We start from the raw sequence: 144179 nt of genomic DNA, 5'->3' as shown, positions 1-144179 counted from the left end.
TCCCCTGCAAGATAAAATAGCTCATAAGCAATCTAATTTGTTCTTTCTGCTTTCTTTCGTATTTCTGTAGGGTTTTTTTCTACCATTTATTCAGAGTTTTTCTTATGGAGTGTGAAGTAATACATTGAAAATTTAATTTTAACTTTGAAATATGTTTTAAACTCAGGTGAAAAAAAAAATATGTACTTTTGGAGGATAGAATCATTCTTGATCCTGTTGGCATTTTGCATCTTTCAGGATACATGGCAGGTATTTATTTTCTCTTACTAAATTTGGATATTCACTGATTATGTAGCATTTCTTTCTGGTCCATGAAAAAATACAGGGGTAGCAAATGCTTCCAAACCTCTAGGGATAGATCATTAAAAAACAACTTTACCTGTGATTTAAAGGACAGATACAAGTTTACTAGGGAAAACAACCAAAAAACAAAATTCTTCAGAATTCATCCCATCAATAACTTTTGAAAACTGGTAATGAGGAACCCAACCTACCATCTTCCATAAAAGCAGTGTGTCACCAGTAAAGCCCCTGAGAGCCCACTAGTCACTGTAACAGCAAGGGTCTGCTACCACAGGAGTGATATCCAGTGGCAGAACCAAGTTCCCTCGTGTGTTTCTGACTGCTTTGGACTCCAACCTGATCATCTCTTTGAAAGATTTCTGTACTTTCTCAATGTCCTTCACTTGCACCTACTACACACTTCACAAATCTCTGCCAGAGTTCCTCACCCACCAGAGTGGTTCATACCCACTTCATACCCACCAGAGTTCCTCAAAATCACATTCATGAAACAAGGGGATTGCTTGGAGCCCCTGGAGGGTTTCCTAGCAAGGCTGGCACAGTTTAACATTCTGCCTCTCCGACTCTTTGAGGGCCAGTTTGAACCCTATACAACCTGAAGCTTTAAAGGCTTATTTTCTATCTCTGTTTTCACAATATAGTGGCCACTGCAGCAGTAATCTCATGTTTGTAAAGATTTGCAACTCTTGATAAGTCTGTCCTGTAGCACTATGGTTTTTTCCATCTGCAGGGTGTTTTTCATTCAAGTTAGGATATTCATTATCACCATCACAAAAATATTCTCACCTGTCTTCATTCCGGGTATTTCCCTTTTCATCCTTTCCAACACCAGTGTCTAATGCCAGTTCAACTGTAAAATTGAAAATATTTAAATGCAAATGAACTTTGTGGCACTAGCACCCTTCTCGAGAAACCCAGCAGAGAAAGTTGAAAGTTTATTTTTTTTCTGCTGCTATCACTTCCATGGAGAGCTCTTTTCATTGAGGGAGGAATATAAAAAATAAACAAATAGACTGTCTGTCCTCAGAAATCTGAAGGTCTTTTTGAGAGCCAAATATTTTAAAATATTTGTAATATCGAGCTATCTCCTTCTTGTCATTATTGTACCCCTAGTTTTTTAATGTGCTCAGGGCAAAAGAAAAGCAAAATGCTGAGCAGTGAGAGATGAGTTTTTGAGAGTTTTCTACTAGGACCTTGAAATGAAGTTATTGGGGAAAATGGTAAAATAGATCCAACTAACTTATCACCCCATCCTTTTGAGAAGGCTGCTCAGAACACCCATATGGAAATCAAAGTTGAGTTGAAGGTACAGCCATCCTTGATCACTATTCAAATATTATCTAAAAAGCAGAAAAACTTTATGATTATTTTCTGATATTTGGTTTTGATGCCTGTGTAAAAAGAATATCCAGAACTTGTGGTGTTACTGATGGAATTATTTGTTATAGTATATACATACATCCATTATTGTTACCTTTCAGCCCATAAAGAAAATCCAGGCAACTAACAAGTAACAGGGATAATGAATCTGCTTCTGCAGCTGGATTTAATGAGGCAGAGTGCACATAAAAAAAAAGAAGATCTAATGGGAAGAAGTTTAAAAGACAGATTAGAATTTTAAAATATATTCACTGAATTTCTTCTTCTTTGAAGCACATCCTTCCCTCAGTGAAAAATGACCAACATAACTTGTTACTCCATGTTATTCTGGATAGAGATAGAACTGTGCACAAAATAATGTTAAGAGAAACAAGATGTAGAGCTAAGTTTAGGGCTCAAGAACATGAAGTATAAAACTCCTACTGATTGCCTTGAACCAGGCATTCACAGAAGAAGCAGCACAAAGGATAGGCAGCTACAAATTCTGCTGTGATAAGTGGCTCTCAGACATGGAAAACATTTTTCAGCTGAAATGAAGACATTGAAAAATAACAGACATAAAGGTTTAGGTACACAGTTTAGAAAAAAAAAATCAGTAATAGCACTCTAGCAGTGATTATGCATAAGTAATATCGACAGTTAGCAGAAGTGTTGAAAATAAAATGCCCAAACAATTAGTGAGAGACAACCAAACAAGAATAATGAGTTTATTTTTTTTTTCACACACACAACATTATAGGCAGCTAAAGGCCAAAGAAAAAATAGAGAATAAACAGATCACAAAAAAACCCTGAATAGTGGAAAGTACCTGCACTTGATTGTATTATGTTTGAAGCCATTGCAATTCTGTGAATCTGATCACTGCAATTCTTGGCTACCAGAGAGAGCAAATGGAGAGTGTGAGCCACTTATTTGTACAATCTAATGAAGTACAAGGGGTTTGTGGTTGCAGCAAAGCTGTTTGCTCTCGAGAACACTTGTTAACAATGACCTGTGCTTGAAAAGCTAAAAACATCAGATGTTTTCTTTTTTCCCTTGTCTTCAAAAGTGTAGTAATAATTTTGGTTGGCTGATAATTAGGAAAAATGCAACTAACACACTGCTGGCCAAATCCAGCAATCCAGATTTCAGTGAAAAAGGGAGAAAACTAACAGTTGCTGTGGATTTTTCTGGTGCTTCTCTCACTCGTTCCTTCTGCATTTTGATTATTTGCAGAAAGATTGATGATTTAGATACACATGCCTAAGTGTGGCTTCCTTCTGCATCTGAGTATTAGAGAGGGAAATGCTCCGTTGTGCAAAGCTAAAATGAGCTCTATCCATGGATAGATAATTTTAAATCTGAGGGTACTTATGTTATACATGCAGTCATTCATCTGTAAGCATTTGCCTTATCTTGCAAGTACAACTGGGATGGAAAATATAAAGTGTCTCCCATGGTGCTGGAATTTTAACTCCTCACAAATCCCTAACCAAGCTTCATTTCAGCATCTGATTTCTTGCCAGCTCCAACCCTAGCAAAATGAAGTTTTAGAATCTACTTTGACACCCTGGTCTCATATCATCTCAGCATCTCATCTGAAAGCTCAGTATGTTAATAAAGGAGGTGACTCTCATGCAATCAGGTTCCTCAGGATATCAAAGCAGGTATTTTATCTTGTCATTGTCTGACACATTCTTTCTTTTTTTCCCCTCCTGTTATAATCTCTTCTTCTCAAGAATGAGTGGTGCAATGCTACTCGAAGCAAACTGAAAATGGAGAGCTATTCTACAGTGCATCCAATAAATGCTCATCTGGAAAAGACCAACAGTGTGTTACTTTCATAACCATTCAGCTGAGATTAATGAAGAATGATGTCAATACTACCAACCACTATTCTGTGGATTTGTTTTTCAATGGAAAATTACTTTGAAATGTTGAGGAAATGATCTTATATGCACATAAATGCTATTGATGTTTAATAGCTACAGCTCATTATGGCTCATTTACAGTTAGACTTAAAAAAAAAATCTCTCTTCTAAGTCTTGGTGATACCAGAGCCACATACAAAATCAATTCTGTAACAAGCCATGGAGGAAACTTTGATTTGGGGTGGAAACTGGAATTATAATAAGAATTTCTCCCACTCACTGACATTCGTTGACACTTTTCTCAATCAGCTACAAATTGGCCTTGAGTCCCAATACCATTACCTGGAAGAAAACACTATCAGCTCAGAACAGGCTCAGCTGAGATGTCAAGGAACAAAGATATCAAGAGGAGACATTTGTAATTCTATGAAGTTTGGGTGTCAGTAATATTTTGTCACTGAAATGCAGCCTCACACTGGTCTGGAAGCAGTGAAGGAGCTCAGTCCCAGCATGGTCACTTCTACCTGTACTTCACTGCTGTTAGGAAGGATCAAGGTTCTTACATTCCCATCTCTAGTGTCTGGTTTTAAATCCTTGCAAAAATCAGTTGAAGGCTCTTGATAACTATAATAAGATTTTACGACAATTTTTAAAATACATTGCTGTCACTGTCATATTTAGGTCCTACCAGTATATGAGGCTACATACAGAGTTAAATTTCATCAGAACTCACAAATTCTCACTCCAGGGTCCTGAGTAAAAGTAATGTGAATGGCTCAAAATCTGGAAACAAGCAACTGGAGAGTCATTTGATGACTGTGGAAAAGTAGCAATGCGTTCCACAAGCAGGTGCTTCCACATTCAGGCTGTGTAACTTGTTGGTCCAAAAATACCGCCCCATTTGCCTTTTTCTGATGGCCCTGGTAAAAATGAATAATTTATATTTACACATATTTATAAACCTACTACCAAACTCCTTGAATTCTTCAAAATACCAGATTCTTTTCTACCTCCACGGAAGCACCTGGGTTTGACCCATACCACGAGTCAGTGCACCCTTCTTCTTTTGACATGGAATAGATCCAGCACTGAGACATCAGTGGTAATTATCACATTCCTGGTGATAAAAAACAATGAGAGAAGCCCACAAATTGCCACATTGAAGCAAGAATTTCAGTTATGCTATTTATCTCTGACATGGGTCAGCATCAAATTTAGAGAGGTACTCAAAAAACAGCAATGTACAAATCTAGAAGTAATTTTCTGGCTGCTATAATCTGACATTTTATTTGCACCTAAAAACATGTGGATGAATATTTCTTACGTGTGTGGCTTATGTACATGACTTGACAGTATCTTACTACTACATATGAGCTTCTTATCTTTTTCTAAATCCCAGTTAGGCTCTTGGTCTTGAGGATGCTGGGTAGCAATTCTTCAGAGGAGCAATGCCCAAGTAATTGCTACACCATCGTGTAAAACCAATAGCAGACAAACAGTGCCATTGTAGAGCAGATGTTTAATGTGGGACAGGGTAGTAAACATGATGGCTTTGTATTTCCATTCTGTTCAACTTAGGCTCTGAAATTTCCATGCAGGAAACTATGCAAGTAGGCTGACAGCACTGTTGATTTTACTACTCTTATATTTATGTGTAAAATTCTCCTGTCAGCCCGTTATTACTGTCATTATCCTTGACTAGGACTTAATCACTCAAGATACAACAGTGACTTGTCACTTTTCCAACCATGTGTACAATTTTGAGTGGAAATGAGTGAGTCCAATTCAAAGCAGTCAGTGTAATTTTAATCAGTCAAGAGCTGCCAGACTTCTAAACACGAGGGTGTCCCTGGGTCAGCAGATGGACAAATACTTCAGTAGCTGTCAGCACATTGTGCTGTGTTGCTCATTTGTCAGGGAGCTCTGACCTTAGCAAAACATCCTGAATATTGAAACACTGCAATAAATCACAGCAAAGAACAAGACTGCTGGATTTTTTTACAGCACTTGGTCCCTAAAGTAGCAGGAACATTATTGCAACATTTGTGTTTTGGTTAAAATCTGTCATGTGGATGCACAGGTCTGGCTTTTGAGGCTCCCAAATCATGACTGTGAATAATCTGGTGGTATTTACTTTACTTACACAAACACACTCTCACACAAGAACCCACAACACGCATAATATATGTGAATTACTATTATTAATATATGGCTTGCCTGCACATCATAGTCCCTGTGTGTACATATGTGTGTGTGTGTGTTTGAACTGCAGACATAACTTGACTCCCACCTCTACAGCTGACCTCTTACTCCTGATAATACATAAATCCTCAGTGCAGGCTGAATAAAAATGAAACTCCTACAAAATCTGTAAGATTTCCAGAATTTTTTATTCTATAAAAACACAAACCCCAAACAGTTCATAGTGTCTTGCTTAAAATCCAAAAGAGGGTGACACTGACAAATACACCTCTGTTTCATACCATGCTGAGATCATGTGCTTGAGCTGAAATATTTTTCCCAGATTTTTTACTGGAACAGATATTTTTCTACCACACCATTTTGGTTCTCATAGATTTTCATCAAACTTCCATCACCTCCAGGAAGAAGTGCTTTTCTTGGAGTATGTTTACACTTAAGAGGCTGAGAGTTTCTGAAACAAAATAAGAATTTAACAAAGATATCTGATTAAGTAGGTAGTAAAGAATTTTCCCCTAACAGTGTTTGAATTAGGACCAATTTGCATTTTTAGGTGCTAATATTCTGAAACATCTCACTATTCATTTCTGTGTACTCTAGTGTTACACAGATGATAAATTTAGCTACATAATAGGGAAGGAACCTTAAAATCATGAGGAAAATGCAGGAAATATGTGTTAAACCATTTTACTGATGGCCAATTAATACAAGATGTTGAAAAGGTCCTTAAATTTTCTAGGAACAGAGTTATCTAAGACCTAGTCCAAGCTCTTCAGAAGACATGAGTACTTTAATTGTTAAAGTGTCAGCTCTTCATGTGTCAACTTCTTCATGTTTGTCCAGCATCTCTACATTTTTTAGAATTCAAATGTCTCCTCATTTTTAGGATATATCAAACTAAACATTTCATTCAATTTGCTTTACTACAATAATAAAAAGTCCACAGATTAGGTGAATGTTTCCCAATAAATCATCTTTATCTCATCATTTCCTTTCAAACTTGACAACCAGGTCATCCCCTCCTACTTAAGGACAGGTGTGTGGTTTTGACATTCTTATATTTGACTCTCTTTCTGCTCTTGATGTTTACCCCCCACTGTCTCATCAACACCTGTATTTGCCTTTCAGCTCACAGGCCTTTCTTCTTTTTTGAGAACCATTCACACATTTTCAACATCCATGCCAACAACTTTTCCAAGTAAAGAACTGAAGTAGAAAAGGGAAAAATGACTAAAATAATCTTCTTTCACACAGACTAAGGGAGAAGTTTGCTGGACAATTATGTGCAATCTTTTAAGTATAAAAATTTATTTCAAATTGCAATTCACACCCTAAATTTTTGAATGAAATTAAACCTGTTGCATTCCAGTCTTTCTTTCAGGAGAGCATGCACGAATTGGAGTAACATAAGAGAAGCTGATGTTTCAGCATGACAAATGCAAGGAAGCACTGGAAATTGAGAAGATGGGTTGTTGTTTCTGAAACTAATTTTCAAAACCCTGCACGTTGTATTCTTTGTGCTCTGCAGAAGCATCTGAGCTTCTGAGGGCTGACAAGAAGAAGAAATGATCTCTGAACCTGCAGAGGATCCTAATGAGAGTCAGCTCTCATTAATAACCTCTTTCAGGATCATCTACCCTTTCTTTAAATTTCTCTGCTACCTCTGTGAATTAGACACAAATGTGGGGTTTAGATTCCCACTGAAGTTTGGCAGCACTTCCACAGTTTAGCACATTGTACTGAATTGGTACAAAATGGCTCCCAATATTCATGGGAATAACTGGACCCATAAAGAAATTGTGCTGCCCTGTGGTCTCCAGCTCCAGCTTGTAAAGCAGCAGTACAATAAATCCTTCATTCCTCTGCAGAAATGAAGAGCAGCAAGAAAGAGGTGCCAGGAGGCTGAAGCATCCCCAGAAAAGATCAGCAAACCAGGGGCATCATGAGGCAAGAGAGTGCACAGATCACCCCTCAAGCTGAGTTTTGAGGATGCTATACAGATGCTGAGATTTAGGTAAAGTACATCTTTATTAAAAGAAAAATAAGCCCTTTACAAAGGCAGCCCAACTTTTGCCACGTTTCTCTTCAGGAAGGCTCACCTTAATCTTATCTCTTCTCAGGTCCATCAAACACCATTCATGACCTGCTGACATCAAGAGACATTTTCCCATGGACTTTTTGACCCCTTGGATTTACCTGGCTGCTCATTTTCTGAGTGGTGCCTCATCAATTCCACCAATGCTCCTTCCATGCTCAGAAGCAAACCAGACTCTGTCTCACTCACTCAGTCATTCTCTCACTTGGGTCAGCAGGCAAGGGTGGCCTAGAAATAATCTCAGTTACCTCAGGTATAATAAAATTACTGTTCCAGACATGGATATACTGGAAAATTTGTTTTCATTTGCTAGTGACTGTAACTTGTGCTAGCATTTGCTTCACACTCAAGTTTTCTGAAATTAAAGAAATTTTGCCCTAAAAGCCACTGGATAGAAACTGCAGAACTCTGCAGTTGACCTCAAGCAATTCAAGATCTCTTGCCATTCTGGGGCACTTTCCTCTCTGACAGATCACAAGGTACCAGTGCTGGATGTGGTATAAAAAATAAGCAGATAAAAATTCTCCATTACAATTAATCGTGAAGTTATTATATATTAAGCAAAGTTTTTCTGAGATAAGCAGTTATATCCTTTAATCACCTTTATATACATTTTCAGGCACCTGCAAAACTCCTGGAAGTTAATACCTCCAGTTTTTTCACATTACATTTCTTTGCAGTGAATTTTTCAGTATTCCTGGGCATCTGTGTCTTGTGTGTCTTCTCCAGATAGGAACCTTTTAATGAAATTTTAAAAAATTGAATACATGCATAGGAACACCCACCCACCTACCCACACACACATATATATAAATGTATAGAAGAGCATGATATTTTTCCCTCACTTATGTTCTTCCCAAACAGGACAGACCTACATCTGCCCATGTGTTTAATTTTTTTTAAATTTTACACAGTTGACTTACTCATCGTAACCAAGACTCAGCCTCTTCTCGTTCAAACCTTCCTTTTTAGAGCAGCCACATATTTGTGAATCATAATACAAAGCAGAGAAAGGAGTAGTGCTTATTTTACATTCAGATAAAATCCTGGGAAAGAATTTCACTTTAAAAGCTGAAGAGAATGAACAGTTGGTGCTACTTCATTAAACCAAGATGCCATTTGCAAAGGAAGTCAGGTTATTCCACTAAAACTTTCCTGGTCATTAGTGGTTCACAACCATTAAAGGCTTTCTCCAATTTCCAGATGTCAAGGCTGTCTCATTAAGAACTGCAAGAAGAAAGTGCCTTGATTTTTCCTCTCAACACAGAAAACTGACAGGCATAAAAGGCTAACTCTGAAAATGAATTTTCAACTAAAAGGAATTATTGCCAAAGTTAAAACCTGCATGACATCCAAAGCCATTCTCTATTTAGGACGATAAAAACTTTTATATTATAATCTTTTAAACTTGCCTAACAACACTTCTCCTACCAAATTCTTGTTGAAATAAGGGATAAATTGATCAGATCCATCCAATATCTCCCCTATGATGTTAAGAGTTGTTCTTCCAGCTCAGTGGGACTCAATATTCTGAGCAATGTGGTAGGAGGTTGTCAGTTTATCTTCAGTTTCCAGTGCCTTCTGTTTTCACCTTTTTTACTTTTGTTGCAGGAGAAACTGTCATTGCTGCTTTACATTTTATGCCAAGGAGAATGCGTTGGTCTAAAAAATTACAGAATATCTTTAGTAATTTTTGAGCAGATTGTTGTGAAACAACATGAAACTCAGATCCTAGCTTACTGGAACACAGAGGAATTTACTCTTGGAAGCTTTCATTTAGCAATGTTTATTTTATTCTTCAAAGATAAGTGTTCTTTCGTCTTAGATGAAATGTGTGATATGTCAGCTGAGTCGGAGAAATGGAAATTCTTTTGTTTACTAGTTTTGAAAGGATAATGTTTTCCACAGCATATTGTAATATTTATTTGGTTTATGCTGTCTTTTTACTTCTTTTTTAATAGATATTACATTCCTTGCTGGGAATATGAACTGCAGTGTCATGCAGGTAAAAGCAGGTGTAGATCTAAATATTTTTTCAAATAAACATGAAGTTTTGACAAACCTTTATAAATTTGTGACTTGAAATCTATACTCTCTTGGCCTCCAATATTTTTGTGGTTTGGTTTTGGTGTGGTGACTTTTATTGTTGCCTTTGGCTTTTTTGGGCTTTGCTCTGATGATTGATTACTTAAAGCATTCCTTGTTTCATCCAGTTTTGATAGCATTGTTCTTTGCTTTTCTGAACATAAGTTGGGATACTAAGTTAAAAAAAAATATCATTCAAGAAATTTTAATTTATCTAGTGAAAAGAAAAAGAAAATGAAAGTTTAAGATGAAATACTAAAACCAAATTTTTAGTTTGAATATTAGGAGAAATGAGCTAGAGTTGTTAGGTAGGTATCCAGATTATACTCAGCTCTACCTTCTAACCTGACAGATGCATCATATGAGGAACAAAATAGCATAAAAAAAGCTGTCACTCACCCCAGATTCATGACTCTTCAGGTGCTGGCCAACTTCCAGCTCATAACTGAAAAGCTCAGGTTTAAAATTTTTCATTAAAATATGTGAGGTCACAGATCCAAAGCAATCCAGAAGATTTTCCTCCTGCAAAAGTCTGGGGGTGTTGTGTTGCCTGCCTTGGGTCTTGCCAGGACTTCTGGTGTCTCCTACGAGCCACAGAAGTGACTGTCAGGGTGCCAGGAGGAGAAGCTGACAAAAACATCCCCACCACCAGAACTGATCTGAATAGATCTGCATCAAACATGACAGCTTGGGTAAATCATCAAACTTCAATGAATGTTTTCTCTAGGAATTTTTTTTTTTTTTTCTTTCAAACCAGCAGTAATAAGGAACTTCTGCAAATAACAGGGTATGAAGAAAAATGTAGAAATGTGGTAGAAAAAGATTTGAAATCTGGAAGAGAATATCATGAGGCTGTGTCAGAGGAGGGCCACTCGTGCCTTCAGTGGATGTGAACATCACGGTGGTGTTTCCCTTCACACCAATGTGTATATTTACACAAAGGCACACATTTATACTTGAGGCTCTACATAAATATACATTGTTCTTTCATGTATACACACACTTGCAGATGCAAGTTTTAAAGTTCAGCACTTCTCTTCCATCTGCACTTCCACCCTGTCTTTACACGTGCTTTAAAATTTCAAACTATTAAAAGACTTAAATGTTCCCAAAAAGAAAATTTGAGCAAAACATTTTACATGTTGTAAAAAGAAGCCATTGAATGAAGGTTTACAGTGTGTTTTCTGAGTTCAGGCTATACAGTCAGAGTGGAATTTCTGGCCTGGAAAACCATTGAAATTATCCAGATAGCATTTCCCAAGCTAATTGATTAGAGGTTGGATAGCTATCATATTGTTAAATTAATTGTCACTCTGAAATTCAAAGAAGTCACCAGAATATTTTCTGCAATCATAGTGGACTCTTGAGCCTCACTGTAGAGCTGACACTAAGGATTTTCCTCGATTAGTTTTTAAATAATTGATGTGTATAGGTCAGATACAACAGAAAATTGAGAGAGAACAGAGGATGCTTTCAAAACATTACTGGACAATTTGGCAGTGATGTATACTTAGAATTACACTACTTACAGAAATTAGTTTCCCTGAAGAATGCCAGAGTATGCATTTCAGATGTTACTTGTGACCTCAAATGAACTGACTACATTTAACTATCTCTACAGTTTTGAAATCTGTGCTCAGAAGGATATTGACTTGGAATGACCAAATTGATTGCTTTTTCTTGTTTTGTTTTTGTTGTTGTGCACATAAATATTCCATTAAAAAGCCATTCTAAACAAAACTAACTCAAAATAATGTGGAGAAGAGCCATTTCAAATGGGTTTTGCCACAGTCACCTTTTTTTTTCTTGAATAAAAGACAGTATTTGGATTGATTTTTATTCATGGTAAGTGAATAATAGACTGAAATCACAGCCAGAGTTACAGTCATCACAGTATTTTAGACACTGCTAAAATCAACAGGGAGTTAACAGAAATTTAATATAGATTAATTTCTTGTTCAAATCCAAGTTCAAGACAAACAGGTACTGCATCCAGTACCTAAAGATGTAAGAGGAATAGTTTTAATTTGGCATATCATCAGCTGCTCCAACTGATATACTTGTTGGTTTTCTTTCAAATATTTAGAGATGTTTCCACATCAGTTTTTCCAAGATTTCTCTGTTTCCCATAACTAAAGTAACAACAAACACAACAGACAAGTCTTCAGGTCAATGTAAGTTTACCAACACCTATTGAAGTCTGGAAAACAAGGTCTCAGAACAGCTCCAGTTGGCCTCAGTTGGTCCTTATAAACACCTCGTAGAACTGGTCATCATACACAGCTATAAAAAAAATCATAATAAGACAGCATAGAGTTCAATTTACTCTTGTGTCCCCCAAAAGCTAAAAAGAGAAAGTCTGTGTGAGTCAATGACACCTTTGAGGGAAACCTGCTCTGATGAAAAGATACAGACAAGGGCACTCAGTCAGCCATCAGCAGAGATGTTTGTCTTGCAATCATGGACGTGTTCAGGGACTTGCTCGGTGTCTTTCAACCAAGCTTTTCTTTAGCCCCATTCCTAAATTAAGTTTACAGCTGATTGAAGATGACAGGTTGTCAAACTGAGAGTGACCTCTTGGTCCAAACAAGAGCTGTCAAGAGATGACAGCTGATCCCTGCCAGCCTGGCTTAGAGAGAAGAAGTTGTCACTTGTAAAAGCCTCCCTACCTGTCCCACCACACCCTTACCAGTCACTTCTGAGCCAATGTGGCTCAGAGGTAAATGAAAGGGTCAGTAGGGGTGGAGGCACGAAACAGCAGCAAATGCTCTGAGCAAAACTGGCAGGGATAACACAAACCAACTCAATGTCTTCTGCAGGTGGATCCAGGTGAATCCCTGTAAGGCAAGAGCATATCAATATTCTTCTCTCCAGCTGACAGCCTAGCTGAAATGTGGAAGAAAGAAGGAAGGAAATGAAAGCAGAAATTTTTTAACAGCAAATGATTAGGAAGAGAAAGACAAGAGGAATTTACAGACATGAAAATTAGCTTTTGCAAAAAACTTCACCTTGACACCAGTCTGTTGAACCAAATGGTGGAAAGGCTTGCAAATTCTGTGCTAAACCAGGTTAAGAAATGCTCTTGTTCCTGTGGGAGTGGCTTTGCAGCAGACACTGTCCACACCTTTCCAGGCTGAGCAGCTCCTGCACTGGGAATGTCACATCACTGTCCAAGATCTAGCTTCATGGAATCACCAATTCATGTTGGAAAAGCCTGAAGATGTACTTGAAAAGCATGTCAGAGCTCTTTTCTTCCTTCTAATCTCTGAGATTTTGCTGTGAAAAATTCTTAATCTGGCCATTCAAACCAAACCAAGCCTCCTGTTTCTTTTACCACACAACAATGGTAATAGTAATTGCTGCCATATTGTAGTAATAATAGATGTCCCATTGCTTCTAGAAACCACAGGATTTAGAAGTCAGCAATTACAGTAGCTCTTTTGAGACTTTACTGGTAGTTCTAGGCAGCAGAAATATCCTTAAGGGAACAAAAATTCTGGCAGCTGAATAAGGATTATTATAATGTGAGATGCCTCAGATCTGAGCATTTCTGATTTGTATGATTTGATTTGCTTATGTATTTCCATTCATGCATTTGTGCATCCCCTCCTGAGATTTAAAGAAGCAACACATGAATATGGAGTGGAAAGAAAATCCTCTGGAAGGAAATAAAAACACAAGTCTACCTTGAAAAAGAAATACAGGCTCAATTATACTTTACTGTATTTTCTATTAATTATACAAAAGCCAGTATAAAGATTCAAGCAGAAAGAGAATAAAAGAGATGCTGCCTTCATTTGATTATTGACTAGAAATGGCTGTAAGGCATTTCCATTTTAAAAAATATCACCCCAGGAGGCACCTTCTTGAGCTCATCACCTCAGCATGTCTCCAGCACCCTTAAATAGGAAAGATTTGTGGCAACTTTTCAGCTGAAGCTTCTTTTAATTAACAGAATTTTGTTGCCACCATTGAAGAATAATTCTGTGAGCTTTAGGACATGAATGCAGTGACAGCTGCATATGGATCTCCTTCAGTTTCCTTCAAAATTCTGCTCCAACAAAATCCCTCAGAGGTGGCACCTGCCATTTCTCACTGAGAATTTGACTCTGGTGAGGGATCTTTAACTTTGGAACACAATCTGCTTTTGCAAGTGTTTTGAATTTTCAGGTTACCTCTTCCTGAAATTTTGGCTCCATTGCTATTTGTTGCTTTCTTAGCAAGAAAGCTTTCCTTAACTCCTAATATTTCATGTGGATGGCAGCTGAACACATAAAAATGTGCATCTAAATCCATACCTGAAGAAGATCTCAGTATTTCAAAGACACCATGACACTGCACACCTCAGTGGTGTGCAGCACTACTGGGAGCAGCACAGCTGGGAAATCAATCCACTCATTCAGATACCTGCAAACAAAGAGGAATGCAGCTGAAATTAATTCTCTCTCATGAGGAATTCTGACATTTCACTGATCCATATCTGAGAGGAAACTCTTGAAAATGTAAGAATGTTTAGAGAGGAAAAGGCCTGTAGATCTGACCTGCAGCCTGAGCTATAGCAAAAACATTGAATTTGACACTAATTATGCCTTCACAAGCAGCTACCTCAGGACAGAAAAGAAACAGGAAAAACATAAAAAGGGAAGGACTTTGTTAAAAAATCCTTTTTTGATTTTATAAAACAGAACACATTCAAAAGACCTTGAAGTATCAAATTAGATTCCAAATTATCTGTGAGTTTTGTAACAGAATAGATTAGTGGTAAAAGATATCATGCTTCCAGAAACGATAGAGCTCAGTTCTACAAGTCTTAATAACCAGATGTTATGATGGGTATCAATACTGATTATTTTTAGTGAATTAAAACTTGGGAATGATTTTTTAGCAAACTACCCAGTGGAAGTTTTCTATCAAGCATGAGACATCTTTTTTTGGTCATAAAATACAGGTCCCTTTAAGTTTTGTATCTTTTCTCTGTTAGTGTTTATGTGTCACACTAGTTGTGGTTCCCCTTACATGTAACTTTTGCCACAAGGCTGATGTTACTCTTCTCTGGAAGCAGTGAAAGTCATGGGTGTCAAATGCTTTTTCTTGATCTTCATTAATTGACCCACTCAGATTCTACAATTCTGAAACAATTTTCAATGAAAATAACACATTTAAAACAAAAACCAAACACAAAAATAAATGTATGAGCTGACTAAAAATTACATTTTATTCTTCAAAATAAATAGATGTGCTTATATATTTGGGGTAATTTGCAATTATTTAGACTAGATTTTTTGTCATTTTACTTTTAAATCAGTGACTGAACTCCAGGATTTAATGTTCTTAAAAGTCTAATTTCTTAGACTTTAAGCCTTTCATGGGTTTAAGAATGAAAGAAGATTATTGTCTAATATAGCTCATGATGACTGAAGGTCCAGTGCCCATTTTTGTAACAGAATTTTGTACAAAATGTTAGTAGTTGTTTTTAAGTACTACATTTAGGACAATTTCCATCAGCAAAACAGAATCCAACTGGGTTTTTAACCCACAAGGGTTTAAGTAATCTATATAAAGTCATGACAGATGCCTGATGAAGAGTTACCAGGAGTTTCTTCTCCCAAATTTTCAAAATGGGTTCCAAGGATCCCTGTGTGCCTTCTATAAAAACTTAATCCCTTACTGAAACTTCACAATTTAGCCCCCTGTCCTCACCCTACTGGTGACTGTCCTGCTGTGACAGCCTCAGAGTCTTGACTGAATCCACTCTTTCTGTCCTGCTCAGCTCAGAATCTCTTTTTGATTCCTTTGGTGTGGTCATAGAGTCACGTCAGCCATAATCTTTAACAAAGTAATTAAATTATCTGTTTCCAAATTAAACTGGTTACATTTAATGAATTAATTATATTTAAGCTAGTTTAATAGCCCAAACTGATGTAATTCCACACTGAAGATACCCCTGTTTCAGCTGCCTTCATGGCAACAAATTAGATCATACGTAGGAAGCCAGTGATTCTGCACAGGTGAAAAATATCCATTATATCAGAAAGAAGCTTCCACAAATATGTCTATATTTAAAGTACTGGAAATTGTAATTTTTGTCTCCTTTTGAGGTAAGAAAAGAAACATAGGTTATCTACAATCAGTTAGGTATTCACATTGAAAATACCTGTGATCTGCAACTTGTGTCTTAATAGTGCAGCTGTAATGAAATGCATTACATTTCATTTAATTTCATTTTTATATTTAATTAAAAAATTTCATTTAAAACTTTCATTTCATTTCAATTTCATTTAATTTCATAGTTCAAATTTATTTGAGGGGGCTGCAAAATACATATTCATGTATCTATACACACACACACACACACATATATATGGACTATAAACAGAAGCACTTGCAATAGGAAAAATAAGGTTTTACAACCTCTCAAAAAATGCTCACAGTTAAATAAGCCTAGAAACTGAGATGCATGAAAGTTTATTGCCTTCCAGTCTGGCTGTTTTGCTCACGTACATTTTAGTCCACAGAAGATAAGGATAATTTTTTTTCCAATGTAGCAATTTTTCAAGAAGTGAGTTATTCAGTGAATTGAAGCAGTGGTATGCAAAGAAAAAAAGACTTTTGGAAAAGTTTGTGGAACTCTGTACACTTTTTTTTTTTTTACATAAATTACTGCCAAACAAGTAGGAGTAACAAATTCATTCCTAGTTTGAAAAATCCATTTTTGAAAAATACTTAAAAAATGTTGAAAACCTATATCCACTGGTTAATACCCAGTGATCTGGTATTAAGTCATCAAGTTAAATCCTGAATTTTTAAGGGCCATGAAATACTGCATACTAAATCCAAACGGGGAACAGGAATCGATATATTCCTGTTACGAGGTACGTACTGAAATCTGATACCTCACCAATCTCACTTTCCAAGAAATAAAGATTGGTGAGATGTGCTGTTTGTATTGCCTGCTTCTGGGGTCAACATTAGTCACTAGTACAGAGTGAATTTTGATGTTTCTCCAAGAGCTCATAGATGCTCACAGATGTTCCTCTTAATTTATGATTCAGGCACAGAGACCCCCTCCCACATACTCTTCTTTCTTTGCTCTCCTGTACCATGGAAACATGATATTACTGGATTTTGAGGGTTACATATGAACACAAAGCTTGCTTTGGATTTCTCTAGAGGTTCCTGGGGCTTATGATACATTGTAAAACGCTTACATTTTTCTTTTGTAGGATTATGGTTTTAAGATGTAGATAGTGTCAATCTCATCTGACTAGGTTGTGTTTTCAGGAGGTGACTTATGTGCTTTTTAGCCTAAACTATCTGTTAGGTGGAAATAACAGAAATTTTAACTCTATCTAAAATTTATTTTAAAATAATTCATTTATATTAGGCACACTTAAGCCTTTCAATGCACATTTTGATTCCACTTGTAGTTTTTCACTGTAGTAATTATTCTCGGATCTATATGATTGATCACCCTGTTATAATCCCGCTACAATAAGCAGCTGCCTGACTGACACCATATGTTGTTTAACCTAGAGTTGGTACTGTGTTGTTTAAAATCCTCTCTTGCTGCTTGTTTACTCATTTTTTGTCACGTATTTTCATTAGGTAATTTAGTTTTAAATGGGTCACAGCATTATCTCCTTTTCACAGTAATTTTGTAACCCTGTGACACCTTCTTTCACTCCATACATCTTTTCTGTTTCTGTGTGTGCTACCTCAGTGAAAGCCTTTATCCTGAGCAGCTCTACAAATAGAATTAGTTTATTATACTCCTATATTAACAGTTTACTTTATTCCCCCAGTAGCATATTAACTGACAGAATTTTCTGCCAGCTATTTTAGGGCTTTGTGATTTTTTTCCCTAGTAAGGATTTTGGAAGGGGAAGGAGGATTTTACTGCAACTCATTTTGCCACATAAAATTGTGCCTTTTTCCCACTCCTCAATTCTATTACCACCTGCAAATTTTCTGCATTTGACTTTAGGGAATTGCCTCTTCACTGCTCTGTGGTGGGTAATCATTTGCAAAGATTTTTCTGATCTGATGTAAATGCCATAATGAGAGAAAATGAAACTTTGAACTACAGCCATTAAAAAGGCACATCCTAATAATACATTTTTGTCTAAAGATCTTAAATGGTTTTACAAGGAGGATGCAGGCCTAGACACTGCAGTGGTGTCATGGCTTAGCTCCCTGGGGAAGACTCAGCAGGAACCACACCTGAAAGGGCTCAGGGAAAGTGGAAAAGGAACCAAAAGTCTCTGGTGTGTCTGACCACAGGCCCATGGGAGTCAAGGCACCAGCAGAATTGTGCATAAGATACATCAACTGAATATAACTCTTCCCAGAGATAATTTAAAAAAAAACCCACACAGCTTCAAGAAATTATGTTTTCTATGTGGTGTCTGAAGATGGTATCAAATGGCTTTCTTGCCTTCAGGAAAGTAATCTAAAATAAAGAAAGAAACCTCAGGGGATTTTTTTCCAGAGTCATAATCTGCACTTCTGTTTCAAGGCAAAAATGTTTTTAGGCAATGGTCAGTACATATGGAAATCTATGAAGATGTTAATGCCCATGTTCTGCTTCTGTTTTGCACCAGTCAGCAATATTTTGACAAAGAGAGAATTATAGATATGCCAAAATGCTCATCTCAGCTCTATGATTCTCATTGTAGTTCCTTTTTGTTCTAAAATATTCTATTTTAGCCATTCATTTTCACAAAGATTTCCTGTATTATCATGTAGCAGTTTGTGTCACTGAGATATATTTGTTGTCTTCTGCATTCACATTTTGCTTTCTCTCCTCAGACCCAAGGCCTGAGTAGCTGGAGAAGTTGACAGAATTCATAATGGTAGACTGAACATGAGACTGATATTAATGGAAATTATTCCTCTCAGTGTCCAGACATAGATTTTAAAAAGGTTATATGTTCCCTCAGAAGGAAATCTCAGGAAGAAGGAAAAATCTAAACACGGAGATTTAGGTGTAGGATCAGAAAAGGAGAGAAGGATATAAAAGAATGCAGTATAAACCCAAGTCAAATTTTAAAACAAGGCTTGTGTTTTACAGTAAAAAGAAAGTTATACTTTATTCCAGCACAGCCATTGTGGTGAGTGATAAAGTGAGAGCATACTGTGCAATAACTTTAAGTTATCATGTAAAAAAAACCCAACAGTATCTCCACGCTTCAGTATCTTGGCTGTCACAAACCAGTGAGAGGAATCATGATGTCTGCTTTTTTTTACACTTAGTGTTGTGGAGGTTCTGCTTAACCTATCATTTACCAATGAAAATGTATCTGATTTTATTCCTAAAGCTTTGAGAAGTGAAAATTATACCCTGTGTATTAAATTTAACTGAATGTAATATATAACAGTATATAAAATTTAATTGGTGTACTATTCCAAACAAGAAGTGACAAGATATTCTTCAGCTGTGGAAAAGATAAGGTGTGATTGATGGCAGAAATTAATAATTGAGGAATGTAATTCACTGCAATAGATATAATCTACAGAGCAGTTTTCAAAACAGGCAAGGCTAATAAACAGAAAAAGTTTGGCACAGCTCTTGTTCGAGAAGCACCAGCTTTTGAGACAAATAAACAAGCAAGTTTGAAGGCTTTTAAAGGCAAAGAGAGCCAAACTTCAACACCTTTTACACAGATCTCCCATGTCCTTGGTGTGCACAAGGAAAATGACAGAGCTGGGGACATCACACACTTTGCAGCCCACTCCACCAGTGCAGCAAAGAGGGATGCAAAAAATAGCTTTGAAATAGAGGTTTGTCAACTGAAGAATCCTGTTTTAAAGTCAGATTCCTGCCTGCCTGAACTACTTGAAAAGAAATGAGTCTTTAGTGTTTCCTGCTTGGTTTTTATGGCAGACTCCTCTGCCAAAGGCACATGTTAAAACACCTGATCCTGATCCTGTTGCTGCAGCCAGCCTCTCCCTCTGTTCTGGGAACAGAGAGTCATGTCCCCTCTTCCTCACACGTCAAAAACTCCTGTATTTGCACAGATGGTTGGGGCCATGCCTCTGAAGGGAGGGAGGAGAGCAAGGAAGGAGACTGAGGCAGAGGTGTTGGGCAGCCACAGCAGCATTAGGTGTTGAAGTCTGGTTCTTGTGATCCTTAAATATAGGCTACTCATCACCAGCCCCTCTTCTGTACACCTGGCTTGATGAACTTGAACAAAAACATAAGTGAAAAAATAGCTGTAAAGTAGCTAAAAAATGTGATTAAATCAGGTTACTTAGAAGTTTTGTGAATTGTCCTTTGGGCTGTATAAGAATTCAGATTTTAACTCTTTTACCAACATGAGTCAGGGAAAAGCAGAGCTCTGCCCTCTTTTTCTTTCCCCAGCTGTGAGAGACCTTCACACTTTTTCTCCTGTGCAATCAACTGAGCAAAGAGTGTCCACACTAAGGACTGGCTAAGGAAAGGCAGCAAATCCCAGGCAGCCTTTCCTTCCTCCTGTGCTAAAGACTCCTAGGCCCTGTTTTTCATTTATATGACCAATAAAGCCCTTCCCATTGACAGCCAGAGTAGTAAAGGGTTGTGCTGGATTCAGTGTGCAATAACTCTTTCCAGTTGTCATGACAAACAGGATGTTCAGCTTAGAATTTACCTATTGTGCATTAGTATCACAGCCACCTGATTTACATTATTCTCATTCAAGAACAGCTCATCTTTTATAAACATTATAATTACTAAACATTTTCAACTGAGTGTGAATAAAATTTGAGATGCAGGTGCAGAGATTAGTAACTAAATTTTTGTTTTGAATTCAAAATCAAGTGGATTATTTTTTCCTAATGATAACTGTCACTGTTTGATATGCCACTACAAATTAGACAAAATACAATTATTATCTGGATTACAATTTTATTATTGAAATAGATTCATAATTGATCTTTATCTGGGCTTTTTTGTTTTAGAAAGAAAATAATATTATTAAAGTTACAGTGGAGGAAGCAGGTGAAGTGCTAAGACTGAGGGCACTGTTTGCTGCACCACACAGTCAGGATGCAGCTACAGCTGCCCTGTGCCCAGCAAAGAGAATTTTAAGTCTGGGCCCAGACTCCTGACTCTACACCAGGCAGTGTTAACTGTGTCCTGTACTGGCAGTTAAAGCCTGCTCTCTTTCAGTTTGTTTGTCAGCCCTAAATGAATGACCCCTGAGATGTCTGCCCTTTGCCATTGAAGATTGTGGTCTGAAACCTTTTCAGTGGACATGGGTGGAGATAATGCTGCCTTCCAGGAGAAGGGTTAATAACTCAAAAACTTCTTCAGATAAGATGTAGACCACAAAGGAAAAGAGAATTCTGCCATTGTTTGTTTGTTCTCTCCTTATCAGTATTTTCTCCCTTTGTTTTTCTCTCTGTTGTTCTTGCTTCTCTTGTGGTTTTCACCTTTTATTTTACTTTCATCTTCTTTCTTCTCCCCATAACTTTTTACTCACAGAACGCGGGTGCTCTTACAGTCACATTTTATAATCACACATCTAGCCTGAGGTGCTGGTGTTAATTCTCAGACACTTATCAGTGTTTGCTGCTGCTCATGTTAAGTCTGTGGTAGTTACCCACACAACTTCTGCTGCAGCTCCTCAAGGAGTGAGCTAGCTTTTCTTTCACCTATTTTAAATTTTCTCTGCGTCCTATAAAGGGTTTTCCCCCATCAGTCTGAACACTTCCCAAATTTCTTTTGGAGAGGGGCAGATTCCAACACCTTTATTGGAGTGGGCACTCCAGGAGTCATCTCACTGAAACCAATGAGGCCTCTTCAGAATTAAAATATTATTTGCAAAGCTCATCTTACCAAGACAACTTTATCTGTTCTTCTGCACTTGAGAGTTTATCTTGGCTGTCATGTGTTGTCTTGTTTAGATTTAGCAAATTTGTCCTGGAGAGTTCATTTAATTTTCTAAGTTCAATGTATTAAAAATATTTTGCAGATACCCTGTCCCTACCAAAGGCTGCATTTCACAGAATGGTTGTGACTGGATTATTCTCCTTTAGAACAAGGGCTCTACTTTTGCAAAGCACGTCTGCTATATTACTTTTGAGCCTCAGGAACCAGCTTCTCTTTCCAAGAGAGGAACAAGTTAACTATAAAATTGTTCTGAGGTTCATACTCAGTTCTACATAATTTCACTTTCATTGATAACCAAACTTAGATAATCATTATTTTATCTGATCACACACATAAAAGCCAGAGTTTCAGGATGCTCATTGAAGAGAATAATTTAGTGATATTCATATTATAATGATGCCTGGATTCCCAACACACAGGGCCAGAAACTCTATCTGAAACAACTAGCATTGCTGGAAAATATAGGCAAATATTTACATAAGGAGACACTCAAGTTACCTGCAGCTCTAGAAAACATGCACTTCTGAAAAAATAAAATCAAAGACTTAGAAAGACACCTGACACATTCATTGCAAACTGCAGCAGCATGTTGAGTGATACTCACATGTGTAGATAGACCAAGGGTTGTTCTTACTCAGATTTGAGAAGGACTCTCAATCATACATGTGTCATTCCCAAGCCAGAATACATACTTCAATAACAATGAAACTCCAGTTATTTTGAACCTGCAAATTTCCAAGGATAATACATAATTTCAGCTCAGGAAAATGGAAAAATTATGTGATTTTTTTTTTCTGGTTTTCAGCATTCTTTTTATTTAAGGCAGTGATGTATATAGAGCTGAAATAGAAAATTTCAAGTGTTGAATGAGCATCCTTGTAATAGGTAACAGAAAAAAAAAATAAAAGAGAATTGGTCAATACAAAATGATCAATATGTCATTACAAAATCAACTAAATGTGCCTATCAACCAAATTAGCTGCACTGTAAATGTGCTATTGGAAAGTCAGCAAATGGCCTATGAGAGGCCCTCTGCTTTCCTTTTTGTCCCATCTCCTGCTAGATGATCTTTTAGCTGTGCTCAGACATTGAGTGTCACAATGTCTGTAGCAGCCAGACAATCCAACACCTGCGGTGAGATTAATCATTTGAGCTCATTAATGCATTCACTCCTTGATAGTGTTACTCATTTGCACAGCCCCTGCATGTACTCAGGCACTGGCATTACAAAGAAAAAGCCTCTCTTGAGGAAATGAGTCTCATCTGATTTATTCTCTGAAGGAGGACTTGAGAGGTAGGAAGCCATCTCAGGCTTTGCAATGACATCTTCAGAGTTAGCTTACATCAGCTGGGGCCTTGGCTGGGTCAGCAACATGGGCAAATGATCTTAGGTGCCTTAACTTCCTCAGGGGTCACCATCTGCCATCCACAAGACCTGACAGGGTTATAAAGGAGAAGAAAAAGAACCTGGAGAACTTCCCTGTTGCAACTGCATGGAGCCAGATGAGAAGGATAAGATGGCAAACAGCTCATCTGTGTCAGGCCATTGTCTGCCCCTGCTGTGCAGGGATGCTTTGATCATCTTTCCATTGCTGGGTCTTTCCACTGAGCCTTGTGACAGAGAGGTGAAGATGGAAGTACCTGTTAAATCACCCCAGGAATAAAGTTACAGAGTGTTACAGAGCAGCTTAGGTTGGAAAGGAGCTCTACATCCAGTCCAACACCCTGCACAGCTCAAAGTCAGATCAAGGGCCTGGCCACCCTGAGTCCTGAATACCCAGATGTTCCACAGACCCTCAGGCACTCATTCAAAGGTGATTTGGATTCTTTCTCATATATCCATCAGAATTTCCTGTTGTAGCATAAGACCATTGTGCACCTGTGAGAAGAGCCTGGCTCCTTCTCCTTAGAGCCCCCCATCAGTGAGACACCACATTCCCCCACTGCCCCCCTCAGCCTTCCCTTCTCCTGGATGGACATTCCTGGAGTCCCATCTCTCCTCACACATCATGTGCCCAAACTCCCCAAAAGTCTCAGAGACCGTCTGCTGGACTAGTTTGACTTCTCTTCCCTTGCATGGTAGGACCTAAAAGTTATCCAGACTGGGATACTGTTAAGAAGAATAAACTGGGTGATGGAAACCTGTGTTGATACTGAAATCTGAGAGCTGTGTTGGTTTGCATAAGACATAAATGGGACTTCAGATGTTAAGGTATTTATTCAAACCAGTCCCCTAAAACTTGTGAAGTTCTTCCATCACTAAATAATAAGAATACTTTCAAGATGTTTCTGTTTTCCTCCATCTGTTCTTATTTCCTTGGGAATTCGTTTTACTGAGAGAAAATGATGGTCTTTTTTTACTCTCTGTGAGCACCACTGACACATTGCTATGGAAACTGGAAGTTCAACATTTTAGCGTTATAACTTCAGGAAAAACATGCAGGTATGGCCAAGCCCATATTCAAATTTATTTGCATAAGTTTTTCTTTAATTTATTGCTGTTTGTGGTTAACTGTCGTTTTCATCTGTACTAATGCTGTTTTGCAGATGTTGGCACATAATTCATCAAGACCAAATGTGGTTTATCTCCAGCATGGTAACTGCTTATTGGCTTTCACAGGAATTGATTTATCAGTTTCAGTTTCTGTAGATGGACCTAGACGTGTGTGTACCCAGTTCAGACTTTCTGGAGACGGGGTACAAGTGATTTTGACAGTCACAAGCTTTGGTTCTCCCATCTGAAATAATAAATTAACTCAGAATATTCTGAGTGAAAATCCTGCCCACCAGACAACCTAATTGTTAGGAAACTACCTGAAAGGAAGATTCTCTTCTTCAAGGTAACCAGTGGAAGGGGAAATCACCCCAAGTAATACCAGAGGTGTTTTAGATTGGATATTAGGGAAAGAATCTTCACTGAAAGGAAGGTCAGGTATTGGAACAGGCTGCCCAGGGAAGTGGTGGAAATACTGTCCTTTGAAGTGTTCAGAACCATGCAGATAAAGTTGTAAAATCATAGATATGATATGGGCACAGGGACATGGGTCAGGGGTGAACCTGTCAGCGCTGGGTTAGTGACTGGGCTCGATGATCTTACAGGCCTTTTCCTGTGTGATTCCATGATTAACTGCTCATGACTGGTGGTTAAAGACACTCTGGACAAAGAGCACCTGAGCACTCACCCTACTGACCAGCCACATGGAAATTATCAAATGAAGTGCTGTCTGTATCCACAGTAAAACAACCCATACATATTAAATGCTTTTTCTCACTAAAATCAAATAAGCACTTTAACAAAATACACTCAGTTTATCTGGCTTGTACATAATAAACCAAAGGACAGATCACAGAGACATCACCTGTGAGAACAGCTCCTGCAGTTGCATCTCAAAGCATGTGGTTACCCTTAACCCATCTGATGTACATGTGCTCCTGTAAGTGATAATTGCAAATTAGGTCTTTTTCAAAATATTGAGTGCTTGTTAATGCTGAATTTACATCATTCTGCTGTTACAGTGTCAGCTGTCACAGAGTTATCAAACATCAGTTTTCCTCACTACCTTAGGAAATATAATCTGCCTTCAAGGACACTCAATGCCAAACCATTATTGTTATCTAGTCAGCAAGCATTTCAAATTGTATATTAATGTGTTGCAGGGTTAATTATGCTCATTACACTGTTAGAAAATCTTACGCCTTCTCTCACATGCACATTTCTGCTGTGCAGAACACTTGTGCTTATTACACAAACCTCCTGAGCTGTTATCAAGGCTGTCAGCAGGGCTCCTGCTGACACCATCACCCCTTGCTTTTTTTCCAGGTGAGAGCAGAAGTTGCTTTGCCTTCCTCGGGGAGATTGTGAGTTTGGCTGGCCTTTTGCCAGGAGTGAAGGAAAAAGCAAAGGGGGAAAGGTCTGCTCCCTGGGAGGTGCAGGTGAGGAGATGGAGGTATTTGTCCTCTGCTGAGGAGGAGCATGATTGTGGAAAGTTCTGACTTCTTTTAAAGTATATGCATTCTCCATTTATTTATACATAATTCATACTGCTCAGCTGAAGAAATCTGGGAGTGACTATCCATTATGTAAACCATTTCTCAAAAATACCATTTGTTATGTGAAAAATAAAAAAAGACAGATGGCAGCAGCTGTGAAATAGAATCTGTGTTGCAATTAATTATTTAGACTAAAAACAAATCTCCAGAGTGGAAGAGGACGTTTGTCTTACTTTAAATCTTGTTGTCGTCCATGAGTGTAGTTTAAGGGAAGTAAGCTAAAGCCGAGAAGTGATTGAATGCAAATAAATTGTTTCCTTTTAATAAACATCATAATCCAATCCAGAAAATGGCACTAATTCAATCCACCATGAAACAAACTGGAGAAACAAGACAACACATCGTGTCAGGGCAGACGAATGAGGTTGTACTCCTTGTAATAAGACAAATGTTATTTGCAGAAGGCTTAAAACTGTGATTGCTCATTTTCTTACATTTCTAGCTGCTACATACTGTTGATTTAGAAAGGGTCATGGTGGCAGGAACCCAGCAAATGTCAGTCCTAAACCCTTGCACTAGAAAAAGTTACTGTGCGTGTAGAAATCTGTCCAATGAGAGGCACATGGTAATATTTAAAGAAACAACAATTAATCATGCAAAAAAATGATTCATCTATATCATACACTCAATTAAATGTGAAAATTACCCCAAGAACATTTTAAATACTAAAAATAAACTTTTACATTAACATTAGGGGACAATTATGACTTTCCTGTTCATTATAGCCTATGTGCCATTGTGCTCACTGACAATATAGGGAGGTTTGGGTTTTCCTTGCTCTCCAGACTACCCAAAAAGGTAATACCTGTTAAGCATCACTCTTTTCAAGTAGTCTCCAGAACATCATCTTGTGTCTTGTAACTCATGAGGAGCAAACAAGAGCCCCCAGCTTGCTGACAAATTCAGAGATCAGAAGTCTGGAAGCTCTGAGTTCCAATAGGGCTTGTAGGTTCTGAGAGCAGCTGGGTGAAAGTGGATCTTAATCAGAAAATTGTTCTTAAAATTCAGGTTAGTATAAAAGTTTAGACTGTGACAGTTCAGATGAACTACATAGAATTTGGAGTTTATCAGTCAGGATTAATATTTTTTTGCAAAACTTTGTTGCCTCTCTCTTGTACTGTGTAGACTGCAATAAAGTTGGCACTACTGGTCATCCATTCATTCCAAAGATCACTTAGTTATACAGCTCTTGCTTACTTAAAAGTATTTTTATTTTTAACTTCAAAATGATTAATTGTGTGTAGAGGTTGAAGCTGAAAATGTATTCCTTCCCCTCAATATTCCAGCCATGTACTTCTGTATTAATACCTTAAAAGTTCTCACAAACCTTGCCTAAAGACTGAGATCTACAAACTTTATTTGTCAAATTTGCAGCCTTCCTTTAAAACAAAAGCTCTTTCATTTTGAAGGGCCAAAAATGTTCCTGTTTAAGAAATACTTTGCCTTTGTTGCTGTTCTCAGCCAGACCAATAAGGGGGAATGAGGGAAAATGATAACTTGCCAGTACAGAACAAAATGCTGCCAGAAAAACAGAAGGTCTGTGCTCTGAGTACCACTTTTCAAATGGAAAATAAAAAATCAGGGAGTTATAGGCAAATTGTTGCATACCTACTGTATCTAAATTGCAATGTATCTACTCCCACAATCAGTCCTTAGGACATAAATGTGCCTAGTGATTTCAGTGATTTTCTTTTGAAGCTGTAAGATATTACATATTTAGAGAAAATATGCAGAAATTTTTTCAAGTATATGATTTCTAAGCCTAAAATCTAAAGTCTATCTTCACCCAAGACATTTAAACCACAAAACTTTTCTGTATAAAAAAGAAACATATAAGAAACATATAAGCTGGTGCCAGTTTTTCTGCATCTCACAAGAGCATGTTTTGGAGCAGTACTAATTGTAGTAGAATTGACAATGACAACAACAGCAACATAAAATATATTGGTAACTTCAGATTTTTTGAGGAAGTCCATTTGTTTGCCAGAAACCCAGCAGCTACCCAGCCATAAACTGTGTTTATGTCATCAAGAACTTGCTGTCATTGTAGCAATTGATGTAATTTCAGTGCAGAAAAATGATTTTTTGTCTATTAATAATGCAGATGAATAGTCTCAAACTTGAGATCTAATGATACAATGTCCCTTGTAAAACCAGGGACTCCAGTTGTAGGATAAACTTTATAATGTGAATTTACAGCACATGCAAATTAAAATACAAGGTTTATAGAGAGAGGTCATATCTTTCATTGGATCAGCCTCTCTAGGTGGGAAATAAACCACAGGCTTTTGTGTATAAATTCTTTTTTTTTTTTGCATCCAAAACAGGTTGGAATCTTCAAATGTAAATTCAGACTGAGAACAACTGCTCTGAATTTAATCAGAAGTGTTAATCAGTCTGATCAGATGAAATAAAATGTTATTGGTATCTATAAAGTAAAAAAAGAGGTGAAAAGCTGGTTTTCTTTGGAGAATAAAAGGGTCACACCATTTGTTACTTACAGAACACTGAAAAGTTAGTGAGAGGAAGTGATAGTAATAATAATATTCCAAGAAATCACTAACTTTATAAGGTACATGGCTTCAGTACCCTGTAGAATTAGGAATTCCTAGAACTGAAAGGTCAAAGGAGAAGAGTCTTTGTAAAGGTGATACTGGTAATGAGTGTTGCCATCCTTGGATTGTTGTCTGTAGGTCCCCCACTTATATTGAAGCTCAGATAGTGTGATACAACAACAGAAATCAAAGATGCTGGAATGCAGAAAAAATGTGGCATAGGTCAGTATTGGTGTTTTCCTGGAAACAATATCCATGTTGTGGTTGTTTGTTGCCTTTATTTCTGGCTTCAGAAAGGAGTGCAGGCTCCTCATGAAGGCAGGGTGTGAAAACCCAGCCAAGGAAACCAACTGCCTCTTGTGTCTATTCCCACCTCCTCTTCCCTGGCATTTATTTTGTTTACAAAATAATCCTAAATTTTAGAGCTGCTTAGGGTGCATATCTTCTCTTAAATTATTAGTCTGTTTTCTATTAAACTTCAGCATCTCTGTCTCTTATCTCCGTGTTCCCAAGGATCCAGCACCAGGATGAGCCCTGCACACAGCCCTGTCCCATCCAGCCCTAGGGACTGGAACTGGGATAGCCCCAGGGGCTGAGAGGGGCTCAGCTGGGATGACAGGGGAGAGAGGGGTGGCTAGGAATGCCTTGAAGCACTCCTTTCCTGCACTCTAGATGCAGCTGACCTAATCAGCTCCTCCTTGCCTCTCACAACCACACCTGAGTACATTTTTTGGCACACGGGCTTCCTTATGCTTTTTCTGCAATACAATTAGACATTTTTTAGCTATTATTCATACTTCCTTTGGAAAAGAAGCTGATACACTGTCTGGCTTATTCCTCGAGTATTAGGGATCCTAGAGCTCCTAGAGTTCATGGATCTACACAGCATCTGACAGGGGATGTGCACTATTCATAAAACTATTTGTGCTCCTTCCACTGATGTTGTGCATGGACATGTGGGGAAAAAAGAATCTGTTTCTGGCTCCAATCTGAGTCTCTCAATTGAGGTTTTTCTAGTTTTCATCATCGTTTCTTTTATCTGCTAAATCATCACAGGCACTTGGTATGACCCAGGTAGCTTTTCCTTTCTCCCTTATATTCTGCCATTTTATCTGTATGTAACTTTCTAAAAAGAGCTGAGGATGTGAATGGAAAATATTCTTCCAAGTCTAAGATTTCCCCAAGCTTTCTGCATAGAATATGACATTTCTCTCTTAAGTTTGCAAAATAACTCCATGTTGCCATAGCTCCGTGAAATATATAATTTTCTAATTTTATAATACTGAAGGTAACTTAGATGTGGAAGAGCTGAAGATATTTTAGGAACAGCTGAGATCAGCACAATGCTCCACTCCAATCTCCTTTGTCTTACAGGCTACAGAATCACAGTCACAACCATCTTTATCAAGCCCCAAACCCTTCAGGAGAGACATTTATTCTTGATTAAAGGCTTTGAGAGATTGAGTCCAGTATACACCTAGTAAATTTTCACAATGTGTGTTCACCCTCAGTGTTAAAAATATTTCACAGTTCTAATGGCATATCATTGAATTTTCATTTAATGCCACTAATCATTATATTACAGTATACCTTAGAAATTATTGTAAGCTTTATTTTTTTTATATTTTATTGATGATTGCTGTTTTTCTAATCAGTCTTGGATCAATTAATGACATTCCCTGAAATATCTTTCACTGTCTCTGCATTGACCAATGTTACATTAAAGTGCATTTAGACAAAAAGGTTAAAACCTTTTCATGTAAAGCAATTAGAGAAAGTATGCTTCTACATCCATCAGATGTGAAATCCATTGCACAAAATCCATCACACAGTATGGATTTCAGCTGAAAAGTACAGATTTTTCTGTCTCTTGTGAAGCCCAAGGTTTATACCTGGGCAGATATTTGGAGTTCTATTGCAAACATAAAGCTAAAATGTGTCCCCTGTCAAGAAGAAAGAGAAAACTTCTGACCATAATCACAAGGAAGGAATAATTTCTCTGAAATCAGTGACAATTCGGACCAAAAAATTAGCTCTGAGTCTTACCTAGCATCTGTTTTTAACACATTACAGCCCCGCTTCTGCCATTCTTGTCAGCATTAAATAATCCTGTTCACAGTTAATGCTGTAGAAAAAATTACCCAAAAAAATGTACTGGTCTCTGTGCTAATCATCAGGAGAAGAAGGATTTGGGTAGGGAGAAGTATCCAAATGACAATATCAGAGTTATGGTAGATCTCTGTGCTGTTCCAATTCTCTGCTGAAAGGCCAAAGCAACTATTTGAAGTGCTCAGATGGCAAATAATCTTTTACCAGCCTTTCTATTTTGGCCACTGATTAGAGTTATAAAACCTTTCATAAATTTCATGGAATGGGATATTAGCCCTATTTTGCTTTCTGAATTCAAATTTTATAGGCTGCTGCTGTCTTAAAAAGTAGGCATTCTGTTTATTGCTGGAAATAAATAAGAGCCTGTAGTTGCCTTCCCACTTTGGTAGCTATATTACAAATATAATTTTAATTTAAAGGTAAATAATACAATATATGTTGCTCTGCATTTTAGGCAGTATGGAGCCAATCCTGCTTGCAATCCCAGTTGTCAGTGTGGTCCTGAAGGTACAGATTGCTGAGCAAACAGTAACCACAGCCTCTTAGTCCTACTACTACTGCAGCAGTGTTAGGAAGCAGAGGGAATATTTGCATAGCAAAATGAGCAGTTTTTGAATGATTTCTTCAATTACAGTTGCTTCTGAGAACTAAATTCATTTAAGTGCAAGAGTAGAACAGGAATTTGCAATCTTTTCTATCTTAAATAGCATACCACATTTTAAAGCATAGAGTCTGACTCCTAAATGCTATAGGTCTTGTTTTTTTGTAATTTACAATCATGGAGGCAAAAATGGTCATTCAACTGACCTTCTACATAAAACAGACCATTGAATGCCAGCAATAATTTCTATGGCAAAAACATCTTTATGTAATTCCTAGAACATATCTGGAAAGAAATTGAATCAAGCAGTAGATTCAATTTATGGTGAGTTTACTACCTCCATTAGCAAGTATTTAATTGGTTAATTGGGCATGAAGAGAAAAATATTGCAGTTTGCATTTTTGGTGCTTTTGCATTTGTATATTGGATTGAAATCAGATTTACAGGATGTTTTTTAACATTTGTTTTATAAACAGCAAAATACAACCTTCATATGTATGATGAAGATGCTGAATCCTACTAGCAAAGATGCTGAATCCTAGATGCAGCTGTGTAGCATCTCTTAGTTGAGAGGATATTTTAATTTGCTTTTCATGTGACTTGCTTTAGCTTCTTTTCTTTTGAAGGTTCCCCTCTCTGTCAGTCTCCAGATTTAACCTCAGTTTGCTCTTTGGACAAGGTTACAAAATTTTTTCCAGGTCTGGGCTTGAGTCTTCAAAGAACTGTTCTATAGAAATCAAGGAAATGTCCTTCTTTTGTTAGTCATAACATTTTTTGTAACTTTTATTCCACAACATCTCACTGAAAGAACACATTGAGGTTATTTGCCATTAACCTTAAAGTCTTTTCAGAATTGCCTCTTGAGCACAGTTTCAAAGACTCAACTCGCCCTTCTCCATTTCAATGTTTGTGACCTCTCTAAAAGCATGAAGCCCTATAAGTAAATCTACTCTGGTAATTTTGGGAGCCAGTTTTTTGTTGTTTTATTTTTTTTCCTTTTTCCATTATGCATTTATGCTTCACATACTAAAAGGCACAGAGACTGCTGTTTGACCTGGGATGCTCAATGGTCCCTAACATTTCTCTCAGGTCAAGTTAAATGTTTCTTCAAAATCCACAGCTCAATAGAATAAATACACATCAAGGGCTCTTTGTTCCTAAGTCCTCTTTATTGTCCCTTTGTCCAGGGAAGGGCCTGTCTTAAGTGTCTCCTTGAAAACATATTAATGATTCCACCATGATTTTGTTTGACCTTTTATTAAAGCTTTTTTTCTCTGCTAAGCCAACAACTCCTAATATTCCTTTGGGTGGATACTCAGCAAAGGCTTAAGGACATAATGTCAAAGCTGACAGCTCCTGATTCTCTTTCAGTAATATTTTAGGTTAACAATTAGAAAATCATATCAGTAAAATGTTCCAAACAAGACTCCAGAATGCCATGAAGCATTGGGTTTTTTTTTTTTAAATAGAAGCAGTATTGGGGAGATCCAGTTTCCTAAAGTGCTGAACTAGCCTTGGAGATGGATGTAGAGAAAAAGTAAGGGCTTAACCTACTTCCTCTAGAAAAAGATCTTAAATTCCCCATGATTCTTCAATCTGAAGTCCTATCAGTATTTTTACAGCTGTATACTCTATAAAACTACAACTTTTTTTTTTTTTTGCATATAAATGTAAGAAGGAATCTAGATGGTTTTACAGAATTTTGCTCTGTTAAGAACTGAAACTATTTGGTCATATAAACATAAAAAGATAGCCATTTGTGACACTGATTATTGTCATAAAAGTTAGGTTACTTGTTCCTTAGGAAAAAAGGAAGATGTCTTTTCCCAATATAGTACAGAATACCTTTATCAGTACATTTGGAATCATGGGGTTTTTTGTTTTCACCCCTTGTAAGTGTGCAAGCAAGTGAAAAATCCAGATGGAGAAAATTCATAAACTCATGCATTAACTTAGAAACAGATTTGCTTATATGATGGAATTTGGCAGCTTTGACATTCTTTCCTAAAACACTATAAATTTGCAATAATTCAATAGGGTAATGAATCAGAAATAAGATACTGATCCATACATTGATTCTGTCCTGTGATACTGGTGATACTCAAATATTTCAGACTTCAGTGCTGTCAATTGCCATATGGCCTAAAAACTGATATAGACACAAAAATCACTGAACAACTTAATAGTGCAGAAAGGAGGAGAAAATTTAAAAATATTTTTGTGTTTGAATAGGATGTTATTTTACTCTCATACCAGATCTGGTATCTCAACAGTTTTAGAAGCTCTCAATATGACACTTCTTTACTCTTCATCACTGTTGCTTCTGTAGGATCAAGAACACGTCCTTTAGGGACTTCAGGAAGTCCTAGTCAAAGCTGGATCAGCTGTAACCAGGCTGCTTAGAACTTTGTTCATTTTGAGCTTGAAAAATCTCCATAGATGGAAGTTGCACAATCTCCCTAGAAGTCTGTCCCCTGCTCTGCTATCCTCACAGAGCAAAAGGTTTTTACTTTTACCCAGCCTGAACCTCTGTTTTTTTACCTTAATCCATAGTCTATCATCCTCCTGTGAGGCACCACTGTGAAGAGCTTGCTTCTGTCTTCTCTTCCTTGTAGCTGTAGGCAGGGTGCTTTCCAGTGCCCTGATGTTGTCTCTTCTGGGGTCTGAAGAAGCCCAAGACCCTCAGTCTCTTCTCCCAGGGCATCATCAGTATGGTAACATCCCTGTTGCCATACTGATAATCTTCTGCTGAATTTGCTGCAGGTTAGGGATGACTTGTTCTGGGAGGTGGATGATCACTTCAATCCACAGATTCTGATGCATTTCATGCATTTCATGCATCCCAGGAGCTGTTGTCACTTTTGTGGCCAGGGCTGGCTCATCTCAGCTTGCTGCTCACCAGGACCCCTGAGGCCTCTGCAGCAGAGCTGCTCCCACCAGCCAGTGTCCTCCTTCAGGACTTTGCATCTCTCTCTCCCGAATTTCAGCAGGAATGTTGTTTCATTCCATGTGCAAGCACAAAGAGCCCTTCTTCACAATAGTTTGCTCAGTCTGTTTTTGGTCTTGGCCACAGACCACTGATGATTCCCCATCTCCATTCCGCCTGGGCTCTGTGAAATGGCTGACTTCCTCAAGGTAAACTTCTTACCTCTGGAATTTATCTACTCCTGGGACCTGTTTTATATAAGTAAACCTCAGTATAGCTGTCTCAGAAAACGCAAAGTAGGTATAGGTACAGGTGAGTTGCACTTCTGCTGAGCAGAAAGTTATTTCCTGGATAAGGTGTTTGATGTTTTAAAGGCTGTGCTGTGGAGCGTGGGATTAGTCACTTGCCAGGATAATAGGGCTGACTCTCCACGGTGCTACTCCAGCTGCACTCCTTCCTGTGCATACCCATTGTAACAGCTCTTAAAACTGAAGTCATACAGCAGTGAATCAGGCCTGGAAAGCTTAAGAAAATAAGAAATGGAGGAGTGGTGGGAGGTTAATTTCCCTCCTACAATAATCCGCAACAGCGAAAGCAACAAAACTACCTTTCCTTTCTCTTTTTTTTTTTTTTTGTTAAACCAGGAGAAATGTAATCTAACTCCCAATTTGCTGCATAAACCAGAAATGTTAAGGTTCAACTGCTGCTTGTAAAAAACCCTTAGTTTGTAGCATAGAATGCTTTCTGCTTACTTGTTTTCAATGACAATTATCACTGATGAACTATACAAAGAGGGAAAATAAAAGAAAAATAGGGAAAATAATATTCAGTGAAAGCACATACTTCAAAACATCCAGAATTAAAAAAAAATCAGACTGACACTTTGCCACATAGCTGTACAATAGAGAAGAGTTAATCTTTTTTTTCTAAGTTGATGTGACACTATTATTATTCAAGGAACTGGAACATAGTTCTAAGAGTTTCATTTCTATGGTTTGACAAATCAGATCTCATCTATTTCATTTAAAATAAGTAGTTTTTTGGGGAATTTTTACAAATGCTGAAGAAAAAGAAAAGACATTTTTAAAAAGTTCTTAGCTTTTTTCTTTTGCTTATTATTTTTCTTTCTTAGGCCTGATTTTTATGATAAATATATGACTATGTGACAGTAAAAAACTGACATTAAAGTTAGAAGTTTCTAGCAATTTATGTTAATACATAGGGAACATGGTAGACTACTGAAGAGCTTCTCTTGGGTTTCTAAAACCATTGAAGGAAGATCAAGATCAGGAGGCTTAGCCTTTTAGTTCAGAAGAAATGGGCTTATATGTTGGCAGATCCATTTGATATCACTTAGGAAGTAATAACCTCTCTACATTTACAGAACTTTATGCTCAATAATACTCCAGAACACTACTGATTTCTCTGCTGCACTGGCAAGTTATCCCATCTTATCAACAAGAAATGCAGTATGAAACTGATGAAAAAAGCTGCATAATAGTTTGATTTCTGTATAATTGAGTTTCACAAATCTGCCCTCAGATGTTAAAGTACAGCTCTGTCTAATTTGCAAGAGCAAGACAGAGACACACATATCTGAACAAAAATCAGCACATACTGTTTAATTCCTTCACAAATCTGCTTAGTACATTGACATCATTATTCTATTACTCTATTATTACTCTTTGCTGGGGCAGTTTCCCTGACACAACTTTCCCCTAAAGGGTTTAGCTTTCCTGATATAAAAAGGAGTCCAGTCTCAATATGTAATTTTGATCTTTAGTTCTGTGTTTTGCAAGAGAAAATGGGATTGTGGCAGCAATACCAATAGCAAAAGAGTGAACTGTCTGTGATCTGCCTTCCAGCAGTAGAGCAAACCTGCTCCTTTGCTTATGTCATTAGCAGTCAGATTTATCATTGTTGTGTTTAATGCTACTCAAGAAGAGATCCCCAGAGTGCTTTATGGACACAAATTGAAGGAGGTCACTGCCCCAGAGAATTTTCATTTAAAATGAAAATGGAAAATAGGAGAGGAATTGTCTGCAAACAGAGTCAAGCAATACTACAGCTGATCAGGATTTTGGGGAGGAGGAGGCAGAGAAAGGGAATTGTAAGAGGTTTAAGGAGAGAATTAGCTTAGGGAAAAATAAGGGAGGACTGATTAGGAGGACTTTTCCAGGGAGAAAAAGTAAAAGAGGCACAGACAGACTGAAACTTGGATAACAGAGGTGCAAGCCATCCCCCATGACAGCAGGGCAGAATTCCCTTACCAGTGCCTGAGAACACCTAAAACTTCCTAATATCTCTCACCAGTTATTCTGCATCTTCTGACCATTTTCTAGAGTTCCGTCATTCAAGGCACATCACCTAAATAAAACCCCATGAGCAGAAGACTCAAAAGGATCAGGAATATGTGAAGGCAAGGACAGATAAGCACACCATCAGGGAAAGCCTTTCAGAATTTAGGTGAAAAAACCAGAAGTGTAGCTTCTCATTCATTGCAGATCTGGATTTCAAAAGCCCAAACAAGTTGGACCAAGCACATTTAATGCTTTTTCTGCCAGGCATGAGGTACCCTAGGAAAGAAACATCCTCTAAAAAGTGAGCCACTTCAGCAGATCAGATTGTACCTCTCACTAACACAAACGTTTCTAAAAGCTCAATCAATTACTCCACAGGATTGCTGGTGTATTATTATGAAAATCCAAAATGTAGCCATTCCAAAGCATACTTAAGGATTTCCCTCTGGGTCATGCACATAGGTTTATTTACAGAATAAACCTTTCTGTGAGAGAATACAAATAGCAAGTCCTAGACCTTATATTACAATAAATTTTACATATTACTTAAAAGTTGAAAATTAACTTGTCAGTCTCTGATCATGCATATTAAAAGGAAGCTGCAGCTGCTCATAGCCTGCACCATTGTCAACACAAATCTGTCACTGGTAACGATAACATGGGATGAAGTATTTTTTTGACAATCATTGGAATGAATAAAGGCATTGTATAGCCACACTGTATCATAAGTTTTTTTTTAATTGAGATCGACACAAATGATATTTTAACAAGAATTCTGTTTTAAAACCATTTGTTGGAGCAAAGTGTGATTCAAACTGTACTAGTGCCACTGAAAATGACTTGTAGAATGGAGACTTCTGCCTGTAATTATAATGAGGGGAAGCCAATGCATGAAAGGTGCTGAATAGTGCTGCTCTCTCATCTCGTGCTTCTTGTTAGCCTTGATCCTCAGAGAACAACCCAAGCAGCACTTCATTGGCTATTTACTTATGTTAAAAGAAAATTTAAAATGGAATTATGGGTCAGGAATTACATTCCTCCCTTCCCAAGCAGGTAGAGTGGAACCAGGTACTGTTCCACACACTTCTAAAATGCTCTCCCCCCATCAGACAGAGCCTTGGTGTCAGTGCAATGCTGTCACCAGATTAACAGCAAGACTGCATACATCAGCTTTGCTACCAACTAGATCTGCATTCAAATATTTAATCAATTTACTTTATACAAACTGACTGATTGAGGCTACATTAGAAACCTTTTTCATACTCATTTCTTGCCTCTTTGGTGAATAAAGATGTCTCCTCCTCAAGCATCACCCGTCAGCTCCCTTTGTGTTGCGCTTTGTAGATGCTTAATTAGCTCATCTCAGACAGCCTGGGAGAATTCAGAAGTTGCTGTGACACTGAGCTCCTTTGGCTGTGCTCCTTGAGGAGCAGCCTTGGAAATGAAGATGGGGATGTTACTGTGGAGACAAGGGGAGCCAGAGTTCCCTCATGTGCCACTCACACAGAGTGACATTTCTGGATCTCTGTAGCATAATAACTTGGAGTTTAGAGGTGAACGTGGTGGGGCTTCATTAATGGTTGGACCTGATGACCTTAAAGATCTTATCCAACTTCATGACCTCTGATTCTGTATCAGAGGAGTTCCTTGGTCTGTTTGCACATCTGTAGGGTGAAAGAGTAGCCCTCAAGGACTGAGATAAAAAGAAAGGTTCAGGTGACTATAGTTTGATTGCATATACACCCAAATAAATGGTTTCCCTTGGCTCATAGCACAATATTTCTGATCTCAGATAGCACTCTAAAATATGGAGTAGAAAGTTGAGTTCCAGAAGTTATGAGAAGTTAAGGTTTAGGAAAATATGAATTTACAAAATTAAACTACATTTATTACAGGCTACAGGCTGTGTATTTTTACAGCCTGTGTTTAAAGAGTTGAGTTTGATTTACATCAGGCATTTAAAAAACTAATCTCCTCCATTTTTTATTCATATTATGAATTGTGATTCTTGAAAGAATTTTAAGGGAACTCAAAATATTTTAAGAAAAGCTTAAATCAGAGAACTGTTAACAGTTTTTATTGGAAACTGTTACCCAGGTAAAGAGGTTGAATATTTGTAACTGCAGACAGCTGGTTCTCACTCTCACATTGAAAACTTAAGATGCTTCCTGCAATTACAGGTAATTGTAAATTTCCTGGTGAATAAAATTGTTTCAGGGTAATGGAGGGTTGCATGGAGACAGTTGCACACAAAGATGGAAATTTTACGTTATTAATTAGAATATCTGTTTTTTACATAATCTATGTAATCACAGAGCAAACTGCAGTCCTAAGGAAGAGGAACGTTATCTTCTGGGTCCTTCTTTATTTTTTTGGTAGAACAGTGTGGGTAGAACAGCAAATCACAATGCCAGGGGTGAGCTGAAACTCAGTAAAATACAATTAAAAGAGAAAATCAGCCAAAAAGGCAGCAAAACCAGGCAAAAAGACATGACAGAAAGCACACAGAAGTTTTTGTGCAAGGGCTCCAACTTCTGTAGGTTTGTCACCTTGGCTTTTGCATTGTGAGCTGGAAGAATGATCCACCTGCAAGAGGATTTGGGTTAGAGATGTTCTTATCAAACATTCATCAAAGGCCATGGGAAATAGGGGCATTGACTATTTCCTTGGATAAAGCAGGGAGCTTGCAGATTCAGTGAGGCAGCTGGGCAAAGGTGGGAGCTGCAATGGCACCAAAATTACCAGGACCTGCCTGGTCACACACAGGGAATAGGAGAAGCAGAGAATAGGGCATTTTCTTCTTTATGCTAAAAAGCCACAAAACTGCCAGCAGGGCAGTGTTGTCAGCTGTTTATGGTCATCCAGTGGATAATAAAAGCAAGACCTGAAAGAAGAAAATACTAAAAGAATTGAAGCTTGGGGCTCTGTTTCTATTCCCTGGTTGATAAAATTGCCAACTGACAGGTGGTAACCCACAGCAACCAGGAAAATTTATTGAAGATACAAGTTAATAATTACAGTGGTACACTGTGTCTGTAGCTCTGGGACAGACTGATATGCTTTCTTTCTGTCCCTTTCAAGACAGACTATAGAAATCCACATCCTGCAGTTCTATCCAGGGCCTTATTCACCCAGATACTCAGCAAATGAAGTGGATCTCTGACTCAGACTGAGGGCTCTGCCTTGCCCTCCACGATGTCAAACTTGAGACTGTGCAGGGAATGAGTTGCAAATAGAAAATTTGAAGATTTCTGTCCCTCATGTGAATATTTTCCAGTTCAACATGGACTACCTTATTTTCATGTAAGATGTGCTTCTTAATAACATAAATTTCTGTGCTTCTATTAGGATCATCACATCCCTAAATCTCTTTCCAGCTTCTTAGGCTCTGAAGCTACTACTTTTCACAATGTTTTTCAAAAGAGAGATATTTTTCAGTCTATCACTTAACTTGATTAATGCTTCATTTTTCTTTGACAGCACAATGTGTGTTGTCATGATTTTCATGATCTACTTAGGAACCCAAAGCAGGTGATTTTTTTTTTTTCTGCTCTCACAAATACTCCTCTTTGCAAAAGCCCAGATGAATTAGGCCTAAATTAGGAGCTCAGTCACTACTAGAGCTTGATGCAGCCCACCTCACATCTAAACTGACCCTTCAAAGTACCTTGATCCATGGAGGGAACCTAAGGAGATCACCTGAGGGTGTAGGTGTATCAATTATGTGTATAGAGGTAAGTGGGAAGGACCACAGTCTTTCTCTTCTCATGGTAAAATCTTAATTCTTTGCTCTTGATCATAATGACAGTTAATTTACTTTGTCTTCAATGACAGTTAATTCCATTTGCCTTCTTTTTTATAAAACATACCCCAAATAGAACAATGTTCAATGTGCAGGTTTGGAAATCTAATATCAGGTGCCTTATCTGAAGTTATGGTTTGCACTACCAGATCCTATAAGGCAAAATCTTACAATATGCTTATTTTAATGCATTTGTATTAGCACAAAATTAACAAGAGGTGGAAAATATTTAACTTACAAGTAAGTATGTACAGAACAAGTGCAAAGCTGGAATGCTATCTTATAACTTTTGGCTTACATGTATAAAATGTCCAGTTTTTCCTTTTTACTCTACTTTACCTTGCTTTACTCTTTGTTACTCTTTGTAACTCTTAACTGCATCTCATTGCTTTCTGACAAATAAATAACTAAAAGTAAGGTAACAACATACTTGTTTTTAGGAGCCCTGTAACACCTGTAATGAGCACACTTGTCAAATGGTAAATGCTTTGACTTTGATTCTAATCCTGACCCCTCACTAGTGCTTGACAAAGTCAGTCCTAGCTCTACTCTCTTTCTTCCTGCTGCTCTGATCTTCGTTTGATGTTAAAAATTGCCTGAATTGCGTCTGGGTTTTCTGAGCACTAAGGAATCAGGGTGGCATAACAAGCTCATTTCAAAACATGCAGTGAGGTGAGTCACTCTCCAGTCACTGCAGAGCACAGCCACTCTTGTTTGGAGGGGACTAATAGCAGAAGAAGGAGAGGGGCAGCTTCCCTACAGACCAGCACCAGGAGAGACCTCCCTTAGTTGTATCAATCCAGTAAATATCTCCTTGCTTTTGGTGTTACATTTCTTATGAACCTTTACAGTTCCTCACACAATTGATTTAAAATAGGTTTTGTTAGGAATCAGGAAATTTTCCTTTTTCCTCCATTTTGCTTGTCCTGCACTGTCAATCCTCTTCCATGCTGCCAACAAACCTGGCAGCACTTCACTGATTTACTGAGAAATAAATTTTCATGGCCTGTTCTTGGAGGACAGGAAGAAAAGAAAGCAGGTATCCAGAGTTTCATGAAAGAATGAACAGAATTAAATGGAGAACAATTCCCCCTTCTCCCCTAGGAAAACCCTATAAATCAGATCATGTCCCTTCAAAGTAATATTCCACTTTCCTGATAAATTTCATCCCAATTAATTGGCCAATGTGACCTAGTAATTTATCAAAATGGGAGAGGAAATCTCTATAGCCAGTGAATGAAGTCAAACCACCTTGAAGGCAAGATGCCAAAGAATGTATACTTTGTTCTACACTATACACACCATCTGAATTTTCCTACTTATTGAGGTGAGGAAAAAAAAATCCACAACCTTCCATTGGTGAAAAAAATAAATATCCTGGAATGGAGACACTCCAGAAGATAAGGGGTGCCTGGGGTCCTCATTATTTCTTCATGTTCCTTTGCCAACATGATCAACTTGTTCCTGCTCTTGGATAAGTAACTTCTGAATCAGGGATTCTGCACCTCTCTGGCTCCTCAGCTCCAGCTGAGGAGTTGCAGTTGCATCTGCTCTGTGGGCTAATGGAGAAGGGGAGCAACCACAGCAGTTACACACATTGTGTGCAGCCTTAGCTGCTGGCCCACTCTAACATGTAGCCCAAAAATGGAGCTGGGAAAGAAACACATTCATATGCCCTGATATTGGGGAAAAGAAGAGATGTGTGTGACTTGTGTGTACAGTGAAGCTTGTTCACTGTAGAGAGGGATGAACAGTGAAATCTTCAGACTTAGAGGAAGTACAAAGCTCTTCTGAGTAGTAACATCTATCCTTCTATCAAGCCCAGGAGAACCTCACCAAAGTGAGTGAGTGAGTGAGTAAAAACAGTTGTAGCTGAACTTCAGTCTAGATTAAGGTAAATTGCTTAGAGAAAAGTAATCAAAATTATGCCAGTATTATGCTCTTTTAAACCTGCAATGGCAGTTTAGGAAAAGCATTATGATATCATCACTGTCAGCTCTCTGAAACCATGGAATGCAGCAGTAGATAAATGCCCCAAAAATGTTGGGTATTGCCAAGAGCGGTATTGAGATGAAGTCTTGGTGTAATTGCATCATGAGTAATACATGTACTTATGGTTGTCCTACCACAAGTTGGACTAGTGATGATAAACACATAGGAGAGAAAGAAAAATTATCAAAGCAATGTAGAATCAACCACAAGGAACAACTGAAAAGTCTGAGATTTTCAGTTTCAGACAAAAAGGATGAAGTGCATATTACTGAGATTTACAAAACCCTGAAAGTGATTGATTTACCAATGAATTGATAAAGTGATTTACATATCAGCTCTCTAAGAAGAAGAGTAAGGGAAAACCAATTAAAGTTGTTTGGATGTCAACTTAAAGCACATATTGTGCTAAAAGTGTTGTTTGCATAAGGAACACCTGGAGTATGTTGCAAGATGAGGCTTGGTGACAGATGGCATCAACAGCTCCAAGAGGGATTAGACAAACTCAGTCTAATGCTTAAGGGAATAAATAAAGATGTGCCCTTTTACCTTTCCTAATCCTGAGTGCTGAGAGAAGCATGGAAGGCTTGGTCTGCCGATAAAGGGCTGGCTCTGACAGTCTCCTTACACAGCATCACCTAATGCCATTTTTGGAGATAGAGTACAGGGGTATCTGGAACTCCTACCAGCCCAGTTCAGGCTTTTATTATGTACTTAAACAAATTGAAGACATGACCAAGCACATTGGTCCCCCATGCACTTCTAATACTCCTTCTCTGTGCTCCTGAGGACCTCACTCACCTGCAAAGAGGCTCAGTGGCTCAGATCCTCTCCTCACAAGGCCATATCTGTGCTGTGGGCAAGAGCCTTACAGTGTAAAGGGACCAGACAATCGTGTTCAGTGTGTGCCAGCATGCATCTTGCAACAGCTGCTAGGCTGGTTTTCTTTCTGGGAAGGATGTTGCTGAGGCACTTTGCCACAACAAACTGCTGTTTGTGTTTGGAGCCTTGAACAGGAGACAAGGACATTGACAACAATGATTGCAGACTGTTATTTTGCACAGATATTTACTGTTGAGTGTTGAAACTCCAGTTACTACAAGCTAAACAATCGTCCCTCTTACTCTTTAAGCAATACAATTTCAGACTGGTAAAAACTCATGAAGTGTACTAGGTAAGTGACAGAGGAGGCAAAGATTACTAGTTCTTTCCATAAATTGCCCCCACTGAGAGAGAAAATAAGATATTAGAGTCCACCTTAATCAAAAACCTAGCAGGCAGTCCAGATACACTGCTTGACACAACCAATCTGAAGGCAAACTCTGTGGGTTTATCATCCTCCCGCCTTTTCCTCTCTAATGTATTTTGCCCTCTGTAATTTGCCTTATATTATGTTGACTAAGCAAGATAGGAAAAAAATCAAATTCCTTTAAATTACATCTATTTGTCATACATTCTGTATTTCCTGTTTTATTACACTTGCAAGAATGGAAAGTACTGGAATAATATGTGGAAGTGTTGAAATTGTCATCACAAACAAGAGACAGTAAAATAACATTAAATTCATGCTTGGTACCTCAAGAGGAAATAAAAATCATGTACCTATAGAAAACATTTCAAATGTCACCTCTACTAAGCAACAATATTTACTTGCGTGAAGAAAAACTTTTAGCACTGGGTTAATCAGGACCTCAAACATTTAGAAGAATACATCCTAGGATCCTAGTTTATCCTGCATGGAGACAGCATAACCTGTACCTGTGACAAAATATATCTCTGCCTGAGCTCTATCTGGAGGCAGGATGGACATCCACACAGACCCTTGGAGTTTCTGCTTTTGAACCCGCCATAATTCTTTTGGAATCACTTCATCCAACATTTTCTAGCCAATAATGGTAGTAGAGAATGTCTTCAATAACAGCTAGTCTGTGTGTGGCCATTGAGTTTGTTGTTATTTTAATAACATATAATCCTCCAACAAGATGGAAGCTTTGTGTACATAGCACAAGATCAAAGATATTGCTTGACTTGAGACAAGATTAGTATATAAAAAAAGGGAGTAAACAAGGTAAAATAACAAACACCCTGGAAGAACAAAATGCAGTGGCCCAGATTCATTATTTGTCATTTCATTTTTCTTTATTCTGCTTCTGAAAAAAGAAAAAAAATCCTCATGAATGGCCCTATTTTGGCAGAGAATTATTCTTCTATGCTGTACCTTGCACAACAGTATATAAATCTCTGTGTTCATATCCATCTTTCATCAAAAGCTTCTTAAAGCTGTCCATTGAAACTATTCAGCACAATCCTTACTCAAGTCTAGCTTTAGCAAGGGTCACATACCAAGGCAAAGTTGTAGTAGTTAGTAAACTGTCAGAAGCATTTTTCACTCTGATTGAAATCTGCCTTAATTTTTATTACATTGCACAGGTATTCACTCCTGAAGTAATCCCATGGGTCCCATCCCTTTTAGAGAAGTGATCTGTAGAATAGGCTCAGTTCTGGTGAGAGAGGTGGGCATTGTCTGCCCAAAGAAACCAGTGTGCAAGCACTCTCCTTAAAGGCAGCATCCTCCTTCCCCTCATTGCCCCATCAATTTCAACTAAACTGCACCCACGAGGGACTCTGACATGAATAATGGTGGATTTTAGCCTTTTGCCAGCAAAGCAGTTCTTGCTACTTCCAGAACTGCATGAATAGGTTGTTTTAAAGTTACAAATGTTAAATAAATTGTGTAGGCTTTCAGCAATGGAGTAGAATCAGAAAGTTTTGAATAATATCAAAAAACAGAGAATATTGATGTTTAAAGTATTTCCTGGCTTTCAGGTCCAAAGATTGAATGGTTGTTGCAGAACCAGAATGTAAAATTTTTAAATACACTAATTATTTTGGGAAAGTGCTGTCTGCAGATAAAAAAATTTCAAGGTAATACAAAGTCAAATTAGACCATCAGCTGCTCGTATCCTGGTAGTTAACTATCAAGTGATGAAATTCTAATTAAATTCTTTGTGGCTATATTATACTTATCAGCCAGTCTAATACAATTTGCTTCAATGTTCTCGTTGATAATTTAAATGAGTTTTTGTAGTTGTTATGCACTTTACTGACACACTAATATTTACTGTGTCTTAATAAAATAATTAAACAAAATATCAGTAGTACTCCTGAAAAAAAAGTGTTTTCTCTAAAAAGCAGACATATTAAATAAATTGCACATCTGTTAATGCATTTGTTTTGAAACACAAATACAAAGAGAAAATCAAGTGGGCAGTACTTGTAAGGTCTTTAATGGACTCGGTTTTGTCTTCATTTTTCAAGTTAATGAACAATTTAGAAGAAAATATTGACTCATCACTGCTAAGATTTGCATAGGATACCTCATGGGAAAAGTACTAAACAATGAAGAGACCAGGCTAGCTGATCAGAAGTTATTCTAAAGAATATTCTTAGGATTTGTACTAATGACTGTGATGACTTTTTTGCTAGTGGTTTAGAAATACTAAAATAATTTTGAATTCCCAAATAAAAGATTGCTGGAAGTGATCCTAATGAGAGTTGTATAGATGTAGATTATCCAAACTTGCCTTTTTTGGGCACCTTTTGAAGTTTTTTTGACCTATTCAACAGACTAGAGAGGATGAGCAGTGTTTTAGATCTAAATACACATAGGAACAGATTTTTCCTACAGACCTAGCTGTCCCAGAGGTCCCTAAATAGAAACAAGATTGCCAGGCACCAGAGCAGAACAAAAACAGCAGGACAAAACATCTTGTAGTGTGAACTGCAATTAAATAAATTTGTAGTAGAGAGAGAATGGCTTTCAGATGGAAGTATAAAAATTCCCCTGTAGCTCCTGGAGTGGATTAAAAAATAACTCTTTGATGAGTATCATTAAATGTTGTGGTTCTATAATCAAAATTACCTTGGATCTGCAAGAGGCTTTTCTGAAAACAACACTGGAATAGCTATTTGTTCAAATATTTTGAATACCATATACCTCCAATTTCTGAACATGGTGTTTTCTGGCAGAATAAATTGAATAAAAATTGTTTTGATTGTGAGATTGCTCCAATATAATTCTTTCATTTATGTGACATGAAAAGTTAAAAGTTCTTAATTTTAAACAGTCACAACTGAAAAGAGCAGATTAGATCTTTGGCTGGAGTCAATTGATGTAGCCACATGAATTCAATGAGGCTAAACCTCCTTATGTGAAAAAGATTTATCTCTATACCTCAACATGCAGGAAATTCAGATTATACACAGTTTCAGCAAACTCCTATTCACATGATAATTAGCTGTGGGAAGAGGGAGAAGGTTAGGAGAGAGACCCTTCACTCTCAGCTCCACTCCCATCCCCGGGAGCATTGAGGCATGCAGGTCCCCATTCCGCCTGCAGCCCGGCCAGCAGCCCTGGCACTCAGCCAGGACAGTGGAAACACGCTGACTTCAGTCTCTCTTCTCGGTCCTGAAGTCTTGGGCTACCCACTCCTTTGACAAGCACACCCCAACATTTGTAGCCCTCCTGAGCAGTGGAAAATATTCTCATTTTCTGTGTGTGTGTGATGGTGGCATTCTCCAAAGTATGACAGCCCATCAGTCACAGCATCAGCAGCCGGGCAAGGGAGGGGCTGTCCTGCTCTGCTCTGGGTCTGCTCTGTTTGTGGCCTGCAATACCAGAAAGACATTGAGCCTTTAGAGAGCATCCAAAGGAGGGCAAGAAAGATGGGCCCCAAAGGGCCTGGAGGGGAAGCTGTGTGAGGAGAGGCTGAGGGCACTGCTCATCCTGGAGGAGACTGAGGGGAGACCTCACTGCAGCTGCAGCTTCCTCATGAGGGGAAGAGTTTACACTGCTTTCTTCTCTGTGGTGACACTGACAGGACCTGAGGCAATGGCCTGAAGTTGTGTCAGGGAGGTCTAGGTTGGATATTAGGAAAAGGTTCTTCAGCTCTTCAGAGGGTGGTTGGGCACTGAAACAGGCTCTCCAGGGCAGTGGTCCCAACATCAAGCCTGACAGAGTTCAAGAAGCATTTGCAAAACACTTTCAGGCATATGAGAGGGGATGTGGAATTGTGTAAAGCACTGGACTATCAGGCTTTTAAGTGTTGGGTATTTCCACAGTGAAGAGAGGTTAGTCTTACAGCAGAGAAGAGGATTTATCCTGAGTGTTTAGGACACCAAGATTAATTAATTCTCCTCTTCACAAAGGGAGTAACTTGTTTTACAACATTTCTAATATGTCTTATCCGGTGGAGGAGTGGCAGGTAACAAGTACTTCTTGAAGTTGCTTTCATTATCTTTCTTTGAGGCAAGAAAGTAATTCCTTCAAGCTTATCCTCTGCCAGGATTAATTTGGCCAGTCTAGACTGGTTGTCCCATACCAGGAGCCAATGTAAAACTGCACAGGGTAGAATGAAAAATAATCATTGCATACAGGGGAGAAGAACTGTGTTTGAAGTGACCTGAATGAATACTAAATTTGCTTCTTTCCACGCAACATGAAGAGCACCAAACATGGGGATTATACAGAGAGTGATTCCTTTCAAAAAATAAAATCAACCCATTTGATAATGTCTCCTTGTTTCAGAGTATTTAGGCTTTTATCACAGTTAGTTCTTAGGGGCTTGGAATGTTTGTCTTCGTAGCAAGGCTGAATCACAAATAATGGGATTAGAAGTCCTCAGTGCTGGAAGGATTTGCATTGACAGGAGATGCATAAAGGATGAAGCAAACTGTGCAGCTGAATCACCAGGCAGTGCAGCAGCAGAGTGCTCCCACCGACGTGCAGGCGCTCACTGATTCACAGCAAGGAGCCTGCCCTGCTCAGCACAGGAACTCCTGCACACCACAGGCTGTCACACACAGAGCTCCACGCCCTCTGGCACCAGGGAAATACACACAGACTCCAAAGAGCTGTGAAAATACAGGACAAGCCCCATATTCCTAATATTTCAGTACCACATGGAAGGTCAAAATTTACTGGGATTGGTTTAAAGGTATGTATTTTGCTTAGGCACTCTGTAAACAGTGTGAAGGTTAATTTTACATGGGTTTGCATGTGGAAGAAAAAGTTTGGTGTTTCCCTGTCTAATGGGGGATGGAAATATTCAGCAGCATTCTCATCAGCATAAGCATAGGAATGCTTTCCTCCACAAAGGCTGAAGTTTACATTACTTATGGGAACTTCATGCCTTTTAGATCTCTTGTCCTCTACAGTTAATATTGGCCACAAAATAAACAGCCAGTCACAGCTCCCATTGGGAGGTGGATGAATAAACCTTTTCACCAGTGTTTTGTCACTGAAGCTCTATTTCTTTCTGGTTTTGACAAAATTGGGTATTTTCACTGCTGGTTCTTGCCACCACGCAGAACCCACACAAGCCAGCATACAGTGTGGTGTTTGCTTTATTCATGTGGTAGCAGGAGCATGAAGAGCTTCAGAACAATGTGCACAAGGACAGTGAAAACAGAACCATGACTGATTCATGCCAAAGAGCAACAGCAGCTTCCTCTGCAGAAAGACCTGTTTCAAGGGATTCCAGCCAAAACCCTGAGCATTGGCTCTTTCTGGCTTGGCCCCCGTTTGCCTAACGGCTTGTGTGAAGAGCACCCCTTCTGTTCAGCTGGCAGAAGCCTCTAGAAAGGGAAAAATAATGAGCAAAAGGCCCCTCTTGTATCTGCTTTTCTCTGTCCCTGTTAATACAAGTGTCAGACATGTCCTCAGAGGAACAATCATCTCCTCTGAGCTCACCCATTTCCTCTGAGCTCACCTGGCTGTGAAAAGAGGAGGAAGTTTATCTCCAGAAATGCATGAATAACAGTTGATCTTTCCAGCTTCACTTTGGGTAACATACCAGCATCTCTGCTATTGTCTGCTTTGCATTGCAGGCCACTTCAAAGTCCCCAGATTATTTTAGTGATCTAAGGACATTGTTCTGCACGTAGTGAGTTACTTTGTAGAGAGACAGCTCCTTCCTGTGAAGTAGCAGAAAACTGTAGCTTAAAGTTTATTCTCAAGAGTAATCTACACATAGATAATGCATGTGGGAAGGAAGCCAGTTTTTATTGAGAGCACAAACCTAACAAGGTGGCATCACTGAACTGCATTCAGCTTCCTTTTGGTAACAAATTGTTGAGACAGCAAAGGAAAAAATAACTTCTCATCTATTCAGGAAAAGAAGGATGCAAAATTACATTGAGGTCAGCCCTCCAATTCCAGTTCAGGCTGCTCTACAAATGGAAATACCAGATTTGTATTTACAGTTTTACAGTTTGCAGGTCCAAAGAAGCACAATCAAGCTGTCAAGTCAAGTCTGCTTAGTCGAGCAGAATGTGATGCCTGCATGTGAGCTATCAGAAATCTGTATAGTCAGATCAAAAGATGTATATCAATGCTTGGTATTTAAAAAATATACATATCCAAACCCCAATAAACTGCAAGAAGATAAATTTGGGGGCAAGAGTCAAAACGATAACAATTAACAGCTATACTATCATGGAATTGTAGTTCCTAAAAAGGGCTAACAGAAAACATTGTTCCTAGGCATTAAAAAAAAAAAAAAAAAAAAAAGGTACCTTTTATTTTATGGTAAAGTCAGAAATTCAAAGTAGAAGAAGATTTAAAGTCTAAAAGTCAAAGCTATCCAATACAAAATATTGATAAGGGAGTTTATGCTGTCATGGAACAGATAGTTCATATTTACACTTTTGAGTACTTTTGAAGAAAGTTTTAGGTGACCAAACACTCGGGTAAAATTTACCCACTACCAAGTCTAATTCTTAAACACCTTGATCATGTGCCAGCCTAGTACCAGATCCAGGACTAAACTCCCTGTTAATATTATGAGTTTGGCAAGGGAAGGTGTCAAAGAGAGCACAGATTATTTTCACTTTCAATTCAGCAGTTTCCCTGCTGTCATTTGCTGCTCTTAGTCACTTTAGAGTTGATTTCAACTCCTATCAATTTGAAGCTTCAAAATAGCCTTAAGACAATTTGAAAAGCAATTAAAAAAAAAACCACAACCAAAAAAACCCTTCAAAGATGCACTCATGCACTAAGAATGTCTGAACTTGACCAATGGCTCTGCAACAAAAATATCAGGTTTTTCTGTAGCTCAGAAATGAAAGCTACTGGCACACAGAACCATCCATGCAGCTCCTCACCACACACACCCCTGAAAGAGCAGTGCACTGGAAAATCAGGAATTCCCTGAGACACACTAATTTGCTTGGTATAATTTTTCTTTGTTTCTTTTATCTTTCCTTCTGGGGCCCATAGGACTTTTTGTTCTCAAAGCTGAGGGGAGGGATGGGATCTGGTGGGCAAGCAGCTCTCTGGCCTTGTGGTTTGTTCTCATTGCCCACAGGGTGGCCTTTTGCTTGGTCTGTTGTTAAATATTATTATTAAAATACCTTTTGAATTGAGAATTATTAATGTTCCTGTGTAATTTTGTACAGATTTCATTCTTGTATTGTCTGATTACCTTACAAGACACGAGATAGTTAAGCCCTTACCTGAATTTTACATATAGGAAGCTGACAAATAATACAAAAATTTACTGCTGTGTTGGAAGCCCAGTTTACAAAGATCACAAAGGTTGTAACCCTTCCTAGAGGAGATGTATTGATTGTATTTTCTCATTAAGACCATTAAAGATGTTTTTATAATTTAATTTTCATCAGTATGCATAGATTAGACAGTCTGTTTTACAGAACAAATTCACAAGAAGATTTTTTTTGGATCAGTATATGTTTCTTCTTATCCACTGTCCTCATCCCTAACAGAGCCAAATTTAGGCATAAGCTCACCCTCCTCACAGAGAACAGTGCATTATGAAACATATTATACACAGACTACTTCCAGAAACACAATTTTTACAATCAGCTTCATCATAAAAATAATATTTAATTATTTTATTCAAGAAATCTAAAATGCAAAACTTTTTTTGTTAGTTATGTAGAAAGGGAACAGACTTTGTACATGCTTTGCAAGTAGGATTGCAATAAACAAAGCAAAAATTGCCAAGCCTTGCTAGAGGCCAGAACAATAGGGAGGGATTGTAGGCTTTCACTATTCCTTATGAAATAAGAACAGGTTACCAATATTTTAGGTCTTACAAGAGTGATTTCAGTTTCTGTCTATACAGAAGAGAGAAGCCTGGAGAAAGCATCCTTAAATACAAATAACCAAGCCAAAATATTTGCATTTCCCTTCCTAGACTTAGGTACTTGAACTTCCATATTCAGATCAGCCAGAAGATTAAAGAGCAGTAAATTTCAAATATGAAATCTTAGAGAGGCTCATAATTCAGACAACTGAAACTGAGAGCTCTAAATCCAGTTTCAGCACCTGAGTATAGAGGACAGTATAACTGTCCATTGTAACAGATGCCTTGAAGTCTATCACGCTCAAAAATGGTTTCCTTTCATACTCATGCTAAAAGCAGCATTTCACACCTTTGGCTGGGTTGCTTGTAGCTCACAGAAGGTCCATTTTCTGGTCTGGTTCTTTGAGTTAAGGCACATAAAAATATCCCATTACCTGGGGCCCTCAAAAAGTTACAGGTCATTTCAAAACGGTTTAAACCTGCTTTTTGGGAATCATTTAAAACCTCTCATGTTTAAACTCTCAAGAGTGTTTACCTACATTCACTAGTCATGTTAGAAAATTTTCTTTTGGAACTTTTATGCTGTTGGTTTCTCCCTTCTTGCTACCAGCACTTTGTAAAGACTCACCTTGAGCCTCAGAAATGCTGAACCCAAGCACTGTGACACCAGTAGTCCTGCACTCAACCTTTTCCTGATGCTGAATTTTGCACACACAGTGCTTTGGCACTGACTTTTGTTTTGTAAAGTGGAAATAAATTTCAAGTCACCATGTTTTATGAAAACCATATGGCTTAACTCACAGTTCTTCAGCTTGGCAAGATTTTCTTGTGGAAGCAAATATGTTATGAATAGCTGAATTCCCTCTGCATTTAAATATGTTCTTGGAAACGGCCTTGACTGATACAGAAAAGAAGTTATATTTGATTTAGTGATGATCATATGATTTAATTCCATATATTATAGAAATGAAATTAGAAATAAATAGCACAAAGAAACAAGAACTAAATGGAGATTAACACAGTCCAAAAGAGAGATGTCAAATAAGTAGATTAAACTGTAGCATTTGGTGGAATCGCTCCAATGATTCTAGAAAATCTGTTAAGTTTAATGCTGTCTCAGGACTAGTTTTTGAGACTTCTTATGAATTATGTGGTACAAGATACCTTTTACAATCTTTCATTAAGTAAAAAACAAGATGGAGGAAAAACAGGAGAATACCATTTTTGGAGATAATAAAAATATAATTTCAGGTAAGATACACCTTCTATTGACAGTGGAATAAATCAGGATACTAAAACCTCTGAATATATCAGCTTCGGACTGGCAGGAGAGAAAAAAATCTCAGGGCTCATTAAATTTTCCATTTGCTAATCTCTAATGTTACCAGAACTTATGGGGAAGAGGGACAATTTCAGGATCTAGAAAGAGCTGGGCCTGGATTGGTGCTGCTCAAAGAGAAGGTGCTCACGGTGTTTTTGAAGTGAGTGATTTGTGTCCATCGCCTGTCCTGGGTGCAGAGCTCCTGTGAGGACACAGCTGGCTCTGCACTGCCCTGCACTGGAGATGCTTTTCCCCCACTCCCAGATCCAGCCCTGGCTCCACCAGAAGGGAAATCATGTCCAGATGCACCAAATTTGCAACAAAAAAAAAACTCACTTAGAGCTCTATACTGCTAACACAGACACATCCATAGAATGCTATTCCCTGCTCATGCACACACACAAAACACAGAGTTAGTGTGAAACAAATACAGGGGTGATTAATTTTTCAATTCCCATTAACCCATTACCAGGGTCTAATACTTTAACATTCTTTTATTTTATTGTTTTTAACCACAGCAAAACGTGTTCCTAGTGGAACTGGTCAAGTAAGACTTGTTGCATCAGACTGCAGATGTACAGAGTCATATTTCTGTCTTGAAATATAGCCTGGTGGAGTGGGAGTAACTCCAGTGACATCCATGGAGTAACACCAGTTATACATCATTTGAAACAAGATTAAATATCAGCAACCACACACCAGCAAACCTATCACTCTCCAAAACCCGTTCCAAGAAAGCAGAATCAGCTCCTCTTCATCTATTGCCTTCTACATGAATTGCAGTACACATGACTGGGACCACATACATTTTGAGTAGTATTTGGAGTAGACTGATATGCCAGTCAGAAATCTACTTGTCTTTGCCTTGTCTTCACATTTTGTTAGCTGAAGATCTCCTTGCTCCTTCCTTATCTTTTCCAGCTAAACCTGAGCTTGATAAGTGATTGTCATGCATGGTTGAAGCCATGATTACAGGTGGTGGGAAGCTGGGACAAGATTGGAGGGTTGTTTAATAAAATATCCTCAGGAAACCCAAAATGTTATGGCATTACTCACCTGATACCCAGTGCAATATGAAGAAGACACATCATGGGCATCACTTTTATGAAATTCGGGCTTATTTAATGATATTTTGCCTCACTCAGATCCTGGAGTCATCTTTACCAAAGGAGAAAAGACAAACCCTCACCTTGATGGGTAAGAATATGATTGAAATGTTAGTGAGACAGATCAGTTTTCTTTAGGAAAAAAAAAAAAAAAACCAGGTAAAAATTTCAATACAATTCACATAAAAACTATTAATATGGTATGTCTATTGACCCAAGTTTCCATTTTTCTCAGCTCTAAGTATATTTGGTAGCCATTCATTTTTTACTGAAATTGCTATTTTCCTTCTTAACTGACTACTTTGAAATCCCTTAAAATTTGTGTCATGACACCAGACTCTGTCTATTTCAGGTGATACAAGCACTTGTACCTTGTTGTACCTCTGAGAATGATTTTCTCTACTTCAGACCTGAAAGGGGATTCATGTGCCTGAGCACTGCTGGATTTTTTTCCAACAATATCAGTTGGTCTAATAAAAACTATGACCTCTCCTTGTCTTGTTTATATCCTTTGATCTTACAACACTAAAAGCCCTACGACTTCAATAAAAATTAGTCCAGAAGGCCCTGAGCATGGGAACAGTAATAATAAACAGTCTGAAGAGAACATTGTCCCTCTATTTTATAAGGCCACAATTCATCAGTTGGTTTTTTTGGTTTCTTTTTTTCAAATATAGGTGATTCAGCCAGTTTTAAATTCATACCAGCCTTCCCTACACAGAACCTGGATATGACAGTGGCACAGCCACAGCAAAGGGGAGCCATCAGCTGCATCGTAGGGATTTGCTGCTCAGTCTCATCGTGGGGATGTCTCTGCTGACAGGTTCTTCTGCCCTGTTTTATCACTTTCAAGTCCTTAATTCAAATAGATGAAATCTGTGTCACTTCAGTTTATGATGTATCTTACTTTTCGCTTTTTTGCCTGTTTCATGTGTCCAATTTTTCAAGCTTCTGCACTGTTTATTTGAAATAAAATAGGATTCTTATTTCACCCTGGGAAGCAACCTGTGTTCCACACTTTACTGCTGGGGTTTTTAGATAGCCTTGGATAGTGACATTGCTTGCTATCGTCACTTCATCTCAGATGTCTGCTCATTACATCCTTTGTCTTAAATCAGTTTCAGGATTATTGCATTGATGTATTATTTTGGAATTGCTCTACTAAAGAGGCTCTGGCTGTGTTCATCTTGTCCCACCCTCAGAGGACTTTGATGATCTTTAATAAATCCTTAAAAAATCTCTAATTAACCCCCAAGATTTATTTTCTTTATAAGCTCTTGTCCCATCTGTACAGGTTCTCTCATACAAACCTGGCTGGTTTTTTATGATACACTTCCATTGTAGGCACTTCCTCCACAAGAGCAAAACCTCATGGAATTAATCAGTATTTTATTATTTCACACTCCTGCTTCAAGCTCCTTCAAAACCTCCACTAAGTTTATCGCATAAATTTTCAAGTTTTTCATCATATCTATTTTCCACATCATTCTAAAACATTAAATTAAAAATATATCCCTTAAAGCAAAGGAAAAGATACACACATCAGCAGCAGTATGCTGATATGTATTATTGTATATGATTGCAAATCTGCAGTATATAGCTAAGATCTAGGAATTATGAAAATTTGTTATCTTCATTTATTATTTGATATGAAAATTTGTTGGAAAAATTTCCATGCTCTTGGTTATGCATTTATCCCTTTTTGGCAGTATAGGATCTTGGAGAGGTAGTTCTAAAAAATACAGTTTTTTCTTTGAATTTAAGGAATTAGAGTGAAGCATTTGTTTTATTAGTTTGATTCATCCTTTGCTTATCTTTAATTTCCTATTGCTTCTGATGAACCAGCACAGTTTTAATTAATTTTCTTTACTGATTTTCACTCAAATGCTGCCATAGTGTCTATCAAAAACAATAACATTTGAAATTCTTTATCAGAACCTTATAGCAGCCTCTTGGGAAAGAGGCAAACCCTCTAAGATTCCTCTAAGGTAATCAGAGTAAGAAAAGACATTCTAAAAGTTATCATGAAAGCTTTGAAAATAAAAGTAACTGAGACACAGCTCAGTTGCCTCTTGGAAGGAGAGATTCTTGTCAAGGAGGGAAATTGAGGTCACTAATTGACAACACATGAAAGATTTTCAGAAGAGACAACAAATCTGTCCCTGAAAAAGTGGTCCAGATCATTGAAGGACAAGAGAGTCCATTTTTCACCATTTCCTCTTATTCTGACTGCCTCTACAAGAATTATTTTCAGGAACTTAAAAACTGAAATAGTAATATTCCAGCAACATGATGAAAAAAGCATATGAAAATAGTGACCCAATCTGAAGACTTCTCTATAGAGAAATCATAACATTAGAGGTGCCAAGATGAGTTCTGGAGACAAACAGTGCCCCCAGCTCTCAGGAATTGTAGAAAGTGGATCCCAGTGGATGGGGGGATGTGATCACAGGTTCCTTCAGGAGGGAAGAGCAGGAGCTGGCCCATGCAGGTGTTTTGTTGCCCACAGGCTGTTTACATTACAAATTCAAGTGTAAAAACGGCCCAGGCAAGCACTCTTGTGCTACCTTTAATCCAGCCAAGTTGGGCGGCAACAGTAGAGAGGATATTGGATATTGCAGGCACAGAGAGCAGCCCAGGCTGCCTGGGCAGATCCCCAGAGACCCCCACAGGCTGCTGCAGTGTAGGAAGTAGGGAACAGATACCTGAAATCAGAAGCTGTTTGTAGTTTGTGATACCAGTCCTGTGTTTCCCTCCAGGAATGGGAATGATAGAAAGCAAACTTTAATAGAGCTGAGGATATATAGCCAGCATTGAACGGTAATGGTGGAGGTAAAACACAAAGAAACATGCAGGGTAGGACAGGAGGCAGAGTTGCTTTTAAATTGAATAGGTAGGGTCTTCAAAAGATAAAACTGAGAATTAAATTAACAACTCTCCTGAAAAGGAGTTTTAATTCAGTGAAGACTTTGTTTATGTGCTACAATAACTACATTGAGAAAATACCTCGCTTCTTCCCTGGCAGTAAGTGCTTCTGTCCCTTTCTGTCTCTTAGAGGCTGACAGCTGCATCAATCCTTCCCTCACTAGCAATCCCATTTGCTCCACAAGAAGTGACCTCTGCTTCTCTCAAATTGTCTCATTCGTTCAAGAGCACAGTTTAAACTCTTAGCAAATCCCCTCAAACTCTATTGGATTTTTCATTTTCCTGGGGAAAGCACAGGCCTGGGCCTAAGAAGGTCCCTCTTCTTCAAAGCATGGCACCGAATATTAGATTGTTTCTCCCTATAATCCCTAATTCTTTTATCTTCTCTGACCACAGCCAGGACTGGTTAACTCCTAGGAAACAGATTCTAGAACAATAGTGTCTTTGTGCATATACATGGAGATGGAAATGTTCAGGCTTATGGAGGTACAAACATGTCATGGCAGCACCAAATCTAAATTACAAATATTGGTAAAATTTTTTTGCAATTTTAAATTAATTATATTATTAATATATTAATATAGTAATTTTATTAATTATTTGAATATATTAATTTTATTAATTATTTAATTTATATGGCTTCATATAAATGTCCTAGAAGAAAGACTAAAGGACACATGACACCCAAGCCTTGGGTAACCCAACATCAATGTTCAGTCCCCTCTGTTATATAACACAAAAAAAAAAACCTGTTAGTTTGGGTTTTTTTCCTTTGTCATCTGCTGATGTTCTGCATGGCTCAGAGCAAAGGACTTCTTTAAAGTCGTTATTACTCTAATTGGGAATTCTGAACAAGATAGTGCCTCCTTTAACACTTCATACCTGGCTTCTGCAGACCCCACAATAAGTTTGCTGCCTGTGCTGCCAAGAGGCAAAGCTTATTTGGGGTCATTACAGCAACCTCAGCAGACCCCAGTGGGGCACTGTTTTGGGGCTTTGTGCTCTGGTTTTTACTGGGATTTGAACTTAGCAGGAGTGTCCTGCAGAGAAGATTTTGTGTCTTGTAGGAGCTGAGAACCTTGTGGGAATCATCCTGCCCTTGCCCCCTCACACAGGTACAAAGGGGCACACAGGGCTTTGCCCTCTTCCTGTACTAACAAGCCAATTGTGTTTCCATGGAAAACCTGCTGATATTGGCTTGCACACAGCTGGTTTCTATGTCTGAAATGTGTGTTTGGCTGGCACAATGCTGAGTGATTTTACCTACCATCCTGAATTGCAAGGCCTGTGAAGCCTCCAAGCATGTGCTTCCAGTATTGAAATTTGAAGTGGGGGTACAGGCATTCCAAAGAACTAATTTGGAAAGTTTGGCATCCTCCTGCACTCTTTCCTGTTCTGTTTCCTCTCTGGAAAATGCTGGAAATCCTCAAGGTCCATCCTTGTCTGCCAGCATATCCTGGCTCACTTTAAGCACTGGATGTGCCACCTGTGCAGATTTTAGCTGTGAACACATTTGAAGCTTACACGGGTTTTAAGAATGATAGCATTTTCATAAATGAAAAAGAACATTTTTGGGAAATATTCATACTTTCATGTGCTTTCTGAAAGCATCACTTAGGTTTGCAAGATCCAAGAAATTAAGATCACAGTTCTTGATTGTGGTAGCACTAAGGCAGTCTCCAAATAAGATTTGAGTCCATTCAAAAAGTAAGAAAACCACAGCAGTATTCCAGGTATGGAAGGAATGGTGCTAAAAACACCTCCAAAATGGGATGCAGCCGTTTTCCTGGTGTCAGACCCAGGGTTAATTTGATTTGTTCAATGACAGATGTGCTTTATGACTTACTGTGTAGTACCTGTGATATTGTGACTCTTTCTGATTGACGCTCAGTATTGGGTGGATTTGTGTGGCAGAAGTTCACCAGACCCTTTTCAGTGACCTGCATGCATGAAGTCTACCTCAGAAGAATGGCATATACTCTCAAGGAAACATTTCATCCTCTACATTCTCTCACACCTTTTGCTCAAAATACAGTCTAATCATACTGAAAGTACAAGATGTGAAATGATCAAAGATTGTTTGAGTGTGTCTGGTAATAAAGGGAGCAACTCTTCAACACAAAGATGGTACTATCTCCTTTTAGTGATGGCACTATCTCCTTGCTCTGTTTTCATGGACCTGCATGTTTGATAATAAACCAGATCTGTTGATGGAGACAAAAACCTTTCATAGAAGCAGAGAAATACAAAGTCTGAATGGTGCTGTTAGGATCCATAACAAGTAAGAATGCAAAGTAAGTTTGTTTAGCTTGACATTTTTTCACAGTATACAAAAAACTTAGGCTTTTCTTGGAGAACACAGCATCACTCAGAATTTCATAGAGCATTTTGGTTTTGATGTGGCTGGGAGGAAGAGGTAATCAGTTTCTCAGAAACTAAGAAGGCAAAACCCATGCTAAGTGTACTCTTTATAGTACAATACAGTAACACTGGAAAATTGCCAAAAGCACTTTTTAACATCAAGAAGGATTAGAAACATGTCTACCAAACAGCTACAGCAGAAATCCCCTCTACACAAATAATCTAAAGAATTTTCTGTCTTAAGGAAGAAACGTACTTCTTTAAGGAAGCTTGACATGTAAACACTACTGAGATATATTATAGATCCTCAATCTATAAAAATGCAAGGAAGAGATGGGTGATGCAGGCAGAGTTTTTTTACTCAGACTGAATTTCCCAGTGTCAAACACTGCTTTATTATCCATGACACCAAGACAGAAGCATGATGTGGTTGCTGTCTTCTGTCACTCTTCTTGCCAGTCACTGCAGCCATTAAAATGCCAGAAAGAAAGAAGCTGCAGAAATAATGCACCTATTGAACGGAGTCTACATTATTTTTAACTATCCCATCAAGAATTGCACTTGTTTTGTTCATTTCTGAGGATGTTTGTTTCTGATATTTATGGCTGAACATCTGTTTTATAACCTCTAGAGAAAGTTGTGCAGAATAAATTCACTGTAATTAAATACAGAGCAGTGCTGAACTACTCTACTCCCCAGTTCAGAACACTGCTGTTATCTCAGGGCTTGAAATGTTTCTCTTCATGGCTAATTGATCATGATCCATGTGAAAGCTTCTCCTCTCCAAATAGGAAATATCACTAAGGGAAATATCACTTTGCCTTCCTTAAAGTCTGTGTCTTTATCTTAAAAGTTGTCTGTTCTCAGCTGGACAGTGGTTTTGATGGAGTTAAAGGTGGGCTGGAACCAGGATTAAAACACAGCCCAGACTCCCCTGTCAACCCAGAAGGCTGATGTCAGACATCACCCAACCTGCCAAAAAACCCAGGGATGAAGGAGCCAAACTTCCCTAACCAAATTTGAGAGGAAAAATATCCACTCAAGGAAGAATTTGGCATACGCAACCCTCAGCAAGAGACATATACACACATGCCCACCGTGCTGCATTTGCTTTTCCGTGGCTTCCCAGTTTGGAAAACCGATTAACACCTTCATTTACCGGTGAGCAGCCCCATTAGAAGTGCCCTGGTGAAAAGGCATCTCTCAGCCTGACATGTTATTACTTTCCAAGACACATTCCTGCTTGTATATGATGCTTTTTCATGGTCTCCCCCTGTACCTGTCCCCCTCAGCTCCTGACTCCCAGCAGTCAGCTTGTCAAAGCTGGCAGGCTTCACTTTTTTCCATTATTCTAAAAAGCAACAGGGACAACCTCTTTAAGATTTCTTTGGTCCTTTCTCTCTCAAGACTGGATCCTGCTCCTCATCCCTGTGCCCCACATCTTCCCATGGGCTCTGCTTTCCTCAGTGATCAGAATTATCTGGCAATGTCACAGTGCTGATCACAGCTGATCACAGCAGCCAGGCACGAGGTTGCCAGGAGGTAATAACTTCAAAAGACACAGAGAAAAAAAAAAAAAAAAAAAGAAAATAAAGCAGCTAGGATTCTAGAAATAACTGAGCATCCTGTTTTTCATAAAATTTTAATGGGCATGAAGGTCATACACTGAGCTCATGATTCCACTTGTGCCTGGAAGAAAAAACTGAAAATACTATGATTGTATCTTCACTTATTCTTTCTTTCTTGTCAGTTACAGTAACTGCATTCTCTGCATGGTAGATTGGTATTTTTTATCATTTTTGAAATTAGTACTATTATTTTATACTGAGTAGATTTTTTTCCTGAACAATGTTTTAAAAAGCAACTGTGCAAGAACTGAAAGTCAAAAGTTAGAAAGGAAAGCAAACACAAAGTTGGCAGGTTTTGGAAGTAGAAGCCTGCAATGTCACACCAGCTCAGCATTCTCCTCAGAATTCATAGCAGTGACCATCCTAAAACATATTTACAGTTTTGGGGCCCCAAGCCTGAAACAAGAGATCTCTGATTCTTCCTAGGTGAATTTCCCATGAAATACAACACCCTAGGGTGTGTTGTCCTGCCAGAAGCAAGATAAACTCTGTGTGTCTGAACATACTGTTCAAAATTTCATATGGTGAAAAATTAAGAATTTTGAATATAGCCTGACATTTTCTCTGTCACCACTGTCAAAGACAGAGGACAAAACACACTACTTTGCTGCCTAAGGGGACCTCTCATTTGGAAGTTAATAACTATTTGAGTAAAACTGATTACACTAACACGCATACTGGAAAGATAAACAAGAGGCTTGCAAACAAAACAATTTTATTTTCTTTTCAAATTGAATCCTGGAAGTGTTTCCCCACTAAAAATTGTTGCTTACAGAGTTTCTCCAAGAGCTGCCTGGGTACTGGGTGTGTGATGGCTCCTTCATATTCAGCATTACTGCAGGGAGGAGAATTAATTGGGGAAATTAATGCGCAGTGCTCAAGGCCGAAGTGATCAGATAAATTTCTACTGCTTCAAAGCAAGCTGAGACCTGCTCAGAAGTTCATTGTGCCTGTACAGTGACACTTTTTATCAGTGTTTCCTTACTCTAATGAAACTTCTTCCTGGGTGACCCTCAGAACTGAGAGGCTAATTCACTTTCTTTTAAGTCTGTAACCTGCAGAGGCTATGATCAGCCTTTCTGTGAAGACTAACAATGGGGAAAAAAAGCTGGAGACAGCTCCAAATGGATGGTTGACATCTTAATAGTGACTTTCTTCATAACATCTTCCCATTATGTCTTTACTTGCCAAATCAGGCACAAAATTAACAAGTGCTGAGAACACAGGACAGAACTGCTGCTATATTACATTTTGTTTGTGTTGCTTTATCTTGTCCCTTTCCTTGTGAAAAATAATTTGAAGTTTTTTCATTATCTTAATTCCAATTTAGTCCTTTCTTCATTTATTCTTCAAAAATTCTAAATTCATATTATACACTTTTTTATACACTTTCCTCCACAACATTACTTCCCTCCTTTCTTTCCACTGTTCTTTTTCTTTTGTAGTCCTATCTAGCATGGATTCCCAAGGCACAGTTTGAGAGATGTTTTGGTGGATGCACATTGGAATAAGTGCCATAGAAAGCAGGATTCAAAGTGAAGTGGGGGAAAAAAAAAGGAAAAAATACCTCAAACATAGCAAAAACAAGCAACTTGAAAAGCAGAGGTTTAGCTACCCATTCTTTATCCTGGCAAATGCCCTTGTTCATCTCTCTTCCAAAGAAAGAAGTACAGAAGAGTGGAGAAAAGTGCAGGAGGTACCTCAGTCACCACTAGAAGTTAAATTCCCAGCCAGCCTGAATTTTTAAATGTGCTTACACATCTGCAGGAGCTTTGCTCTGTGGGTATAAACAGCCTTTTTCAGCTGGTGCTGTACAAAGTTTGCAAGATCACAAGAGGCAGGCCAAAAAGAGATTGACATGGCACTTAAATGAGATGCTGCTTGGACTTTGATAAAGTCAAATGCGTGTCAATGCAAATTTATTTTCTTGCTTTTGTTGTCATTTTAAGTCTTTCATCCATACTTGTTTCTGCAAGTTAAAAGCTTTCTCAGTTAACAGCTGGCATTCCCCTCAGATCTGGAGCTTAGTGCTCATCAGAAACAATCTTCTACCAGAAGGGAAGAGAGCAGGTGGAAATTCATATATTGAAGTTTTTTCCCTTCATACCTTCAACTTGATTTTACACTGCCTGGGCATACAGAAAAACCTCTTTTCCTGCAAGTTTAAGTGACCCCAGTGCAGACAACAGATCAAGGGACAGGGGAGCATTATCATTTTGTTTTGAATGACTCTTTGGCCCAAAGGTTTCAGCCTGCTTAATTTACTTATAAAAATGTAATGCTATCTGATATACCACACAGGCAAACACTTTTAAAGCTTATGCCTCAAAGTTTGGAAATTAGCAAACACAGAATTGCTTACTTGGTCCTCGGATGTTATCCACATCTCAGCAGGATCTCTAATGGATTTTCCACATCATTTAATATCTTGCAAGATATAACAACACATTGTGTCATTTTTCAGAAGCAATTAAGCTAAAGTTATGATTTGAGGGAAACTGTCTTGCACTTCATCAGAAAGCAATATGTTGCCTTTGCCAAAGTCTAGCCTTCAGAAAGGGACGAATATAACAACTCTAAAAGGTGAAGCTCAAGATCTGAAGACATTTGTAGAATATCTCCTTTACATGCAAATGTTACATGCATGGATGGAAACAGACCCTGGATTTTCCCTGTTTGGTACTACAAGCTGTGTGGGCATCACCAGGGCCACGCACAAGCAGCACAGATCGTGCATAAAGAAACAGCTCCCTTCACTCTGCCTTGTTGGTTGGCTCAGGTGAGGCACTAACACATCAGCACAGCTCACAGAGATGTGGACATCCAGCTTGAACAAGCAGGGGATCCAAACTTCCTCTGACCCTACTCATGGAGACAAACCCTGTGCCCACTCTGCCCTGGGGGAAGCTGTGGGGATCAGAGCCCACACTGACAAGTTTTTCTGGTTATCACAAACATTTTTCTCTCTGCAAGGTGATGGCTGGGACAGTGAAAACAATGTGGGAAAAAAAAGAAATTAAAGCCATGGTCAAGCTCCAGATGATGAGGGCTAGACAGGAGTGGAGTGAAGATGAACATCAAGAGATGCCTGGAAATCACTGCTTAAAGCTGTCCAACAGCTTCTGTGAAATATCTTTAAATGGACATACAAATTGCATGCACATGCTGGGCCAACTCACTGATAAATAGACAGCAGCTACTGGTTCTCACTAGAGGCAAAGTTTCATTTTAGTCAATTTTTAGTAGTTTTCAATACTATAATTTGTTTTGATCTCATGGGTTCTTTAGGCTTTCCTCTGTGCAAAAGCTGAAATATTTTGTTAAAGTTGAATGGAAATCAGCTTACAAATTCTGGTCTGACTTTAAAACACAAGAAACTCTGCAAACCTAATTATACATATTCAGAAAAAGCTCAGAGGCTGGTTAAAACCATTCCTGCCCTGGAGACCTTTTGAGTTTATGAAAATCTGGAGATCAACAAAGGGCAGAACCGTCATGCTCATTTTGCACATTTCATTAGATCTAAGGAACAAGCCAAATGTGTGGTGAGGAGGAATAGGGCAGGGTAGGAGGTCTGGCTCCTATCCTTACTGCTATATGCATTTGCAATGCAAATGTCTCACATGCAGTAAAGTTGCTATTATGGTTTGATCAAGAGAGGGTTTTAAAATATATGAACTGAACAGTTTGTGAGTAACCTCTTTTCACAGCTTGTAGTTGGTTACAGTCTCAGTTCCAGTCCAGAGAGCAAAAAAAATCATCTCAGACTTTTGCATTAGGTCCAGATGGGATATCAATGCTCCTGCTCCAAAGCACAACACAACCTCTAAGTGCTGATGTTTCAAAGAATCTTCCCAAAACACAAAGAGATTTGTCACTTATCTGAGATTGTTTTTCCGCAGGGTGTAAGGCAGAGTGCTTGGAAGGGACACTAAATTAATATCCGTTGTGAAATATTTCAGTGCTCTCTTTTCTATGCAGCTGTCCATTCTTCAGATCAGGTACTTATATTCCTTGTAGAGAGTTCAGATATATATAATTTCTTTATACTTGCCAAATGTGGTCTTGACGTGGCAAAAGAAATATGTCAGCCAATCTTATGCATCCTGTCTTGATATTTAATATTTTTTTTTTCTGAATAAAGTATTACTTTGACTGTGTCACTAGTTAAAAAATTGACAAGATGTGTCACCTTTTAATTTCTTGTAATGATTTAATCAGGCTTTTTAAACTCTTTCAAATACATATGTATATTTTTTCCAATAATTAATCCCATACGATAATGGCAGTTTTAGGACATAAAAAGGACAAGCCATTTCATAGCTATTTGTATCTGTTTTGCCAAAAACCCCACTATTTTTGCAAAAACTAAATGGAATCTGACAAAAAAGTCCAGGTTATACTGATCTGGACATAGATTACAAAGAGCTACACATGACCCTGTTCACTAAATGAAATAGAAACATATATATTTTTTAGACACAAACAAGAAAAACTACAACCTGTATGTTTGTTGGTATCAGAATAGAAACTCACTGGCAAAAATCATGAGCATTTGGCATTGTGAGATGAAAAGACTGAAATCCTCCTTGATTTTTAGTCACCTTAAGAGGCCACGTACTGCTCAGGATGCAAGTGTGGCACCTCCACAAACAGCGAGTGTGTCCTTTGCAACCTGCTCATGGTAACTCAAAAATCAGTTTACAGTGACTTCACCACCTGGACAAAACAGAGACTGTAAAACCCCTATTTTTGAAATTAAATGAGAACAAAGTGAAGGGGGCAACTTCACAAGCTGAGAAGCGCAACCTGCAAAAAATTATACTTGTTACAATGAAATAAAATATTTTTTTCCTAGAACTAATTATCTTAATGTAAATCTCACTGCCAGTCCATGGCAGGGCATCCTCTTTAGGAAGTTTTAACTGCAGTGAGGTCTCCCCTCAGGCTACTCTCCTCCAGGCTGAACAGACCAAGTGCCTCAGCTGCTCCTCACAAGGCTTCCCCTCAAGGTCCTTCATCATCTTTGTTGCCCTCCTTTGGATACTCTCTAATAGCTTAATCTCTTGAATATTGTGCTGCCCAAAATTGCACACCATATTCAAGGTGAGGCTGCCCCAGCCCAGCACAGAGAGGGACAATTCCTCCCTTGCCCACCTGGCAATGCTGTGCCTGGTGTCCCCAGGACAGGGATGTCCCTCCTGGCTGCCAGGGCACTGCTGGCTCAGACCCAACTTTCCATTGACCAGGACACGCCCAGGTCCCTTTCCATGGCCCTGCTCTCCAGCCCCTCATTCCCCAGCCTGTCTGTACATCCATGGCTGCCCCACCCCAGGTCTGAACAAAAAGCCTTGATTTCTATGAGAACTATAATTACAATGTCAACACCATTCTACCATCCTTCTGTATCAAAATTAACTTACCAAAATTCATAATCAACTTAAAACAGCCAAACGAAAAACTGTCATATTAAAGAAATAGAGAAACTGGCATGAATTCTACAAAGTTTTTTGAAACTTATAATCTATGTCCTTAATCAGTATAACTTGAACTGGAAGAAGATCATATTTTTTTTTAAAAAAAGTCAGAACACACCAGTTTTATAAACCACAATGGTATTGCTCTCCATTTTGTCTTGTTTGATGATTCTGCTCCTCCTGTGCAAATGACTTCTCCTCTTGCTGTTCCCCCACAACTGAGCCTGTCACCTCCTTATCTGCCAGCTCCAAAAGTGCTAATTACTCCTTTTTTCCTCTCTTGTCATCTACTGTATTACTACAGTTAAATTAAAATATGTGCAGTTGTCTCTAACTTTTGGTTAGAATTGAGTTTGCTGCTTCTTTGTCAGATACCATGAAAGTACTTGTGCCAGAAAGCTTTTTATATCAGCATCAGGCTGATTAATAAAACCTGTTAAATCTCCCTACACTTCTCCTCTTATGTTCTTAGTACAGCTACAAGAACAGCTGTTACTACACATTTGTAGGGCAATTTCTGAGTTAATTGAGCCAATCTATTACTGTAAAAATAAGTGAGATCTACTGCATTCTGTCTTGTTTAGACTTTTCAGCTAATTAAGATTTTGTTTGATTCTATCCATTCTAAATAAATGACACATTTGAATAGTCATAATTGGGAAAGTTTAGCAAAGTTAGTGTCATGCATTGAGCCAAAATTCTGTGGAAGGGACTTCTGTGGTAAAAGACCTGTAAATTTACTTTGTTTGAGTCAATTTTCTGTTCAGAACAAGAGACAACAAGAATTTTTTTGTATATCTAATTGTTTTAGCTATGGGCTTTCTTTCACTTTTGAAACTTGGGGTTCAAACCTATATTTTAGACTCTGCAAAAAAGTTTCAAAGCTCTGAAAAAAAAAACAAGCCCTGAAAATTTCCTTGGAGATAGTCTAATAGGGATATATAGGAATATATGTATCAGTGTAAGTAAAAAAAAATTAAGAAATAATTCATTTTCTGCCTGAAGTAGCATGTTGTACTCCATACTATTAAACATCATTATTAAACATTTATAATTTTATTTCTCTGTCATTATCTTGTCTCTTGCTTTTTGACAGCTATCAGAATTTGTAGAAGGAATATGAAGAATTGAAGAACTGTAATATTCTTCTGTTTGCTGGATGTCTTTACATTCATCTGGAAACTGCAGAAAGGCTTTTACAAACATTTTTTTAACCTAGGTCTATTCAGAATAGTTTTCAATGAGACTGTCATTTATGTGCTGGAATGTAAGGAGCTCACCAAACCTTCTGTAGATAAAATGTGTCTTTTGAACACTTATTTCTGTAAAGAGTCTTTGGTAATGGGTAATTACAATTATTTGTATGGAAGTGGGGAAAATAAATAGAAAAAAAACATGGAAAAGAAAAGGGATTAAATGGAAACTGGGCTCATAATTAACTGCCCTTTAAAAACCCATCTTTAAGAAATACCTTGGTGATTGAGATTTCTATGCAAAACTTGATCTCTGCAAGGCTTTCACTCCTTCATCCCTCCTCCTCTTTTCTATTTTCCACATTTGCTATATTTAATCTCTGATTAGATGTAAATGCTGGGAATCAGGCAGGGGTCACCTTGAGTTTGAACAGCACCTAGTTCACATGAGTCCTATTCTTAGTGGTAAAGTTATTACTGGATGTCATAAGATCACCCCCAAAATAGCGCTCCAAGAAATCAATCTCGTGGGTCTAAGTCCTGCAAAGACTCTGCCAGAATTAATTGGACCATTGGAGAAGCATGAAGTAAAATAAGTGCAAACAAGTCTTTGCAGAATCACAGATGGTCACTGGCGATTAAGAACATATTCTCAGCTGCATTTCAAGGCAGAAGTCTAAGCATATGGAGCAGGCATGCTGAACTTCTGTTACTTAGCATTTATGGAATGAGCAACAGTGAAGACACTGTGAAAATGTGTGAAGGAGAGAACTAAACTTTTTCATCACATTTTTCACCAAAGAATCATTCAAGACAATGAAACTAATTTTGTACTGAAGATACAAGTTATTCTGCCTTTCTTTATTGAAAGTTTCAGCTGAGTGGAAAAAAAAAATTAAAAAAGCCCACCACATTTGCAGATAGGGAAATTATTCTTGGGTGTGGGTGTAGATAGAAAAATAAAAGTAGCACTTAAGATTAAACAAGGAGTAGGAGGCAATGTCTGTAGAGAAAAAAGTAGAATTTTATATCCTTAAAGTTCAAAGTTAAAAGACATCTGAAATACCAACACAGATAACAGAAATCAAGAGAATGCAAAATCAGGAAATATACCTTGATTGTTTGTCAAGAGAGGTCAAATTCTGTTTCAGTTTTTCCTGCCCAAAATAGAGACTGTTCTCTTTTGACAGTGAAGACAGTTTTATTATCCTCTAATAAATCTGCTCTTCTTTGCTTGTTTATATTTTGTTTTCTTATTTTTTGAGGTTTATAATAAAAACAGTCAAGAGAATCCTTAAACTGCTGGAGGAGGAGTCATAGCCATCAGATGGCTCTGAATAACTCTCAGGATGTATGTCATCTAAATTAATTTTCTGCTTCCAAAGCTCAAAATACTGAAAATCTACAATCTTTTCCTCCCAAGAGAGAGACCTCAGAAGCCTCCATAGTTTTTTTAAAAAATGGAACGATTCCAGCACAAAGCTGTTTGAAGCAAGATTTCTTTTCACAAGTGGTGAGACTGTTTCCAAGGAATTAGGAGACCATTCAATCTCTTCAAATAGCTGGGCAGCACAAAATCTCTAAATATGGTAAAATATGGTAATATGAAGGGATCTGTCAGGAGCAACGACTCATTAACATAACAAAATGAACCAAAGGCAACCCAGCAGGATAATTCATGTACCCCCGTTTCCAGTCATGGTACCCAATGCAGAAATTCATGTGACCCTGTGGTGGGAGTCAGATGGAGATTGCAGGGAGCACAGAAACAGGAGGCAGGCTGCCCAGGAGGAAGGTCCTGGCACATCACCTACTCCCACCTCCTCACCTGGCCAGAGAGAGATCTCTGACAGGGGCTCATCTGTGCACTTGGAGCTGCTGCCCTTCACTTTTCCAGCTCCTGCTGTTGCAGGACCTCCTCTTCCCCTATTCCCCTTGTTTTCATTGGCTTCTGGTATCTACAGAAGTTTTCCAGATCATCTCTGAGGTTGGCTAAGCTCTGGGCCAAGACTTTTCTGGCTGTCTCTGAAGTAGCAAAGCCCCAGGTGCTTCCCAGAGGGGTACTTCAGCAATGTTGTGCTGCAGCCAGACAAAGGAGGGAAAAACAGGAGCATTAGTAGAGCCTCGGGAAGATTTGGAATTTTCTTGAGAAAGGGAGAGTAAAAATAAGAAATTGTGTCTCCTACTGAGTGCTGAGTGCCTCCAACTTCAACTTAAATAATATGAAAGGACATGAATTTTTCCACCCTGGGTATGGAATGCCTGTCAATAATCATAACCACCAGTATTCTCACTCTTGTGTCAGTCAGTGTGACATTGTTCATGTCATATACTCACAACCTTTGGCTCGACCTCTTGGCTGCCCTAATGTAGACCAATAAAGACTTTCAAGTTTCTCTTTTCAACAGGATTAGGATTAAGGTCTTTCTAATTTAACCCAATACCCATGTCATAGCAATCCTGCCAGGAATGCTTCTCCCTCTCTCCAGAGAAGTCAGATGTTGCCTGCCAAACCATCGGTATTCAATATTTGCAGGGCCAAAGGAGGCACAAACACCTGCAAGTTCTCTCCTTGGTGTCCTACCTTCACCTTTGAAGAAATCACTACACAACTCTTTCCACCAAAGCCACAGCATGAGCAACTGTGCAGAGAAAGACCATGAATTAAGGACTGTGTTCCCAGCATTGTCAGGTCAATGTTTCTTTTAAGTGTAGTGCTAAATTAATTTATGATAACAGACAACTGCCTGCAGTGTCCTTCCCTCTATACATTACACAGCAGCACAAATCTGACAAATAATTCAGAAGAAATAATTTGTAACATTCATAATCATACTTACTCCCAAATATGCCATCAAACGGTCCCTGGCTGGCAGTTTAATAGCTTTATCTCTGATTACTGTTCCCATAAAAACCTCAGAGAAACAGAAGTGCCTGCATTTGGATGATAATATCACCAGCTATTTCAAAGACAACTAAAATTTTAAAACAATAAAGATGTTTTTATTGTTCCCTACAGTAAGAGCATGACAGACTAAATAACAATACCAGCATAAATTCAAGCAAAAACTCTCTCTCTAGCAGAAACTGAGACAGAAATCATTGGACTCAGTCATTAGCTCAGTGAAGTATTCGTAGCAATCTTCATAAAAATTCTTATTTCAAAGTAAAACTAGCCCATGTTAAGATAAATTTGAGGTACTCTATCAGTTTTGATGTGTTTCTTCTTTCAGATATCAAGGGTGCTTGGCATAGGGTTTTCTACTCTCAGGGCTTCCTCCACCCTTCACAGACACCATTAAATTACCAGTAAAGCACATCCCCTGTCATGCAGCTTTCCTTCTATTCCAAAATCGCAGGTTTGACCTCTGTCCATTCCAGAGCTGGCTGTTATTTGTCCCTCAGTGACCTCTTGCTCTTCTCCTTGCCCACACAGAAGGGGAGGACTCTCACTCAGTTTGTAGCAGAGCTCTGCTGTTCCACACACACCCCAGGGCTGGGCAGGACACACCCCACACGTGGGCAATGGGACAGCCTCCACTGGATGTCATCTGGAGGGACAAGGTGGCTCCAGGGCTGTGCTGAGTCATGTGGCTGTGGCTCGTGTGTCATACAAGGTGAGAAATGGTGCAGAGTTGTGTCAGACTTGGAGTTTTCATCGGCTACCATTCATTTTTCTGATATTGAGGGTGGAACTCTTGTCTCCAAAGGGAGTTTTTTTTACAACTGGGTTGGAGTTCTGGGAGCCCCTATATAGCCAGAAAAGTAATGGACACTTTCAGCATGCCTTTGGCCATTTGGTTAGGATACCTGATTTTCTCTGTGTTTTTTTTATTTTGGGCATCTGTGCTGCAGGCATGTAAAAGGTGTGAGGAAAAGGGGAAAATAATTCCCACCTCCATCATCAACACTGTGGTTATAGCACCATAAGTAGGTAAAAAAAAAATTTTAAAGGGGAGAAGGACTTTTAAAGCAGTTATTTTATAATCATTATTTTACAGTCAGATATATTAAAATCAATTGTTTTATAATTTCTTACTCCTCTTTTATTAGATGACATTGTGCTGAGCAGAGAATATTATTAACAAAGAATGAGGAAAAAACAGGGTTGTTTTTTTTTCCTAAACATAAATCCATACTGATGTTGTACTAGGATTACTTCTTAAAGGTCCTGTCTATTTGTCCTGTTGTCACAAAGCCAAAATACAATCATGTCTACACCTCCCACAGTAACAGAAACTTCTCTGGACCTTGTTTTCTAGTCCAGTAAAATATCAATGGTGATATTACTCCAATATCTCTATAAAGCAATGCTATACCTGCAAATTGTATTATTCCTCCATTTCAGTCCAAGATGTGTCAGTAAAGGAACAGTTTCTTATCTCTGGAATTTTGTCTCCTTTGTCAGCAATATGAGATGTTCTTGCTGATAGAGTTTTATTCGTGAAGAGGAAACCATAATGCCTGGAGTGTTCTGGGCGTAAAAAAAAGAAATATGGAACTAATCAGTGGTTGCAGTAAAAGGGCTTGGAAGCAGAAATTTGTATCCCACTGGAAATTTTAAGACTTGAAATGTTATTTGTTTTTAATTTGAGAAGAAAAAAAATATATTTGCAAAAAGCTTAAAATTAAAACACACAGAAAAAGAGTGATTCACAACAAGCAAAAAACTTTGTTCCAATAAACTAAAACCACAGAAAATGGAAGTTAAAATGATAACTTGAAGGAACAAAATAGGAAATAGATATTTTGCCAAAGGATGAAATGAGCTGGAAAGAATCCTTTCTATTGTCCTTTATACAGAATTTAATCAAAACGGATACACTCATATGAAGCTTTTCAGCTGCTAAAGCTGTCCTTTCTGAATTTGCTAAATGACATTTCTCAGCAGCAAAATTTGCTCTCCAGTTTTTTGAGCAGATCTATTCCAGGCAATCATACAAAAAAGTGGTTAAAATCTCCCAGGAGCACTCCACTATTGCCCAATCCAGATTGCTCTAAGAATGCAAACAGAGGAGGTTTGTGGAGAGCGGCTGCAGGTTTCCAGAGGCCAACTGGGACAGCTACAAACACAGCTGAGGTGGAGGGTGCTCTGCAGGGTGGAAGTAAAAGCAGCAATCTCCAAAGGTACCTGCACTTGTTGACAGGTGCATTAGCTGAATTTAGGTCATTTGAGAGAAAACACACCTGGTAGGTCCAGACACACGTGGAGACCTGGGTGACAAAACAGCAAGGTCAGCGAGTTTTAGGGCTCATTAATGTTTGGTAAACAATTAAAGAAATAAGCAGGTTCAGCAAAAAAACAAGGCCAAGCCTTTTTTTTTTATTTTTTTTCTGTCTCATTTGATGGATATTTGCACCTACTTCAGGTTAATGTTTCTGTTAAGGACCTGGATAAAGTAATACAGATGTGCCTACATTCTTGATCATCTTCTTAAATAGGGCTGCTGTGAGCATGTGGGACACAGAGATTTTCTTTAATATAAATCTGATAACCTGAGGAAACATTTTAAAATTTAAAATAATCCATTGTAATGAGGATTTGTCCAAGAAACAGAAATCCAGGACCTGCATACAAAAAATGGAGAAAAAAACTTGAACTGTTTCTTGATAGGAAAAGAGCTTGAGGAGGTGATTTTGGGTCACAAGGTTAAAGTTAATGGGGTATGCTTGGTCTTCAGGAAGTGACTGCATAAGAATTGGAAGAGAATCAGCAATGAAATTGTGTCCTAATCAACATACCCAAAGAGGGATCTTGAAAAATGGAAAACAAAAAGCATTATACAAACTTTGGGAAAAAAAGAAATCCTTGCAGAAAAGTGGATGTTTGCAATCTAAATATTTTATTAATGGGAATCACAGAATGCTCAAATCATTCAGGTGGGAAAGGTCTCTATCAGGATCACCAAGTCCAAACACCAATTTAAGCACTACGACCATATTCACCACTAAAACATGTCTCAAGAGCCATAACCACACGCTTTTTAAACACTTCCAGAGTTGGTGACACCACCACACCTTCCTTACACAGCCTGTTCAAATACTTCCTATGAAGAATTTTTCCTAATATCCAATTTAAACCCCCCCTGACTCAACTTGAGGCCATTTCCTCTCATCCTACCACTTGTTGTCTGGAAGAAGAGACTGACCCCACCAGGCTACAGTTTCCTTTCAGATGTAGTGGGGGATAAGGTCTCCTCTCAGCTTCCTTTTCCCTAATAAAATATTTTTATTTGTGTATCTTAGGCTCAGCTTAATTGCCAAAATATTGTGGGTTACCAGCTTCCAACTGACTGCTCTATTTGTTTAACCTATGGATGGTTAACCTATGGTGTGAAGTTTTGACCTGTGCTGAGTGAAGGATTGTGTCAGTGGAGGAATTATGCTTAATGCTGTTGGTCTAGGAACTCATAAAAAACATAAAGAGAGAAGGAAATAAGATTTAAAACAGGGATGTAATGAGGGAGCAACTGTCACTTTTCTGCATGTCCTCCTGAATTCAGAGATAAAATAGTACCAGAATCAGTTCCAGATTGCAGAGGAAAAGGAATAGGGAAGCTAATTGTTTTGTTTCAAGTGTAAGACAAGAATTTCAGCAGTTTCATTTGTAACTTCTGACTGTAAACTCTAGTGGTGGGAGATTTTTCTGATGTCAATGCAACATTAATAAGTCAGCACCAGTAAATTATTTTGCTTTGTATTCAGTAAAACACCTGCCAATGCAGAGATAAGATGGAGCTTTTCCAGGTGGATGAAACCAAACATCCCCTGACTTGCATCACTTTTGTTTCCTTTAAGGGGAAAAGTGATATAATAAAATGTATTTGTTGACTAAAAGGAGCTTATCTCAGTTTCGTGGTTGCACCCTCCAGCACTGAGTACAATTAACTTTCTTCCAGATACACACTACTGAAATTGTCATCAGAAGCAATCCTGAAAATTTGGACTATTCTGATGTATCATGAGACCACAATGAAAACCATCATGTAGAACACTTTTCTAAATAACTGACTGAACTGATCCATGATTGGGAACCCTTATATAGTCAGCTTGAAATTTATTTTTGACAACCATCCATCTATTCAGAACAATAACCTTTAATTAGGGGCATGGAGAGTTTGGGGACTTTTAGTGCATGTTCACTTATGCATGCTGCTGTTTACATCTCACAGCCCTGTGTTAAACTGAGTCACTGCTGCATCCTCTGGTGCTGAACTCTGGCAGCTTTGTCATGTGTTACCCGTGAAAAGTGAAGATGATGAGGTTGGATGAATGCCTGCACATGTCCAACATGCCACAGGGACCAGATGGAAGCACCTGAGTAATTTGGCACTCTTCAGGCTGGCCTACATTACGAAATTTTGGGGCCATCCATTGGTTAAGGAGACATATGAGACAACAATGTGAGAGTCAAAGCAAGCTCCAATATGTTTACATAATGTTCCACATTTTTGGAACATATCCTTAGTGACTCTTTTTCAAAAGGCTGAAAAGAATTTTGGTTCTGATATATAACAGGAACTGACAATTGTATTGCTGGTATTTTTTGCTACCAATTTGCTTTACTGTTTGCTGAGAACAAAGATGCAGCAGTAGAGAAATCCACTTCATTCTAAACTGGCTACACACATAAAACCCTCACAAATATTTAATGAAATGAAATGAAATGATTTTGCTTGTAATTTGTGCAGCACAGTAACTTTCTGCAGCTCCTGTAATAACTCTTCATAGGATATTTTTCATGTCTGCATCTCACATATCAGCAATAACTCATTTTTTCTGTTGTTTAATGGCTCAAGATGGTCATGTAAATTATACTCCATAATGAAGCTGGGATCTAAATCCTGGACCTTCTACAAGGCAGGGCAAGTTCTTTCAGCTCAGTATCCTCAACTGGAAAAAGTAGGATAGAAATGATACTTCAGAGAGTCAACCCATCAAGAATTCAGTGTCTTGTACAACTCTCAGACAGCCATGGCTGGGTACAATTTGTAGCAGTGTCAAACCCTAGGTTTATTAACAGAGGTAATGACAGTTCAGTCAGGAGGTGACTTTTTAAAACAGACTTCAAAAGAATACTTACATCTGTGGATACTGAAATTCCATTGTTTTGCAAGTAAAAGTTTAGGGCCCAGACAGCTTGCTCAGATATATTCAGGATTTTTTTTTAAAAAAAACATGAATTTATGTTAATGCTGCAAGTTCTGACAACTCAATTTAACTATCCTGCCCCAGCTGCATTATCTGTAATGTCCCATGTTTCCTTCCACAGAGCTCTTCATCTTTTGGACAATTATAAGTCTACTGCCGATGTCTGTCACTAATACATTATGGAGCAGACTTTTTACACTAATAGCACTAATACATAAAAGACCAAAATAATAGCACTAATACATTAAAGAGCAAAAGCTTATTCTCCTCTGCTCAACACACATATGTCAGATCAGATCCATTTATACTGCTTACCCACTTGCAATAATTTTCTTTCCTTGAGGAATAGAAGGGAGGAATTCTTTTTTTAAGGGCTTAAAAAGACTGCAGAACCATAGCACACTTTTTGCAGCAAACACAGCTTTGTCTTTTGCTGAGCTTGCCTATTTGCCTCTGCCTTCCAAAAGGGAACACTGAACCAGAAAGCACCAAATATGAAATATTCTAATTTCTCCTTCTTAAAAACAACAAAGCAAAAGACCAAGCCCCATTGGTGTAATTTGCTATCAAATCCTAGTAATACAATTCCAAATTGAAGGCTTATATATATCTATATTAAAATGCACTTAAGGTTTTGATATAAGTTATTCCAATCAGTTACCATCATGAATATTTACAGTGCAGAAGTTATCCCACATTCAATAGCAATACTAACAGAAGTCATGAGAATATCTAGAAAACAAAGCATTCAGCATTCTGGAAGAATTGTTGCCTCTCTTACTGACTGCCCTGCAGAATGGAATTATAGGTTTATGTTATACATCCTTCTGCAAACAAGGAGGGTGGGTCTTAACTAGAGGATGTTTGGATCCCCCCAAACCCTGTCTACTTCCATTCAAGCATTAAAAGAAATCACATCTGAATTTCTCTGTGGATATGTTGATGATTAATGACTCCAACCCTAAGGATGGCTATTCCAGCTGGGATCAGTGGCTCTGCATATTGGAGAGCTTATATCTGAAGACACACTTGCAAGTAGAGAAATAAAGAAACAAATGCTATGGGCCTGAGTGTTGTGCATGGGTCCCAGCTGACATAGTATCATCCATGTGAGTATTACTCAAGTACCAAGGTTAAATGTACTCAGCAAGCGCTATCTGTACAATAACAAAACAGTTTTTAATCAGGTCAAGTTTCTTTTTGATGAGAAGTTCACTTTCTTCCAATCTGCCATTAAATTTCTTTTTATTAGTAATTATATGTCCTTCATTTATGAATTCTTGCCTTTATTCTTAAAAGCTTTCCAGTACTTTAAATACCTTTGTTTGGAGGATTGCAGCTGTATTGTTTAATATATTCCTTACAAAACTAAGATAGTCTTGTCTCCTCTTGAATGGATCCAGTCCTTATCAGATTTAGTGGGAGATGTGGCAATGTTCATGTCAGTTCAAACGTGATCTTCCTTATATATTCAAAACACTAAACAGCCTTAATTTTCAACTTCAATATATAATTCATAGCTACAATAAAGACTTGATCTTTTCCTTCAGTTAGCATGAGGTTTTACAAATTAGACTATAATATCACTGGTTGTATTTACTTAAAATTAGTCTGAGATAGAAATAAGTTTATTAATTGTCACTGCTGCAGGAGGGCACAGAAACTATCATGTTAACAGATTAGTGATTTTATACTAGATGGAGATAATTTGATTTAAAGGCACTGACTAACTTAAGTGGTGGTTTCCAAGCAGAATAAATCAGCAGGTGTACTTCTGAGAGTAAATGCAAACACTGCTAATGTGCTTACAGATTTAGATAAGCATCAGCAATGTTTCCTATCACATCTATTTTATGCTCTAAATAGTATTTTGTGTCAATTTGAAAGCAAGAATATATTTTTTGTTTAATTTCCCAGAGCTCCATTTGAATAAAATGCACAATTCCAGGCTAAATGTGCTAAAAGCGTGCCTTAATGAGAAAAACATTTTTATGTTGATTATTTCTGAGCCTGTAGGATTTTTTTAAAGAGAAGCTCTTTCTTTGATGTGTTCTGAACTGAAAATACAGCTAATGCTTTGAAAATTATTGATGTATTGGGCTGTTATGGGAAAAAACCCAGTCATTTGGGGCAAACAATACCCATCCCAGCCACATAAGCAGAATATAAACACCTAAAATCTTTATTTCAGCATTGACCCAACCTGCCAGAGGCACTCAAAGCTGACTACCTGTGCAATTTCAGCATGAAAAGTATGTTTCACTGAATCCACGTGCTTTTGTACCACTGTACCTTTGTTGAGTTCCAAGCACTGCTGAGCACTGATGCTTCCTGCCTGCTTCCTCTGCAGCACCTTCTCCATCTGTGGGTTAGTTCCACAAAGGTTTTCTTACAACTGGTCTTTGTTGACTCATGCTGACTTTTAGTAGCACTAGGTAAGGCACCAGCCCCACCCTACACAGCTTCTAGGAAGATCTCTGAATCAACTGGCTCAGTGCTGTTTGTGACAGTCAGTTCTTAGTCTTCCCATGAATTACTGCAGAAAAGGGTTCAGCACAGTAATTCTAATATGCCTCAAGTGTCACAAAAATAATATTGTAGAAATAGATATTAGAAAAATTATCTAATTTAAATCATCATATCCATAAATTAAATTCTTTATTTCTTGGCTTAGTCTCAGTGGGAATGGGGAAAGCTAATTATAGTCTGATTTAAAAGGGCTTCCTGCTTGGAAACCAGAGTTTCTCTTTGTAGTATTTGTTTGAGCCTTTGGCTATGACTCTTATACACCTCATATGTAGCTCCAGAGGCTAACTGTGCTTCAGCATGAAAACATCTCCAAACTGGGGTCTTTTATTCCTCAAATGAGTAAAATGCCTTCATGCTGGGAAAGGCAAAACACAATCAATGAATTTACCCAGAAGCAAATTTTCATATCTGGAAAAAGCAACTGGAGGAAGCAGGAGCTGGCTAAGGGATTGTCAGCTGAGAACACAAATGCTCAGAGCCATGGAGTGAATGTGTTCTTCACAGCAGGAGTCAGGGACCCCTAACTTGTTTCCAGCTAACTGATAATATTGCAAATAACTGCCTTTAATAATTGCTGGTGCCTAGTCATGAGGTACAATGCCTGCTGAGACCAAAGAATATTGGATCTCAAGAGTACAACCAAGCTCATCGCACAAAATGATAAACTCATCCCATTAGGGAGGCCTCATCTAGAGGGAACTGGTATCTCACTTCTAACCTTTTGCTGAAGGCCAGCTGGCAGCCAATTCTGCAAGCATAAGATGATGCAGCTGCAGGCCAAGATCTACAGTGTTGTTAAAAGCATCATTACAGCACAATGTTATGTTCATGGTGTCAGAATCACATCGCCCGTGCAGGATACAGGTGGTTGGTCTAGGCCTCAGTCATGAGGATTCAGATGTCAAGTGAGTCACAGCTACTCAGAGAGTAAATATTGAATGATTTAAAATTGCATATGCCAAAAGGCAAGACAAAAGCAGCCTATTGCTGCTCTGACAAAAAATAATCCAATGCAAGTGACTCAGGAATAAGGGACACAGTGTATGACATTACAGCAAAGGTGGATGGTTGCTTTTACCACATGGAAATATCTGAACTGTTTTGATGAAAATGAATATTCTAGAGATGCATTATGTACAGCATGAAATTAGCAGGGAACCAAATTTCTTGCCAAATAACCAAACATGAGTACAAGCAGCCAACCCTTCTTAAAGTTGGGTAAGGCCAGGTGAAGTGCTCAGCAAAATAAAGACTTGCATATAGTGACTGTCAGATGAAAGCCTTTGAGACTAATTTTAGCAAGTCTTTGGAAGTCTTTGAAAAAATCCTGATCTTCAGATGATTTTATGAACGTTGCTCTACAAGCTTCATGGCACAGAAATGAGGGTTCCTAATCATGGCAGACTGTCCCAACATTTCTCCTGCTTCCCTTTCATTATACTTCTGCTGTAACATTTTTTAGTCAATCACAACACAAGATTTATTTTAAATCACCAGATGGTAAGCATTTTTCCAGTGCCCAAACATTTAGATTATTTACTGAATTTGCTGTTCATCTTACACAGACATATAAACCTGAGATGAAATATAAGGCCCTGCTATAAACATGCAAATTACTGTACAAGACAGAGAATCAGAACTGACTCCTCCAGCCTCAATAACAACCAGAATTCTGAACTCTGAGTAGCTGAAATTTTGGAGTATCTGATATTTCAATAATGTGCTTTTCCAAAAAAATTTTCATAGTAAAATATGAGTAAGTCTGAAGAAATATTTTTATAACAAATAAAGAATGTTAAATTTAAAACTTCTATTAACAGCAAACAGCTACAGTATTTCAGAGCTGTATTCCTGTGACTGCAAACATGATTTACAGAAGTGTAAGTAAGTAAGGCTCCTGAAAAGCTTCTCTTCAGTTGCCCAATATAGGTGCCATTAATTTATTTATTATACTAGGAACAAGAACCTTCCTCAAAGGACTGACATATTTGAAAAATATGGAGGTTTCTACAATGTCAAAACAGTTAAAGTAGACTCTGAAATGGGTAAAAAAATCTCAAGTTTGGTTTATACAACATTTTTCATCGTTTCTCTTTATTAGGTTAAAACCTGCATTCACACTGAAATGCCTGTTTTAATGAAGGTTATTCTGCCAGAGGTTGTTTCACCTTTGAAAAAACTTTATATTTCTGATTAAGAAGTGCAATTCACAGTGCCACTGGGTCTCATTACACAGGCTCAGGACTGCAATGTCAATCTGTACAACTAAGTTCAGTATAACTGTTGATATTAGTTTAGTTTTAACATCTCAAAACCTCCATAACGCGCCGATCAAATTTTCTCAAAGCAATTTACCATTTAAGTACTATTATATGAAAATTTTAAAAAGCAGGGTATCAATTTAGACAAAAATGTGTTTTGAAAACAGTGGGGAAAGCTCTTTGACAGCATTGAAATATCTTGTTTTGACATTTTCAGCATAAGAAAGAAGGATAGGGAGTTTGCTAAGCAGGAATGATGTTAAATGACTCTACAGTTCTCAAATCCCTATTTTGATAATTTCAAAGCTCTGTTTACAGTAGCAATTATTTATAGCAGATTTCAGCTGTGTGGAAGTTATTTCTCTAGGAAATTAAAGTGTTTGGATAGGAACATTGAAAAGCATAATCTTAACCCATCCATGCCTTAAAATATTTTCAGGAAAAATAACAAATCACTAGTTACTGTCTGTAATTTTCTAAGTCTTTTTAAAGACAAAATGTAACTAACATCAGTTTATGTGCACTGTCATCTTTAAGTCAATCTAATAAAGGTTCACCTTATGATTGTCATACTCCCATTTCTGGGCTAGAGAGACCAATTTCATGTCAAATTTAGGCTGCCTGTTTTGAGTTCAGCAAGATATTTTTGGTCAGAAAAAACTGCCTCATCAGTTGAAATTCTGCCAATTCAGTCTCTTTACTGATCTTCAATTTGCATTGCAATGACAAATAGGAGTTTTAGTAAACAAGATACAAGATTCCTGCAGTGAAATTTCAGGAGAGAAGGCACTTAAGTTTGAGAAGTATTTGTGTTCCTGTGCTGCCAACAAATCCAAATGCCAACCTGTAACTCAGACTGGATTTTAACCTGGAGCATGTGAACAGTGTTATGGAACAGGGTAAAATCTTAGGCAATTGATACTGTATGAGTAGAGAGAGTGGACAATGAAACAAGGTCTGAGAGGAGGAAAAGCAGCTGTCCAAACTGTATTAGATGGGTTTTCTCTCCTTTAGTCCTTTAGTTCCTATTAGTTTATGTTCTTGCAGAATGTATCTGAATGGATATTTATGCTATGTATGGATATAAATGGGTATTTATGCAATTTATGCTATGTGGGAAGACTTAAAGTCAGAGTAATATTATACACACAAATATGACCATATAAATGTTACTATCAGATTAAACTTTTAATTGGTGTCAAGATCTTGTACAAAAGAGTTATTTTCCCTTGTGGTACATCGCTGTTCAAAATGTAGTTTGCATCAAACAAAAGATATTAAGGCTATGCTAAACTGTGGTTGGCAAGATATCGTTATTATTTGATAGTGAGGAGAAGCAGAACAATAAACAAGCATACTTTCCACTGAAATGAAGGTCTGAAATAACTATTCAGTTTCTGATTTTGATAAGGTAATTGGTATACTTGCAAGATTTATTTACAACTTAAATTCCTGAGTCATCTTGAAGATGCCATTGGGGTAGCATACAAATAATTTTTAAGAGACATGAAAAGACCTGAGACAATTACATGTTTTATATATAGATTTATTAACAAAAATAAAAGAATCTTGTTAAGACAGTTTCAGTTGAAAACTGATTTAGGACACTCAGTTTCATTAGGGCTGTCTAAGAAGTTTCATTCCCACAGAATAGCTGAAGAAGGACACAACTCTTTGAGACTGTGCCATTTATCCAACTTGAGCAATGTAATTACCAAGTCTCAGTATAATTGCTTAGTTGTCTTCTAGCAGCTGCCTCTGAAACACTGAATCCCTTTGAGATAGCCCTGGTCTTTTACACCCAGGGCTGATTTTGAGCTGTGATTCCTGTATCCAGAATAAGAAACATTTTGCACAAGTAACCTGGTAGATTAGAGGACTTCCTCTATGATCTAAATGCACTATTCCATAAATCTCTGTGGGTTTTGCTCTGAGTTTGAATGTAACATCTGTGCACATGTCTGATTTACCATCAGTCATTCCTGCATCAGCTGAAGGAACTTCCCAAACTACCAGCTGGTTGAAAGGAGGGTACAGGAACTTCTATGGCCTCATCCAATGACAGGATGGAGATGATTTAATGAGTTTGCTCATATTTAACCTTATTTTCTTGTTATTTACATTCCAGTTCACATCAGGTATGGGTTTGACCATTAAAAGGCATTGAAAAGAGCAGAGGATATCATTCCATAGTCCCTTTCACTTTCCTATATTAATCTAGAAGTTTGGCACTCGCTGTTTTTTGGGGAGACAGAGCTGTTACATCAGTGCCATGGGAGAGGTAACACAGGAACTGAAACACACGCATGGCCTGAGGGGGAGATGTATTCACAGGTTCAGATGTCAAGATTTAGGCATCTATAAACAGGTATTTTCAGATGAAGAGTCTGGAATTTAAAAGCTAATCTTCAAGAATACGCTGTACTCATTCCAAGCAACACAGAAGTCTGAAGACATTTTTAACACAGTTCAGTAGAAGTTCCTTTTCACCAATAATTGCAAGTTTCTTTCAATGCCACCAAAATAATCTGACAAAATGCATAAGTAATACTTAAATTTAAGAAGCAGCAAGGGAGGTTGCTTGCATTGACATGACAAAACGCTCAACAAAAACACCTGAAATCAAGTGCCTATCAATTCTTTTTTGCATTTCAAAGGTAGGCAGAGGTATCTGCATCTTTTCTAGAATATATTAATCTTCAATGACATATAAATAATAGTGAATGGATAATTTCTTTGTGTCGTGATGGAAAATGACATGACATCTATGAATCAGAAAGTCAGATATGTACACATTATTGAAATGCTGTGATATATGATGGGAGGAAAGCACAAGGTAGATACCAGTATCAGCATTAATTTGAGAGGGAGCAAAACAGATTTTGCAGATGCAAACCCTGGCATTTTACACCGGACCATTATGAATTAAAAAAAAAAAAAAATAGTCTCAGAAAAAACTTAGTAAATTTTGCTTTTCAGGCCCATAATTGCTATAGTTTAGTTCATAGTTATGAGTTCAGAAAGCTGATATCTGGGTATCAAGGATCCTCTTGTGTTTGAAAAGGAAATAGCCAAGGTGTCCTACCCAACAGATCTACCCATGCCATCCACTCAAGTCCAAAGTGGTGACAATGCTGAAGGGAGCCCTGAAGGATTTTACTCATATAACTACAAAAGGCAGGGAGAAAGAAAAATCAGCATATGGAATAATATTTAATCAATAAATGATAATTCCAAAAAGTACTCAAGCAGAGGAGGAGCAGATCCACCAGGACAGGGGTGCTGCACTGGGACAGGTAAGTGAGAGGCGGTGGAGGGTCCAGCCATGAAGATTTCCAAGAATCAGCAAGACAAATCCAGGACTGACCAATGGTCTTGCTTGGAGTGGATGGTTGGAATGGACATCTCTGGAGATCTTTTCCAGCCCACAGTTGTATGATTCCAAGTAGGTATTTTAGAGTGAGGCAGATACCAGAGAAAATCAAGCAAATTGCTGCAGTTAACCCATGAAATACAAAACACATTCGGGTCAAATTAAATGACTCCTTTGAATCTAGAAAATCAGCTCCTTTACCACTGAACATATCCACACAATATATCAGAGATGAGATCAGAGCACCATTAGGGCATTTCCTTGCATCTCACTATGAGGAAATTCTCAGAAAACTTTCATTTAATGAAAGTAACCACCCTGAGGCTTCCAGCTTTAGCTTGCATTTCCTTCTGCTGCTGCTCACCTTTAAAAAAACATGAGCCAAAATTTTTCAAGGAGATGGGCATCTATATTGATGATAAAAGGCCACAAAAACCTTTATAAAGTTTCATGCAGTGACTCCATTGCAACAGCAGTGTCCTTCTTCTGGACCTGAAGTCTGTAATTTTCTTTATATTTACTGGTAGACAGTTGGCATCTAAAAATAAAAGGGGGAGGATTCAAGCAATAAAGAGTTGATTTATTATGTATTTTCGTAACGTTGTAATAATTTTGTAATTCCTTTTGCTTTCATATCATATTCTTTCCCCTCTCCACACCCCCTGACGCTGAAAATTATTTTATCCAACCAGGCAGTAGAATGATAGGATGTGTCTGTAGTGACTTCATATACATAAGAAATAATTTGCCCTCAAATCAAGCAGCTTCAGGAAACAGCATAGACTGAAAATTATTCCTCCTGTCTTCAAAGTGAATATTTTTCAATCATCCTGCCATTCAAGGTCGATTCATAAAATGACGTTGCAGACACATAGACAGACTATATTTGCAACATATGTGATTTGCAGCAGATAATGTGACTCACGACACCAGTTAATAGGGAGACAGACATGACCCTGTTCTTTGTGCACATTTTAAATCACACATGTGCCTTATTCCTAATGCATTATTTGAACTCATTAAAAAATCCCCTCTTTTAATATTTACATTCTAAAGTATATTCCTTTACTCACTTCAGACACATGGATGTCTGGCTAATGATGTGCTGACAAATGATCTGCTCTGTTGCAAATGGGGCATACAGAGGTGGACAAGATAATTATATTATTTATCAAGTGACTTTTCTATCAAGAGTCAAGGAGTCTTGCTAAAACATATCCAGAGTGAAAAATGATTGTGGTGTTCTTGTGAAAAACAGTTCATAAGGTAAGTTCTGCTTGTTCCTGTGAGCACACTATTGGAATGAACTCAATATTTTACATTGGTATCATTCAATGTAAATTTTCATATATATATATATATTTATATATCCATTTATATCTCTCCAGATACGTTTTTACAGGATTGAAAAGCATACCCAACAACATTGATAATATCAATGAAAATATGTCAAAAAAATGTGTGGATCCTTCATCATTGAATTCATGCTGAGTTTTATATCTTAAAGATTCTCTCAGTTTTTTCTGACCCATAAAAGTGCCAGTCTGGGACCAAAGTACTAAATTTAGTCATACAGACAGAGATCTGATGAATGAAAGACCTGAATAACCACATAACCAGCATACAAAGAAAAAAAGAAGATTACAGTTATAGTCCTTTTAATAATAGTCCCCTTAATAATAAGTCATATTTTCATATAAGCATAGATTCCTTTTCTAGAGAGAAAGGTAATCTGTCACAACTAGAGATCTCATAAATAAAAATCTGCTTTCAGGGATTTTACATTCTTTTTCAGCTTTTGAGTGAACTTGAATATATTTGTATGTATTTTTATATATGTATACACATATGTTTATATTTTCAAGTATGTTTATATAATTCTTTTATTCTACATATATTTTATGTATATATATGTGTGTGTATATGTATATATTTATATATATATGTATATATTATATGTATGTATGCATATATATGTATGTATGTATATATATATGTATACAAAAGAGCCCAAATAGGAGAAGGAAGTATTTATCTGCATAAATAAACCAGTAATCCTTTCTTAAATGTGGTTTCTAAAGTATTATTCCTTTTCCCTGCCCATCATAATTTTTTTTCTTTTATTGTCTTTTTTCTAGTTCCTTTGAGACTTCCAGAACTTCTCCAGTGGACTGCCACTGACTCTGCTCATAAGCTACAGCTGTGTTTGATAACAACACCAAAATTCCAGGAAGGCAGGTCCTGTTGGACTGGTTCTGGCAGATGAGAATGTGTCATGCAAGTAGTGGAGATGCTTCATGGAGGCAAAAAGCAGGTTAGTGATGAAAGCATATTTATCTTTAAATCTGCAACGTCAATAAAATTTTTTGAGTCCTTATTATCACACAGTAAGGGGTTAGGTTTCTAAAAATCATTCATAATTTAATGAGTCATGACTATCAGAAATTCTGTTGTGTTTTTACATGTATTTCTACATGGGTAAACATTAAGGTGCTTGTGTACAAAAATTCACATGATAAAAATGGGGAAAGTGGGGGAGATTGCTATATAGAAATAAATTAAAAATAGCAGTACCAGAAAAATTATTGAATGGTGATCTATTTGTTATTTGAATTTAATAATCCATGTCTGACCCTTGACCGAAGGAAGAAGAAAGTAGAATTCTTGAAAGGTCCTTGTGTAACTCCCAGTAATAGGAAGACACCACTTCTCCCAACACAATCCATTCCTCTCTTGCACAACCCTTGTCATTAGAAAAGTTTTCATAATGTCTGCTGAAACCAATCCCAAGAAATTCCTGAGAAAAATAAGCACTTTATTTTTTGTCCCATGGCTGGGAACAGTGGGAATGGACGGCTTCCTCCTCCCTTTCAGGGCTTTCAGGATCAATCACCTGGCAAATCAACCCATTTCAGCCGAAAAGTAACAACTGGTTTTCTTAGGAGAAACAGTTATTGACGAGAGAAACTTGTTACAAGGCCACAGCCTCCTGCTTTTTAAGACATTCCATTATTTCAGGGTTTATGTAGTGGCTGGAAACTTCACTTTTATGGTATTGATGTCATCTCTTTATTTATTGAGAAACCATAAATAGAGGGATGAAATAGTCGCTAATCACTCTTTCAATAGCACAAAAACTTCTCACTGCACTTTCCAGACTGATTTCAAGAAATGGTAACTTGCTAATATCTGTTCTCAGGCTCTGACCTAAAGCATTTCAATGATTTTCTTATAGTGTTGTCTTATGAAAAGCTGAGAACTGAGATATTCCAACTAATTCACTTTCCAGCTTTGCTTCCTAGTATTGCCAAACAATCTGCTTTGTCACAGGCAGAAATTATGCCATTTGATTTGAAAATTCCATTGTTATAGCTCTATGTGCAAGGCACAAAGAGGAATGAGAAGCAATTAAGGCACAAGATGACAATAAACAAAGCCATTTAAGCCTCTAAAACTTTTTAAATGGGTACTGGGCAGTAGCTGTTCAACAGCTCAACCGTGTGTTTTCCAGAGGGAGGACTTTGGAGAGTTTATTTATTTAATCTTAGCAATATTACTTGATACAAACAATATGATGTTATAGTTTCTACTCCTTTTCTGTGACAGAATACTGAAATTGAGTCTTCAACAAATTCATGCTAAAACTCAGAGTAAAATGTCAATTTTTTAAAAGGTTATCAAGAAAATACAATGTTTGCCCAATATAAAGTCAGAAGTTCACCTCTCTTACAATTTATATTCACACTGTGTATGGGAATGTTCAAACATCTTACTGTATTAAGCATTTTCAGTAGGAACACGATGTGATCTGGTGGTGTTCAGCTAGAGCAGAGTGATGCTGGCACATGAAAATGAGTGTGGGATTGTGTGACGACATGGTTATGAAATGAAGGCTGGTATATAAAAGTTAGCTGCATAAGTAAACTAAACCACATCTGTAACTTATGAGAAAGCAGAATGCACAGTGCCAGAGAGAAAAAGGCAATGAGAAGAGGGGTGTTCAGTGCATGAGGAGCAAAGAGTGGCAAGAGTGAAGACTGTGGATGGATGGCTTTTGGTAAGGCAGCCATGGCAGAGTCTGCAATCTCTGACACAGGAATTGTATTGGCCCTTTTCTTTGATATGATGGAGAATTTTGGCTAGGGGGTGTAGGCATGAGGAGGGTTTGGAACTAAAACCCCATAAAACCAGCTGTGGTCTTATGCCCAGAAAGGAAAGGTTGACTTTAAAACAAATTTGCTGGAAGAATAATAAGATATGCATACATTTTTAAAATGTTAGTTGGACTCTAGAAACCAATGTAAAACAGCTGCAGGATGGCTCAGACCAGTATAATTAGCTACTCTGTACATTTTTTCTCATAATAGCAACTTCACCCTTTTTGCAATAGAGAGCTGCACAGAAGTAACCGAGTAGGAAATTATCTCCACAGTGTAAAACTTCACTGTTGTGACAACTGATGTACATTAGAAACTTTCTGGTTATATAACTGTGGCGTCAGAGTAGAAAATATTCTGTTCTGTATCGCTCCTAAATTCCTCATTACAGCTGTTGTAATAGCCTAGTCATATTATTTTTGCAGACCACAGACAAAACTGAGTGTTATCTCAGTTACTGCTTCTTACTTAATGCTTTTTTTCATTATGTCGGTTGGCCCCACTAAAAACAAGGATGATCTTTGAGCAAAGATAATCCTTTAACCAAGGAGCTTAAAAGTGATGCATATTTGCAGGCACTTAGTGAAGTATCACCTTTTTTAGAGTTCACATTCTGAACTCAGCTCCTCCATATAACACCGAGTCTGTAGCTACAGTCTGTGTTTCACTGCACCCTAGTATAAGGCATTTCCTTTTTTTTTATTCTGAGGTTAAAAAAGATGCTGCAGGAGGTCTCAATTCCTAAGAGAAGTTATGCTGCTCTATTCTCCATCATTGCTGGGGGTTTGCATAGCCAAATTAGGTGTTCTGTGCTACCCACATTCTCACTCTGCTATTTCAAAATCACTTCACACCTAAAGCTTTATAAATAGCTTTAAGGAATAGGGAGAAGTTTATAGAGATGTGTAAAAGCACGAAGGGAAGTAAATGTTGATGACTGATACCAAACCATAGGTCTGGAACACAGTCTTGCTCACCATGTGCAGACCTAGAAAAGGCCTGCATGGGTCTGGCGATGAGTGAGGGCTCCTTCCTTCCTGCCTCCCCTCCCTTCCCCTCCCCTCCCCTCCCCTCCCCTCCCCTCCCCTCCCCTCCCCTCCCCTCCCCTCCCCTCCCCTCCCCTCCCCTCCCCTCCCCTCCCCTCCCCTCCCCTCCCCTCCCCTCCCCTCCCCTTCCCTCCCCTCCCCTCCCCTCCCCAGGCTGCCCTTTTCACCTATGCTATACCTGTGTGTATTGTACACTGGGGAACAGCTCCCCATAGATCTGGTTCATGATTCATTATTGCTCTTTACATAGGTGATGTCTGGGTGAAAAGAGATTGATGGCTGATTGCTTGAAGTGTTCTTTGACTGTCCATCTGCTGAACGCTTCTTGATATTCAGTTCGGAAATTGAAGAGCTTGGAGCTATAACAGCACTTTGAAAAGCCACCTCTGGGATATTTGTTCAACCATTACAGCAAAGAATCTGATTCCTAAGGCAGTCTCTGACGTGTAGGTATCCCTTTACAGACCTTTACAGAGCTAGGATCCTGATATACAGAGACCATTTATGCACGAATGTTATCTAATTTTTCTTTCACTTTAAAAGGGGTTTCAAAGGACCCATCTTTGCAAGCCTCCACTTCAATCTGTTTCTTTTTCCAAAGGAATATAGTATATTAATGTTGAAGTGAACTGAAATTAAAAAGGAAGATGTGTCAAATACTCTCAAGCTTCTTCAGGCATTTTTCAATCTATGTTTTTTATCCACCTCTGCCTTTTCAAGTGAAAAAAAGAAAATTCTCATTATCTCTTTTCTGCAATGTAAATGAAGTAAGGCATTGTCTTCTAAGTTATGCTCTTCCTTCCAGCTGAAAGGAAGGATTGTTAATTCAAATTTTCTTTAAAAGATCTAGCAGACATTTTAAAAACCTTCCTATATTTTGATTCTACATATATTATTTGGAGCCCCAGTTTTGATAACCATGTGGCTCCTGTTAAATCACCAGTTTATTACAGTCATGTCAAGCCACATCACACCAACTGCATGAAGAGTTCACAGACTCATGACAGACAAGTCAGCAGCATCAGACATGGTAGTGAAAAGTAAAATCAGAGCCCTAAGCTGTATGGAAGAGGCATTAATCTGTCACACTGCTCAGCCTGAAACAAGTGATGGGGAAGAACCCTCTGCAGACAGTCCAGAGGACAGGAATAGGAAAGAGAAAATATGGAAAAAGATTCCTCTTGAAAAAATCTGTAAAGCATTGGGGTTGTTTAGATGCAAGAAGACTCAGAAGGGGGCACTGCAGCAGTGTTGCAGCACAAGCATTGTCTAGGTCCCTGCAAGTAAGGTGTCAAGAATATTAAACCATTTCCTGATGGTAAAGACAATGAAGCTCTTCATGCCTTGACCCACAGGACTGGGAAACAGCCATCATAATTTTCACTTTTCAACAGGAAATGAATTATTATTCATTATGAATATTATGCATTATGAAACAATCCTCAAAAACAGTATTTCCTTAGGCTAGTTATTTACCCAATTTATGGCTCTTCACATATTAGCAGTTTTCTCCACTCATAGAATCGAAAATAGTTAAAGTTGGGAAAGAATTTTCAGATCATCAAGTCTAACCACCAGCCTAAAACCATGTTCACCATTAAATCATGTCCTCAAGTGCCACATCCACATGTTTTTTGAGTACTTCCAAGGATGGTCACTCCACCACATTCCCTGGGCAGCCTGTTCCAACGTTTGACCACCCTTTCCATAAAAAATAATTCTTAATATCCAATTTAAACCATCAAATTTAAACTTGAAAATTGAGGCCATTTCCTCTTGACCTGAATATTGAATTAATATTTACTCTTGCAACATAGACACACTAGCTTTCACACTCTTACCTGCTAAACCTGCTTTTTTAAAGAAAGAAAGGATACCTGCTGGGTAAATGCATCCTAGCTTAGCTTGGGAACAGCTGTGCAGCTGAACACAGGGTAAGGCAAAGAGCAGCTCTGTAGCAGCAAACAACCCAGGGCTCCTCAGTGCTATTACTGAAGGCATTTCTTGCAAGATAAAGAGCATCATCAGCACTTCCTAGGTAACAAAGAGGAAAGGATTTTGGTCCCTCACCAGGAGGTGTGATTATTGAATCGTTCTGAGCAGATACCAATAATCTACCCCTGAGGCTGCAGCATGTGCTATTCAACCATTAACCAGTTTTCTTCCCTTCTGGCCAATTCTGCCTGCAGACCTCCAAACCCATCCACCTAAAATCCTAATGTCTAATTTACCAAATTTATCTGAAAGATGAGCAACAGAGGAGACACCTGTCAGCTCAAGCCAAGCTGGGTGGGAGGCTGCCTGTCCTTAGAGAGGCTATGAACGATGATGGAGTGAAATGTGGAGGGGTAAATTCTTCTGATGTGACAAATAATCATGAGTGAGGTACATATTGTTGGCTCTTAACCGAGAATGACAGCACAGCGTAGTGGGAGTGTTGTGATAGAGATGCTCTGAGCCAGGTGCCTGAAAACTCAGCCATGTCATCTGGATTGCAGTCAGTGCTCCAAAGGCAAAGCACCAGTTGTCTCTCTTTACAGCACTCTCATTGTCATTGTCACTGAGGCAGGGAGAGAGGCAGTCAGAAAGCGGGAGATGGAGGCCAGCTGCCTTCAGCCCTGAGGTGGGATACTTTTCATTTAGGGACTGTCTGTTGCTGCCATGATGAACTGCAGTCCTCCTCTTGCCTTAGCATTTACTGGGTAAGGCTCATTTGCCCTGATCCTAATGCAAGAGTAAGTTGAGGTCTTCATGGCACAGTTTCTTCTATTTTTCAGAGGACTCAGAGCTGTTTAGCAAGTTATTTTTTTATATATATATATATATATACATAAAACAGAGACTTTGTCCTTTATATTGCTTTGACACCTCTGAGTGCAGCATTGCTGAGAATCACTCTGTACCCTGAAACACCACACAACAAGCTATCACCACCTTGTGCTGACACTCCTAAACAGTGCTGCCATGCCCTGCTGGCTTGTTGGCAGCACATGCTTGTGACAGCTTCCAAAACCCCCCTCACAGAGTCAGGATCCAGCAATTCACTAATGCCTTTGCTGACACCTCTCAGAGTATCATGCTGCCCAGGTACCTGCTCCACAGGGCGCAGTCCCACGCAGCCCTAGGCAAGCACATGACTCTGAGGGATGAGATGCTGCCAGTGTGTTATGCCTTAACAGCTTTTTTTATTTTTTTTTTTCCTATGAGGCTTAGGAAGCTTAAACACCTTCTGTTTCACTTTTACAGCATGCAGTTCATCCAGTTTGGCACATACACACAGTTCTGGCTACCCTGAACAGTTTCAGTCGGTTATTTGTGCTGTGCTCTGAGGAGGTTCAGCAGGCTCTGCTCATCTCTTCTCTCCCTTACAGTTTCCTGTTCCACAAGTCCAACTTTCTCCCAACAACTCAATTTTGTCCTTTGCTTTTATTTATATGGCTGTTCAGGTTAGGAAGTGTCCATTCTCAGATAGTCTGTGAACTCAGTAAGTCCTCTCAATTCATGACACAGCTGCCTTCTACACAATGTTGTTGATTTTCTAGCCTTTCTGAGGAAAACATGCTGTTCTTATGAATTATGTTTGGTTCCTTTAAAAAACAAAACAATTTCCCAAATTTTACTTTATAATGTTTTGCACTCTTTTACTCAAGTAAAAAGGATTAGGTCATTTTACTCTGCCTCCTTTCTGAGAAGAAATGCAAGCATGAAAATAAAAATTATCTAATAAAGGGTGGGTTTACTTTTCTTGACCAGGGTAGTAGGAAGGTCTTTCTCCAGACACTGAAATTAAAATTTTAAGAATTTAGATTTTATGTTTTTATTACATTCAGCTAATACTCACCATCAGATCTAAAACTGTAGAGGGGGATTGTTATATCCATACACAGTGTTGTGTGCTAAGAAACAGGGAGGAGAACAGAGCAAACTACAAAAGTTAGGGACTTTTTCCTACTGTAATGCCCATGATCAGTTGAGGGGAGCTTTTTATGTTCATTAAAGCCATGTTATAAAGGTGAGGTGATATCTCCTGTTCTGTGTTCTGAACAGCAATCCCAGCACACATAACCAGTGACTAACAGATTTTAACAGGAGATAGACTGCCACAGAAAATTCAGACATTTTTGATAACTATTTCCTTCCCCAAAATTAGGGCCTTAAAAAAATGATCTTGGAACTTTTGACCTACAGTGACACAAATCCTCATGAGTCCACCTGCAGCATCCTTAAGGAGAAAGATCAAGAGTCTCACATTCAACTTGACTTTCCTTCCCTCCTGATTACTCAGAGAACCAACCCAGCCTTAAGGTTACTCACATGTCCCATCTCCACTCCTTGTGGGTACCCACAGACCCTGCTTTTGCCCTGTTGTTGGCAAGCTCTGCCACAGCCCAGGCAGCTCTTGGCACCCTGGCACAGCACTAGCACATGCCACAGCAAGAATCTTCCTACGTGCTGCCTTCACTCCTTTCCACTCTCTCATCCTTTCTTTCAATTCTTCATAAAAATACCTTTGGGCCCCTCAGCCCCTTAACAATCATCTGAAAAAGAGAAAAGTGACAGGGTTTATAGCGAAAACTGGCAAAATGTAATTAAGCAGCTGCCAGTGATGTCTGCTTTCTATATTCCCAGCAGCTGCATTATGCATCCTTGCTCTTCTCCCTCTGTCCCTCTGCTGCCCTATAATCTGCCATGATCTATTAGACTTAAAATTGTAGTAAATGGTCCTCATCAAGGCAAAGCCTGTTGACTTTGCACTTAAATACAGCTGAAACCACCTAGATTGCCTCCATGAACACAAAGTGCATGACTCCCTTAGGTGTCCAACACACAGCAGAGGTCAAGCCTCTGCCCTGCTGCACAGCTGTGGATGACTTTGTAAGCAAGATTATGTCATGGTTGGATTTTTGGGGTTTTTAACATCACAGATTTTAGCTCCTTTCTTCATGTGCTACCAGGTATTCTTCTGTCTCTAAGGCAATTGTTAATTTTGAATTTTGATAACATATTGTGGTTTTTGTTCTGATTTGGTTAATTTTCTTTAGCTGTCTCTTCTTGTAATAGTTACTTGCTATTTTTAAAATTGGAAACATTTTTCACACAATCAAACTGCTCCCTTCACATAATCTCTAATCATCTTCTACCACTTTATTATGACGGTTCAACAGAATTAATCAATAATTACATTGAATATCAGTTATGTCCACAATGTGTAGTTCCAGATGTGTTCTTTGAACTATGCAGCATCTATCAGATATTGCACTGGATATTTTTTCAAGCCTTTCTCTCTGTAAAATTACATCATCACACTATAAAAAGTACTGCTCTACACTACCACAGATTATAATGCACAGGTAATAAATTGAAGAAATCTCTAAGAAGACTGTCACCATTCTTGTCTGCCACAAGACATACTAGGATTTTTTGACTTCTTAATTCATTTTTCAGCAAAACATTAAAGAATCCAAGCACTAAGCAGCATTTATGTTACTCTTTCATCAGTTATCTTAAAAAAAACTTACATAAAACTGTACATATGAAACTTCAAACATCTAAAATTATTCCCACAGATATTTTCAATTTCAAATGAGGTAAACAACTGATAAACTGAAAAATAAAAAAAACACAAAGCATCAAACTTCATCACATTCTAGTCTTCCTTTTGAGAAAATGGATGAATCTGCTCAGGATCCAGGGCGGGAGTGCTCAAGTTCAGAAGGGAGAGATTTAGATTTGGGGCTTCCTTCTTGCATGTATTCTTTTCAAGGCATTAATTAGCATAGTGCTAAAGGATGGTTTCCTCCTTGTGTAAGACTAGTAATTTTCACCATAGAAATTATATCAAATTTCTTTCTTTCTGAGCACAGTCACAGTAGTATCAGTTGATACAAAATCAGCAAAATGTATCTAATCTCAGATTATTTTCGTCCTTCCAACCCTAAATACAATGGGAATGGAGATGGTGCAAGATTCATTAATTCACAAAAGAATTTCCTTTCTGAGCAGCTGTAGGCAGCTGAGAGCATGAGGTTACACATATTCCTCCCAAAGCTTTGATTTACTTCAATCCCATTGCCCAGTAACTCCTTTCTTTGACCTCAGACATTTCTGGCTTCTCCACTTAGTGAGTAAATGCCTTTTTCAGGTGGGGTTAATACACTGAGTTTTGGTTTTGAAAATTTGTCCTTTCCCAACCCATTTTGGCAGTCAGTGTTACTGACACTCCTTTAGCTTCTACCACAGGTTTTGTTCCTTTCATCTCTCCCAGAAGATGACTCTTTAGGGGAAAGATGTCCCTAAGAGCATGAGTAGGAAACTGGCAGTGACAACCCAACCTTACCCAAATCTCACATTTCCTCCCTCTCCTCCTAAGACTGTAGTTGCCTTTCATATGACCTGCATGTTCTTCTTGCACCCCAATGCCTCAAATCACCACATTGGACATCAGAGACTCTCTGAAATTTTTGTTCAGAAACCACAAACTTGTGGAGTCATGGAATTACAGAATCACGGAACCATTAAGGTTGGAGAAGACCTCCAAGATTATCAAGTTCAGCCTCTGAACCTAGAATCTTCTGAAACAGTTTTTTCTGTCAAAACCTGAGGTACCCCAAGGCACAGCAGGTTACCTGCTGTCTGGTTGTGTTAAAGTGTGCTCTGACTGCACAAAGGGAAATCCAGCAACATGCCATCCACACTGGTGTGTGCAGATCCAGCAGCTCACCATCCACACTTGGGAGTGCAAATCCAGCAACTCACCATCCACACTGGTGTGTGCAGATCCATCAACACACCATCCACACTGGTGTGTGCAGATCCAGCAGCTCACCATCCACACTGGTGTGTGCAGATCCAGCAGCTCACCATCCACACTGGTGTGTGCAAATCCACAACACACCATCTACCCAGAGATCTGAGAGCTGAAGGATCTGATAATGAGGGACAGCCCTATGAAATACAGGAGGGAAAAGGTGGAAGCATGCTTGTAGGTACTACACAGGCAGGGCACTTCCCTGTGCTTTAGGGCCTGGAGTTATTGTCTCAGAGATAAGAGCCCACAAGTGAACAACCAACCAAACACTGGCTAATACCTGACCCTCTGTTTTGGGAAGTCATGAGTACTACTGTAGCTTTAAAATCTAAGTCTAAAAGAAAAAAAAAAATATACTTTATGTTCTGAAAACCAGAGATCAAGCATGTAATATCTTGTTATAATGTAAAATAACTTTTAGATAAAAGGTCAGGATAGGTCTGTAACATATGTAACCACTATCATTAGAACCCCAGCCAACTCTGTCCTCTGCATTGTACTTCGAAGAATAAAAGCTGGCTAATGTCTTCCCATATCTGTTTCTGCAGCAAGAATCCATATGAAGCAGGCTTCTGGAAATTATAAAATCAAGCAGCTGCCTACTAAATACCAACAGCTGCACAAGTGCCTTGCTGAGCCATGGGTAGTACGTGCAACTTCCTTTATGTAGAGTTCCTCGGGAAGGAGATCTGTTAGACAGACAGGCACAAACAGAAAAGGGAAGCATTTTCCTTCCTAGTGCAGTTTTTAAATCCCCTCTCGCCCATTCTTTCATGGCTCAATTTTCTTTTTGATATTAAACAGCAGAAATCCGTATGATAATACCAGACATAAAATCTAAAGAGAGAGTTTCTCGAGTCCTCCCTTGTCTGGGCAATCCCTCCCTGTCCTCAAAAGAAGAAATATATAGGATTTTCATATTTTGAAGCTTGCATGCATGCAGTCTCTCTGTGACAGTGATGGCTGTGACAAGGATTTGTCGGGCCAGCAGACACAATTCACCCATGGCTGGTGGTGCCAGTGCACATGACAGGGTCATCTGTGCAAAGTTCATTTGCAGCTCAGGCTTCCCAATAGCAGCAGCAGCTCATGCCTCGGTGAACATATCCTACCACTGTTACAGGAAACATGAGAAATAGAACCTTTTTCAGACCCCACTTCTTTATGGTCTGTCGAAGAAATCTCTGACTAATAGCAACCACTGGAGATCTCTAAGGACTTGCTACTTACACAGATTCACATATTTTGAATATTTGCAATAATCTGGGGATTTGAGCCCTTGCTAATATTTTCCAAAGCCGAAATTTTAAGTAATGTCAGATCTGTGGAAGGCAAGTTATCTGAAATTGTCTTTAACTCAAGATAGGTTATGAAACAAGTAAAATCCAAATTCAAAATAAAGCAATTCAAGACAAAAAGGGATTATGAGGACACAGACATACAGAATCAAGTGGAAATAAATTGCTGATGACTTAGATCAGGTTTAAGGGAATGTCTTGCCTTGGATGGTTCAGCTAACAAGGTGACAGGCTCTTCAAAATCTTCCCATCTGAGGATTTCTCACATGACTTGTAATTAGAGAAGGGATTCAGCATCTGAAAAACAAGAGTGGTTAAAATGCTGATCAAAACCCTGGGTAGATCTTCTCTGTCGATCAATCCTTACTTTTCATAAAGACCTGCTAAGTGGCTACCAGGATCATTTCATAGAATTACAGAATCAAAGAACGGTTTAGGTGGGAAGGGGACCTTGAAGGTCACCTAATTCCAATCTTCCTGCTGTAGGTAGGGACACCTTCAAATGGACCTGGTTGCTCAAAACCCAGATTGTTACAGAGTGTTAATAACCCTCCCTGATTCCCACACTATCCAAACAGATTTCATATAGTCAGGAAGCACAGTATAAACCCAAAGTATGGTACACTACTGATCCAGACCTGCTGAGTGTTTTCCCTGGCATCACCTCTCCAAAGGGGGAGATCCCTGTGCAGGAGAGAGATATAAAATACCAATGAGGGAGTAACTGCAAAATTTTTCTATCCTGTTCAAGGTATCAATTTGCCTCCTCAGTTTACCAGCCACTGCCCTTCACCCCAGAACAAGATGGAACCAAGACAGATTTTCACCTCTTTTGAAGTGATGATACTGCACTTCTCTACCCAGCTAGCCTGAACAAATAGATCTTTAAAATTAATGAACCATTTTATCCTTGACCTCCTGGGAGGGATTAGACATGACAGTCATATCTAGGAGGAAGAAGCCTAATAGGTTTATTCCTGTAATACAGAGATCTCTGCTTATTTTTATGTAGTTTCCCACAGAGAGTACATAGACACAAATTGAACAATCCCAGTGGTACAAAAGTAGATACAAAAGTAGAGGATACAAAAAGAGATACAAAAGTAGAGGATTTGGTTTAAAACTCCCCCACAAAGGCTGACTTTTTGAGAACCTTTGACAACCTCACTGCTCCCACCTGATCTCTCAGTATGATGGTGCCTGGGCCCTTGTTTCTGGCACACAGTGAAAATACAGTTAGAGGAGTTTATTTGAGATCAGCACTAATTAATAAATCTAAAGATTAAATTGGAATGGTGTTAGGGGTTAGGTATCCTTCCTTTTGCTCCTTCTCACCTATAGAATTTCCCCCATTGGTTGCAGGGAAACCTGACTGCTGGTACTTATTGGAAACACAGAGTTTGGCTGGGCCGAGGGGGAAGGGGGCAGGGAAAAGTGAGGGCGGGGGCAGCTGCAGTTGGGCTGGTTTCTTGGGCTTCAGAGCAGGAGCTGCTCTTGCTTGGAGAATTTGCCATAACCCAAATGGTTATGCCATAACCCAATGGAGCTGCTTCTTCCTCTTCTCTTCTCTTCTCTTCTCTTCTCTTCTCTTCTCTTCTCTTCTCTTCTCTTCTCTTCTCTTCTCTTCTCTTCTCTTCTCTTCTCTTCTCTTCTCTTCTCTTCTCTTCTCTTCTCTTCTCTTCTCTTCTCTTCTCTTCTCTTCTCTTCTCTTCTCTTCTCTTCTCTTCTCTTCTCTTCTCTTCTCTTCTCTTCTCTTCTCTTCCTCATTTTCTTCTTCTTCTTCTCCTTCTTCTTCTTCTTCTTCTCCTTCTTCTCCTTCTTCTCCTTCTTCTCCTTGTCCTTCTTGTTATCCTTCTTATCCTTCTTTGTCATCTTCTTTGTCTTCTTTGTATTCTCCTTCAGTGGGCCTCATACCGTCCTGCCGGGCTGTGCAGCAGTGCCACCGCCATGGAGCTGCTGATCCACCTCATCCACCAGCCCGGGATCTCAGCTCATCCCTCTCCTGATCCACCTCAGCCACCAGCCCGGGATCTCAGCTCATCCCTCTGCTGATCCACCTCATCCACCAGCCCGGGATCTCAGCTCATCCCTCTCCTGATCCACCTCAGCCACCGGCCCAGGATCTCAGCTCATCCCTCTCCTGATCCACCTCAGCCACCGGCCCAGGATCTCAGCTCGTCCCTGCTGTTCCAGCCGACTGTTCCTCAGAGCCCTGCAGGAGCACCGGGACTGACTGCCCGAGGGGTTTGTGAAGCAAAGCCTCTCCTCCATCCCATCTCAGCCGAGAAAGCTGTCACGGAGCCCCTGGTTCTGTTTTCTTGCTAATACTGTAGTTATTGTTGTTTGTTTGGCTGGTTATACACACTAGTAAAGAACTGTTATTCCTATCCCCAGATCTCTGCCTGAGAGCCCCTTGATTTCAAAATTATAATAATTCGGAGGGAGGGGTTCTACATTTTTATTCCAAGGAAGGCTCCTGCCTTCCCTAGCAGACACCTGTCTTCCAAACCAAGACAGATGGGATGAGTTTTTTAATAAGACAACAAAAAACAGATGTGTTTTCCTCAAAGCTTTCCCCCACAAAATATGTACCAGCTTCTCTTTTACATACTCATGCATAAAAGGGCTTGAATTTGGTAGACAATAACATAATGAAATCATGTTCCAATAATGTATATTCTGAGAACTCAAAGTTAGTAAGTAATGACATTTACAACATAGGCAACCTGGCTGTTCTTTAAGGATATGGCAGAATGCCATTTTCCTTCAGCAGTTTTCTGTCTGTCTCCAGTGATATTGCTACTAGTGGGAAACAAAGTCTTCTAAACAATTTCCCAATTCTTACAAATATTCTTGTCTGATAATCCACATGATGTCATCTAAAAATATTATACTCTTTTGGTGTCTGGCTAGTGCTCATCTTCCTTAGTGCCTTATTTGCCATATTTTTTATTTTGATAAATAGAATGATTTAAAAAGTATTCTCAACATGCAAACAAGAAGTCTGTCTGGCCACTGCCTGTCAAGAAAGTGTCCAATTACCTGGTTGGAATACCTGATTAAAGAATACCATACAAGACAGATATTAGTCTTCCTCTAGCCAAAAAAAAAAGGGAAATGTTCTGGATTTATAGAAGTACAAATCAAATCAAAACCAGGCTCTACCTTCTTCTCATACTCCATTTATTCTCTACATTTGCACCACATCTGTACTAAGCTCTGCCTACCATCATTTCAAGACTGTAAATTAACAAGTAGAAAGCAATTTGCACTGCTTAGTTTATGTGCAATTTTAGTTCCAGAGGAAATAAATTTATTTATTGTAACCCAAGAAACTGTGCTAAGGACAATGGCAGGGAAGAAATATTCACAGATAGCACCATATCAGGCTGAATTATAGCATTTACCCAGCAGTGATGTCTGCTGAGTTGTAACAGACAATAATACAAGTGTAACAAAAAGAAGACCATTAAAATGAGATCCTTCTCATCAAGTGCTGTTCTTCACAATCTCCCTTTCTGCCCATCCTTTTCTGTTTTGTAAATGTCACATTTATTTACTACACGTAAAAGTCATATAACATTCATCTATGGAAGCAGTAATGAAGATAATGGCATTAGTTGATTATTTTATGTTCATTTTATGGAAGAAAAAGCTCAGGTAAAATGGAATGACTCAAGAAAGAATTTTATCTGGAGTCAGATATTCGCTATAATTCAATGAATAAATAGATGGTATTTCTACCAGTTTTCACCTGGGGTTTAGCAACAGAAACTGTTCAGAAGGCTTGCCTTTCCCAGATGTTGCCATCCACTTTCCAGGATCCATCATCCTCCATCTGTGAATAAAAACAGTCCTTTCATAGGGCCACTGTAATTTCATCCTGGAAGTTTTCACAATCAAGTAAACTGAATAAGTACAGGTAACCTCAGGGTAGTTTTAACCATGATATGATGGTTTAAATGAAGTTTCAACATGAGAGCATTAAACTGATAAAATGGACAACCCTGCCTCCAAGCCCAGCCCCTTACTGACCAGTCTGACTGAGTTTCTTCCTGAATCTGGATACAAAGCACTAAATGTCTCCACCCAAGCTATAAAAATAAGATAAAATATACCTGACCGAGGTACAATGAACCTGTCTACTTCCAGAAAACAGATAAATAATTGAGAGACAATTATTCATCCTCTGGTCAGGGGCGCAAAATGTATTTTCTGCTTCAGTCAGGATCATTAAGGACATTTCTATATTTTCTTTATTCTGCTTCTTCTTCCCAAATTCTGTGAAATTTCATCTTTGTAGACTTCAGTCCAATTAGAGTACACAAATACATGGAATGACATATGAATTCTGCTTTTAAAGAAAGCAACACCCTGACATATCCACCACTTTTCTTTGTGCTGTTGTTATGTGAATATCAAAACATCTTTCCCAAGTCCATTTCCCTGGCCAAGGCATCACATTCAATGACATGCACCATTTGTTTGTTAAAACTCATCAGTGCTAAGCATGTTTTATGATTTTAATAAAGCCCTGAGAAGTGGTTGAATGATATGGCAAAAGGTGAGAGAAACTGGATGGGAAAGAGGAACAAATAAAGAGAATTTGTATGGTCTACTTATTGTGCCTCCAAAGTACATAGCACAGTTCATGAAGATGATTCTCTCTAAATTCCAGCTGTCACAGAGACATCAGTGTCTTCATGCTGAATATGAATTTCTTGCTAAACCACTCACTCATCTCGACTCTATGTAATGCTCATGTCGCTAAATGATTGCATAAAATGATTTCTTTAATGCTTGTGATTTGTGCTACATGTGGAGCAGTATTCCCACAGAGATCTGAAATTTGCTACCTTAGCAACAAAATCATGTCAATTTAATGTGTGTGTTTACTTTCACTTATTTCTTCAGATGTTTTACCGGAATGAAAATATACTGAGGTATTCCCAGTTCCTAAATCAGGGATTTTAAGTTATGCAAGAGTCAGGATAGTGGATAATATCATAAGCAGGTCACACTATCCACCTCCAGCTCACCTGAGCAGAATCCTCTCAAGCTCAGATGACCACAGGCTGATATAATTCCCAGCAAGCCCAAATGGGATTTCACCTTCACTGAGATTTATAGATTATCTCCTTTTCAGGTAAAGGCAGTTCTGTGCTGGATCAATTTGCCACTATCTGTACTGTTCTGCTGTCCACAAGGTACACTAAAATGACACTTCTAACTGTGCTCTATTCCAGAACTTATAAAATTAATTTAATTTAAAAGGTATGTTAGTTAACACTTTATTTTGGACTTAAATTAAGCATAAATGAAGAATGTTTAGGGCTTAATATCTTCCACGCCACCTGTGGGGTGTCTGGTAGTTATTCAACATAACATAGCTCAGCCTACAGATTATCTTAGGGTTCCTTGTAGAGGAGAAATTGTCTTATAATAGTAATCATTTAAGAGATATCTTAAATCAGAAATAACCATGAATTTTAAGACAAGGAATAATACAACTTATTTTGGCAAAAAATTATATGTTTCAAAAAATCAACATGCAATAAAGAATATTAATCTTTTCCTGGCAACCCTGGTTGAAGCAAACTATTCCTTTTGTATTCTGTGTCTTCCAGAAAGAATTTGGCATATTACTTTTTTAATTTAAAAATGTACCAGGACAATCAATACCTCAATAAACATCTATTACGACTGAGAGAGAAGATGTGAAACTGAAAGCAGCAGAAGCATGTTGTCACCTGCAGCCCCAACAAAGTCAAATATATCAGAGATCACAGAATATTCTGACTTGAAAGGGACACACAAGAATCATCAAGTCCAACTCCATTCCACAAATTATAGAAACAAGATAACAGAACAATGCTCTGTCCGCTTTTTTGTAAATGGCATTTGGAGCCTTGGCCTCACCTGTGTCGCTGGTGCTGTTTTTTCTGAGTTACCAGTGTGACTCTACCTGGCACACCTTCACATGGTGTCAACTCTGCTGGGAATCAGCAACATACACAACTGATATTAGGTAATATTTTTTTCTTTTTTACTTCTGAGAGATGCTTCATTATCTTCAGGGATGGATTGTTTTATTGGTTTCAAGCAGCGAAGAAAAGACAGAAGCACAGTACTTTGATATGTGCACAGGAATGAGATAAATCCAGAGCATAGGAAAAGGCAACAATGCTCCAGTGAGTGTTTCCAAGCCATTTAATTAAATTTTGCCCTGTCTTGCAGTCACATATTTCTGGGGTGACCTGAAGCATCTGAAACAATGGAGCAGAATTTGCTACTCTGATCATGTCTTTCCATTTTTGAGAGGACCAAAAGGGTCTCAGCCTGGGCAAGCAAGAGGGATCTGGACTTTTGGCTTGAGCTAACTGGCACAGAAGGAAGTGAGGCTCAGGCAGGACCCTCTATCAGTCTGTTAATATCAGCTGAAAACAGAAAGGCTGCATCATGCTTCCTGACTCACTTAAACGGGGCAGACAGGGGAAAAGGAAGTGTCACTGCTTAGCAACAACATTTCAGACCATTACAGATGGATTGTGCCACTCAGCAGGACCATGATCCCTTCCACCCCACTGTGAGTGAGGAGGCAAACACATCAAAAAGCAAATGCATGAATTCTAGTCAAGCTTTCATGAGGCTGAATTCTAAAGCAACACCTCAAAAGTTGGTCCTGGTCTCTTCATTCTCCAAGGTGTGAGAGGATGATTGGATTTTTGTCCATGGGTTTGTTGGGGCCTGTTGAGGGTGGGGAGAAAGATTGCTTATGGTATTAATACTAGGAGATATGAAGAAAAAATTAAGTAAAATCCTGCTCTCTAAAGCAGCTGGGGGCACAGCATGGATGTACACCACTGGAGTTAGTTATTTCCCCTTGCAGAAGGGAAAGCACTGGGATTGGAAGGGGCAGAGCAGACTTAGAGCTGCTGGTTACTCCTAAAATCATGAGCATGGGTTCCCTCCTTTTCCTGGAGGAAAAGGTCCCACAGTTCCCCCCTGTGCATCTACTGGCTCCAAAAACTGTCCCAGAAATCCATATAGTCGCCTTGATTAAGGGTGACAAAGTCAGCAAAATGCAGAGCAAAGTGGCAGCTCTGTTCCTGCTCCAGCCAGAAAGAGCAGCATCAGCAAGTTCTTAATGCCCCATTGACTTCTGTGTGATGGCAATACAGATGGTAGAGTGAAAAACCAGCAGTGAGAAGAGCTACATAAAACCCTAGAATTTTAGGATCATTCTGCAGAGTTCCATCCTGTTGAAACACATCTGTTCAGCTGCAGAGACAAGCTGTGCTAAGCTGCAGATTGATCTAAAATAGTCTGAAAAAGGAATGTTACAGCCTGCACTAGCACAAGTGGGGGGCTAAAACAAACAACACAAAACAGCAGTCAGGGTTTGACTTTGGACTAACTTTGACCCACATTAAGAGGAGTAAAGCAGAACAAATAGCCTAAACTGCCCAGTGAAGTGCATCAGAAAACAAGTCCTGCCATAGAGCACTATCTTGTCAGGGATTATATAGAGGTCTATCAAATTGATTTAATATCCATCTGTATTCTGCAATCATTTTGTCTATAAAATAAAAAAGAGTTTAAAAGAGTTGCTTCACCTCACAAACATTTACTAATGAGCCATATCCTGCTGTTTATTTGTATTCTGAATTTCTTTAAGAAGTTCACAGAGATTTAACCTGGAACTGTGGCATTAGGGCTCTGAAAGTTATATTAGGAAAGGAACATAATGATGAATATCTCTCCTTTGAAAAGGTAGAATATGAGACTACAGATGGGACTGGCAAGCAGCAGCACCTACATCCTGCAGCTACTGATGACTGCAAACAAATATTGCAGAGCTCTGCCTTTGGTATTTGGGGAGAAGCACATCTGCATCTCCATTCAGCAGGGCCCTGTAACTCCTGTGCTGCCTGCAGAGCTGGTCACATCTGGGGATAATTCATGGGAATATCCAGATAATGCAATCAGATAATGCAAAACCAAATGCTTTAAAAGGCCAAAGGCAAGGGAAACCTCGAGCACTTTCACTGGTGCAGCCCTGTTACTCTGTTGGGATATGTCTTAATGTTTTTTGGAGAAAAAAAATGCTAGAGAAGAAAATGAAAGGCTTAAATAAAACTGAACACCAAAAAAAAAAAGAAAATCCTAGTAAGCAAAAAAAAAGTGAAATCTCTCATGTCCTATCACAGACTAAAAATCAGTTAGAAATTATAAAAAACAGTAAGAAAAAGACACTGCTTCCCATCACAGGAGAAAGGTTTCAATAATAAATTAATCTCATGTAGTGCATTTATTAATGATCAAGATAAAGGTAAAAATTTAAATGGCAAATTTTTCCTCAGCTGAAAATCATTTAGTGGAGTGTGGGCCAAAGAAAGAAGTGGAAGGGCTCCTTCCTAAGCCCAGAACAACAAATGTAATGCACAGAAAATGCCCAGTCATCTATATGGAGAGGAATGATGTAAAGTCCTAGGATGAGTCCAAGCAGACTAAAATGGTCTCAAGAACAGCAAAGCATCCTTGTGAAAAGTGAGTGAACCACATCATCAACAGGTATTGGGTGAGGTGGGTAATGCATACCTAAATGAACACACCTATGGATAACATACTGCTTTATTATGACTTTATTTAAGCCCTTCATATGGCTTCATTCATAATCATATGTCCAGTTCTAATCAATTATTTACAAAAAGTTTCAGTGGAAGTGGTGAAAAATACATAAAAGTGGTCCCTATAGAAGACATTGAAAAGACAATTGTCAGAGAGAAGCAGTAAACATTACAGACAGTGAAAAGGTGAATCAGATACTTCCAGTTTTTAAAGCAGAGACTCATGTCTCCTACTAGCTTACTAAAAAGTTAGTAACTTACAAAGTTAGTAACTTACTATTAAAGAACCTGAAAATGTAGTTAATCTGGAGAACTGAAATAATTTTTTTTAAAAATCAGACTAATCCTATGCAGATCATTACCACAACTCAAAAAAAGCAGTTGGATTTATAGAACAAAGGCAGCAGTGGCCTAGTTAAGATTAGAAACAACAAACAAACACCTAAACCAAAAATTCAGATATACAGAGAAGTGCATTTAGGACTGAGGGGAAAAAAAACCACTTTAAAATATGCATTTAATTAAAAATTGGTCAGACAGGATTTCTAGTGCCTTCCTCTAAAGAATCTGACTGTTTCAAGAATGCAAGAGAAGTGACAAGTTTCCCCTGGAGTGATGTCTGCTCTTTTTGCCTGTGCTCCTCTACTGGGTAATTGGGAATTGACATAAAATTCTTTGACTTTAATGACGAAGAAAAATAGTGCGTTATCTGCTGGATCTTCTTAGAGAATAATATAAGCAATTAAGGTTTTTGGAAAGATTTTTTCTACTCAATTTTGATTCCCTACTGTTTCCAGAACAATAATAAACATACTGAGCCTGCACTGGACAATACTCTGCCCCTAAAATTGTTCTGTGGCACAGAGCAGTGCAAAAAAAGGGCAACTCAGTTCCCTCACAGCCCCACATATTGCATAGGAAAAATGCATGTTTACTGGGATTTTTTCACAGTCATCATTTTCAAAGATACCAGGAGAATATAGATGTTGATTTTTTGACTGTAATAACCTGCTGGATATTTCTTAGCACTATAATTTAACAGCCAGCTGAATTTCCATTTCCAAAAATCTTAAGAACACATTCTCATTTTCTTACAAAAAATGCAAGTGAAAAAAAAAAGAGGGAATATAATTTAGGCAATTCCAGAAGAAAGTAATATATAAATATATATTTATATATATGAAAAAGTGCTATTAGTTGCTAGGTGACAACATTTTTACCTGTTCTGTCTGAGTATTTGCAAAATACTTACAGACAAGAACATGAAAGTTTCAGCTTCTCATCAGTTCTCTGTCAGGTGAAAATAGTCAAAAAGGCATAAAATCATGCTTGAGAAGCAGTCCAGTATTGCAGGCACCAGCTAAATAATGTATTTATTTAATAATAAATAGGACAACCTATTAAAGCTAGAAATGCAGATGGAAGATTATGAAATGAGATTAAATTGATTAACACCTCATTCATATTGTGGGAGAATAATCAAAAGGAAAGATAAAACTGCTTGATACTTCTCATGCTCCCAGGTGAGGTGCTCTGAATTTTCAGCATAAGGTGAGAGCAGAAGATACAATTTTAGCATTCACACACAAGTTAGGCATCATGAAGTTGAATGCTAGCAGTTCTCCAGTGCAGCAGCACAGAAAATACAGGGCAGACTTGTAGGAACTGCATCACCTGAAACAAAACAGCAGTTGGAAGGATTCTGGAAAAGAGCAGAGAAATGGTGCCACGGATACCAAGAGGGTTTTATGCAAAAAATTAGAAATATTTTATACACCTTGATTAAGGGATTACTGAAGCAAGACACAGTGAAATGTCAACATATTAAAGCAGAGAGATGTGCAGAAAGCAAAATTTAATGACATTTTCTTCTTCCAGTGGACTGTCTTAACTCTGAAAGCAGAGTTTTGACATGTAAAAATCAACTAAAATACTCCCATTCTTTATTAATATACATAAAAATAATATATGAAATTAATATTAATTTTTTCTTGCTTTGATGAATTATGTACATTCCCCTTAAAGTTGTATTTGATCTAGTCATGCAGACCCAGAAAAGGGGGAACTGAAAAACAAGAATAATTTTCATACAAAATGAGATGTGCTGTGACAAACTCTCTCCAGAACTTAACCTCAATTTGTGACACCACTACCACTTCATTGAAAACTGAGAACAAAGGCAGTGCAATCCTCCATCCTGGTAGGGATAGAACAGAGTGACTGCCCTGACCTGCCCTTGCTGGCAGCATTCCTGGCTCTTGGACCTGCTGGCAGAGGAGAAACCACCAGTGGAGGGGCCACTCCCTATTGCTTTCAAAATATAGATACTAGAAAGCATTTATCAAGTAATCACCCTTTCCAAATAATTTAGCATAATTATGGTGGTGTACTACACCTCTCAGTATGAGTTGTGTACTTGGTGGCTACAGGAAAAAAACTGGATTCTCTTGGCTCTTCAAAGTGAGCACAAATGAGACAAACCATGAAACAGGAATTAAATCTCATTTAAAACAGTACAGTACATTAGTGCCTGATTGCTTTCTTAATCACTTTTGTTCTGTACAGAGCATCTTTCTTAATCATTCTTTTACCCTATACATAACAACCCCCATATAATTATACTGCTTTAACATTATATTCTTTTGAATTAAGGAAGTACCTCCTCTGCTCTTAGTGACAATTATTCCACTTTGTGAAAGAAATTGGTTACTTTTTCCCAGCAACAGAGCTGACGTCCATTGTGATACCTAAAATATTGCTTGGTTAGTTAAATGGTGAGCACTTTCAGAAATCATTATGTGATAATTATCTACCTATTTTAGTATCATGCTTTTAATGAATTTGTCTCCATACATGAGGTCTAAGAATTCCTTGTTAGGCTTTAAGCCTAAATCTTAACAAAATAATTGAAGCTACACCAAATTTCTTTGCTTAACACAAAACTCAGTTCTGTTTATCTTCACTGTCACTTGCCAGCTCTGGAAATGGCTCCCAATTACATGTTTCTTTCATCATATTTGAATGCAATTTTTAACTCTCTTACTGTCTTAATGTTCACCAAATCTTACCTGTCTGTGGCTACATGGTGGGGTTTGATGGTCCTGCCATGGTTGCAAGTGGACACATGTACATTCTGGAAAAAATTAGAAAAGTGTCAATAAAAAGAAATGTTTTTGGCAGCATCTGCAATGAAATGAATAAACAGGTGATGCCTAAACTTCTCTTCTCTTTGAAGGTTATTAATGTTGAAAAGTCAGGAATGTTATGGACTCTGTGTGCAGAGTATTAAATGGTGGAGCTGCATTGCTACTGACTGCAGTACTCTGCAGTTGGAGATCCTGCTCTCTCTGAGGAGACAAAACAAAGAAACAGACAGACAAAAACAAAGAAATGAACAGAAAAACAAAACATACTTGCAAAAGTATGCATTTACCATTTTACAGGAAAAATTACTAAAATTGGAAGTTTGACAAACCACGAGGCCAAGCTCCTCATGGCTCATCAAAGCTCAGTGTGCTCCACTCTGAAGCAGGATGCCTTTGATCTTTCATGTAAATATCACTGAATCAGTATATCCTGTTTCACTATTTGAGCTTTGACTCCCAGGGATTTACAACTGGTGATAATTCATGGCTGAACAGAATTGGTCCAGAGCAAAGCAAGCGGAGTTAGTGCCACTTCTTCAAGGGAACAAATATTCAAATCAGCCTTTAGGGTTCCTCTTAATGGAAATACTTCTTCTTTGATGAGGAATATTGATATAACAGCAATGGGTCTTTTAATTAATTAGTGGGTCATTAATCTGCTGATGTCTAGAGATTATGAAGTCTTAGTATGCAAAGAACTAAGAAGTTATTTCAAAAAACTTTAAATGCTGAGCTTATCTATTCAATGAGGAGTTGAAACCCAATGTGAGAAGAGGCAGAGCTGTAATAGGAACTATTTGTTCCAACATCTGTGTTGCTGTTCCAAGACTTCATAGTAAACAAATAAGCACAGTAAAATCTCTTCATGTCTAAGCAGTTATTTCAGCTTTTCTTTTTTTTTTTATGAACTAAGCACTAAGTGCATCTGGCTGAGTCTAACAAACTAATCTTCAATTATAAAAATTCATAAATGAAACAGAAAATATTTTCATTAATTACAAAACAAATGTAGAGAATATCAGAAGAACTCAAAATGGCAGGACTGCTTTTGGGTTTAAGTTCTTAAAGAAATAAAATAACTATTTTTTTTTCTTCTTAGGTGCTATTTATCTATGAGTTTATCCTTAATTTCCTCTTCAATATTTTCCCATGCAAAGAAATTATGATGCCACTTACAACATGTATTTTTAAATTAACATAAGTATGAATTTCAGGTTTATTATTCCCCCATGTGGAATATCCTATGAAATATTCTACTTCATCTCTCAGGAAATCATTACACTTTCCTCATCTTTCTCATGTTTTAACAATTCCTTTTTTCCTCACTGGCCTTGAAGACTGTAATTTTGATATCCTCTGGGCAAAGCAGTGTTGTACATAATCCACTCTCATGCCCCATTTTAGCCCATTAGCTGCTCTGTTCCAGTCTTAACCAGAAAATAATATTCACAGTTGTTGCCTTGCACCTGAAAACATTCCTGGGTAAAAGAACACCTTTTCCAAAGCAAAGTATGAGAAGCAACCACAGCAGTCACAGTGCAATATTTGCTCCTGACTGAAGCTGATTTCTTCCTGAGCCAACTGGCTCCCAATCTGCCACTGCCCCACCCTGCTGCAGTATTTAGGTGCCACTGTCACCACTTCTGGTTATGCACTTCTAACCATCCCCTGGCCTGGAGCAGCAGAGCATCCTCAGCTTCAGCCTGAAGGAGGTGTCTGGACCCCAATAACACCATTTGTTTCTGTTTTATGAGTTACTGAACCATACAGCCATCTCTACAGCAGGCATTGAGCTGAGATCACAGAGGGAACTGACCTCATCTCCTGCTACCTGAGTCTCCTTCCCCATGAAACTGGGGTCCCTGAGCAGCCAGGAAACAGCAGGGACCTCCTCTAGGCTCCTAGGTGAGCAGGAAGCCAAATCACTCAAAAATGTTAATTGAAACTGTCTCATAGTTTTCTTTCAGCTCTTTCAAATTCACAAGATGAACAGAGCAAATATCCTGTCCAGTAACAGGTTTCTGACAGGAACCAACAGCAGAGGCTTAGAGAAAACAAGAAATGAACAAGGATTAGCACTGTGAAGTTTTCCCCACTGCATACTCCCATCTTCTGGCAAAACACAGCTCAGAGACTTCCTAAACCAAAGTTTATATCTGCATCCTTCTTTTTAATGATTATTTTCTTCTTTTCATTAATTTATCTTTGGGCCTTTTTTAGCTTTCAAGGTCCACATCATGTGGTAGCAATGTGGTGCCTCTTCTGGGTAACAATTTTCTTTCTTGTAGGCTCTATAAACAATGTGCAATCATTTCAGTTGCAGCTCTACAGGTCCCATCCTGTGAGAAATAACAAACAGTTGTTCCTTCTGTATGGTGCCTATGGTTTTATATATTTCTTTCTGTTCAACCTCCCTTTAGCAACTGTTTTGTACTTTTTATCATTTTCAGCCTTCTTTAGATAAAACCAAAGATACACAAAATGCAAACAGAGAATGAATTTGAAGTGACATAGTGATATTTTCTGATTTTTCCACTGAAGTCCTCCCACTAATTGTTTAATACACCATCTGCATTTTGACCACTGCTGAACATTGACATTTTGAGTTGACATTTTTTTGAACTACCCACAGAAGTGCCAAGATATATTTCCTGAATGGTAATAAGTAATTTTCAGACCAATTTTCTTTGGCTTAGTCAGGGTTGATTCCATCTCTTCTCCCCCTTTCTCCCATTACTTTGCACAAATAAACAGTTAATTTCATCTGCAAGTGGATTACAAATCTTTCAGCCTCATTAGATTCTTTTGCAACTTCTCACAGCCAATTTTTGTGTTTACAAACCAAAATAATTTCATACTGCCTATAGGTAGTTCCTTTGCTGTCATTGCTTTGCCAGATTCTTTGTGAATTTTTATCCTAGCCTAAAAGTTCTAGATAAGCTTTAGAATTACATTCTTGTAATTATGAGCTTTCCTCCACCTATATCAGCATGGGGGAGATCAGAAATATAGTAAATAAGATGGAAGATTTAGAAGGAGAAGGAGTGAACAGAGCTGTTGTGTCTGGGATTTCTTTTGTCCAAGATCATACTTAAGACTATTTTCAAATCAAATGTACCTGGTTTCTCTTCCCTCTTTGCAACTGGTGATCCCAAGTAAATCTATAAAGTCTAAACTATTGATAAAAGTGGGAACTGAGAGGAAAAAAAGTGTATATAGTTATATAAAATTCACTGGCACCACAGTTCCAGCTCCATTCCAACTAAAATCTGAGATTAAAGAGAAGGGGAGAGAATCAGTACAGTTGCTGAAGACAACAGTTTAGTCATCCAAGGCATTGCTGGCCCAATGACTCCTTTTGTTATCTAGTAAAAATGTTTTTTTACTAGATATGAAACTAAGTTTTTAATTAAGGTTAGAAAACTACTTCACTCTTTTATTTATAGCTCCAGGTATAGTGTTCAGCATGCAACAACATCCCTGTGTAAGTAAAGGATTTTTTCTTTGTTTTCTCTGGCACCTCACTTATTCTGCTGCCTGAACTGCATTCTGTTTGTGCATCCATTCTGTAAAGCGTTATTTAAATGATGATAAATTCCCTTCCTCCTTTGGATACCCACTTCATTTAATACAGAATATATAAATGCTTCAACAACAAAAAAAAACAATGATCAGGGGAGGTCTCATTTTTTTACTATCCCTTCAAAGCAACATTCCTTTTTTGTGTGTTTTCCCCTTGCAGTTATTTCTGTAGCATTGAAAACCATAATCTGTGAGTGTTTCATGAGCCATAATGAGTTCTTGTAGTATCATCCTGGGAAATGCTGTAGATTTCAGATTGCTTCACCAACCAATCCCTTTCAAGCTCCTTCCAAAATGAACAAGGCGGTGAAAAATAAGGTAATTAGGTAACAGTGGTTCAGTATTATGTGGAATGTTGTAATAAAGTAGGAGAGAAAACCTTTAACATTCAGTTCTTTGGTATTCTGCAGTGAAGTTCATAGTATTTGTAATGCATAAGGCTGGTACTGTTATATCTCAATACACACCTCTCTAAATTCTTCACTTTTTTTCTACAAGTCAGAGCAGATATTCATATTAAAAACCATTAATTTAATCCACTAAAGGCTATAAAAATTCAGAGTATGCTGGATCATTCCTAACCTAAGCATTTACAGAAACTTTGTAATTGAGAAATACTTACATTTCACTGAAGAGCTCAATCATGCCAGAGAAGTTTTCAACTGCTGACAGACCAGAGTTATTTGGAATATTCATTTTATGGTTAAAAATGAATTTGACTTAAGGTAAGAGAAAAATGCTTGGCTCTAGCATGAGTTTGCAGGTGATCTATATAAACTTGAGAGCAAGTCACTACAAATAACATCTCACTCACATGGCCCATTTCTGATTAACTCTTTCCTTGATCTATTTGGATATATTTGTCAGTAAAAATGCCAGTTGTTAGTATCTCTATTTATAAATGCAAGTCTAAAAGTATAGACCATACAAGTTTCCCAGTGCTTCAGTGCCTATTCCCTGCTTAAAAATGAACAAGAAAAGAGTATCTTATTTCCTCTTATTCTCTGCCTTTTAAATCCTATTCCGTGCCTACTTCTTCTGGCTCTTCCTCCCCCCTTACAAAAGTTTTAAATCATACTTTTACAGCCTGTGGGTCTCACTCAGGCCTCAAGCAAATATTTGTGTATATAAGACACATATAAGCAGTTCATCTGAAACAAAACCTCTTTTTGTGTTACCTGTGAAGACTCTAGTTTTGTTAATGCAAATAATAGTGCAGTGTCATTGCAGGTAACATGGAACAATTAACCCTAAAAGATGCAGAAAAAGCCTGCTCCAAACCTTGAGTGCACCTGAGCAGCAGTCTGGATCAGATGCACTAATACAGTCAGATTTGTGCTCCTTTTTCTTGGTCCCTGTGCTAGCTGTTTCTAATCACATGCAAGCGCCTTAACTCTCCCCCTCATCACTGCTTACAGGAGTGTTTGCTGCTTCTCTGAGAACTTTCCTACTGAGAGTATTTGTCAAGTAAGAGATCTCCCGTGCTTAAATCACATAGGAACCTTCTGTCTGAGTGTGGGAAGCAAAAACCTTGCTGCCTACAGATGGCAGGAGAGAAAAGATGCACATCCCCTCCTGCCCTGCCTCTGCAGCGACTCCGGGAGTCCCAGGGACCCTCAGCTAGAGATTGCCTTAGCAACCACGTGTTAGGGGAGACATCCTCCATCTGTTTAGCCCTGTAAATAGAACTGAGATCTTGTGAAGTCTATCAGTAGAAGCACAATGGGAATTCTTTCCCTGTATTTATTTTTGAAGTATTTTCTCTTTGCTTAACAGACAGACTGGACATGAGTTTGCTATCAGCCCATGAAAGATTGGCTGGAAAGGTGCACCTTTGCAGGTGTCACCCCAAAAGAGACTCCTCCTGCAAAGCAGAGCAGGACATTTCCCTGCTGAACAAGCTACAGGAAAGGAGGATTGACTGATATGAGCAAGGAAAGAGACAGGTCAGCCATCCTGGTGCATGTCAGTATACACAAATACAATTTCACAGCAAACAAAAGGGTTGGATTTTGGTAACACCTGTAGAAGGGTCAATTCCTTTTCTCTAATTCCTTTCCTTTACTAAGTCAAAGATATTTGTCTTGTGAGAACTGCTTATCTTTGCTACTGAGGCATGCTGTGAGTATGCTCACCAGAATTTCTGGTGTGGTTTGAAAAGTACAATACTGCATTTCTTGAATATTTAGAAGAAGACAAAAAAAAGGATAAATTCAGAAAGGAAACAGCTGATGGTTTACTGGCTGCTCTGTATCTGATTTCATCTGATTTGATATGTGTGCAGGGACATTCTACTTATATTCATTTGAATTCAAGACTCTTACCTCACTTTCCCTGTCCTTTACCACCTCCTCTTTCTTGCTCCACACTGAAAGGTGTGAAGCACTTTTATCTTTGACTCAGTATAAAAATTGCCCTAACTAGCATTTTCAAAAATGAGGAGTTCACAGAATACCTTTGATATTAAACCTGTAGCATTTGAAAGGATATCTCTAGGTTTAGAAATCTGGGGGGAAGGGTTGTTCTTTTGTTTGTAAATTGTTCAGATAATGACATAAAAACCTAAGGGATACTATTAATACACACTAACAAACTGCATTTCTCCTGTCTATGTAAAGACAACAGTGTAAAACCCTGAAAGTGCTCTAAAGTTCAGGGAACAGTGGGATGCTGATCCTTCTGATCATTAGTATAACTCTCTTAAATACAGTATTATAATTTTTAGTTTAAAAATCGATTCCTGTCTAGAAGCATACTAAATCTCTGAGGCAGTAGTTTGCCTACTGGAGGCAAAGTTGTATAGCTCAGTTTTAAGAATGGCCATTTTCCTGCTTTACTGAAATACTGTGAGGTAGTGATATACACAGAGCAATCATGAAACACTGTAGTAGCAGGAAAGAGCTCTGAATGCCTTATTGATTCCCTGATTTTTCTGATCCTTTTACTATCCACTGTTGAGCAGTGTAGGAAAAGGTGCTCATAATTGTGGCATCTCCATAATACTATATACACTATATAACACTATAGATTTCTAAAGCTTACACCATAACTGCCAATCTCTCCCTCTACCATCTGCTTTTCCCTCCCTTAGAGCACAGCTGCCAGCATCGTATCTTCAATATTCTGCACAGAAATGAGGATGATTCCAGCTGGGATATCTGGGGACATAAAGAAATAAACTAGTTTCCTCTCTTGTGTGGAGCTCAGATCTTTGGAGTCCAGCGAACAAGCTCTAGTGACTCCAATAAACCCTGCATCCAGATTAAGGTGTCTCAAGAAAGAGCAGAGGATGGGAAGTAGTTAACAGCAGCAGCAGCAGGGACAGTCAGGCAGTGCTGTAAGAGCAAGCCCAGTACTCCCAGGCACTGCATCTTGTCAGAATTGCCAGTCTTGGTATGAGACCAAATGAATCAAAACTGGCTTCTCACAATTTCTTCTTTCTGAGGGTCAAATTAATTTACCTGCCCTTCAGCTCAGTCCCTGCCCTCATAACCTTGTAATACATGCGTAAAGAAGTGTCACTTTTTCCATGATCTGGGAATTAAATTACTACAATAAGGGTCAATTCGATCTCTGACAGACTTAATGTAATATTTAGAAGTCTCTCAAAGGCTTTCTGCACTTGGGCACAGGCAATCTGTGAATCTGAGTTTGCTTAGACCTGGACTACAGAGTAAAAAAATGCTGACAAATTTTCCTACATGTTTTCATTTGTCAGGAAGCCTGAGAGAAAATAAATACTTCAAAGAAAATCTGAATTTTTTTCTTGCACGACATTAATAGCATTGCCTTTTAAGTTCAAGGCAGTTAAACCAAATAAACCCACTTAAATTACTGAGATGATGTGGAGGGTCAAAAGTGGCATGTGAAACCTTTGCCCATGCCACTGATGCCTATATTGTAAATAACTGACCTTGTGGAAGGCAACATGATGGAGAGAAGGTAATTTTTTAATAAAAATATAATTGAGCTCAATATTTCTGTGAAATCCAAGCACTTTTTGTGAGGGAACCACAAAGATTTCATGAGTTTAGGCCTATGATACCTTTCTCTACAGTATTAGCTCAAACTAAAAATCTCTTAGATCTCAATTTGAGTTGATGGAGGGATTTTCCACTTACAGAAAACATGTTTAATGCAATATCTCTGTATCTTGATGATATTGTATGGATCTCACTATTTACATCCTTTTGTGTACAATTCAAACATTCTTGTGTGTATAAAAACTTATTAGGAAGACCTCATATCCTTGAAGAGCCAGGGTATGTATAACCTCTCACTAGACATACTGAACAACACACTCCCAACCAGGTGTCAAATTCTCTCAGCTGTTGATGCCATTATTAATCTAGTGGTTACCACCACAAAAAGCAATTTTTCCAGGAAAACACAGATCAGCTTCACTCATCTCAGGAGAAATTTGTCAAACTACTGAATAAGTCTAGAGAATTCAAGCTAATGTCATTAGAAGGGCTGAGGAGGAGAATAAAAAATTTCATATACTGGGAAGAAGTGATGGGGGAGTGGGCCAGTCTGTGAACTTACACATTTCAACTATCACATATATGCAGCTGATGTAATTAAAAGTCAAGAAGCTCATGGAGCCAGCTGGGCACTAAAGCAGGTTTTGAGGAAAACACTGTCCTTCACTGAAGTGCAGGGCAGTAACCACCTGCTCAGGGGCAGTGTGAAGACAGAGGGAACACTTTTATCTCAGGCCATTAAAGCTATTTCCCTGCAGTCACTGTGCATTTTAATGATTGTTCTTTGACAAACAGCAATTAGTATGCTGAAGAGCTTGACAAACAACTAATGAAGAAGTATTTTTCTTATCTGCCTGAAGGAAAGGACGGAGTTATGAGTGAGTTGAAATCTCCCAGAGAAGATGGAGAGGTACAGGTGAAAAAGAGAGAATTTAAAAAGGCATCAGGGAATACAAAAGGCATCCTAGCAATGAAGCTCTGAAAAGCAGGAACTAAACTTTGAACAAGAGAAAAGAAACTTTAGATGGGCTTTACCAAGGACACAAAAAGGCAAGCAGAGGTCAGGAAAGATGGGTGTGCACATGATCCAGGAGCAGCTTCCAACAGATCCTAAACTTTACCCAAAGGATGCTTTAATCCACATGACAGCAGTTAAAGGAAAAGAAATGTGTGCAGGCTTTTCTTTGTGCAGACAAAGCACGAGGCAGTGGTGCTTTCAAAACTGCCTGTTCCTCTATGAAACTCTGTATTTGTCACAGTGGCTTTCCAACCTGCCTGGAATTGTGGATGAATAAAGAAGTTCAGGAGTTCTCTATTAACAGTGTCATGGTAGTTGCACTGGGGGCTCCACTCTGGCTCCTTCCTGGTCCTTATTTTCTCTGTAATTCTTTTTCTACTTTTGTGATAGTTTGATGTGCACATGGTTAGTGCTGGCTTAGAGCTTTCAGTCGTATTTCAGCAAAGTACAGAAATACTTTCCAAATCCCAGGAAACCCAGAAGACACCACATAAGAGCCTACATATCTTGATTTTGTAGCAATTCAGAGTCACTTGGTCCTTAAAAGCCTTGAAAAATTTATTTCCCATGAATTAATTTTTTAACTTTTTCAAGATCTTTCTACAGTTCCTGGAGACCTCTGTTTCCTCCAGACTATCCAGCCCAAAGAGAGAACCTGTCTACTGCTATCTGCCTTGCAGTGAGCATCTGGCATGTGTAGCAAGTTAATGTGGTTCCACAAGTTATGTGGTTTACAAATCACACATACTGATACTTTGAAAATTTTTAATTCAGACAGAGGTATAATAATACAATGTCTGTAATAATTTTGTAGTAAAAATATTTACTTTAAATTCCACGCTTATATTTACAGTGCAGAGACTTTTGTCTGAGTCCTGCAGGTGCACAAGTATGTGCCCACCTTTACCTGGGTGGATTATCCTTTAGGGTGCACCTGCACCTGTCTGGTTTTAGCTCAGACCAGCAGGATTCAGTAAATCTCCCAGATGTCCCCTTGCCTTGGTTCATGTGGTGGAGAGATTTTTGGGAAGATGGACCCCATGGGAGCCCAGCTGCCAAGCTGGTCCCAGCCACACCTGTTTCTGTGCATGGGCACTTTGCCATTCTTCACATCCTCCAGGATGCCACGCAAGGGTTTCACAATTCCAGATTGAGTTTTGCTGGAATGAGGCTTGGAATGAGGTAGACACCAGGAATAAGCTATGCTGTGATTCCAATCTTGTTTGTCCTCGTGAAGAGCAGATTTCAAGTCCTGTCCTGGATTTCTTGGTTCTCAGGGTATCAGTATCGCTTGCACAAATTCCTGGATCAGGAAAGAGAAACCTGCACTCTGTGCTTAGTTCCCTGTCACTTCCTATTCTGTGTCTGATTTCTCAGATCTGCCTCCAGCTCGCATTTTCCTTTAGGGCTGATTTTGCAGCAAGCCCTACAATACTGTAAAAATACTGCTCCAGAGATATTACTGGGAAGAAAATAATTATGCAGCCAAACAGCAGCACATATCTGCAAGAGTGAGGAGGTATTGCTGTAATCGACAGCATTCATTATTCAGGATTTTTTTGTTTTAATTTTACTTTCTGAGGAGCTAGATTTATTTTCATCCTTTATGTCTTGAACAGTAATTATTTTCATTCTAAATTTTTATGAGAGATACCCTAATCTTCTTATATTTATTTTTTGAATACCATTAACAATACCATTATACCCATTTGCACTACTTATGGAATAAGATAAAATTAAGGATAATATTATCAAGGTCTTTTCCTTTGCATATGCCTTTTTCAGGTGGGTTAGGCCATAGTTGTTCTTTAATTTACGTCTGGGTCACACAGGCTAAGATATATGGGTAAAAATGAAAGAGGCAGTCTATGTCACCTTCCCCATGTTCTGTCACAGGAAGGGACTGTGAGTTTCCATCTCCTTTCTCAAGGGCCATAACAGATTTCCACCACAGAAACAGCTTCCCAGTCTTTGTAACTTGATGGCTCTGTCATGTGTGGCATTTTGGTGTCAAACTCACATTTGCCTTATGGAATTGCACTTCAGTCAATCTCTTCAAAGTAAAGGAAGAAGAACAAAACGTAACCCTGGATACTACCATTTGTTTGAGAAAATATAACTAGGATGAACAAACCAAACAAGAATTTTTACTGATTTAGTTTCCCCCAAACAGTGGCAGCCATAAACAGTTCATCTGTAAGGTTCTCTGAGGAATGCAACACTTTAACTCGGTTTTCTCCTAGCTTGAGACAAGTTGTCAAATTCAGCTCTTTACACTGTTTAAACCCCAAATCCTTTGGACTTATGTGGGCTTCACAGTAGTATTGCACAGCTGAAATTCATTTAATAACCCAAAAGAGACTTGCAGTGTGCTTTTCTTCCCTCTCCAGTTTAACAGCACTAAGTCTGAACATTATAATCAAAAACCCATATCACAGTTTGCCTTTGGGCTGTTTGAAATGGAGAATGAGAGAAAAGTACCAGGGCATGGAGTGCCATGGAAGAACTAACCTGTGAGCAATTCAGGCATAATTTCTTTACAAGAAGGGCATTATGAAATAAATTGCTTGGGGCATTCAGGCAGTGAGGCAGGCAAGTACCATAAATCAGCTCTGAAATATAATCTGGGAGAGTGGAAGTGGGAGTAATGACAGAGTTTGAGCTCGCTGGTTAGGAATGCCATTTCTGTTTGGGATAAATAATTGTTCTGAGCTGAAGGTTCACAATGGCAACTGGGGAAGCAGAGGGAAGACCTGGGGTTGGCCAGAGGAGGAGGAAATGACAGTTTTACTCTAGGTCTATTGCACTAAACTGTGAAAGGGTCCTGTGTAGGTACTGCCAGATAAGTTATTTTACATGTTTCTTTTGTAAGGGGCAGTTTTATGTTTCCTTGCTGAGTTCTCATCTTACTTGAATGTCAGGAAGGGGAAGTCTGGGGCCTCTTTTTTTTGGGTCTTTTTTTGTGGTTTTCTATTTTCTTTTTATATTAAATTTGGAGGACATCATATTTTGCCCTTTCAGCTCAGTAATCAAATCCCAGAGCATGGTACATTACCTTTCTGGCCATTTGGTCATGGTTAGATATAATTGTCATCTTGACCATTCAGCACCTCCTCAGATGAATAATGAGTGGGTGTTATGAAGAAATCAGGCTTTTTACTTCACGTGGAGCTCAGTCCAAAACTTTAATAAGGAGTATTCAGGGAAAGGCATGGGCACATAAAACAAATAAAATATAACTGAGAAACTGTTTGAGGTGTGTTCAAACATTTGAGTGAAGAATTATAAGAGGAATGTATAAACACAGAAAAGACATGACAATATTTTTATGACAATATAAAAAGAACTCCAACTGTTAAATGTGAAATAACATATGGACATACAGCAACTCCCTTCATTTCTCCAAATCCTAATGTTGTGTTTTAACCCTAGCCAGTAATTAAGTACCATACAGCTGCTTACTCCAGCTTGGTGGGATGGGGAGGAGAATAAGGAAAAAAAGGTAAAACACATGGGTTAAGATCAGAAAAGTTTGATAACAGAATTGCAATAAAATAAAATGATAATGATAATAATGTAGTGTAAAGGAAAACAACAAAGAAAGGAAAATTAAGAGCAAGAAGAACAAGTGATACACATACCTTAGCCATGGCCCATTATGGATTCTTGTGCATCTCCTCACTGTCAGAGGATGGGAAGATGAAAATTCCCTCCCTTAGAATAAGCACTGCTTAGTAACAATCAAAACATCAGAATGTTATCAACATTACTCTCATACTGAACCCAAAACACAGCATTGTACTTGCTACTGTGAAGAAAATTAACCTATCCCAGCTGAAACCAGGACAACAAACCAAGCTCTTGCAGAATTAGAAAAATTTTTTTTAAAATATGTGTCTGCTTGCACCACTGGTTTTTCAATATGTAAAACACTTTAGATGAGTTGGTTTCAGACTTAAACTCTAGGCCAGCCTAGAACACAAAGAAGTTTCATTCAAGCTCTACAAAAGTTGGTTCTTGATCGTAATCACTGAAACTAAAAACACCAAGGAGGAAAACACAAGTCCTATTGTTTTAGTAACAATGGATCATTCTTCTTAGCCTTGCACAATTTTGAATCCTGATGCTGTTTGCACCTTTTCCTCCCCAAAGCTCTTTTTCTACTTTTCCTACTTCTTTTTGTCCTTCAGCCAGGCAGCTCACACAGTGCTCATTTCTAGATATGTCTGAGGCTGGGCTGCTTCATCCTTCCTGCTGCTCAAAGGTTTGTACCTCCATACCTGGAGTTTTTCCACAGGCACATCTCTGCTACTGAGCAGTGTTACCAGCATGAGGGGGTTTCTCACAGAATCATAGAAGAGTTAGGGTTGGAAAGGACCTTTGAAAGTCATCTAATCCAAACCCCCAGCCATGGGCAGGGACACCTTCCTCTAGATCAGGTTGCTCAGAGCCCCATCCAATCCAGGTTGAAAGTTCCCAGGGATGGAGTAACAGGCACCTCTCTGGGAACCTGTTCCAGTGTTTCCCCATGCTCACTGGAAAGAAATTCTTCCTTATACCTAATCAAAAGTGGGCCATCTTTTAGTTTAAAACCATTATGCCTTGTTCCAATGCAAAAAGTCCTGCTAAAAAGTCTGTCCTCATGTTTCTTTTATCATGAGAAATACAGCTCCTAAACTCACCTCATTCATAAAGCTGTTCCCAGAGCTGACACCTTAATAAAAGAATTAACAGTGATATTCTAAATGATCTTATCTTCCCCTCACCCATTTACTCATACAACTATTGTCAGCTTAGAGGAGGGGCAGGACTGCTGCCAAACAAGATTTTCATGCAAAAATTGTGATAAACAGCCTGACAGCGATGACACAGAATGTGAAATCCTTCACATCTGCTTTCCCCAGCCCTCCCTTTGCTGTCCCCAGGGTGCTCTGCTAAGTGCTGGCTGCTAGATGAAGTGTAGCATTAGGGTATCAGAGTTATGATGAAGTTCACCTCTCTGAGGATTAGAAGATTCCTTCTCACCTAGCTTTGGGACGTGAGCAATAAAGTGGTGATGACTGAGCCTTACCCGGGAGCTCGGCGCGGCGCAGAGCTCGCAGCCTGGCAAAGGCAGCCTTTGTTACCACTGAGTTATACCACAGATGCATAAGCAATCACAGCTCAAGGGCTAAAGAAACACATTATAAATTCTTATAATTGCTTGTTATGACAGTAAGCAGAGAACAGCTTAAATGCAGGCAGTATTTATGGGGCAGGGAGAGAGCACAGAGGCTGCAGCGTGAGCTGATGACCTGACTCAGGAGGGAGGGCGAGCGGATCCCAGGGAGTCAGACAGAAGAGATTCTGCTACACTGCCAGGTGCTTTCTACTTGTGACCCCACAAAATCCACCTCCCTTTCTGCCCTGGGAACACCATCAGACACACAGCCCCTCTCTCTCCCCCATGGTTTGTGTCAAGATACGGAAAATGTGGAAAAACATGGAGCAGATCTGCACTTACCTCTGTGTCATTTCCTCTGTGTCCCAGAGGTACAGCCAGCATCGCTGCTTCCTCCTCTACACGCTCTAAAATAGAACAAGAGTCCTCCACACTGAGGAGCAGCTTTGGGGCACAGATTCCAAGTTATATATTGGTGCTGAATTCAGAGGAGACCCAGACTGTGAGCCAGGATTCTATTTTTTTTTTACAGGAAGGCCTTTCTAAAAAAAAAATAGTAACTCTGAAGGAAAATTTCTCTTTCCACTGCCAACTGATCTGTTTACAAAGCAAAAAATCCTTGTAGCCCATAATCAATTCAACAAATTTTAATATTTTGCAAATACACTATTCAAGTTTTCTAAATTAATTCCTTCTTTAAAACAATATTTTAAAATTAAATTAAATCCAAGTACATCATTCAGAGATTTTTAAACATTAGATTCTTGTGTTTTCACAAGACCAATTAATTTTTTATTTGGATTTCTGTTTGAAAACTATTTGTGAGATTTTCGATTTTTCTTCAATTTCAGATGGATTAAACATCAGCATTTTAATTATTACTTGTTTGAAAATGTCAGGAAAATTATTCTTTCGTTAGTTTCGTCAAGAATTTCTTCATTTTGTAGGGCAACCACAAAAGAAATATTCATTTTACAGATTGTCCAGACAAGTCAATGCTCATAGTTAAGAGCAGTAAAATGTTTTAGGCAATGAGATGCTTCTGAGAGATGTCTCTCCCTGGTAACACTGCAAGTAGAAGAATGAACTACCTCTGAATCTAGAGTTAATTGAGATACCATGGAGCACAGCAAAATGAATGAAATTTAAAGCTGCAGGGAATGATTTGCTGCAGTTTTTGTCACACTACTTCTGGATAAACAGAAATTATTTATATGTGAGTGTGTATACGTACCCTTCTAAGAGTTTACATACCCTTACATGCACAGATCTATTTAGCTACTGTCTAGGAGACATGCATTCACACTTTGTATACAGCAAATTTCCATTTCCTTGAATTACACCACTCTGGAGCAAACAGAGGTCTATATTTTTATGGTGGATTGACAGTAGGACTGATTGTACATAATTAACAGAGCAATCACACTGCTGCCAGCTTGGAGGATTATATACTCACAATGCAGAAAATGAGTCTGTACTGCACAGCAAAGGCCTGGACACGGAGAGCAATTTGGGTTTACTGAAGAAAGAATGGCAATTACTTCCAATGACAGAGATGCAGCAGTCACTAACATGCTCTGGGTCACAGAGGACTGCCTTGTTTGAACACCACTGTAAGGTAAGGGGAAATTTAAACAGCATAATTCCACAGAAACAGCAGATGAGCCTGATGGTCTGACATGCTGTGACTTGCTGCAGGGTTGGGATGGAGTCTCCTCTTACAGCATATGCAACTTTCTGTTCCTTTTTTGTCTTCTGCAAGCTGTTTTTCCAATGGCTGTAGATACAGGAGAGCAGAACACCTTAAATTAGTGAATGACTATTTAGGTGGGTTTGGTATTTCATTTTATAATGGGACTGAGGAAAGCATCAAGCTAAAAAGCAAATCCCTGCCTGAGAAGGCATGTGAACATAAAATAATAATAATAGCAATAATTGCTGGAATTCAAATTCCCTTCCAAGCTCCATCAGTGCTGTTCATTAAGTAATGTAAAGTTTTAGACTTCTGCAGTTAGGCAGCAACATCCAGGGGATATGAGGCTATAGGTACCTCTGAGGACAACAGATCCTAACAATATCCTTGAGATATTCATGCTTGCAAAAAGACTTAAAGCTTTTAATTTCTGATGTTCTTAAGGCCTAATCTCCGCCAAAATACCTTATTCTTCAAATTCCCTGTATAGCTCCCTTATGCACAGCTAAATGTTAAGAATGCAAAATAAACTTAATTAGCTAGTGTGCTAATATCCTCACAGCCCTTTGTAGCCATTGGAAAAATCTCATATTTGAAAAAGGAAGTGAAATGCATAATTTTTTCCCTAATGCAGTTAGAAAAGCAGTGTGAAAGTAAATATGAGCTCTCAAGACAGAAGGGGATATAGCTACATATTAATTTGCTCTTTCTTTTCCCAAGACAATGAAAATTCATTTCCAAAAGTTCATGGCAAGCATATGAGTGTACTCCTGTGGAAAAGCTTCACCTTTCCTGGTGAAAAAGGTGCTGCTGCCATTTCCTCATGCTTGAAAAGATGAGTAGATCTGCTGAAACATCCCATGGATAGTTTTTCATCCCTGCCCTTGCTAAGCAGAGAACAAGCATGGAGGGTAGTGCCAGAACATAATCTAGAGCTTTTTTGGGTGCCATGTGAGCTGCCATTGAAAAGAAAAAATTAAGTTGTTAAATACAGTTTTCAGAACAGTTACTCTGTGTTAACATGGTAATTTTCCTATTATGTGTGGTGGTGATTTTTTTTTTTTTAAGTTGGTAGTTCTGATTAATTTAGGTAATTGCAGTTCAGTTAAGATTGTTTCTCAAGGCATAAAAATTGAATAAAGAAATTGACATATTTTGGGATGCAATCCAGGCCAGTTTGGTCTCTATGATCAGATGAGGAAAAATGGGGATATGGTATTAAATTCAACAGAACTGAAACCAATGCTCAAAAATTCTATAAGCAACACATTTTTAATTGGATGTAAATTTAAAAAAAAAAGGGGGGGGGAGGGGGAGGTGAAACCTGTGTAATTTTGTCTTCACATTTTTCTCATACTGTAAAACTGAAAAATTTTAAAAGCTTCAAATATTTTATAATGCTTCCTTTCTTCAAAAAAGAAATATCCAACGCTGAAGACATTTTGCTTAAAACATTTAAATCCTTGGATGTTAAAAACTTCTGTTGTAGATAAATTTTCCACTAATGCACACATTTGCTATATTAACTTTAGACATATTAAACACTTGGGACTAATATTAGTGCACATTGCAATACGAAGGTTCTGAAGCTGGAACAGCAGACACAGAGGGGAAATCCAGGTCACAGAGTCTTTTAGAGGGACTGCAGGCAAGCTGATCACAAATCTATTTGCTTGGTGTAATTTTACCCATAAATCATGATAGCTGGGGATCCCCTGCAGATATGGATCCCATGGTGGCAGCCCCACAGCACAGCTCTCCAGGGCACTGTTGGAGCCACTCATCCTGCGTTTTTGAGACCCATGATGGGAGGAAGAGGAGCATGATGAGACTGAGCATTGTGCTGGGTGTCAAGCCAGGAGCTGCAGTGATGAGGACTCACTGAGTAGCCTCAAAGGAAAGTTGTAATTACAGCTCCTCTGAAAGCACATTCAGCTGAAAAGGCCCCAGTCCTACATCATTTCTTACTGCATTTGTCACATCCTCAGCACCTGCTCCTCTGTGGAGAAACAGTGCAACATGGAACAAGACAGGTGATACTGGATTTTCCCCTCTTTCAGCTTGCAGACACAAAACCAGGGAAAAGACTTATTTCTTAATCCCCATATCTAGCCCATATTTCTTCAAGACTGGAAGCAATCCATAGAAATTATTAAACGAGTAAACATTTTACTGCAGAAGATAAGGTTTAAGAAAGAGAAGTTTGGAAGATTTCTTGACCACAGCAGATAAGATATTGGGGGATATCTAATCTAGGAGAGAAAAGCACAGCAAGAACCACTGACTAAACTGAAACCAGGCTCAAATTCAGGTGAGATAATAGGAACACATTTTTCAGATCAATACAATATGCTTTTCTGGAGAATATACTTCAGATAGATGTCAGTTAATGGTTAAGTAAGGGGCATACTAGAAAAAAATTCAGCACCCAGATAAAATGGATTAAAGGCCCCTTCTGACACTCTCTTACTTGTAATATCAAGGATATGTTAAAAATATTGAATATTCAAAACCATCCATTTAGAAAGAAGGTGATCTTGTTTCCATGGCAACTTGCTTGTAGGCAAGCCATTAGTTGGTCACCACTTCTTTCTGAGATGCTGTATGTTTGTCCCCTGAATACTTTAGTTCCACCAATTTTACAAACTATTTAATTTAAAAAATAATGATCTCAATTTAAGCCAAACATAACAAATCTCCTGTTTGCATAAAATATAGGAAGACCTATGCATTTTAATTTCTTTCTCAGGATGATTACTTTCTCTTTTGTGATTCATAAATTCCAGCAGATGCGGCAAAAAGTTACATAAAAGGCTTTTTAGGGTAATTATGTCTTCAGCTGGAAATTTTGACATTTGTGATCTCTCTTTTTGATCACTGCTATTAATATCTCCTTAGCAGCTATGACTTCCTGAGAGTTAACTAATTGATAGGAAAAAAACTGCTCAGAGTTGCAAGAGTTTTCTCTTCTGTATTTCTGTACAAGTGACAAGGCTGCCCTGAACAGGATCATTACCTTTTCAGTTAATAGAAGACTCGATATACAGTAGTAAAAATATGACTGTGACTAGCACAAAGCTGGAATCTTTGGCTAGTACTTAGGTGTTTACTAATAGTGCACAGGTATTTGCATTACTATAGTGCCAGCAGCTTCACTGCATTTCAACACCCTGTTGCTTTAAGAGTAGAGGAAGCCCAAGGTAAATGTCTTATCATCTAGTGAACTAAAGATACTGGACAGAGAATAAAAATACAGAATCAAAACAAGTGTACTGTCAGACAGAGAAGTGACAGAGAGAAAGGTTAAGCTCATCCAGTCGCGTGTCGAGGAGTGCAGCGCTGTTCCATGGAGCACCTGCTGGGATAAACAAGTTGTACTCCCCATACTCTTTTCATTGGCTATGCAGGAGCCCTAGGATGTCAGGTTTCCCAGGCAATTCAAAATTAGATAGCATCAGCCCACCTCACAGAGATTAAGGGGCCTGCCCTGTGTCATACAAGAAATCCTTGGTTGAAGTGAGAAAATTTCCCACACATAATATTGCTCCAGATTACAGCCTGGACTAAAGTGCTGCCAGAAATCCTCCACATCCTATCTGGAATTTGGCTTAAGACATTGCCACATCTTCTTTGTAGAAAGACTTTGTATAACTGTCTGCCACAGGAAGATATTTAGATTCACTTCATTAAGAAGAAGAAAATTTTTTAGGAAATTTTCTTTAAAAATATTGGATTATAAAAGTGTTAACACTCAATATGATATGACACAGTTTTGTTGATTAGAAAACAACTTAAACTCTTATTTGCTATACCCAAGTGAAAGCACAGCTATTACAGCCTTCAACCCTTGAGTCTAGCAGGGGAGAACTACTTCTGGTTAAATGTAATTCATGTGCAACAGAAAGTTTACTATCACTTGAAATATGCTATTCACTGTGTGCTTTAAATAGCTCTCCTGATGATTAGAACTTTTCCTCATTAATTTGAACAAGGAGTCTTCTTCTTCTGACCATCCTAGGGAAGGAACCTCTCTGAGGAGAATATTCCCATTAATGTTGTACTCCTGTCTACAAGCCTGCATCTCTGTTTTGTCCTTCCTTGCAGACAAGGAAGAACAAAAATATATTTTCTCTACTTCATAACACTCAAAATTTGGGTGAGAAAAACTTGAATGAAGAAAATCACAGCCTCATTCAAGCACACAGGCATATATACTCCTAAGTACGCCAACATGCATAAAAATGGGGAGTGGAAATGATGTATCACTAGCAAAACTCATGTAGTATGTGAATTAGTTCGATGTAACATGGCATATCCTTTTGCTAGCACACTTTATTACTTTTTTATGGTTGAAACATCAACTTCTTAATAGAAGTTATGCACCATGGATACAGTTATCTATTTCTACCTAAAATTGCAAATTTCAAATCTGCCCTCACTGTTTCACATTCTATTTTAAATAGTAAAGCATAACTCTGATACTGGAGCTTCCATTTATTTATAAAACTGCTAAACTGGTCATCATGATTCCCCTCCTTTTCTCACTTCCTTTAAACACTTCCAAAACCAGAAACAGAATTACAAAAGAAATTTGAGAGAGAAAAAAAACCCAAAACACAGAGGCATTAGAGCGTGTTTCTTAGGATTAGGGAGGGATATGGACATTATCAGTGTCAGAACAAGGACAGGCCTGTGTTATCAGACATATCACAGCTGGACAAAGCTAAATCCCCTGTGATGTGTGGATGAAGCTCCTTTCTCTGAGGATGCCAGGCCCACCCATGAGCTGTGAGCTGCAAACTGTCACCTAAATTCTAAGCTGCACTAGAGGTAGGACATTGACTTCAGGCTGAATTTGATGTGTATCCTTGCACCCTGAAATTTCCAACAGAAAGGAAAAATAAAAAGTCAGGGTTTCATAATTCTGCAGTCTATAGAAAATATTTTCAATTCTTTTTAGTCCAAGTTCTGCTAAAACTCCTGTTGTTAAGCAGCCATCAGTCACATTTAGTGGAGAAGGAGCAACTTTTTTCCATATAAAGATATTATGCAGGAAAAATGAAAGTAACTTTGGACCAAAAAACAGTTATTTCCTGCCTCATAGGCAGAACAAACATCTAGGAGTGAGGTGTTTTGAGGCTGAGCTTTACCAGACTTCCCATCCTGATGAATCCCCCTTGAATCAGTGCTGGTCAGGCAGAGAGGATGGTCACACTCCATTGCACCTTTTATTGCTCATCTGCATTCCACTGAATTTATGTCTTCTACATCTCTGCCTCTCCCTTAGGCTTCTATACCTTCTTGTGTCATATTTTTCCCTTTGGATCCTTAAGCCACTAATTTTTAATGTTTTAGTATTTCCATTTTGGTCTCTCTTTTTCACGTTTATGAACATGTTCACGCACGACTTCATCATGCCTTGACAACTTCCTCGGTAAAAGTGAGCCAAAAATGACATGGCTCAGCTGCACCAGATCAGGGCTTGAGCACCAGAGAGCTGAACAGGCTGAACTTTGGGCCAGGGCATGCTCTGGCCATTTCAGTTGGAAATCTATATGACTTTACAGCAATCATAACATTTATTAGTCTTTTTTTCCCCAATTGTTTCTTTGAGTTCACCTCCCCTAACACTTCAGTTAAGGCCGTGTCTGTCCAGGGCACAAGACTTTAGCTGAGCCTCAACTGCCTTGAAAGCCTTTTCCACTGCCTGTCAGGTCAGTCTGTCCCACTGTCACAACAGTTCCCTTAGTGTCAACACAGCAAAATCCACACTGTCCCACCTGCAGGAGCCAGAAATTAAGGAAATGCAAAATCAGGTCAGAAGATTGGGTGGTAGGCTAGATAAAACATAAATCCTCCAAGAAGTCCCCAGCAAATACAGAAAGACCAGCCTGCACCTCACCTGCCCAGGGCTGAGTCCCACTCCTTACAAACCCACTGCCACCTTCCCACAGCACCAGCAGGGAAATGTCTGCTTTTATTTCTGTAATTGCTGCCTTGGTGCTGCTTAGCAATTCTTCTCCTTTGGTAGGAGGGCGATCATTCTCATTAGCTGTCAGTGTGTGACAAGCTGAGCGCTTTTGTTTGGAGCACAGCGTGTAGAATGATGATTTTGAGTCTGAGAGCTGGGGAGAGCACTCCTCCCTTTGGAAATTAAGCAACTGACAGATGTTAGAATGTCATTAAACATATACAAAGGCTCAGGGCCTTCTCCCAAAGTTCATTGGTCTATTCAAAATTGGTTAATTCAAGGAGGAATTGCTTGCTGGAGTGCAGGTTATGCAAACTTACCTTGTAGCACAATGCTGGACTGAAAACCAAGGGGCCAGTGACAACCTTCCAGGAGTATTGGCCAATTAATCTCAGCAGCAGAGACTTTTAAATGTCATCCAAATCTCTTCTGTGGGGCATGCCAAAAATGTGTTGTACTTTTCACAAGCTAACTCTGCATTATACCCAGGTCTACCTTTCTCATGAGATCAAAGGAGGAGTTCTGTCTTTATGCCTTGTGAAACAAGCAATTATTAATCCAGTATGAAACTTTATTGACACTCAGTGTTGAGAATGAGGCTTTTGCACCAAGTTTCAGCCACCAGAGATGACTGAAGTGTCTAGTTTGGTTTTCTCTACATCTAGTGAGCCTAGCAAAAGATGAACTCCATGTCTAGAAAAAGGGAAGATCGCTAAAACAAGAAATTTCAGATAACTGCAATAGTGCCTGTAACTTTGTACTCAGACAGAATTCCATTTGTGGGGGTACAAAGGGTGAATGGGAAAAAGACTGGGACAAGAAAAAATTAAGGAGAATAGACTAGGATAAGATATGTAAGGAAAACAGGACCTAACCTTATCAGAGGCTAAGACAGGAACAGGCAGAAGAGGCTGCAGTGACCAGAGGATACACCCTGGGATATAAGAGTTCATCTATTTCTCTCCTACTGGTAAATGCCTCTGCAGCCCTTGGCAAGGTTTTAACCTCACCCCTCACACCGTGGGATGTGATGGGGAAGCTGCAGTGGCCACAGGGCTACCTCAGGCTGCCACTCTTGTTCCTCCACCCCTGAACCCTCATGAAATTACCACCCCAGGAGCCTGCACCTTGCAGCCACAGAAGCAGCTTGCTTTAGAAGCATTATGGCCTGGACCACAAGGTAGGGAAAAGCGTTATTGCACTCCCCTACTTCATTGTGCATGATTACTCTCCTGAAACCAGAGGTTTCTATTACAGACACAAGAGCAAAAAATTCAAACATAGTCATTGAAACTATGGAAAATGTTCTAGATAAGAATGTGCATTTCCCAGAATAATAATAAAAAAAAGTTTTTAACACGTTTTTCACATTTATTCTTTGGGTGTTTGCGGGTTGTCCTTTTTACACTTACCTGCTTTGCAGGTATTGTGGTGTCTTCTTCCTAAGTGTTATTTTTAATATTGTAATTTTTCATGGCATTAATTTGTCACTTAGGTTAAAAAAGGTGTTATTCTAAGAGATAAGAAAATGCATTCAGGAGAACAGTACAAGAAATATTAAAGCTTAGCTCCAAGCTCTCTCTCTTGCAATGGCAATTGTTGGAAATACAGAACTGCCTAAATAAGTGGAGCAATGACCTTGTGTAGAGTGCAGTAACAGATACTAGGGCACAAAGCAAACAGATTTGTAGCTGAATGACCCTTACAGAAGACATTTTTATTATGTAAGAGACAGGAGATGGAAAACTATTCTGTGTACACCTCTTCCAGGCAGAGTGCTGCCAGCCTGGATAGCCCATTGCCCCTTCATCTGAGGGAAACAACAGGTTTATTTTAAATCCCAGTGGATTTTCCCCTCTCACTGTCACATCAGCAAAGCTTTTTTCTTCCTCCAATAAACTGAGCCTAATCTCATCTCCATCAGACATCTCCTCACCAGCTCATATAACATTAACAAGCCCCTCACCACAGGAAACAAAGCTCCAACCAACAAGCCACAAAACATCTTCCCCTACAGAACAGAGCAAATCCAATCAATATGTGCAGCTAATTGAGACAAATGAGCAAATCCAGGCCTGGCAGCAAGCAGCCAGGGCGATGACTTGGTACCAGATGGTGAAGGATTTGGCACAGATGGCTCTGATCCAGGTTCCTGGGGGACCTGCAGGAGGCCCATGCACAGTGCAGTGCTGAGCAAGCTCCAGATGCAGGAAGCTGGGCCAGGATAACCCTATAAAACCACAGAGTATTGCATCAGCCCTTGCAGTTCTATTGCCCCAGCTGAAACACATCTGCTCTGCATCCCATCCTTGCTCCTTCCTAGGGATGAGTTGAAAGAGGACACCTGGTTAAAGCTCTTCTTTCACTCGTGGAAAATAACTGTAAGTAATCCTAAGAAGGAGAAACAAGGGGGGAAGTCTCTCAATAAGCAAAAGGGCTTTCTGAGGACAGTCAGAACCCCTCACTGAAGAATTTGTTCTTAACATAAATTTTCTAAAATCACTTCTACATTTTTGAAACATGTCAATGAAAAAAAGGTTGGTTTTTTTTTTTTTATTACATACCTCAATGAAAAATGTAGGAAATATTTTATGGCAGAGCTAAAAATGGTATGTCATTATCAAAAGTACAAAAGAGATAAAGCACAGTACTGAGCTACAAGAAGTACAAACACCAGCTTTACAGGGTTACCCCGCTCCTAGCTCAACCTAGTCAAACAATTAAAACACCCAAGCATGTAGCATGGAGCTATCTAGTTCTCATTTCTCATTAGAAATAATTAGATGTGTTAATTTGATTTAATTTCTTTCACCATATAGAAAAAATCCAGGCTGATGTCTGGCAATCTGGTGTTGCCATTCGCAAGTGAGATTTAAGTAACCTTAAAAGAGATAAGGTCCTTAATTAAGCTGTAATTAACATCAAGCACCTGTTGAAGTCATGTTTCCAATAGCATTTTATGACACTCTTTTTGATGAACTACAAACAGTTGAAAAATTTAATTTTTAAGATTTATAATGCAGAACTGTAGAAGATAGTCTTTATTACTAAACCTGGCATGTAAAGAGATATGTCCTATTTTATATTTCAGGTAGGTTTAACTTCCAAGATATTTTTTCACTCAGAAGAATGGGGCTCACTTTTTAAAGAAATTGCATTTTCTGCACCTCAGAAAGACAATAATCTGTGTCATTTGCAAAGGGCACAAGATGAGAGCAATAGTCAACATGGTATAGAAATGGATTAATGTACAGAAGCACATGTACTGTACTCTATGACCTTGGAAAGGTGTGTAATTCTAAAAATCCTATGGCCATGTCCATAGAGAAGAGAAACAAGCATTTTCTTGCCACAGATGATGGGCTTCCAGTCTGTGACAATGAATGAGAAGGAAGTAAGTGTATCAGTCAATCATATAACTGCAAGATATCAATGTGATGCAGACATGAAAAAGATGATTGCAATTCCTTTTCAGGGAAAGTATTTTCCATAGAGACAAGAAGTTATTAAGGCACTAGTTAAACATCCTTTGTTGCACCATATGTAATCCTGGCCACTGATGTTGAAAAGAGATGAACTGAAATCAGTATAAAGCAGGAAAATGGGTATTAACATGTTCAGTAAAAGAAGATAATTTCTGAGACAAAACAACAGATTTTGTTTAACCTTATAAAACCACAGCTGCAAGGGCTAAAATGTTATATCACTATAAATACATCAGTGAAGTAAAGATGAGATGAGAAAAAAAGGTTATGTAATTTTAAAGATAATTACGGTGGAAACACATGACCCTAAATTGATCATGAGTAAGTGTACATTGAAAATGTAAACAAGCTCTCTAAGCTATTTAAAAAAAAAAATCAAAATTGACTTGAGCTGAATTTTTCACTGGTGGGAGGTTGGAGCTCATGGCATCTCAGCATGGAAATGCCTGTCAGTCCTCTTGCTAATTTATTTCTTTCAAAATCTCTATTAAGATGCTGTCATACCTTTCCTGGAGGCTACAAGGAGTCCTCTAACAGCAGGAGGAAGGAAAGAGTAACTAGGAACTTCTGGGCCTGGAACTTGCCATGACACTTCAAAATCTCTGTTTTCCTCTAACAGCCCCCATCTGTCTGCCCAGGCATTGTCTGCATTGACAGGAGACAACCTACAGGAACTGCTGTTTCATTTGACAGAAGTGAATTTATGTATTTATGTGAGGTATTTGTGTATTTATGTGAGGAAAGAACAAGATCAAATTCTGATCCAGAGGCAAGAACCAAATCTGTGAACAGTATTGGAAAAAAGGAAATACAACATAAAATCATAAATTGACTAAATTTTACTTGTGGGATTTTTCCTTTGTTTTCTTTATACCTAAGAACCTCAGAAAAATCTTCTTTTTAGGCAATTAACATTTTATGGATAGGTCCAGTTAAAACAATTCTGGTGTTGGCTGCCCACCAAACAAATGCAAACCTCACAACTGATCTTTCATCCACTATGGTCAGGCAGTCCCCAGAGCTCAATGCTGCATGCAGTTAATTTTCCTCAGCAAATAAGCATTTTATTATTTTTAATAGAATTATTTAATAACAACAGCTGTCTCATATCTATCCCACTAGTAATTCCATTAATCAGAAAATCTTATGCCAGATTTAACAAACGTAATTTTTTTTCCTCACTCCTGAGCTCTGCTGCTTTGGCTTGTTATTGCCAGCGGATGTTTTGGAGTCCAAGAAGGAAGGAGAGGCTGGTACTCCAACCCTGCACTCCAATCAGGTGGGCATGAGACAGGAGAGCAAGCCATGGGCACTTACCTAGGAGGCACAAAATGCTCAGTCCCAGGTTTAGAACACAGCAAGATCAATATCCCTACAGATATAGAGAGCAAACCCCACAGGAAGCAAGCCACTGCCTGGACCTGACAGGTTTACAAACCAGGCTTTGGCCTGGTTGCATTACCTGCATTGCAGCATTTTAATGATATGTTCCTTCAGCCAGACAACCTACTAAAGTATTTGTGAAACAAGTCAGCAGCTTTCTGCCCCAAATTCCACCCAGCTTCTACAGCTTGAAAAGTGCACAGAAGTGATACTTAATTATACAACTGCCACAAAACCTGTCCAAGCAAAGAAGCAGCAAGAGGCAGAGAGCTCTCAAGTCACTTTTAATGGCCGTGGAAAAAAATATGCTTTGATATATCATATAACATTAGGTCAAAATTTGCAACTACCCTTGCTCCTCTGAGGGCTTGAAGAGGCCAGCTAGCAGATATATTGACAGTCTTTCAAATTAATGGTACCCTTCTCTGAGTTTATTTTCTTGGCCAAACATTTGCCAAGTTCAGAAAAGCCCAAACTGCCACTTGGCCTTCATATTATATTATCTCTCTTAGTCCTTTATCAAACTGGCTCATCTTGGCTTTCACTTCTCCTTTTCACAGGTCTCATAATCTCTTTTACCTATTTCAGCACTGTCTATTATTTCCTCACTTTGAATAAACTTTTGAGAAAAAAAATCAAGGTTCAGCCTTTGCAATATATACAAAATAAATTTCTACACATACATTTATTTAAGGAAATATTTTATTTGGCCTTTCTTTGTGAACTAGATCTGAAACCATTAATTTTTGCTATTTTACCTATTCTAATAATTACTGGGAAGGATCAGCTGGTAAGTTGGAAAAAAGTCAGGACCAGCAAATTTTTCCTTGTTTGTACATTTCGTTTCTTCATAAATTGAACAGACACCACTAAAAATGTTGCAAGCAAACATAGCCACTTCAAGCACCTAAAAAAAAATAGATATGGTCTATATTGAAATTTATTTCTAAGAGAATGGTTGCAAACAGTGAACTAGTTAAATAAACACTGAAACTGATGGCTATATACAAAAACCAAAAATTTCAGCATGATTGTGGTAAATCCTTCAAAGAAAATCCACCTCCAATGAGGAAGCCTCCTCCCATTTTCTGCTATTAAAAGTACTGAGGTTACCTGTAGCTCAGTGGTTAGGATAGAGCTCTTTCTTTCTCCAGTTACATATGCATTTGATTTATTTTTTCCGGGTAGTTTATATATCACAACTGTTTCTATGCACTGCTATCAGCAAAAAAATCCCCAATCTAGTGACTGATCTGTCATATCCCTAACAAATGTATAATTTTCTTTGCTTGTTTTGATTAAGGTTTTTTTAATGGTTTTTCTCTGAGTAATTCTCATTCTCCTCCTGCTCTGAAAACAAAAAATATAGTCCATAATCTTCACACTAAACTGTTTTTAACACCAATGCCTGTTCTAAAGGTGGAAGGAGAGGACTATGACCTCCCTTTTCCTTATCAAGGGTTTCAGAAGTGGAATCACAGCAGCATTTGTTGAATGTTTCTTGCAGTGGAAGTAACACTAAGAAACTAAGCTCTGTCTTTGATTTTCCAGTCAGACTGAGAAGGCAGAAGTCATGGGGAATTCATTATATCTCATTGCAGTTATCAATCTTGTTTCCCAGAGACCAGTGTGGGTTGCTCTTCTGTACCTTATAATTCTTTACTAATTGAGTTATGTATCAGCTACTTTATTATTTAACTTATATAGGCTGTTAAGCTGTGTCTTAGGCCTGAAATTACCCCAGCCTTCTGTACGTAATTTTTCAATATTGATCAAACATTAATATTCTGCCAATCTTCTGAAACTTCCTTACAGTTATTAATTATCTTATTGAAGATAATTCCTTGGCTGACATTTTAAAAACTCCTGCATTCAAGTTCAGATTTTTTTTAAAATAATTTTTTAAATTGTAGCTGTTTTCAATTCCAGTAGTAACTGAGAAGAAAAATAAGTACCTTCCAATATACCCTCTAATACATCAGACAGAGGCAAGAAATAGTTATTGATTCCATCTTTATGGTCTGTATAGTTACTAACCTGACGACTTTTCCCATTTCTGTCTAACCAATGTCAGAGCTAGTATTTCTTATTATTCTTAGTAAATGTGTTTCTATCAGCAGTCACATTTCCATACCTTACCATTATTCTTTGGTCTCCAGTGACCCTCAGTTTCCCCAGTTTCAAGCTAAGATGACTGCATCTCACCCTTATAATTGGGGTAGGATGACAATAAACCTGATTTCCCAGGGCTTTTTGGCCTGAGAATTACAGAGCATCTCATTACACATCTCTGGAAGGCAGAGCCTGCAGCTGCACCATGAAGATCAAAAGTAAGAAGGCCTGGTATAATGGAGACCAACATTCATACATGTCAGAGCTGGATATAGCTTTGAGAGAAGAAGATCCTAAACAAAATCCTTCTGCATTTCTGTTTAAAAAACTTTTAGTTATCCAAAAAGTTGCATTGCTAGTGTTTGCTCTATGCAGGCTGCACTCATTTTGTTTCTACTACTAAATAAAAATATTTAATCTCCATCATCTGCACTGGTAGAAAAATGGTTCTGAATTTATATCTTTCTTGGAAACCAGGGGTTCCCTTTCAATTATTTTCAGTCTGAAGTCATACAAAACCAACAACAAGAAGGGGAGAGTTCAGAACAGAATCTACAATAATGCTTTTGTTTGAAACATCATGCAGTTTAAAACTTTATAGGGGAGGAAAAACGGTAAAAAAAAAATGATGGGAAAAATATATAAATTTAATAAAAACTAATGCTTATCTTGTATAGGTGAACTGCATACCCTAAAAAAATATACGAATGTTCTTCACCTTTATTCTTGATGTCCTTGGATTCCATGTTCTTTAACCAATAAGATGGACTCCACTTTTTGTGTGTCTGAAAAAGACATGGAATCTTAAAATTGCCTTGTAGTAAGAGTCTGTTTCAGCTACAAAAGGAGTATGAGCTGTGTGATAAAGCCAAGCACAGATATCCCAGCAATGTTGCTATAGATGGCAAAACGACTTCTGACACTGAAAATGGTGAAAAACACCATGAGATAGAATCCTCCAAAGAACAGTTCCATATGACCAAGAAAATTTGCTTTCCCTGCCCAGCAGGTATGACTAACAATGGATAAAGAAAAGCAAGGGAGAAGAGGGATGTCTAAATATGAACATTTCAGACAGGAATGACTGAGAAATATATGCTCATGGTATACAAAGAAATCCTTGTAAGTTTTTAGCTCTGTGGGTTGAACTGTTTTTTGTTCATTTTTGTTTTTCAATTTATATAGACCCTCAATACTTGAATTACTTTGGCCAAGGACAGAGTAAGGGATGTGAGGTGAAGAACATCACAGCACCAAAAGTTATCCCAAACCCCAGTAGTCACTTTAACTGCATTTATGTTTTAAATTCCAATACACAGCTGCAAGGTTTCCCTGATGCATCAGAACTAAAAGAGAGATTGATTTGGACCAAATACAGCCTTCTAAAATTCTGAATTCCCAGCACTGGGGTTTTTTTCCCCACAAATATGTCATTTTTTATAAGCTATGCTTTGTCAAACTTGCACAGCCACAGCATCTAAGTTACCTTGCTTTCTAGCTCAGGAAATGTGGATACAGATGTAGAAGACCATTCATACAGAGTGGGGCTGTGAGGACAGCTACAAATTTAAAGACAAAAATGGAGGTGAATTGCAGTTATTGTGCTAGAAGGATCTTGGCCTAAACTGGCAAAACAAAAAGACTCAAGTTTGGCTGAATCAGCTGAACTGCAAAGGAACTTATTCATTTAAATAATGCAGCCATCATCCCTTCCTAGGTTTGGAGAAGTTGATAGGAAAAAAAAGGTCAGAATTAAATAAATAAATAAATAGATAAACTGATTAATTAATTAATTAATCCAGTAAGAGAAAGTGAATGAGAGAAAGAGAGAACGATATCTCCATATACCACAGGCATTTTTTTGGGGCTACTGTTGGAGTTTGGAAATCTGGGAAGTCCAAACCCTTCAACTACAAAATCACTCTTGCTGTAGTGTCTGCTACATGCAGGACAAAACAGCTTCAAGATAACCTCCTTCATGGGAATAAAACTTAGGAGAGTCATTCCAGAGTCATCCTTGAACTTGTTCTGAGCAAATGCATTTGGACTAAAGGCAAATGACACCTTTGTTGGCCAGCCCCAGCCTGAGGTTTGCTAACAGAGCAGGGCACTGAAAACTCTCCCAGCCCCACTTCAAAAACAATGTACTGATAAACTTTGATCCCTGAAGTAAAAGGGAAAGCAAACATTAAATAAAAATTATAATTTAAAAAAAAATCCATTCTATCTATTCTAATGGGAAGTGAAAAATGGTGACACTTTAACTTGCTTCTCCTCTCTACATTCTTTTTAATTCCTTATCATTAATCTTGCACTACCTTGCACTGGTAAAGTAATGTATGACATTACCTGAAAATCCATTTCACATTTCCTGAAAATTCATTTACATTGAGATGAGTTCAAATTATTTCTCTGGAATAACTTGTCAGTTGCTGTTGTAATTCTTGAATAACCCAATTCAAAAGGCATTTTTCTTAAATGAACCCTTTAAAAATATTATAACTTGCTATTACACACTGAATATTAAGAGGACAGAATATAAAACTAAGTAGACTAAATAGTTGATAGATTAAATAGACAGTATTATTATTGCTGATATTTGACTCACTAATAAATATTTCAGTTACTAGTTTGATGTATAACCTACAAGTCACCAGCAATAACTCAGCCTAAGTACAATTTAAATACAATTTGGTTCAGAGATCTCAGTGAATTTTTTTTTCCCACTGTGCCCTGTTGGAAATTATTTCCTTCAAATGAAACAGTGGTTTCCCTTGCAAATTCCTGTTCCTTATCTCTCATGCAGGCGTCTTTTCCACAATTTATATAACTTGAGGATTCAAAAATTTAAAAAGTGAATCTCCTTTTTCAATCTCAGATGTAGTTTATCACTTTAGAGAACCATGTAGGTTTCCCATGTTATGCTGAAAAGTTTAACATAATTTTGAAAGTGAGCTTTCACAACTTCCTCAGCCTGTTTAATGTTCATTTTATTCACAAGGTTTGCAAGCCATTAAGGTTCTTTCATTCTCATCAGTGCAAAGAACTCCCATAAAGAGTAAAGCCAGGAAACTTCCTTGAGTTTAGAATAATTGCCAGCTTAATCACAAATATTCTCTTAAAATTACATCTGTACAGTGCTTTCTTCAGAACACACAAGTAGATGATGTGCACGTTCATAGAGAAAAGCACACTTTACAGGCAAGTGAATGTTCAAGATCAGTTCTCAGTTCCCTGAATTTCATTTCTCTCATCATCTCTCATCATCTCACCTATCTGGGTGGTGCTTATGACAGATCACAACCAATAATGATCACTTAGGTAGAGCAAAAATATACCTACATAATGATCTACTAAAACCCATAAGTGCTCCACCTTCTGCAGCTTTGGAATGGAGGGAAAGCTCCGTTTGGAATGGAGGGAAAGCTTCCCTCCTTCCCAATTTTGCCACCACCTGTACCCTCGAGTGTGTGAGGCTGTGATAATCTCTCTCACAACCACAACTGGGTACTGTAGCCCGTGTCATCAGTGCTGAACCCACACTGCTGAGCTGTGCTGGTCTTGGGCTCCTGTGCTGCCAGTGTCAGCTGTGGCACAGCTGCTCCTGCCTCTGAGAAGGTGCCCAGGTCTGTGAGAATGGGCAGCTGCAGAGAATCTCTCTGTAGGCAGCAGATTGGTTTTCTCACTGATAGAAGAAACAATATTAAGCTAAGAGTGTTAAATAGGGTGGGTTGGGTGTTTTTCCTTACAACAGTTGGAAAGTTAAATTCCTTTAAAAGTTATTCTTTTTCACTGATGATTTATGAGCCAGCCCCGCTCCCTGAAGATATTTGTCCATTCCCCGCTCCTTTCCCACTGCAGGAGGATTAAACTATTTCTCAGTGCAGTGAGCTGATTAATTTTGTTCAGCCAGTGCAGCTCCTTTTCGGGCAGGGGAGTATCACAGATTTACAGTTTTCATTACCTAAGGCTGAAATTGTTAATGAGGTTTATGTTGGCTGCAGGGGGCTGAGGGAAGGCACTGCTCTATCTGAATATCCAGGCTACAAGGATCCCTTGCAGAAGGTGCTGGACATGGTTCCAGCCTCACATCCTCCACAAATGTTTATTTCACTGGCTCAGTGTGAACACTTTTCTCGATTCACAAACTGGTAAAAACTTGGGGCTTTTCCTCTTCACACCTGACCCAGCTTAAACTGGTTTTGATCATGAAATTAATGTATCCCACTGAGAGCAAGCAGGATTTGCTCCTTTGCACACAGGGACAGGTGTTCTTGCAGTCCCCATCCCTTTCCAGCTGGAGATGAAGAAGGTCTGGCTGGCTCTGAGACCATGGGCTGCCCTCCTGTGTGTTAATGGGAACATCCACAGCCACCAGTGACCTGTGCACACCAGATGCTTGGTATTTTTGGCAAATCAGAAAACATTTACTCTAAGTAATTCTTTCTAGGTAGGGAAGAATTATTTCTATTGATGTGCAGAACATCTCTAATGAGATGCTTTGCTACACAGTAAAACACAACCTCTGATTGATGTAAGCACTAAAGAAAAGACAAAGTGCTTTATTCAATAAGGATATTGAACTTTTTTGTTTGTTTGTTTGTTTTTGTGGGAGTTTTTGGCTGTGGTCTTTTGGGTTTTTTTTTTTTTGTTTTGGTTGTGTTGTTTTTGTTTTGTTTTGTTTTTTTTACCAAACCTATCCAAAAATACATTGTGTTTAATAGGTTTATTTAAAGCCTTGATGCAATAACAGTGTTGCCCTCTTCTCAGCTTTCTAGCATATGACAGGGCTAAAGATATGGAAATATTTCAGTGTCATATATGTGCCTGCCTGAATAGAACAGGAATGACAATATTTTTCATTATATAGCACACATTATATAGGAAAAAGTCATTTTCATGAGATGAATGATATTCCTGAGTTTCAGTGAAGGAACAGCTTCTCCTGCTTTGTAGTGTAACATAGAACACAAGCTTTGAATTCTTGGCTCAGTAGTCACAAGGCTCTTTAGGAGCCAGAGATCAGCACACTCAGTATTTGCACTGAAGGCAAAGTAAAAGCATTCAGTCAGTTGATTAAAAGAGCTCGAAGAAACAGTGAGCTACAGGCAAGGAGGAGCTGCAAGGAATAGCAGAGGGGGCAAAGAGCACTTGGGAATTCAGGTTTTCTTTATTCATCTATCGTAGACTCATACACTTCTGGGAAAATTGTCTTTCACAGACTTAGAGCTGTGAAGGGTTTTGTAAGCTGTTATTAATTTAATCTGAAAAGTCACTTAGTCAGAGAATTCAGAGCACAAAACACTGAAAACCTCTATCAACTAATTTTGGATTGGGTTTTTTTGGGTTTTTTTCATATCAACTGAGCCTCAAAAATATCTAATTTGTGCAAGTTTGCTGTGCAGTAAATGTGCTCAAAGACAAAGCACTGGGCTGAAATACTGTGAATTTTGCTTCAAAGGATGTAATAGCCCAGCTGTGATCAAGAAGAAAACATGGTTAGATGTGAAAGCATAATAGATATTGTATCAAAGTTCCTTGAATACAGGTTTTTAGAGAATAGATTTAAACAACACAGAAAAAAACCACAGAACATCTTTGGGGAATTCTGATATAACATAGAAACAGATGTTTTGCAATGAGTAAAACATTTGCAAAACCTCCTTAGAGGTAAATTTTCTGTAGCCAAAGCATTACACTGTCCATAGTTCAGTTGATTTCCTCTTGGAGAAAATATTACCCAGTTTTGTTAAACTAAAAAATCAAGTAGGATGTCAACAGAGTTACTCAGCATGTGAGTGTAAGGCTGAGTGTTGTTTGGTACTGCCAAGGCAAACTACTCTAATGTCACTAGCCCTTCTGGCATTTCAATAATGTGTTGTCTCTCCTTGAGAGTAGAAACAAACTCAGTGAAATGTAATTTTTATTCAAAAAACAGACCTGTGTTTGTTTTATAAAAGCTCATATCTGGGTTAATTTACAAACTCCCTCTGGGTTATGCTTTGAAATGAAGATTTAATGAAGACAAATATATTCACCCACCCAGAAAAAATATTTTAATTGCTGTATCTCTGATATTACCAGAGCATCAAGAATGCTGGCAAAATAACAGGCACTTGTATTTCATGCAAAGATAGAAGATTAAAAATGGTAGTGAACAATGGAAAAAAAATTAAATGCCTAGTAAATCAGTCCTATTTGAATTCAGTGTAAACAAACCTCTTGGCTACAATATCTTTTGGCTGAGGCCATAAAGGGTTACAAACCTGAGCTGTGAAAAAGTCAAACATACATCACAATCCATTCTGAGCAGCAGAAATGGTGTAAACTATAAGATCTATAACTACTTTTTTCTGGATGAGATGCATTGTGGAGATAATTTAGATACTGTGTTGTATAACATTACTATCATAATGAATAGACTGGTGAAGAGTGAAATGAAAAAAAAAGGCTGTATATGCTTGAGTAAGAGAAAAAGAATCCAAAAATCTGTGATTTGATTATCAAAGCCTTTGCCTTTTCATGATGCAGAGATATTACTGAAGTCAAACAAATACAATCCAAAAGGAAACTAATTTAAAATTCCTCTTTTACAGAAGAAAAAATAAAGGATATAGGTCTCCTTAGTATAGAAGCTGTCTTAAATACAGCTCTGAAGTTTGAAATGCATCAATTCTGAGTGTTTAATTAAGATGTAAATGTATGAGATAGATCAAAAATATTAAAAAGGCTTAGACTGAATATACACTCCTATAACAGTGTAAAGGATAACAAAATAGATACCTTATATTGGAGCCAAATTGAACATCCTGAAAGAGTCAACAATAGTGGAGAAAGAAATAAGACAGTGGTAATCACCCCAAAATGCCTGGCAACCCAGTATCTCCTGGAATATTATGTTATAACACCTAGAAAATTACATCCTGGATAAACTGTGGCAGAAGAGGAGATAAAAGGCAGTGGGGCTCAGCTGAATTGTTTTAAGAAAAGCATACCAGACCAGTGGAAGAAACTGCAAGGTGGCAAACAAGGACAGGTACTATCCTTGAGACACAGAGACAGGGGATAGCCAGAGCAGAGGCCAGGAAGGTTATGGAGAAGATTGCTACAGACAGCCAAAGGTGTGCAGTTTTACCCCTGGCTTTGATTCCAGTGATCATC

General features: G+C 38.4%; 1 long non-coding RNA gene across 1 annotated transcript; it reads right to left on the bottom strand.

Moving 5' to 3' along the window:
- Window positions 1-94443: 94443 nt before the first annotated feature.
- Window positions 94444-121209, bottom strand: LOC111928413 (uncharacterized). Its single transcript, XR_002864104.2, has 4 exons — window positions 120855-121209; window positions 108553-108617; window positions 100609-100692; window positions 94444-97151 (listed from the first exon to the last, which is right to left on the bottom strand). It is a non-coding gene; the product is annotated as an uncharacterized LOC111928413 (long non-coding RNA).
- Between the last annotated feature and the right edge of the window lie 22970 nt (window positions 121210-144179).

Source organism: Cyanistes caeruleus, chromosome 5 (assembly GCF_971803275.1).
Source record: "Cyanistes caeruleus chromosome 5, bCyaCae1.hap1.1, whole genome shotgun sequence".
In the NCBI taxonomy this organism is placed as follows: domain Eukaryota; kingdom Metazoa; phylum Chordata; class Aves; order Passeriformes; family Paridae; genus Cyanistes; species Cyanistes caeruleus.
The sequence above is the reverse complement of the archived record's forward strand: the minus strand, read 5'-3'. Positions and strand labels throughout refer to the sequence as shown.